The sequence below is a fragment of the Ochotona curzoniae genome, unplaced genomic scaffold, assembly GCF_017591425.1.
Source record: "Ochotona curzoniae isolate NIBS_2020 unplaced genomic scaffold, NIBS_Ocur_1.0 contig_66, whole genome shotgun sequence".
In the NCBI taxonomy this organism is placed as follows: domain Eukaryota; kingdom Metazoa; phylum Chordata; class Mammalia; order Lagomorpha; family Ochotonidae; genus Ochotona; species Ochotona curzoniae.
In genome coordinates, this window is record NW_024466512.1 from 8,961,879 (window position 1) to 9,106,057 (window position 144,179).

Genomic DNA, 144,179 nt, shown 5'->3' on the forward strand with positions numbered 1-144,179 from the left:
CCTGCCTCTGGCTGCTGCCTGCAGCTTCCTGGGAGATGGGGACAGGAGAGCAGGTGACAGCTCACAGCACTGCTTGCGTTCTGGTCTCCAGGCCTGACCTGTTGGGGGAGGAAACCCGTGGGCACGTGGAATCTTTATTCCTCCTACCTCTCAAATATGTGGTTAACTAATTAATTTTAGAAAATATCCTATTTCTGTAATTAAAAGTTGATGGTTGTTTATTTCATGGCCTGTGCACTGCCAACACAAGAGGTTGATTTTCTAGAGTAATGATTTTTCATACACAAGAAAAAAAAAACCACATACTTTATAATAATTCTCTTTGGCAAAGGAAACAGGCTTAGATGTTCCAGGCGGTATAGAGCAAACCGGGAGCAGGTGCTTCGGGGGGTTAACCCTCTGGGCGGCAGGCTCCACGCCATGCAGGCTTGGCACTCTTCATTGGTGAAGGAACCTTGAGGATGCGCTGATGTGTTTAATTAACTGAGCTTCATGGGGAAAGCCACTGCGAACCACTAACACGTAAGTGCTTTCCGATGGAAATGGAGCCTATTTCATATGGAGTTCACGTGAGACTAAATCCATGATTGATGGTATTATTATATATTCTATAACGATATAATATCTAGTGGTTTTAGCATCCAGCATATAAGTTCTTCTTACAGGCCTTCTTTGGCTTCTCATGAAAGGTGTCATATTGGTCCTCCTGGCAAACACCAGCTGGAACACGGGCCCAGGGATCTCTTCCTCTGGGACCCCCTGGAGACCACCAAGGGCATGTGAACCACTTCTGTTCCATCACCCTTGCTTGCGTCACAGCTATGATCAGTGCCAGTTCGAGGATTCACAGCCCTGTTGGAGTCCCTTCCCTAGGACAGCAGCAGGAGCTGCTGAACTAACTGGAACACGGATCCTCCCTGCCCGCCCTGTGCATAGTCCTTGGAAGGCGCCGCGAAGCTCTCGCTGAGCCCATGTGATGCACCCAACTGCTGCTTTGATGTGAGACGCTGCAGCCACTGGGCTCAGCTCCGGCCTGCTGTCTGGCGTGTGTGTCCTTGCGGGCTCTGTGTGAGCCGGATGCTGATTTACACTATTTTAAATCCAAGGCTCTTGACACTTCAAAAGCTGAGTTTTCTTCATCCCGCGTAATAAATGGCTTTCGTACGCCCTGGAGTTTCAGGTGGATGTCCCAGGAGGGCAAAGCGGGATAATGGAAAGAACATGGCCTTCCAGGTCGGCCAACAGGGCCTGAGCTCTTTGCTCATGAATGAATGAATGAATGGCTCGCAGGGTTGGAAGCGTTGAATCCAACTACAAATAATGCAAGACATTCGGGGCCTTGCTGAGTGATGGTGAACTCTACGGAATACTTGCTTTCCGGTTGCAGCTGGTTTCAGCTCTTGTTGACCCCATTTTACAGATACGCCTACTCAAGGTCAGAGGTTAAAAGGATCTTGGAGGCTGCTACGTGTCTGGGCTGTGACTCGAGCCCAGGCTGTGACTGCAGCACAAATGTCCTGACCGCTGCATGCAGCTGAGCTTCTGGCACGTGACATGCGTCAGACAGATGGCTGCTTCTTTCCTAATCATGCCACGTGGGCTTCTTTTATTTTTTAGTTTTGTTTTGTTTGAGTAGCGTTTGTAGTGAATATGTAGGTGTAAAATTATCACAGACATTTCTGTTCAATTTCGGAGTTTTCTCTAGTAAGGGAGCGCCTGGAAGCTGCTCTATTAGCTGAGATGTTCAGATGTTTGAGGCCTCAGGCCCCTGGCGTCTGCCAGGAGGCATCAGCAGAAGCTGGTGTTTCAAGGAGACACAGCTGGCTGGTCACAACGACTTTCCTCTCATCTCCCAGCCGCGCGGGCATCGGGCTTGCCTCTCAGAGTCCCAGCCGGGAGAGACTTCAGCTTGGGGGGCCGCGCTGGGGGAGGGGAGGGGAGCTAGACAGTGCCCTCCTAAATCTGGCCAGAGCGATAGAAAGCATCTTTGGCCTGAAGAAGTGTAATACAAAGAAAATCCTAATTGCTACAGCTAAGTAATTAGAAGATCCAACCTATAAACCATGGAGCAGCCACCCCTTTAATTATGTGCACAATTAAGTAGGTGCCTCGTGCGTACTCCTCCCCGGATGGGCATATTTAATATCCTGTAATGGCAACAAGTTTCAAGCTGATTTATCATTATTTTGTTTGGTCAGATGATTTTTCTGCATTTTAATGTGTTTTGCGGTTACATATTTGCTGTGAACAAACAACGCTTTTCCCAGGTAGCGTGCTGGAGGGGCCCGGGTGCGTGGCGTGTTGACTATTCCTGCAAGCCTTTCAGAAATCAAACAACATTATGTACTTATTTTTAAGTAGCTGCACTAAAATCTTAAACAGTCTCATCCGGGCCCTTCTTTCTCTGCCATCCTGTACACACAGCAAAAGATTAAAAAAATAAATAAATAAAACAGGCTGTTTTCTCATGTCTCATTCTGATCCCCGGTTGTGAAGTCTCCGAGCTCTGAGGACTGAATAAGCAGGAGTGTCTCCCGACCTCGGGGAGGGTGTCTTAGTCCACGGAAGTCAAACACACTGGTCACGCCAGGGTGTGGCCATGGCATTGCCGTAGGCACGCTGCAGAGCCTGTACCAGGTCAGAACGTCTGAAGCTCGCCTTCTTAAAGCTCGTGGCCCACTCAGCAGAGTGGTGCATTGACTCCAGGTAGATGTGGGTTTGAATCACAGCTCTACTTAAAAAAAAAAAAATTATTGGAAAGGCAGATTTACAGAGAGGGAGGGAGGGATAGACAGAAAAATCTTCCAATTGCTACTTCACTCTCCAAATGGCTGCGATGGCCAGAGCTGAGCCAAACCAAGGCCAGGAAGCAGACGCCTCCCCTGGGTCTCCTGTGTGAATGCAGGGTTCCAAGGCTCTTGGCCGTCCTCTACTGCTTGCCCAGGGCATAAGCAGGAAGCTGGATGGGAAGTGGAGCAGCCGGGATATGAACTGACACCCATAAGGGATGCTGGTGTTGGAGGTGAAGGATTAGTTGACTGAGCCATGGTGCCAGGCCCTCAGATCTGCTTCTTGTAGCTGTGTGGCAAGGTCAGCTGTTTAACTTCACAGGAAGTGATTTTCAGTTAAAAAAAAAAAGGGGGGGGGGAGCAATCCCATTACTTTGAGTTGTGGTGAGGGCCGGAGGTGTGGCCTGAAAGGCCCCGCCTGGCGCCTGGATACACTTAGTGCCCGCTGCTGTTGCAGTCACTGCATGAACAGTCTGGCCTTCTTGATTATTGAATTCAAGTGGGACATTCATCTGATCCTGGCCTTCCCTTACTAGGGCTTCAGCAGGCCAGCCACTGGGGCCCCAGGCTGGTCATCTGCACGCCTCTTTGCTCTTCTTTCTTTTCATGCAGTTTGAAGCAAATTCCAGACATCTTGATTTTAAAAGATAAGAAGGTTGAAAAATATGTAAGTACTAAATCATCCATGAGCAATAATTCCTGGATATAAACAAACATCAAATATCAGAATGTCCACTTACAAATGCTATAAATGAAATCCTTTATTCTGTTTCTGTTTGTGTGTTGTTTTGCATTTGAGGTGGGATTCAAAGCAAGGCATGCATTGTTTATCTGTAGGTTCCCATTCGCCTTGTTCTTTGATTCTTATTTTTGCTATTACTTCAGAGAGTCAAGTAAACATTTTTCTCAATTCGTCATAGTCACGATGCTTCTGAACACTCACACGGCCCAGTGTTTGGACAGTGGGAACTTAGGATTCTGATGAGCTTCGGAGAGCCGTTGATGGCCCCTTACTTCTGATTCAGCCAGATGGGTCAGGTTCGTCTTGTACATTTGCTGTTTGCAGCTGGAATCAGCTGCTCCAAGACGCCCAGCTTTCCTGTACTAAGCCGTGGTGGTTAGAGACCTCGGTGTGGACACCAGAGGCGCTCATTTCTAGGAGCAGGCAAAGTCCAAGAAAAAGCGTATCATGCACTTATCCTAACGCTTTCAATGCAAGTTCAGGTTACAAGCTTTTTTTACTTAGAACTTTCACATAGCTGTGCGTCTCTGCTCACGCCGGGAGTCCAGCATCCCCACTTGTTGGAGCTGTGATCGCTGCCGCTCTGACGGAGGGAAGCGTGTCCTCTCCTAGGCTCCTTGGCCCGGGAGATGAACATTTGGAGGGATTTTTTTTTTTCATGTTCATCACAATTTACCATAGGATTTAGGGAATTTATGCTATATTTATTCTTGGTAATTATACTTCAGTAGTAATTTGGCTGGATAAAAATATAAAATCACCTTTTCATTTTAAAGCTGTTGCTTCGTTTTCTTTGGCATAATGCGTTGTCACTAAATAACTTTTGGATAATCCCATTTTCTCTCTAAGTGACTTGGTGCGTCTGTCGCACTTTGCTTTTGTGCTGTTTTCCATGCTATGTCCTTTCAATATATAATTGCAAGTGGCTTTTTATTTCAAAAAAAGTTCATTCTCAGTATCCAATAGTTCCACTTTGGCTTGCTTCTCCTTCTAGAAGAGGAATTCCTGTTTCACACACTGTCTTATTACTTGGCCCGTCACTTGTATCTTTTTCTTTTGAATCCTTTTTTATCTTTTGTTTTTTTTAACTTGTAAAACCTTTTGCTGTTTTACCATTTTGTCCTTTTTATATTATTACGTGTTGTGTCTACTCACTTATTTCCTATACTTTGGCTTTCATTTATGAGGTGACTATTTAAATTTTTTTCCCCTGCATTCTATTAACTTTATTTCTGAAGTTTTAGCATTTTGACCTACAATGTTCATTATGTATTCGACAATTTTGTGTCATTTTATTTTTGTCTTTTAGCTCATTTTGTTACTGGTTGAATTTGTTTTGAAGATTAAAAAAAATTTTGAAATGCAGAATTAGAGAGAGAAAAGGAAAGACAGAAAGAGGCCTTCCGTTAGCTGGCTCACTCCCCCAGTGGATGCAATGGCCGCCGCTGGGCCAGTCTGGAGTTGGAAACAAGGAGCTTCCTTCTGGTCTGCTCCGAGGGTGCGAGGGCCCGAGGACTTGGCCCATCCTCTGTTGCTTTCCCAGGCCATGAGCAGGGGGCTGGATCAGAACTGGAGCAGCTGAGACTCAAACCGGTGTCCGTATGGGATGCCAGCACCTTAGAGGCTTAGCCTGAAATACCGTGGCACTATCCCCTATCAGCTGATTTCTTGCAAGCTTATTGGCATATTTTTCTGATATGCTATTTATTTTGTTCTTTACTATCTTTTTTTGTTTTTTTTTTTAAAAAAACTTTGCATATAAGACAACCATAATTGCCTCTTGTTTGTCCAGTAACATGCCACATCTACCCTGCTTTGTGTTTAGGCGGGGATGGGGAGCCAGAGCCTGTTCTCTGGGGTCCTGGCTCCCGAGCTTCCTCTTCGGGTTTTTCCAGAATGACAGATGTGCTGGGAAAGGGCCCCAGAGGCAGGGGGAGCGAGCCCAGAGACCCCAGGTGGGAGCTGTGTGATGGGGAGCTGGCTGCAGCAGAGTGCCAGGGGGTGCCGGGTTCGATGGGTGCCAGCGAGGGAGGGCTCAGCTAACTGTTCCCCTAGGCTACCAAGGAGACTTGGGCTTCTAACCCGCCTTGGGGGTGGGGAGGATTGGAGAGCTGGGAGTCTGGGGTGCTGGGATCCCCCTGGCTGCTGGGCTGGCGGGGTGGGGATCTGGCAGGGGGACCATGTGTGCAGCGTCCTCCTTGAAGCCTCATCGGCCAGATCCTTCCTGGGAATTTTAATGGTGTGCTACTTTTATGATAATTACGTGCTGCAGGTTTATAGGCGTCCCCTGTTTGATGCAGCAATTTATGAAACAAATGCCACCGGTTTGCACTTTTCATCTCAAGGTTTTGAAGGAGGATGACGCATTTTCTTTGCTGAGGAAGCCAATTCATTCATTCACTTCACCCTTCCCGCAGGAGAGGGCGTTCCTGTGCCCATTTCAGAGCTGGTTACATCGAGGCCATCTTGGTATTCAATTCTTTCCCCCGGGGCCACCATGAGTAGAATTTTGATGATCAGAATCTCTTCATCTGAACTTAAATGTATGTGGAAACGGGACCTATTTAGTCTGGACTCTTCGCGGTGGAGGAAGGCATAAGCTAGGAATTCCAGATAGGAAGTTGAACGTCTCTTCTGAGCTCTATTCGGCGGAGGGGGTGAAGATTCTGGAAACTGTGGTTGAGCTGTTTCTCATGCTCATGTAATAGGGGCAGCTCCCACGGCTGTGTGCAAAGCTGGAAGGAGGAGGCCAAGCCAGGGGCGGGGGTTCCGCAGCAGGTGGAACACGCATGCGATGATCGTCAATTATGCGATGATATGTGAATTATCGTGTGTGCCGCCCAATCATGGGTCTCTGCCGGAGTGACACAGCATGTATCATTTGCTTCTTGCTCCTTGTAGCAGGAGTCTTAGGTTAGCAGAGAGGCATTTGGGATTTGCAAGTACAAGTCAGTGACTCCTACAGGTTCCCCCAGAATCAGCGACGGAAACCTGCCTGTGCTGAGGGGTGTGGAGGGCCATGTCCCCCACCAGGGCCTGGGGCAGCTCTGGACGTGACAGGTGACTTCAGGCACTTTCAGGGGGTAACATGAAGTTTTTAGCGTGCCCCTCTCCTTCCTACATCTCTCCTCTAGGGTCTCTGGCTGAGGGTGGGGGCGGAGGACTCCCAGGTGAACAGCAGCAGTGGGTCCTCTGGAGGAGTGTGGCCCCGGGAAAGCAGGGTGCCCTTGTCTGCCAAGAGGCAGTGAAGTTGACAGTGGCATTTTTCTTCCACAGTCCCAGTCATGTGTGCCCCTGTGTCCTGATGGATCTCCAGGGTTTTGGGAATGTGGGACCATCCGGAGTACCCTGGATGGAGGGCAGGTTTGCCATCTCTCCTCACTGGGAGTTGCAGCTGCTTCCACCAGCCTGGCTCCTGGGTGCTGCTGCCTTGGAGACATCAGGGCAGTACTGGCCACGGAGACGTGGCTGTCATTTCTGATCGGCCTTGGTTTCAGCAACAGGCCAGCTGACTGGGAGAAAAGAAAGAGCTCCCTGCACGTCTCCTGTGTTGGTCTGAATCCTGCCCCTCTGCCAGGGACTTAGAAGGGGCAGCATCTGCAGCCGTGGCTGTCATGGGCATTCAGCCTCTTGGGGAACATGATAAAGGTAAGAGCTGAATCTGCACGTGCCAAGAAGAGGAAAAGCCTTGGAGCCAAGAAGATCAAACCAAGACTGCGGAGAATGGTTAATGGTGCCCATTAGCCTCTGGCAGCTGGAGTCCGGGAGTGGGAATTCGGCCAGAAATCCACCCTGAATGGAGGACAAGGCATGGCTGGCTCAGAAGAGTGGGATGGGAGCCTAGGAGTTCTGAGTCAAGGAAGCTAAACTCTTCTACTCCCAGCCCGCAGGGATGAGCCCCAGGCTTGGCATGGAGTGTTCAGTGAGCTGCTGGGTTGCAGGTCCCTGCCTCACCCAGTGCTGAAAGCGGCCATGCTTTTGCTTTGGGCTCACCGCCCTTCCAGGTGGGGAGAGTGCATTTCCTTCCAGGCGGGAGTTGGCTGGCACTGAGTGCCAGTCTTCTGAGCGCTGCTTCCATGCTTCCTGTACCTGGGCCACTCAGAGTCTTGGGTCGCTCCTGTGCCTTCGTGGTTCCATCCTTTGCTCTGGTGTGGCACCTGTTGGGTGGCAGGTAGAGCAAGGCCAGGGTCTCTGGGCTTTGCCAGTCGGGTCGGCGGGAGCCCTCATCACCTGAGGAGTTCACTGGCAAGATTGCCAGCGAACACCCAAAACCCACTCCAGGGCAATTTCTCCCTCCCTATTCTTTGATGGATTAGCAAGCTAGCCGAAACCACCTTTCCCCTGTGCTAGGAAAACCAGACTAATGAATGTGGGTATTTGCGACAGCCAGCCAAACAAACCAAAACACTGCATGGGCTTGTATCGCTCAGCAACAAAAACATTTAGTCCAAAGCATAGAGACCTATCCCTCGGCCACGAGCCTGTGCACGCAGGCACCTTGACCAAGTAGCGCATTCCTGCTGCCTAAAGCTCCTCTGGGGAGAGTTCTTCTGGCTTGCTGTGGGTCTCAGATTCTTTGGGTTAGCCTTTCCCAATTATTTTGAGCTATTCTGGTCATTTAAAGTTAAGGAAGACTCTTTTTTTTTTCAACTTGTCCAGTTTTCTCGTATCAAATATAGCAGGTCTTTGGAAGTCTGGACTTGGGTGAGGTCTTGTCCCTACTCACCTGGGAAGGATACCAAAAAGGACATCCAGTAGGAAATTGTTTCACAAAGGGCTCTGTGAAGGTTAATTTAATAGGCAACTTTTGAGCAAATGTACTTTAGAATAGCATTTCAAAATGGTGGCTGGGGCCCAGTGCAGTAGCCTAGTGGCTAGGGTCCTCACTTTGCATGCATCGGGATTCCATGAGGGCACAGGCTTGTGTCCTGGCTGCTCCACTTCCCATCCAGCTCCCTGTTTGTGGCCTGGAAAGGCAGTCAAGGATAGAAGGTAAGTCACACCATTGGTTAGTCTCAGCATATTTGCTGGGCATCGGCTTCCAAAGTCATAGCTGCCTAAGCTCAGACAGGGACACGATGGAGTCTACGGGCAAAGCCAGGAGAACTTGGCTGTGTTCTTGTACTTCAGATGTGTAACTTTAGGAATGGGCCATGCTACAGAGCCGCTGGAGGGGTTCCAAGAGTGAAAATAAATGGGTTCAGGTGCCTCTACCTCAAGGCCTTGGGGAGGGGGGCGGTATAGTGATGAAGGGACCCACATGCAATACCATAGAGCCTGGTTTTGAATCCTGGCTTGCCCACTTCCAATCCAACGTCCTGCCATCATGCATCCCAGGAGGCAGCAAAGGGTGGCTCGAGTGCTTGGGTCCCTGAAGCCCAGGTGTGAAACCCAGGTTGGACTCCAGGCTCCTGGCCTCAGTCTGGCAGCTGTGGTGTTTGGGGGAGTGAATCAGTGGTTGCAGAATCTCTCTGTCTCTTTACCTTTCAAATATATTGAAATAAATGAACGATAAAATTAAAAATCTCGGGTCTAAATCTAAACTTGAGGTGTGTAACCAAGGAACAACACACGCTAAGTGTTGTCATCTGTGCTAGCTCTCCTTTAATTCCAACAGTGAATTTTGGAGCTATCAAACCTCACAACGAGACGGACACCTGCAAACTGTCTCCTTCGAGATGCTATTTTGAGCAGAATAAATCACTCTCTTCTAGCCACCTTTCACATCAAGTGCGCACACTGACCCAGGAGATGTTGTTTTGCTCTTGGAGGTTGATGGTCACTGACTGACTGCCTAATTGTGAATGGTGCTTTGTTTCCGGGCACAGACCGCATCAGAAGGAGGCCTGGCAGACTCTCTTCCAGTATTGGTATCACAGTGCTTGCCAGTGCCATGCAGAAATCTGACTTTTCTGTCTGTGACCCAGCCCCCCTCAGGACACCATGCTTGAGATGCCTTGACATGGCCAAGAAGAGTTGGGGAGGCCTTGATTGGCTTTGATTTTGACCCCATTCTCATAAGTCATGCAAGATGTGTCATTCATATGAATGGCCTAGAAGAGCAGTTGCCAGTTATAATATTAAAAAATGATACCATGGAAACTGAGACCAGGTTGTGGCAGATACCCTGTCGAAGGAATGATTTATAATCTGGAAACACAAGCAGCAAGAGAGGCCCACCAGTTAGGGCTGTATCATCTACAGCAATCAAATCCCGCAAATATAAAGCAATTTTGCATTACCGTTTCCAAGTGCTCCCCACAATAAGGACTCTTGTATGTCCAAGTTTAATATTCAGAGCAGAAACCACAAACTCTAACAGCCGCTCCTGGTCAAGATAGCTAATAATAGTTCCCAGGCAAAAGCGGGCTGTAATAGCATTGCTCGCAGCAGCTGGGGATTTGTCGCCATGTTAGTCTCTCTGAGAACCAGAAGGCGATGGTGGGTCAGACATCCATTTGCTTTATATATTGATATAATTTCATCAGAATTTATGATGTGGGAATTATTGCACAGGCAAGAAATGTAATCTAACCTTCATCTCGCACAAAGCAGAAAAAATATTATGCTTTATGCTTTGGAGAAAAATGTCCTGACTTGTTGAATCGGATGACGCACGTGCAGTCCTAATGGATATCCATATTTCCTTGGACAAGTCATTGCTATTTGCCTGGGTTTGATTGACTTGTATCTAATGCCATTTCATTCTCTCATTTTCTCAAGTTCTGGCATGTGAGTTCATTCTTGCAAATTTTAAACATCTGTGTGTTGGTAATAGCTTATCATAATTTCTCTGGCCCATACTTAGATATGATGTCCAAATATTATAATAACGTATACAGTTTCCTTTCATCCTTATATGAAGAGTTCATGAAGCTTCCACTGTCAAGTGGAGTGCATTCTGATAGCCGTTAAGGACTGTTGCCTAGTGGTCATTACACTGATTCCAGTAAGTTCTTCTGTTGTCTGACCCTTGACCTTGTTCTTACCTTGAGTTCTATTGTCTTCTTCCAGTGAGAATCTGAATGCAAAAGTTTTTTTTTTTTTTTTAAAGATTTATGTCTCTTTGAAGGATTTTATGGAGATAGAAGGAAAGAAGCAGAGAGGTCTTCCATCTGCTGGTTCACTCCCCACATGGCTGCCTGGGTCAGAGCTGAGCTGATCCAAAGCCAGAAGACAGCAGTTTCTTCTGGGTCTGTCATGAAGATGCAGGGTCCTGAGGGCTTGGGCCTGCCTCTACTGCTTTGCCAGGCCACTGTCAGGGAGCTGGTTAGGAAGTGGAGCGCCAGGGATTGAACTGGCACTCATATGGGATTTCGGTTCCACAGGCAGGGGATCAGCCTGGCATGCCACTGTGCATGGCCTAAAATGAGTTTAAAATTAAGAGCTTTGAAGATGTTACCTAGTGATTTCCCTGTGGATCAAACATTCATAGAATCAAAAATCATTTTAATGCACTTAAAAAAGAAATGACAGCTTACAGTTTTGCAACAATGTAGCCAAACTTTGGATCTACAGGCATGCTTTTCTGGAACACTGTTTGGTTTCTGTTAATGACATGACTGTGTGCCATGATTAATCCAGGCAACAGTAAGCCACCATTATAATCATTCAATGATGGTTCTGTTGAATTGCAAATTCACCGTAGAGGTGAAATGTACATAATTTGGAACTTAGTTTCTGAACGGGTTGAACAGAAGGTATATTTCATATACATAGGGGAAAAAAACCCAAATGTCTCATCGACTGGAGTATCCAAGCAGCCACGACAAATCTACATCTTCCTGTTGCTGCTGATGCTGGCTTCCCCAGACCATGAGGTCATTGCCCTCATCTATGCAAATGAAGAAATCAGAGCTCAGGAGGGTGGAGTACCCTGCTCAGGAGCACTGTGAGGAGTCGGGCACAGCCCTATGTCAGGAGGAAGTCTGGTCAATTCCAAAACTTGGGTTCCTTCCAGTATTTCCTGCAGCTGTTCCTTCCAGAAGTTGGCCAAGTCATGGGGCTCCTTTCAGCTATTTTTAAATTATCCAGTAGCTACGCTCACCTCCCCCTTTCCACTGTGGAAATTTTAAAGGCTTTTATTAGATACAGTCAAAAAGTCTGTAGATGTGGGCAGAGTTCAGGGAGCCATTTTTCCCCTTCAGGAGCGCAGAGTAGAAGTGTCGGCTGCTGACTGATGTTCTCTTCTTCTTTTCTTGAAAAGGAATACGGTGGCTTGTGCTACTGCAGCTATCTTGTCATCATGAGATACAAACAGGCTTATGGCCTTGAGGTCATTAATCAGCTAAACCACTGCCCACAGATTCCTACTCCCAAATGTCTTCTTCTAGAAGAAAAACAATCTTTTAGAAGATGCTTTCAGCATGCCTTTTATAGAGAGATGTTCCCTGAGGTATGGCTACCATGCACATGTGGAAAATGTATTCAGCCCCTCGTTTTCTTGCAGGACAGGCAGGAATATTTTTCTTAGCCTGAGCCTCTGGTTGGATGTACTGAGAGTTGGTGGCTGAGCAGCTCCTGCACAGAAGTGGCCTGTGGGATGTTTCTAAGTGCAGGTGGCCCCAGTACAGGCAGGAGACCCGACTGCATTTGCTGTCATGAAATCATCTCAGCCTCTTACTCTATCCCTTCTGGTTCTTTCGGAGCTTCTTGACCATTGCATAATAGTGTATTTGAGTAATATTGCCAAGTTGCAAAGCCTCATGGGATTTGGCGTTTCATAATTTCATTGCACTGGTCTTGTCTGCCCTAGTTTCTACCCTGGCTTTTTTGTTAAGATAGAGTTGCTTGATTTACACAACTGCAATGAAATAGTTTTAATACAAGTCCATTTCCGGGAGAACTCAGAACATAGTCTACTGGGTACCTCTACTTTAAGACCCTGTCATCAACCAAATAAAATTCAGAGCAGACCACTCCAAAAAGCCCTAAAAAGTCATGGACTCATTGCCTCATGCCACTGGCTTGCTCTATTCTCCCATATTCATCAGCTTCGACAGTTGTTATTCTCTATTTCCACTCCTCTGCCCCTCCACTTCTGAAGGTTTCTACTCTGAGCTCTTTCCAAAGGGCTGTTTTGAGAAGATCTCTCTCTCTCTCTCTCTCTACACACACACACACACCCCTCCAGAACCTTTCTCCAGCAGGCACTGCCATCATGGCCAGTGATCACGGGCAAGGGAGCAGGAAGCTAACCTCATGTACATGGCAGCTTTAGTCCCAGTCTGAGGATAAACTATTGTTCATCCATTTATTATGGGACAAACATTGCTTGATCTCATCCTGTATACTATATAGGCAGGCACTGTGGGCAAAAACCAGATGAGCCTGACTTTGAGGAGCTCACTATGAGCTGCAGAGATGTTTCAAAACCAGATGTTCATAATGTGAGAGATGCTAACAGTACAAGGAGCCATGCAACCCTCGACCAGAAAAGAACACCCCATCCCAACATTTACAGGAGCACAAACTTATCCAGGCTTGCTGCTTCTTCCACTCCTTCAGTCAGTTTCAGTTTTTCCCATACAGTTCCCCATTGCCTTATTGATGTACCTGCTCTGGGAATCTCCAGAAGGCTGGCCTGGGACAGGTCATGTCCGACCACCCCAACACTGATAGCACAACTGAAGTCCTCAAAAATATTCATAGAGTGAGACATTCATGCACTTTTGTTTAAAACATGGAGGAAGTGAGAGGTCTGTGTAGCTCCTTAAAGGAAATAAGTCAGTTGCTGAGCAATAATTAGAGGTCACAGTTTCGGAGTTTATGGTCACTTGGTGCATTGGTAGAGTGAGGTGAGCATAGTGTATGTGTGATTATCAACTCCAGTTAACTAGAATAACTTTGGGTCGTTCCCTGCTCTAAGAGTAGACCTGAGATATTGCTCTTAAGCATCCCCAAACTGGCCCGTGTTTCTATACTGTTTCTATACTGTTTCTTAGGCAACACGGACAGCTGCCTCCTCCCCTGCAATGTGTCATCAATGCTTTCAGAGGTCCCTCTCGGGAGCACTCTCCCTGCCGGGGTCTCTGAACGCTCTATTTCCAGAATCGCGCCGGCTTCTTTCACTGCTCTGTAGGTCTGTTTTCACTTAAGAGCACACAGAGAAGGAAACGTAGTTGTTAAATTAATCTGCCTTGGTGAAATATGTCCACTTCACTAGGAACATTGACCAAAATTTACATTTTCGTCACTCTTTAATACGGGCAGACCTTTCATTTCTCTTTGGAAGATCTTTCCAGAACACATCTCAAGAGATCCAACAACTCCAATAATGATGTCAGTAACATTGGGGCAATGTGAAAGCAAAACTTCACTCTCTTGCTGGAGTTTACTTTTAACACTCATGCGAAGATGAGGGGGAGCTTGGACAGAGAAAGTTGATGAAAAGGCAACTTACACAGACTTTCTTTGGAGAGATTTGCTCACTTTCTTTCAAAGACATTCAAAGACAATCCTGATCGTTGCTGCCCAAGGAAAGTGACTGCTGTTAGCATTCTGAATTTGTGCGATGCCGGATGGGTTCAGTGACAGAACAATGTGCTGGTTTAGTTCCCATTGTGGCATGGCTTATCTGGATGGAGCCCATTAAACCCATACCATGGGCTGCTTTTGCTAGTGGGAGTTGTCTCCCATTCCCACCATATTCTTAATTTAAGCTCACATTGCTAGGACCTGGCACGTTGACTACATAGCTTCCTAAGTGTTCTGTCTCCAGGCACCCCGCCTGTTCCATCCTGACCACGCCTGTCTTCACAGGGAGACACAGGGAATGATTTAAACGGGAACCTCCTTTCAATTCCATCAGCAACTCTTCGCCTTGTCCAAAGCAGAGGTCCTTTCAGAAGTTTCAGCAAAGACTGCAAGGTGACATGTAAGAGTTCATGAACACATGTAATTAAAGTATTCTTGAAATACGACAAAATGACTGAAATGTGTATTTGTCAAGAGACACTAAATAATTCTGAGACTAGCTGGCATTTAGACTCAACGAGAGGAGTGTGATGTTGACTGTATCTGCGTCTTTTGCTGGACTAGAGAATTCGGAAGAAGAGCAAATTCAGGAAACTTTGGGGACTTCCAAGGAAATATTCTGTAGACAGGTGATAGAGTTCGAGGATTTGAGTTGAAGATATCATGACCCTGGTATGAAGGCAGTTCTATTTTAGGAGTCCATGCCATTGACCATGAGTACATAAAGGGCAATGAAATGAAAAGACACTTTGGGATGTAGCTGTCTTCAAACACTTGTACCCCACGGAACTTTTGTCGTCAAAGAATGCTGGAGATGAAGCACCCGTGGATTATCAGATGGCAAAAGCAAATAAAAAGCACAGATTGAAGGAGATTGCTGATAACCCTTACTTGGAATTTCTATTTAATTGGAAATTTTAAGTCGAGAAGATAGTTCAGAATTTGAGGTGAAATAAATGAGAGAAAGAGAAGGAATTCCAAAATGACAACAGTCGTTGTCTGCTACAAACCATTGTCCAGGGGACTGGCTTTGTGGCTCAGGGAATGCGATTGCTGAACTGCTGCTTAGGATGCCAGCGTCCTGTGTTGGGACGCCAGCTCAAATCCCTGCTGTTCTACTCCTGAGTCAGCTGTCTGTTAGTGTGTATTGAAAGGCAGTCCTTGCCACACACAGGTGACCTGGATGATGTTAGCAGCTGTTGGCTGCTGGCTTCGGTCTGGCCCAGCTCTGGTTGTTGTGGCCATTTCACAAAGGGAAAATAGGTCCAGGAAGGCTAAGAGACTGGATTACATTCTTGGTTTCAAATTCAGTGATCCTTTCCTTCATGAAATTCCCAAGAACCACACAATATGGTAGCAAAAGAAAACTCAGGTGTAACAGCAATTACACCGGGGTGATTTTGACTATCCAAAGTGCTTTAGAATACTGCCTGGCACGTGGTAGGCCCTCACATGAATATGTTTCAAATGAACACATTAATTGATTAAATAGCTAACCAATAAAAACAATAAATGTAAATGCTCAAAATTACTCTTGCTGAAAGACAAGCTGCCTAAATCAACTACAGATGTCTCCTACTCGGTGGTTCAACTTGGAAATTTTGACTTGCCAATGGCACGCAAATGATAGCATTCCGGAGAAATCTCTTCGAGGTTTGGATTTGGATCTGTTGTTAGTAAATTGTGGTACCACACTGTCTTGGGACGCTGGGGGCACAGCTCCCACTCAGCCCGGTGCTCATGAGGGGAAGCGGCTGACACTCTCCTGGTGCTGTGCTGCTGAGCTAGGATGTCTGACAGGTGAGGTGCATGCATTTCAATTTACGATGTGTGTGTTGGCACGTAATCCTGCGCTAAGTCCAGGAGTATCTGTGTAAAAGCCTGTGAAATAACATAATAAAAATATCAGTTACTTACATAAAGACATCTTTATTGGGAACTAGAAAAAGGTAGAATAAATGGCCTAGAAAAAAATGAAAATAAATGAGGCATAAAACAGTTAGCCCTAAAATCATATGCAGGCTAAATCAATCTCACTTAAAATTACAGAAGTTTATTTTGGAAAAAACCAGAAATAATTCATGACTATATTTGGAAAAGGAAGTGAATGCCACGTTGAAAAAAAAATTTTTTAAAGGCAAGTCATAGCACAATATAACAGCAGTTAAAAAAAGATAAGACTACAATAATTGTAAATAAAATAGGCCAAAGAACAGGATAGAAGCAGAAGAAATTAATATTGTAATAAAGCATCACAAACAAGAAGGAAAGGAAAATAATGAATTTAGGTAATAAATACTGAGAGTGGAAAAATTACTTAATTTCTTCCTTCATTTATACCAATAATAATCTCCATATGGAAAAAATATTAAGCCAAAAAATCAAATCCAACACAATCAGTCTGAAATAAAATCTGGGGTACATAGAACAATGCAGCTTGGCCTAGACTGAAATCGTTAAAGGGATCACAACATCGTGAATTGTGAAGAGGTGAAAATGCTCCACAGTGAGAATTAAAAATGAGCGAAAACCTGTTAGAAAAGATTGATTTTGAAAATGATAGAGTACTATTTATAGCACACAGAAATCCTAATCAACTTTGTAAATAAAATACTAACCTGCCACTGAATAAGTAGGCTGGAGATTTGACCAATGTGAGTATGAAGAAATATGTGGCATTTGTTTTTTTAAAAATTTTAAGTAAGCTAGTAATAAACATTCTAATGAAAAGTGCCAACTACTTAAATTAAATGAAAATTATGGGCCCGACATGGTAGCCTAGTGGCTAAAGTCCTCACCTTACACACATTGGGCTCCCATATGGGCACCAGTTCGTGTTCCAGCTGCCCTCCTTCCCATCCAGCTCCCTGCTTGTGGCCTGGGAAAGCAGTTGAGGATGGCCCAGAGCCTTGGAACCTTGCATGTGTATGGGAGACCCGGAAGAAACTCCTAGCTCCTGGCTTCAGATCAGCTCAGCTCTGGCCACTGTGACCACTTGGGGAATGAATCAGTGGACAGAAGATCTTCCTCTCTGTCTCTCCTCCTCTTTGTATATCTGACTTTCCAATAAAAATAAAATCTTTAAAAAAAAAAAAAGGGGAAATTATACCATCTAAAAGCTTGTGATCATGAAATCGCTAGTGAAATTGGCAAAGAGTGATCACCAGAATTAGAAATGAATGCAACCGTGTTGGAAAACGGTTTGGTGTCAAAACTTAGGAACTCTGAGATGTTCACACTCAGGGACGAGCACGGCCACTCTTGGGAATTAGTTGGAAAGAAATAATTAGGAAATGAAACATGGGGTATAGAGGAAAGTGTTTACTGAGCCAACATTTGTAACAGCAAAGAAAGAAAAGAGAATCAGAACTAACTAGCAATAACCACAAAGTGTAATTACAAATATTAAGCAACCATAGAGGTTTCACTTGACAAATTAAGTTAAAATTAGTATTCTACAAAATTATATAGCAGCTGTAGTACAACTATATAAATATGAGGAACAGCCTGAAAGAAAGTATGAAGGAATTATGAGTGGCATCATGCTGAAGTTATGAGTAATTTTTCTTGTTAAAATGTTATGAAATTTTGTCAGGAGAACCATCTGGATCAGTGTGTGTGTGTGCAAATAGCCTAGTGCCTACTAATTATGCGGCCTTGCTCGTATTACTGAAGATCTCAAAGCTTTAGTTTGCCTATTTGTAAAAAGAAGATAATGACAGGACCTGGTTTATAGAGTCATGAGCACTGAATGAGGTAACGTGCATAAAAGCTGGGGTACTGCTGCCTGGCACGAGGAAATGTTTGTCGAAGTTGTGAACGTGACATCGACTTTGGCAATGGTGAAGACCATCTCACGGCTGCTGTGTCCTTCTGTGTATATTTCTATTGCCTTTCCATGGTTCACAGAAAATTGCTCAAATTTCTAATCTGTACGATGAAGGGCTGTCATCATTTTGCCCACCCTTTTACCTAATTTCACTTTTAACTTCCTCAGATGTGTTTTTCACTGCGGTCAGGCAGTTGCAGATTTTCATGAGTAGTTTTATAAACATTCGAGCCCTGAGCAAATACTGAGAAATGCCCATGTGCTCAGGTGCAGCTGTGTCCCTGGGGTGGCGGACAGACTTCAGAATGAGGAGAGACAGAGAGGAAGATCTGTCCACTGGTTCACTCCCCAAGTGGTCTCAGTGGCCAGAGCTGAGCTGATCTGAGGCCAGGATTCAGGAACTTCCTCCAGGTCTCCCACGTGGGTCCAGGGTCCCCAGGCTTTGAACCATCTTTGACTGCTTTCCCGGACCTCATGCAGGGAGCTGGATGTGAAGTAGGGCAGCTGGGACACGAACCAGCATCCATATGGGATCCCAGTGCGTGTAAGGTGAGGACTTTAGCCACTAGGCTACCATGTCGGGCCCTGTTGTTAATTTTGTAAAAAGATGTTACAGATTTCTGTTGGAAAGACAGAGTCACAGAGAGAGAGAGGGGAAAAAAAATGACACACAGAGAGCTCTTCCAGCTGTGGTTTCACTCTCCAAAATGGCTGCAAGCGTCAGCTTTGGGTCAGTCAGGGCAAGGAGTCCAGTCTCCGTCCAGGTCTCACACACCAGTGGCAGGGGCCCAAACACTTGTTGCTTTCCCAGGCGGATGGACAGGAAGCTGGATCAGCAACAGAGCAGCCAGCTCTCACACCGCACTCTTACAGTGGCTGTTAGTGTCACAAGTGGTAGATTAACTTGTCCCCTGTTAGATATTTAATAGTATGTCTGTGGTTAAGTATTTTAAATACAACACAGGAAAATTAGGGTCATGTCCATTCTCGCTTAGTTTTAATGGTTTTCAAGGATAAAATACAAGTAGGTATCTTTGCGTAGTGATTAGGGCATAGGCTTCCCACACGTGAGCGTGCAGCCAGGGCTCCCTATTTGTTTCGAGCTTCCTGTAGACCTGGGGAGGCACCGTGTGATGATGGTGCAAGCCCCCTTGTCAGGGGCTCAGGATGAGTGCCTGGTTCTGGGTTTCGGCCTGCCCAGTCTTGGCTGTGGCAGGCATTTGGGAAGAGAAGCAGGAGGATATGGGAGTTTGTTCTGTCTCTCAAGATACATATCAACAAGCATTAAAGATGAAACAAGTCCTCTTCAACAGTCCAGATGCTCTCCATTTTCCAAAGCTCAACCCAAACTCCCAAGAACCCTCCTCCCAAAATTCCACTGCACCTGCTTCTCCTCAGAACGTTGTTACCTATTATCCTTGTTTTTCTGTAACTGGACAGAAACATTCCTACGACATAAAGAAGTATAGTACTGGCTGATGGATTTTCTTTCATTTTCTCTTTCTTTCTTTCTTTCTTTCTCTTTCTTTCTTTCTTTCTTTCTTTCTTTCTTTCTTTCTTTCTTCCTTCCTTCCTTCCTTCCTTCCTTCCTTCTTCCTTCCTTCCTTCCTTCCTTCCTTCCTTCCTTCCTTCCTTCCTTCCTTTCTTTCTTTCTTTCTTTCTTTCTTTCTTTCTTTCTTTCTTTATTTCTTCCTTCCTTTCTTTCTTTCTATTTATTTACTTATCTTTTTGTTGAAAAGGAAGGTCCCAAGGCTTTGGACCATCCTCCATTGCTTTCCCAGGCCACAAACAGGGAGATGGATGGGAAGTGGAGCAGCCGGGACACTAATCAGCACCCATATGAAATGCCTGCACTTGGAGGTGGAAGATTAAGGAGTTGAGCCAACGTGCTGCCCACCCCCCCCCTCATTTTTTTTAACCATTAAGAATTTCTCTTGGATTTGATACAATAGCTTACTGACTAAATCCTTACCTTGCAACCTTGCCAAGTGGCAGGATCCCTTATGAGTACCAGTTCATGTCCCAGCTGCTCTACTTCCCATCCATCTCCCTGCTTATGACTTGGGAAAGTGGTATAGGATGGCCCAAAGCCTGGGGACCCTGCACCTACAAGGGAGGCCCAGAAAAAGCTCCTCGCTTCAGATACGCTAAGCTCTGGATGTTGTGGGCACTTGGGAAGTGGGTCAGCGGATGGAGGAACTTTCTGTCTCTCCTTCTCTCTGTAAATATGCCTTGCCAATAAAAATTAATCTCAAAAAGGAAAGAATTTTTTTCTCACAAATGCTCAACATCAGCTATGCACCCTGTAAATAAAAATTTTAATCAACAAACATTTTAACTGGGTAACTATAATTTATTCATCGTAATTCTGGATTAGCTTAAGAGAATGTAACTGAAGTAACCTCTCAGTAACTCCTAAAGGTGATTCTTTGAAATGAGTCTCCTTTTAACTAGCTTGCTAAGAGACTGGTTCTGCAATCAAACAGGGGCTTCATTCACGCTGAGGACAGCAACAGTTACATATTTACAGTTAGGGCACACTGGATTACTTTCTTGAAGCTAGAGTGTTTAAAATGGACCAACATAAGAGCAGTAGTAAAATGTTGGGGTGTCTCGCTTGGCTGAAATGCCTCATTTCTGGGATGGCATCTTGCTGCCAGAACAAAGACATGCAACTCAGAGGAAGAAAACCAAGACATGAAGACAATAGCTCAGTGCTCAGTTTAGATGGAGAGTCTAATGTTGAGAAAGATTTGATCCTCGCCTTGAAAGTGCCCTATTATAAAGAAATCAGTCAGCTTTATGCTGGCAACGCCCCAGCTCTGTATTAACTATCTGGATTAATGTCAGCTCATACCCCAGGAATTATTCATGAAGGCCCCGTGGACAATGTCATTGCAGATTTTGGCATCCAGAGTGAAGTCTCATTGTTTTATAGATTAGCTTCCCTTCCTGTGCTGCGGAAGCGACAGTGATCTGAAACAACTTCGTCCAGGGAGCAAAGTGCTTCATGTATTTCACTTGAAAAAGCATTTGTTGAGGGAGAGATGCCAGTCTCACTTACACGGCACCTTGAGCGTGGGGACCTGCAGCCACACGGAGACGGACGTGGCTCCAGACCCATGAATGGCCACTTTCATTGTGCCGCTTTCCCAAGTGAAAGGCACGGCTGTTTATCTGCATTGAAGAACTCCTTTTACCCAAGGGTGGCTCTGCCAAGCTCTACTCCATCTTTGGCAAATACAATTTATGTATGTGGAAGAAGAAACCTACCTGTTTCCCGGGAAGGGCAGCAATCAGCAATTTATTCACTCCAGGGAGGGGCCCATGTGATCCAAATATTCACACACCTTGCAAGGGAGACAGCAATTCTCTGCTCACGTCCAGTTAGCTTCCCCGGGAGGGTTTAGGTCAGCTGACCCAGGAAAGGCAGCTCGCGTCATGTGGAAGTGGAATTTGCTTGTTTTACTGTTCACGACAGAGCTAAGTCTTGAGCTGTTTTCCATGTGTCTGTTTGATGTGCGTGTTTGTGAATGTCTAAGGATGCACAGAACAAACATTTTTGTACTAAAATAAACAATTCTCATTCTATTTTTGATGAACTTTGAAACGTGCTCTCATGTGTATGTACACACATATGAATATGTATGCATACTGATCTGTAACTTTTATGTGAAATAAGTATCTATCTGGCTCTAATTGAAACCTCTTCTGGGGAAATTTAATGGGATATTTAGCAAAATGGATGAAGTACTAAGCTAATACAAGCTAATGCTTTTCTCCTCATTAAATTGCCTTAAAGCTGTCAACTAACCATATATCCTAGGTTCTCTGGCAGTTTTAACAAGTCAACAGGTTTGCCCAACTGTAAGATCTTTCAGATCTGTGAATTCTTTCTGAAAAAAAAAAGCATGTGATTTGCATTCTGTTTAATTTGAATCAACTTTCTCTCGTCTCTACACTAGCATGGTTGGGTCAACCATTTTGGGTTTTTTTCTCACTTAGCTATCTGAGTGAGTGTGTGTGTGTGTGTGTGTGTAAGGGCAAATCGCCTGATCACTTCATCCAATCAGTTGGGGACAAGGACATTCTCACCTGCTAATCTCTTTCCTACGTGACTGTATGTTGATAGCTCTGACCCGAAAATGATTAGTTACTGAGAAATTAGATTAAGGGAGTGAGAAAAATCAGTATGAGAAGAAGGTGGGTTGCCAAAAATAGAGGAGCTTCACACCGGCTGATGAAAACTCAGGCGTCATCATGGACTTGTTCAGTGACCCAAGGATGCTAATGTCAAGTTGTTTCCTTTTGTGGGAGTTCATTAAATAAAGAAAAGCATCGTGTACTAGATGGGAGATTCTAATAATAATTTAACTGGCAGTTTCATGCAGATATGATTGACTTTGGCCCGATGAACCCAATGCAATTACTTCTTTCTTAGAGCGCTGTAGCTATTTGGAAAATTTGACTTGAGGGGGATTCATCACAAGCAGTAAACACTGTGTGTTCTGTATATGACACCTATAGTCGCTGATGTTCTCAGCAGAGAAAAAGGATCCCTGGCTGAACTCCAGCATCCTCCAGCGCTCTCCCGGAATCCTGCGGAGCACCTGTGCTCACACCTGCACCTGTCTACCAGGCCACTGTAACTCCGAGAACCCTTCGAGAACACATCGCACCACAGGGGCACGGGGTTCGAATGAGCACAGAAAATGTGATCCTCTTTCAATCTGATGAAACCCTGAGCAGAGGAATGCCATGCTTTGCTCTGGAGTCTTAATTGGTGTTGCAAATCTCATTATTTGTGTGTTGGGGGGTGGTGGAGATGGGGCCACATGAGGTCTTTCCAACTGTCGGTTTTCTTGCGCAGAGTCTTCCCTCTCTGGGTAATGAGGAAGTTAAAGCTCTCCTGTTACTGAGCATGGAAGCACTGCATTCGAAGGACTCCTGTAATTTTACAAAGTAGAACCTTGGACTGGGTGCCATGGCTCAGTGGCCACATCCTCACCTTGCAAACACCAGGATCCCATATGGGCACTGGTTCATGTCCTGCTGTTCCACTTCCCATCCAACTTTCTGCTTATGGGCTGGGAGAACGGTAGAGAATGGCCCAAAGCTTTGGGACCCTTACATGCACGTGGGAGATGCAGAAGAGGCTCCTGGCTTCAGATCAGCTCAGCTTTGGCTATTGCAGCCATTTGGGGAGTGAACCAGCAGATGGAAGACCTTTCTCTCCAAATATCTGGTCTGTCTTCTCAATAAAAACAAAATACATCTTTAAAAATGAAAGAAAGAAAAAAAGACAGAGGAAGAGGGACCTTTGGACCAGATCTTAGATTCCATGCCCCCTGGCCATTCCTCACTGTTAATTATTTGATTTTAAAAATGGAACTTCAAATTTCCTATTTAAGGACTGTGCCTGTTTTATTAAATTCCCACCTTCTCCAATCAGCCTAGGCACAAGGGGGAAGGGTGCATACTAAATGTTTGTTGAATAAGCCAAAAGATAGCCTACTTTCTAACAGGTGCCTAAAACACAGGAACCATTTCATTGATTAATCTGTCTTAACACAGTTCTGCAAAGAAGACACGGACAATTTCTGCCAAGCGAGCCCCTCTTTTAATAAATGATAATACCAAGAATACTGTTGGCTGTGTCTCTCCAAATTTTGAGCCAGAGAAGACATAAAAGAAAAAAAAAATAGGTCATTCTTGGAACAAGTTTCTCTGAAAGTTCTGGAAATGTGACTACTCCCAACTGCAAGCCATACCACTTACTCCTTTTTAGTAAATAACAGGGGTCCGTAAAGCTTAGGTGGGGGAAACCAGAGGCAGGGTCCTAGATACAGATACGTTGCAGAGAAGGGAATGTAGGTTTTGGGGAGGCATCTGCCCTTGCTACGTCCCACATTAGAACCAGAGGAGGGCTGGCACGCCAGTCGTCTGATTTCATGGTCTTAAACCTTGATGGCACCCCATTCCGTAACAACGCAAGCACAGGAGGCGGGCAGGACTGTTGTGCTGTGGCTTTGAGGATGTTGGCGTTGGTGCTTGTGTTTTACTTGTCGCTGGAACATAGAGAAGACACACTAGACCTCTCGGAATTTCTCTTTGAGATTCCCTCCATACCAAAAAATCAAGGTGGCCAGGCTCCAGGACCTAAGAATCAGAATAAATTGGAGTCCTAGTGCACTTGGAGAGAGAAATGAGGATTTCTGAGCAGCTCTGGTAGAAAGGGCAGGGGGGAACCCCTGTCTTTGCAACACCAGGCTTCTTGGCTGTGGCTGAGTGGGAAACACCGCCTGTCTCGGGGTGACTTCTCGCCCCGTCCGGGCGCCCGGCAAGCAGCTGCGGCTCCATCCGGCAGAGGGCGTCCGAGGTAGCAACATTCTCCTCGGTGCCAAAGGCGCGGCCTGGGCGCTCCGGGCTTCAAAGCCACCGACGTGCCGCCAGGCTGCCAGTACCGGAATAAAACTTCCTGTTTGCACCGGAGGCGAGAGCCACAAGGAAAAGCGCTGGCGAGAAGACGTGGCCTGGAGGCCGAGAGGACACTGAGACCAGGACCCTGAGGCCTCGGGGGTGAGCAGGGGCTAACAGGAAACTGCGGGTGTAGGTCGCCTGTCCCCTGTCCTGCTCCTGGTGGGCCCTGATGGGAAGGCAGGCCGACATCTCCACAGGAAGTGGCCTCTTAGTCCCTGACCTCAGCAGCGGGGTGAGGTCTTGCCATCCCCTGGGAACTTTCTGGAACTCAGTGAGTGTCGGAATTGCCGAGTCTGCCCGTGCCCTCCTCAAGGTCCATATGGGAGGCCCGCCTGTTATTCTAGAATGTTCCTTGGAGTTATGTGAATCATGCTGACCACCAGGCGCCCAGAACAGAGTGACCGCGCCAGCAGTCCACTACAGCCCCCTTACTCTGTTTTTTGTGTTACGGCGGGGCGCAATGAAACAGGAGCAGCGAGAACAGTAGACAGATAAACCCAACACATTCAATTAGAAATCTGGGCCTCATTTCAGAACATGGCCCAAGTCTAGGCCGGGTTAGCAGCGCTGCAAATTCAAGAAGGAATCCCGGTGGCTTCCTCCCGGCTGTGGGTGAAGGGGCTGCTCCTAACAACACCCGAGGCAGCCAAGCATCCCTTGGGCCCCTGGCACCCACGCCTGTGTGGTCACTGGGCTTGTGGGAAGTTGTGCCCGGCAGAACGGGAACAGCCGGTCTGTCCTTCAAAGGATGCAAGTCCTTTCTGTGCAGAAAAATAGAGGCGGCTGCCAGAACTTTCAATCAGCGCTGGAGATTCCAAAACTATGACACTGTCACACTGGTGTCATTAAAGCTAACTAACCATATTAAACGAATATTAAAATATGGACTCCTTTGCATACCATAATGAGCAAAACCGCTTTCAAGTTTCTCCCTGTGCTTTGAGGTGAGGCGGCATTGACGTCCCCAAACTTTGAAGTCGGAACAAAATGTACAGGTAGAAGGTACTAGATCAAATAATAATCAACTTCAAAAAGCATTTTGGCTGTTGGATGTCCCAGGGCTAATTTCCTCTAGACATTTTAAATGTAAATGTCTAAACTCATTTAAAAATTGTAAATTGGTCTGGGTTCAATCAAAAAGCATCGTGACGCAGAACAGGGAGCCCGGGCTAATTGTCATTTGTTTGTCAAATGAATTCCATTTGGAAAGCAATGAAACCTCCAAGCTAATTCTTTTAAGGTGAGCTGGTAGTTGTATTATCAGTTAAATGCAGTAAAATGCATAATCATACGACGATAATGAAAACTGAACCTGTGTTAGCGCTGGGCCTCTGCCTGCCACGGGGCATGGAGTGATGGGACTTAAGTACTGTAATGTCGCCTCGGCCACAATGGCACCAAGTCTGGTCTTTAGCCTTACAGACACTTTCTTTGCATTTTAAAAAACTTTATCAAAGCGCCATGGCAATATAGAAAATGTCAAAGTGAAATGCACTGTAGGCAAATTGAGATTTCATTAAGTTTAAATTTATTGCTTTTGACTGATGTATTACCATGCTTGTTAAGAGCCAGTAATTTGGAATATCTGTGTGCCTGGTAAAATAGCTTTGTCTCCTTGCATATTACTTTGTATAGACTTTGAAAGAGCCCATGTGGGCTCTCTCTGCGTCGTGTTTTGGAAATGGAAGGTGCCTATCTGGCCTGGTGTTCTCATCAGCTTCCTGGCGCTTCCTGGATGGTTCACCACAGTGTGGAAGGGTCCTGGTACGACAGGAGCCCCATGGAGAGGACCTCCGTGAGCCTTGCGAAGTGACAGCATGTGTCCCGCAGGAGAGGCCCGGAAGTTTCCCTCCTGTGGGGTCTATTTCCTCTTCATGCTCACGAAGTGTGTCGAGGTGAACAATGGAAGCTGGAACGCTGAGGGACGCACGGGTGCAGGGTTGCTCACGTTGAAGAGAGAGAGCAGCAGTGGTTTATGGTTTATAAACAGGCAGGGAAGGCAGGGGGAGCGAGCCCCAGATGAAAGTGACGCAGCCCTGGCAGAAATAGGTGGAGATCTAGGACTGACTATTGAGTAGGATGGTCGGCCTCCAGCAGAGCTGTCAGCACCTCCTTCATGGGACTGGGTACAAGGGAGGCCAAGGTAACCCTGACGATGTTCTGTGGCTTCTTAGACGGCAGCAGAGAAAACAAATTTACACAATTGAACCGTGTGTGTGTGAAACCCAAGCGGGCAGTCTGGGAGAGCGAGCCCGTAGCTGGGGGAATCCCTTTGTGCCCCAAGTCTCCATCTCTCTGCCTTTCCAACAAATAAAAATAAACATATCTTAAGGAAGCTAGATGGGAAAAAATGAGTGCAATATTTTGTAATGTAGGTCTATCAGTCAGAAGAAAGGTCTGTTCCTGTGTGTGTGAACCACATTCGACTGGGTTGGAGTTCCCGGGGAAGCCGGATGAACACAGGCCGCGGGCTGGAGGTGGCCACAGGTCATGCGCAGACCCCTGCTCTAGCAAGTGACATGACTTGGTGCCTGACCTTCTCTGCCGTTTCCTGCTGATGGCTCACTGAGTTTCAGTCTGTCCACAGTAGAGACAGAGGCCTCATCGGCTGGGTTTGTCTCCGCATCTCCAGCCCCGGAGAGTCGGTGCTGTAGCTGGAGGGATGGGGCACGTGGATCACTCGGCTGACACACGAGATGACCACAACATAGATCCAAACTAAATCCTGTGTAACCCACAGGAAGGACAGGAAGTGCTCATGGCTTCCTTTGCTGTGTTTCCCTTCGGTGATGGCATTACTGGAATCAGTGACTCCAGCTTCAGGTTAGCTTTCACGTCTGCATTCGAGTCCCTAGATTCCATTTGGTTTCACCACTACAAGGAAGTGATAATTAACCAGAGCATGGCATGTGTCAATATCCACCCCAGTAATATTGGACTATTTGTAAATACCCCATTGGTCGTGATCATACATGGGTGGGTGTCTGTTTCCAGCCACTCTGCCCATGTCCACCGGCTGGCCCAGGCTTTCTGCAGCTGCTTCAGGAACTCAGTGCAGTGCCCTTCTGGGTACCTTTCCTGGGGACTCTGACCCTCATGGCCCCTCCTCTGAACATCTTCATACCCTGAGTCAGACACGGAGTGTGTACTGTTTCATTTCAGAGCATTCACGTCCCTTCATGAGTATCCATGTCATCAGCTCACACAGGCTGCATGGTACCTACTCCCGACCTCAATACATATCTCTTAAATTTTTGTATTATTCTATGAGGAGTAAGATGAAAATTTTAAGAAGTCCAATTAAGACTATAAGATTGTTATTTTTTCAAATAAAAAGGCACAAAGATAGACAGACATAGATATTCCATCTGCTGGTTCACTTCCTTAATGCCTGTAACAAGTGGAGCTGGGCCAGGCCAAAGTCAGTAATGCAAAACTCAGTCTGGGTCTCACATATGCATGGCAGGGACCCCAGTACTTGAGGTATTATTTGCTGCCTCCCAAAGTGTGCCTTTGCAGGAAGCTGGAGTTACAAGTGGAACCTGGAAGGTGTGGCATCACAAACAGCAACTTGATTGCTTCACCAATGCTCACCCCAAGAATTTGTTTCAAAATGCACACACACACACACACACACTCACACACACACACACACACACACAGAGAGAGAGAGAGAGAGAGAGAGAGAGAGAGAGAGAGAGAGAGAGAGAATGAAGGTTTGGGGGCAGGTGTTTAGCCTAACAGTTAAGGGCTGGTGTTGGGTGATAAGGGGCTGAGCTGCTGCTGGCAATGTTGGCATCAAATATTGGCACCAGTTCAAGTCCTGGCTGCTCCAATTCCCATCCATCTCCCTGCCAACGTACCCGGGAAAGCAGCAGAAAATGACCCAGGTCCTTGGGCCCCAGTATCTACTTGGGAGACCCGGGGTGAAGCTCCTGGCTCCCGGGTTTGACCTGGGTCAGCCGTGACCACAGAGTACCTGGCTCCTGACTCCGATTCTGCTGATGCAAACGCTGGAAGGCAGTGATGATGGATAACAATCATACATCTGGGTTGCTGCCCCTCACAAGGGAGATACACATTGAGTTTCCACTGCCCATCCATGGCCCTGGTCCTGGCCTAGTTGTCTTTGTCCGTCACTCTCTCTACATTTCTGGCTGTGAAATAAATATTTCTCTTTTTTTAGGAGAGATTTTCAAGGTAGTCAGAGCCAGTTCTATTTTTTTGTACTATTGCATAACAATTAAAATTTTAAACCCATAATTATAATTGAGACCTCGTGTGTCTATTTTTTCTATTATTCTCAATGTAAGTAGTATTTTATAAAGATGCTTCATACCCAGATCTTTGGTAAGGCTTTCTTGTTGACTTTCAGTTAGTTGAAGGAATCATTAGAACCATTCTCTGAATGTGTAGTTAGGTAAGCTTTGCTTAGACTGCACATGGCAGCAGTGAGAAAGCTTGTGAACTCTGTTGCCCAGCAACAATGACAGCCTCAGTGATTGGCTCCAAAAGCTTTACCACGAACATGGTTATATCCAACTTCAACAGTGTGTTCTCTAAGAATCTGTTGGAATGGACTTTGTCTAGTCAGAAGAATTGGGAAAAGGAGAGAAAGGGCTGGAATCCCAGGGGAAGCGTGGGTCATCACCACACTGACGGGCATCAGTGGGAAGAGCAGGGAGAAAGTGACTCATGGATGTTCTCACCCAGGGCTGGCCTTTAGCGCATTGGTTCCCAACTACAGTGTGGAGAGGTGCATCAGGAGGGGGTCAATATTGGATGCCTACCAGTTCCGTGAGCTAGAGGAAGAGCTGCACCCAACTGCCATTTCCAAGGGCGAGCCTGTGCTGTCTGGTCGCCCGTGTATCCTGGCTGACTTGGGTGCTCCTCCTAGGCTCAGTGAACTCATCACAGTGTCTCCTGGGCTCCAGCTGACTAAGTGACTTTCTCACCAGATTTGTTTTTTTGTGCTCTAGTTTGTGTGTGTGCACGTGCGCTTAGTGAAGACCACTCAACAAAAAACCTGATACACAATGGGAATTATTTATATATGCATATATATAGTATACATATGTATATATACACAACCTATTGCGTCAGTCATGTAAATAGTGACTCTGAAGCAATGTGTGGCCCTCTTCCGGTTTATTTGGATATGTATACTACTTCATAAGTCGGAGGAGTTAAAAGGAATTTCAGCCAGGGTTCAAAAAAGAAGAGTTTCTTAAAACTTCTGCTAGTTGGAAAGTTAAATCAGCCTTTATGTTCTAATTAATCAATATTTTCTGGAATGCCAGCCATCATAGTATGTATTGAAAATTCTGCGGCTTTCTCTGATTTACCCACAGTTCTTTGAGTTATCTATATTTCTCTAGAGTTGTTAGGATTTTACTGGGTTAACTCTTTTGAAATAAGTAGGAACTATTATACTCCAACAATGCTAGAAACAGTTAATAGGCGACTCAAATTTATGATCTGCACAACAGTTTTGATTGTAACAGTTTGGATGAAAAGTGCCATTTCACAGGTTAGGGGAATGCGGTTTAGAACTACTAAGCAACTTGTCCAAGGCCGGAGAGCTGAAAAGAACATCGATATACATGAACTCAGGTCCACCGCCATGGGTACTGGGTGGATAGCTTGAGGTGCTTCAACGTTGTTTGTGATCACAAGGAAAAGCATTGATGACTGCATATCAAGGGAGTTCACAATAATGTAAAAAGCTGTGAAATGCTTGATTAATCTGATCAGTATTTATGAGGGTCCAAAGGGGAATTTTACAGACAGAATTATTTAAACTCACCTTAGCCTGATCAAATTAACTGGGGAACAAACCCAGCTTTCCTGTGACTCCTAAGCAATGGTTCCAGAAATCCGGTCTCCAGATGAACAGCCATGCAACCTCACTGGGAAATCTGTCACAAATTCCCAACTCCACCCTCAGCCACTGGCATCGTAACCCCGGGAAGTGTAGCCATGCTGTGTCTGCCAAGTTATGTCGTGGCACAGGTGTGCTGAGCACCCCACTAGGATATAACCTTCAGAAACGCTGGTTTCTACCTGTGCTCAGAATCTCCGTTCTTTCGTTTCCTGTAGTTCAATTGGCTCTTTTCCCACATTCTCTTTTGGCAAGAAATAGTTGACAATAATAAGCTAAAAAATCTCAGACTTGCTTAAAAGGCCAACTTCCCCAGGTGTACTCTAATAAATTCAACACATGGTCAGCACAGCTCATATATTGTTTTGTACAATTGCAGGACTGCCAGATGCTCGCTCATGGACCTTGGCAGTGCTGCCAATTCTTGAATTGAGGGAATTTTTATCCAGGGTAGTTCTAGAACTTGATGTGGCTTCATTGAATAAATTTATTTTTAAAATCAGTAATCCACATTTGATGCTAATAGGAAGTTGAGTACTCTTAAATCTTTCAGAGTTGGTGGAAACCTGCTATTTATTGTTTTATTTTATTTTATTTTTCACCCTGGAGCTAGGCTCATTTTTAAGCAAAGTGACATCTTTGGAGGGTTGTTACAAAATAAAGGAGCAGACAGGAAGCTAGGCTCAGCAGCAGAGCTGACTCCCATCACAGAGATAGTGGCCAACGCTGTGCCAAGAGCCCCTTCTTGGAGTGGCTGTTTCCGAAGGCGTGGTCTCGTTTTTGACCCTCCTCCTCCTTAGTGGCCCCCAATCGCTATCCTGGACGGGTTGGGAAAGTGGTGTCTCACTCAGTAGTTTTTTGCGACTCTTCCTGCAGCGACCTGCAACTTGCTTGAGAGCAGACTCCTTGATCTAAGTTTAACCTGCACACTCACGTTTGTCAAATGACTCAGAGACGTGTGTCCGCCCTGGCGAGAACCCATCAAGATTGTCAAGAAAAGTGGCAGCCCCTTTCCAAGTTAGCTACCTCTCCTCCCACCCACCAATCCCCGCTAAGAGGCCTACTTGAGGCCTAGATTCTGATTTAAAAACTGCTGTTGAAGAAGGAAAAGTCTGTGTCTCCCAATCAGAGCACGGAAAACTGGGCAGTAGACAATTCGACCTACAAGCATGCTGCATATAACATCACAGGGAGGCAGGACAGAGCACCGCCCTGCCCCGGGCTTACCTTGCTCTCCTTATCTCCTGGTGCATTCGTCCCTGGGTACTGAGCTGGGACTAAGGTCTGCCACTCAGGGCAGCGGGGGAAAAAATGTGGAAGGGCGGGTGGGAATTCAACAAACCCTCTTTAAGAGCATCGAAACACTCAACAAGAGCGAATTTGTGCTGAGGGGAATGACTGCCACCACCCATGTGCGCACACACACACACACACACACACACACACACACACACGGTCAGCCGAAAGTAGAGACCCCCTTGGGCTCAGGGTCTCTAAGTCCTATCACACAGAAGTTAGGCAGCTGTGGAAGTCTGACCTGCAGGACCCATCCCGTGCATCCTGGAGTCATTTGCATAGCGCCCCGGGAGAGCGAAATCACTCCTCGTGGAGGCAGACATGGGGGAACAGATAAAGCCCACGAAGAAAGCTTCTTTTGGACTTGAGAGATTAGGGTAGACGTGAGCCCATTACCGCTGTTTTAGGGCAGACTCCTCTCTGTTACAGATAACCGGGATCGGCACCGATTGGATTACTTAATAATGGGTCGCTGTAGTTCTGCCGTCATCGCTTATCGGGTACATTAGTTTAGAACCTGCAATTTTGAACTTAGCATGATTGAGCTTTCCAAAGATTGAATTACCAGACTTTTGTTGGTGAGTGTCTCTGTGAAATTTCCTGAAAAGGATAGTCCTGGTCCTTTGTGTGAAAGTGAAGCTGAGTCCCATACTTCACTGATATTTACAGACACCCAAATGATAGTACTAATGTACTTTAATGTGTGTCTGCCCGATGGGAAGGCTGTGTCTGCACTTCGGGGCTTTTGTTTTTCTTAAGATAATGCAGAGGACTGTGGGCCCTTTGTGAGCCTAATCGGAACAGGCAGGGATTTTTTTTTTCCTTCCTTCTTGTTTTCCTCAAAGTCTTATTTACAAGAAGCCTTATGCCAAATGCTTTTTTTTTTTTTTTGTAAACGATTCCATGTTTGCCCTTAATAAGTGTTACAGCACCAAAAATTTATCCTAATATCTGTCTCCTTAATGGCTTAGGTAGAGAATGGAGGAACAAAGGCAAGTTGATTTTTAACATGCTGTACCAGAAAATACCTACGCTGGGAAAGAGTGTCTTAATCTCCAAGCCATGAAGATTGAATGTTTTCAGAGTAATTTTACAGACATTGTGCCTGTCAATGCCGGCAGGGTTTAGAGTTCTTGAGTCACTGTAGGCTTAACAAGCATCCAGGCATGAACCAACTTCGTCATTCTGAGCAAGAGTAATAAATGTTGATCCGTGGTGACTGAGCAGAATGAAGCAATAATTTACCCGTGCTCTCTTTGCACAGCTTGTGTACAACTTCTGCTCATCAGAGACGGCTCCCGAGTCAATTTACAGCAAAGACAAATAAAGGACCAGAACATCCCAGCCCAGAAAGATCCTGAAGTTTTGGGTTTCTCTGAGCAAGGAATAAATATGCAAGGATGGTGGTGAGTGGCCCGCTGCCTATCGCTAAGGTATTGCAAAAAATGGAGGGATTTGCTACGACAAAAATAAAAATCCAGTGTAGACTAAAGACCTCTCAGTTTCACTTGAAATAAAGCTTGCATTTCAGATAGGCACAGGAAAATGGGTTTTTGGTTCCTAGTGTGTCTGTGAAGGTCATGGTTAAAATGTATTGACCTCGGCCATTTCTAGGGCTTGGTAATACGTTGATTTAAAAATGGACTTAGTGAAGAGTTTGTGCGAAATGCAAACAGCAAGCCAAGATGAGTAAGGTGTTCTATATCTAAATGTTTATATTGCAGAAATCATAAAGCTCAAGCAAGCCCGTAGACACGTAGTAAGCACAGAGATGCTGGGGCACTCAAGGACAAAGAAATCTGTCCGTGCTCCAGAGGCTGCAATCTAGTCCCGGGTCACTTCCAAAGGCCTGGTGTGGGGCGACACTTCCATTTCTGTTCTAAGGCATTTTTAGCAGTGAGTTGCTTTAAATGGGGAATCTAATCTTAGTATCCCACTGGCATTAAACAGAAAATTCTGAAATACTTCTCTCCACCGAGTTGGTTCTGAATCCTAAATTGGGACATAAAAGGAATCTTTCCAGGGGACTGTTTTCTTGGCCTGAATTACAATTTCAAGTGGGTGAAGGTTTCTCCCCGCTCTGCTTCTAGACAGCTCCTCCTTTATGACTTACTGGGACACATGCAGGTGCTTATTGCATGAATTCACTACAGGTGTGAAAATGCTTGAGGGTGTTTCAAAATGTCGGTGGACAAATGGAATTAAAAGTCATGTATTTGGGGTGGCACTGTGGCACAGCAGGGTGTGGCACTGCCTAGGATGCCAGTAACTCATATCAGGGCACCAGTGCCCTGCTCAATCCAGCTCCCTGCTGATGTGCACACTTGGTTGTGCCCCTGCCACCCAGCAAAAGGCCGATGCAGTTCCTGGTTCCTGGCTTTGGAGTGACTGAGTCCTGACAGTTAAGGCCATTCGGAGAGTGAACAAGAAGATGGATAGGTTCTGCTCTGTCCCCCTCTCTGTATCAACTTGCTTTTAGCACACAAAATAACTCCCTTTAAAAAAAAAAGAGATTTATTTTTATGCAAACTATTTTTGAGATTCCTGCATAGCTTTTTTTGTAGTCCGTATTTCCCACAAACTTTCTAAAGATTTTGCTTGTGTAGGTGCAATGACCTCCAATCTATTTTGGGTCCAGTTAAAGTTTCCAAAGGAATTCTGATTTCCAAAGAAGCTTTAAGTCAATAGCTTTAAATATAAACATACATGTGGATATATGTGTATATATGAATATGTTATTTGAGGTCTTAGGAGACCATCTGCTTAGTTTTTCCATCACCATTGAAGTGCTATGACTTCAGACGGAGAGAAGAATCTAGTGTTTCCCTCTAAACAAGATAGACTGTTGTCAACTGCAGGATAAAACCAGGGGTTAGGTTTTGCCTGGGATGCTGAATTCTCCCAGGAGGACAGAGAACAAATGGGTGCGGGCTACCCTGATGGGAGACTTGGGTTCCACAATTCCGTCTCAGAGACAGGGCCCTGGAGAGGCGAAGGAAAGAAAAGCCTCAAGTGAGAGAGGTCACCCCGATAAGCACAAAGAGGTGGCCCCTGGTGACTCCTCCCTTTGTGGCGGCTACACTTATTGGTGTGAATAATGTTGTTTTGTTTTCAGAAAGACAGTCACGAGGGGGAAAAAGAACTGCAAGTGATAAGCCCGACTCAGGAAATTTGAGAATGACGCATTTGTGATAATATATGCTAATTTCGCCAGGGAGATGTGAATATTTTCATAAAGAACAAAGCGAGAGACGGACTATAGCTTAGATCCATTTGTTTAGGCTTTCATATAGGCATTGCCCATGTTCAAAATGCACAAATCTCTTGAATTTCTAAAAAAAAGAAATACAGCTTGTTATGGTGGCTTATTTGTTTAGGATTACCATATTTTTCCTTGCTCTGGAGATAAAAACTCTAGTGGAGCCAGACTTCAAATAAATGATGTTCTGAGCAGACCAAAACAAAGACAGTGTTTCTGAGCCCAAATGAAAGTATTTTTTTTTTTTTTTTTGAATGACTCCCTCGCCCATTCACTGCTCCTTTGGGCTCTGGCTGAGATAAAGCCCAGAACACCTCCCAACCTATTCAAAGGTATCGGATTCTACCGAAGGTGAAGCAAGTGGGGCTATCTGCAATATTCATGAGTTGGGAACTTCTATTGTCTGCGTGACTGTACAACTGCTTGTGGTTGGCATTACATAACTGATCTTCAGAGGCACCCAGGGCTCCTATCAAGCCAAACCTTGTAAACCAGCCCAGAGGCCCCTCCTCTAGCACCCTGACACAGCCCCATTCTTATTCAGATCCCAAGAAAAACACGGTCCAGGCTTTGAAGTGTGCTGTCCCACTCCTTGGTTTACCAGACTGAACTAAAGGCCTTGATAACACATCTTCAAGTTCATGTTTTCTTTTCATAGCATTTGGGGTAGTTTTTTTTTTCCCCTCTCTCTAATGGAAGCAAAGTATGGCACACCAAAACTTTCTGCAATGGAGAGACAGGTTCAATTATTGGCAAGAAAGTATTAAACAGTCTAAATAATCCAAGGGCCTGTTTTGCTCAATCAGAGAGGAATTTCCAAGACCCTGCCTTTGAATAAGGAGTTGCAAAAGGCAAGAGATGCTAAACTTTTGATAGATGTTCTTCAAAGTCACTGCCATCTGCTTGGTAGTCAACTTCAAATGGAGGCCAAACCCAAGAGTCTAGAATCTTCCGCCCCATAGTGAGGGCTGTGCAGAGAGCCCCTGGATCTCAATCCTACCCCTCAGTTGTTACCTTGAACAAGCAACCTGATATTTCTGACTACTGTTTTTGTTTGTGTTTTTTGGTTTGTTTCTAAGTGGAAAACCAGATTTACAGAAAAAAAAAAAAAAGACAGATCTTCCATTCACTGGTTCACTCCCCAAATGGCTACAACAGTCAAAACTGAGCCACTCCAAAACCAGGAACAAGAAGCTTCTTCTGGGTCTCCCATGGATACAGGGCCCCAGGCTTTGGGTCATCTTCTACTGCTTTCCCAGTTAGCAAACGGGGAGCTGGATGGGAAATGGAGCTGCTGGGACATTCAGCAGTGCCCATATGCGATCCTGGCACGTGCAGGCAGAGGATTACGTAGTTGAGCCCCAATTCTCTGGCTCACCAGTCTCTCTGGTTAGTTTTTCAACCACATGGCCAGGGTATAGAGCCTCATTTCTAAAGCCCTATTATTTTATTTCTGCTGGTTTTCTTCTACTCTATGCATCATCCAGTGAAATCACAAGCCAAGTGTGAAGCCTACGATGGGTCTGAGCCTGGTGGAGAGACTTGAGAACCAAGCTTTGGTCGGTATCTCTAAAAGGTTGAATAATGTTCCCCAAAAGATACAACCACATCCTAACCCCAGGCACCTGGAGTGTGATTGTTATAAAAGGGTTCTTTGTAGATGTGACTAAGTGTCTCAAGGCAAAATCAACTTGGATGACCTGGTGGTGGGGGGTGGGAACTTAGGACAGAAGGTGACAGAGGCACAGAGAAGAAGGCAAAGTGCTGGCAGAGTCGAGATGGCATTGTCGCAGCCACAAGCCAAGGATTCCGAGAGTCATGAGCAGCTGAAGGCCCAAGCGCTCTCCCTTAGGCTGGGATGGGAGTGGGTCCTCCCAAAGCCTAGGTTGCTGATTTCTGGAGTCTGGAACTGTAGAACTAAATTTTTGTTATTTGAAGCCTCCCTGTTTGTGGCACTTGGGTAGGGTGACTTTCAGAAATGATGTAATATCTGTGTGGCTGCCTGCAAGTGGTAAAGGGCTGGGCCAACCTCAGAGCTCTACATCCCTTCTCCTCGATGCCAGTGGGCATTTAGCCAAGACCGGATACACGAAGTACCTGAAAGCAGGCCACCGCTGGTCACTCTCCTCCTCCTCCCACTTTAATGCATTGTGGGAAGACCATGCACTTGAGTACAGGGTTACTTAGAGGGGTGGCTGGTTCATGGGGAAATGTTGAGAGATATTCGGAGGTGAATCTTCAGGGCAGGGATTGGCAGTTGTTGGCCACTTGCAGAGTGGCTGTGTACCCGATCAGGTGGGGAGAAAAGCAGGAGGATGCCATGAGGGTGCCAACAGACCAGACCATGAATTCTCACTGGTGAGCCACCCCCTTGAGAAGCCATTGTGATCCCCGCGATACAATCTGGCCATTTTCTTAGCTCCCAGAGTCAGGCTGGAGAAATGCAACTGTGAGGGGTGTATCAGTTGGAGGTGCTGCTCCACCTTCCACCTGCCAGTTCCCATCAGCAGATTTGGAGCTTGACACAGCCCCTTCCCAAGGGAGAGGCCTTGGAAGGAAGTGAGATGCCTGGACCCAGCTTCCAAGCACCTTCCTTGGCCTTCGGGTCCCTTCTGGGCTCTCTGTAGGGCCCAGATGCGCACTTCCAACAGTGCACCTCAGCTTGATTCACCACCCTCCTGTTGCTCATTCTGTGGTTTCCTATCCTTCTGCTCAGGGCCTGGTGTTGTCATCACTGCTTTGGAAAAGCCATTTGTGATGTAGAATGGGCTATGCACACTTTTGGGAGTGCTAAGCCACTTTGGTGTTCTTCTGGCAATGCATCTATTCTCGGAATTGTCAACGACAGGTTTCCCACCTGCTGTGATCTTTCCCATAAACTCCTTGGGCGGAGCACAGGTCTACTTCCTCCTGTTTGTTCCTTTTTTTTGCCTTGCATGTCTGTAACCACATACATGGCACACTGACATAGCCTTCATGAAAATTTCAGGCATTACATAAGCACAATAGTAAAAGCAAATGTCCCCTTCACCTTGTTTATACCCTCACTCACTGCTCAAAAAGTAAAGGCTAATAACTACTTTGCAAGTTTCCTTCTAGACTTGTATCCTTGCATTCAAACTATTTGTGTGTAAGCTCTATCCTTTCCTCCATCCACCCATCACCTGCCCATATCTATCTAGACGTTTAATCTTTTACTTCACTCTATTTTTCCACAGCTTGTTTTTTCCCTTTCACATCATGTCTTTATAATCTTTTCATGTCAATTTTTAGTGTTCAATGTAATACATTGTAGTTGACTCAATGACAGATGAGCAATCATATTGTTTGACCATTCATAGACACTCACAGATGCTAACACACAAATTTAAACAAACAAAAAAAAACTTGCTGAGTTAAAACTTGCACTTCTCTGACAGTCTCTGCAGGGCCCTTGCTGCTTGATCTTTGTACGAATTCTCAGGTAATTTCCCCTCCTTATTGAGAGCTTTCATTTCTGCTGGAGTCTAGATTTGTTTTTCCATAGGAAGGACTTTAACTCTTCCGTCCTTTAGAAATTCCTTGAATCTCTTGTGAGCATCTTACACTTTCCAATACTATTATGAGGGCACCCTTTCCCCCTCACAGCCTTCACACAGTCACACATCCACTCACTCACAACCACACTTACACACACACACATTCACATCCACACACAGACTCATACACTCACTCACACAGTCACACATACACACCCACACACACACACACTCATATCCCACTTCTAACGATTTGTAGAACTTGGAGAGCCAGGAGACCTGCAGGTGCAGCCTGCTCCCTTGAGCCAGGCTGGGAGAAACAGTCTAGTTTAGGTCTTGTGCTCAGCATCAGCGCTTGGAAACCACGATGAATAAGAAAAGTATTTGTTGAGACGACAAATGAATTTTGCGTTAGGCAGTTACTGACATTAGCTCAAGGATAAATGTTCTCTTAAAGGAACTGACTTGGTACTGATTTTAGTATTTCTAAATTATCCTACAATTTACCACTCACAACTTGCAGTAAGATATTGTGCAGATGAATTCCTATGTGGGGAAAATGAAGGATTTCTTGAAGTCGTTGTGTATGTATCTTTAACTGTGATGCAAATTTAGTACAAAAGGCCACTTTTCTTTGTTCATGGAGGCTTCACAACCTGCTCTCAGACAGCAACAGGTGAATTTAATGGATTCAATTTGATGACTTGTGTCCCATAAAAAGATGTGTTGATATACATGTGGGGCACTCAGCTGCTTTTAAAATTTCATTTAGAGATTTAACATCACCTAGATATAAAGGGACTACTAATGGGACGACACCGGAGGATGCTTGAAAACAAGCACCTGCCCAGAGTACTTGGCTTAAATTTGCCAACTTCCTCTTGAGATTCACGGAGATACTCATGCAACCCAAATGTAGCCTCCTTTGCAGTCTTGGCCCTCTGCTCGCTCCTGCTGACAGGTGCTGTAGCCGTGAGGCCTGCTGGGCCTTGCTCCTTCCTTGGCAGCCATCTGTCAGCGAGGCCTTCGCTCCTCCAGGCAACCGGCGCGTTGATAAGAATATACACTTTCTGCAGTTGACAGACTTTTTGCTATTCAAAACACTGTTAAAAAAATGGCTATAGGAATTTAATTAGCAACTTCCATTAAGAGATTAGATGAGAAGAACAAAGAGAAAGCAAAGGAAAGCCTTCTTAATAAAACTGGAGAAGCTGCAGAATTATTCATAGCATAACAAAGGAAGTAGAAGATCTGCTTGGTGAATTGTTAGAGGTGCTGGGGAGATTCTCCCAGGCTGCTTAGGCTAGGCGTAATGAGGCGCTGTGTGAGGGGTGGAATTTTGAGCAAACCCCTGCTCTTGGCATGAGCAGGTAGCAATGGCCTTGAGACACAACTCTGTGGGCCCCAGAGTTTGTGGTCAATGGATTTAGTGCTGTTTCGTTAGGGCCTCATCCTGAATGGGTCAACAGATGACTTATTACGGAGCCTTGAGCCTGGGCCTCCGGTTACCTCCATCGGTTGGCCAGCCGGCTCAAAGGTGCGTGCTAGGAGAGCATAGAAGTAGACCAGGACAAGCCCGTCTCTTCTGTTGAGAACATAGGATTTGATTAAACATTCAACAGCAGGGTAGAGATGCCTGTGTCTTGGTCTGCTCTGTGTGGCTGTAGCATACACTGGACCATATGTAAAGAGAAAAGATGTGTTTCCTATGGTTCTGGAGGTTGCCAAGTTCAAGATGCAGGAGCCGGCACCTAACAAGGGCCTTGTGGCATCGTCCATCACAGCATTGCACAAGGTGAGCGAGGAAAGAGTGAGGGCAGGAGGAAGGAGGCGAAAGCACTGTTTCCTCAGGAACCTGTTGCCCTGAACACAGCATGCTTTTCTTCGTGCTGGCCGTTCTCAGGACCTGACCCCTCTCCTTCCCAACACTACAGCCTCAGAGATCAAGTTTCTGGGACAATCACTCTGTGAGACACGTTCAGACCATAGCCATGGGTGTGGTAGGTGGAGGGCAGATACTTGGATGTTATGTCAGGTCGCCCATGGTGGGTGCAGCGCAGACACATGGTTCTTCAGTCAGGAAGACACATGTGTGGCAAATACTTGATGCTTAGGCCATCAGGTCATGGACCTGCAAAGCTCATCTGTTCACACGCTTTAGGTTGGTAATCAACTGGGCAAGTGGTTGGTTCACAATCAGTGATGGAGCCCCTGGCCATGAATTCCTATGATTCCCAAATGCTGACCCTGTTTCTATAGAATACCCAAGAAAGGCATCAAAATGGGCAAAGCAGAACCGTGCTCTGCAAAACCAGTTTCAATCCACCATTCCTCCTTTGCAGCCTGTTCTGTAAAATGCACTCATTTCCCTGGCCCAGGGAGAGAAGAATGGAATTCTGTATTTCAATGCATCTTGGGATTTTGATCATTTAAAAAGGTTGATAAATAGATTCAGGTGAGAATCTCATCATAAAGCATCAATGGAAGCAGTTTGCTCATTCTTCCTGTTTCCTTGTTTGTTTAGACTTATTTATTTTCATTGGAAAAGCAGATCCATAGAAAGATCTCCTATCCATCGATTTACTCCCCAAAAGACTTCAACAGCTGGAGCTGAGCCAAGTTGAAGTAAGGAGCCTCGTTAGGGTCTCCCACATAGGTACAGGGTCCTGAGACTTTGGGCCCTCTTCCACTGCTTTTCCAAGCAGGGAGCTGGATGGGAAGTGGAGCAGCTGGGACATGAACTGGCACCCATGTGGGATCCCAGCACTTGCAGGCAGAGGACTAGCCAGCTGAGCCACTGTGCTGGCTTCATTCTTCTTGATTTTTAATTGGCATAAATTCAGATGTGGTAACATTGTCTTCATACTTTCCAGTGGATGTCCTGACAGCCACAGGAAACCTGACAATAGGGGATTTGTATAAATTGTGTGCTGTGTGTGTGTCTGTGCGTGTACATGTTCACAGAGATCTGTCGGGGGAGTTAACTGAACTTCTCGGATTAACCATCCTTAGCTCCAAAGTCACAATCGGGTAAAAAAAAATTACATTAATTAATAATTGAGTCGTAACCTACATACTCTGAATACAAGATATGTCTGTAAAGGATTCTAGTTACTAAAAGGTTAATTAATTTCTCTGTTTCCAAGAAAAAATAAAACGAATTTAAGATTATGAGATAGATGGGTGAATTTCCGAGGGACAAAAGAGCTAGGAAATTGCTGATGGTGTGTCAGAGGAGCCAAAGGAAATTCTGCTCGTGGCCTTGTGCTCTTGGGAACTCAGCCGTTCTTGCCGTCGTTAGTATAAAACGAATGGTGTTCATGCGTACCTTTCGGTGCTTGCTAGATGCAGCCGAGCCTACTTCCTGTGCGGGCAGCAGTGCTGCTCTAGAGTCTTTGCAGCCTGACCCCTTGACGGCCTTGTCCCCGCTGGGACAGGACTTCCTGGTGGGCTTTCTTCTTGAGCACTCCTTTCTTTTTCTTGCCTGGAGGTCACGCGTGACACATGGCTCCTGGTTGCATGGATGTTACATATGGCATCCTAGAATGTTCCCACTGAGCTTGGGATTTCTCTGGCCACCAGTCAATTTAGCCTTTTGAGCTTTACGCCACAAGTGTCTCTGCCTGGCAGGGATTACTCACTCCTCAAACATTTCCTTAACACCAACCATGTTCCAGGCACTAGAGAGAAAGAAGAAAGACGGGAAGAAAAGGAAGGAAGAATAAAAACAAACAAAGTGAGAAGGGATGGATAGAAAGAAAGGGAAGGAAGGAAGGAGGGAAGAGAATACAGCTGTCCCTCACAAAGCTTTTAAACATAAGTTTAAAAGAGAGAGAAGGCATTATGCAAGAAATGCTGGTGAGCACAGTGGAGTTGCCATCAGTAGAGAGAGGAGAGATTGAAACTTCCCTTAGAGGCGAGCTAAAGTATGGAGAGAGGTCTGACGTGCAGGTCACTGGGTGGAGCTATTAGAAGGGTAATGGTCGCCATGGTGGGGAGCTCCCATATGCTTTGGAAGTCCAGGGAGAAGACTGAATAGCAAACATTCCAGTTGCTTCCTGGTAGAAGAGTCGTGAGAATTTTCTTTTTGGTTACCAACAAACTGAAGCTCACAGAATTGGCTTAAACCTATCCTTGATTCAAGGAAGAGTGAACACATGGAAATTAAACTCCTCCTTAGATTTTTTTTTTTCTTTAATACACACGGAAGAGGAAGTCTTGGGAAAAGGAAACATCCTTGGCTCTTGATCTTGAGAAGTCAGGGGTGACTGAAGCTATTTGGGGATGGAGAGGCTATGTGACCTTCAGGGAGCAGGCAGATGGCTGTTCCCAGGATTACCCTGACAAGAACAGGGCTGTCCCTCCCTCCCGCAGTATCTCTTTTAAACTTATGTTTAAATAGCCATACTTAAATGATAAGGCACTAGCCTTTCACCTCCAGGATCCTAACTGGATTCAAACTCCGTTCTTCTGGGAAATGAGTTTGGTTGTCAAAGCTGAGCCTCGTAGACACAGTCCTTATCTCCAACCTCCAAGCATGATTCAGCCCGTGGTCGCGGGCTTGGAAGGCAATGAGTTGGGGTGAAGAATAAATTATTGAAGCAGTTAAATCAATCCTGGATTCAAATCCCAACTCTTTGAACGATGGCACCTTTCTGTACAGACCACAAAACTGCTTTTTCAACGCTCCACTCTCTAGCTGGGCAGTAGAAAGCCACTCAGAGCAGCTAAGCCTCCCAAAATGAGGCCAAAGCTGCAAGGAGGCATCAGCTGCAGCACCTTAATACATTTAAATGTCCTTTGAATAGTTCCCTTATCGACTGCGGGAGATACTGCATGTCTTTGTCCCAAACCCACTGTAAGCGATGACTGTTACTTTTATCTCTACTGTACTTGAAGATGTCTAAACATGTCAAGGCAATATCATGAGCAAAGACGATGTGTTCGCAAGCAAATTGGGTTCGTTTAGAATAACACATCCAGTGTTGTCCCCAAACACTGTAAAAATAAAAATAGCATAGAGCCAAAGGACTATGGAAGACCCAGTCTCCAGTTTCTTCTGCTTGGCTCAGAAAGGAATAATTAGCAGCAAGGAGCTGGGACGACTCAGCCGATAGATGAGAAATACGCTTCGCTGGGATCCTTTGATGGTGGTGAATGGCTTGCTTTGCAGGTCCTGAGAGTCAGACGTTTATTTCTGCCGTGTTGGGCGTGCCCCCCTCCCTACTCGGCGGCTCCTTGTTCCATTTATCAAGTTGGCATTTTGCACACAATAAAATGGATGACAGTTTCATTACAGAATGGCATCACTTGTCAAACTTTGAATTACTGATCATAAAAATATCTGTTGTGCTTTGAAGGATTGTTGGAGAACTTCCATTTATATACATATATTTATATATATGTATTTTTTTTTTTTTTTATCAGTAACACTGTTTAGTGCAACACGTGCGGGGAGAGAGCGCAGGGGGAGGGAAAGGGAAATGAAACCCGGCTGCAGAGCCCGGGTGTGCTGTATCCTGCCCATACAAACATGCTTCCATCACAGCTCTAGACAGCAGAAAGAAAAGGGAGCTTTTTGGCTCACAGCTATAAAAAAAATTATCATAGTGATGAAGTTCCTCAGCCATCAACAGAGCTGTGATAACGCTGTTTGATGATGATTTTCCCATGAATGTTAAACAGGCGCCACTGCCCAGGCAAAGGAGCTTATCGGCACCTAATACTGATCTCTAATTCCTGCCCTTCTTGAACCATCCATTTTCTAACAGCATTAACTGGCAAATTTACATCCCATCTTAATGCTGCTAAAGAGGACAGGAGATGAAGAGTAAATGACAGCAGTGTAATGAGGGTGGCTTTTTTCTCCTTTCTCTTTAATGGCTGAAGATTTACACAATTGTCTGTAAGCTTATATAGAGAGCTTACCTGAACCTTTTCCCAGCATGGATTCAACTTACAGGAGCTTTTGTTAACTAAACACACATAAATATTTTTAAGGAGGTTTAATAGTGTGACTTCAAAAGGAAGCCAATGGATGGAAAAAGGGAGGGGGGGGAAGGAAGAAAACAAATTTAAATGCCAGAAATAATATGGATGTGTTCAAGGTGTTAATGATTTCTGAACAAACAAGGTTGTAAAAGAATGTTCTGCATAACTGAAAAGATTTCAAATATGAAGCAATGATTAATTAAAACAAGGATTAAAACAGAGCTGTGTTCTGTGCGCCACGGAGACCCAGGGTTTCTCTGATCGCGTCCCATCTATCAAAATCCTACCTGTTCACTAACAGGGTGTGAAGAGATAGAAGGCAATTTCAATGGCAAGTCTGAATGTAGGGAGCTACAATTGCTAGAGGTGGGACAATCCCATTTGTGCATCCAGATGATAAAAGTAAACCAAATGAAAAATCACCATGGATGAGCCATTTCACATCACAGGCTGGGAACCTTGAAGTTGTCTTTGAGTCTTCCCCCTCTTTCATCCTCTTTATCCAATCCATTGCCAATCCTGCTTTTCATTCCTTTGAAATGTTTTCCTCTTCTTTTCTTTCTTTTTTTTTTTTTGAATCCACTCCCCTTTCTTCTCCCGCTACCGTAACCCCTGTCTCCAGCACCTCTCGATTTAAATATTGCAAGTCGCTTCCTCCCCAGCCCCATTTCCCCTGCTCCTAGGCTCTGTGTGTTGTCCTCCCGCCTTGCTAAAATAATACGTGAGCATTTTCATGATGCAATCAGACTCCATTAAAAAACAAAAACAAGTCAGAAACATTGGTGTCTCCTGCCCACACTGTTTTCCACATAATGAATACTCGGGCATCAGTTTCATAAAAGAAGTGCAAGACTCACTCTTGAAAACAATACATTGCAATGGAAGTTTAAGTGTTAAAATAAATGGCAGGAGCGGAGGTTGGCAAACTTTGTCTGTGAAGGGCTGTCTAGTAAACTGTCGGCTTTCTGGACCACACAGGTCTCTGTGGAATATTCATTGCTTTCTTTTCATCACTCTTTCAAAAATGCGAAAACCCCTCTCAGCTCAGGGGCTTACAAAAGCAGGCTAGTCACCACTTGGAAGTTTAATCCCATCTCAGAGTGTCTAGGATTCAGCCCCGACTCCACTTCTTACTCAGTTTCCTGCTAATGTGCACCCTGGGGAACAGTTGTAAAGGCACAAATACTGAGGTTCCTGCTATTCCTGTGGGGGACACACTTGGAAGTTTTGTAAATTTTTATTATGCTGGGCATTGAAAACTATTTTGCATATAGATAACACCTTAACAAAGCAGAAATAAACTATAATGATTAGATTAAGAAAACAAAAGGACTATGAAAGTTTTCAAGACAAACAGCTAACATATCACTTCTGTCCAGAATATCTAAGTGACACTTTCAAGTTAAACAGCCCAATTGAAACAAACAGATAGACTGGTGTGTGGTCTAGTGAGTTAGACAAATGCCTGCACTCAAGAGTCAAACAGATGGGCCTGGCGTGGTAGCCTAGTGGCAAAAGTCTTTGCCTTGCAAGTACCAGGATCCCACATGGGTGCCAGTTCGTAAACCTGGCTGCTCCACCTCCCTTCCAGCTCTCTGTTTGTGGCCTGGGGAAAGCAGAAGAGGATGGCTCAAGGTCTTGTGGCCTTGCACTTATGTGGGAGACCTGGAAGAAGCTCCTGGCTCCTGGCTTCAGATCAGCTCAGTTCTGGCTGTTGCGTCCTCTTGGGAAGTGAATCAGCAGGTGGAAAATCTTTCTCTTTTTCTCTCCTTCTCTGTATAAATCTGTCCTTTCAGTGAAAATAAATAAATCTTTAAAAAAAAAAAAAAGAATAAAACAGACATGTCACCAAAGACAGCCACTAAGCACACGAAGACATGTTTGACATTACTAGTCATGCATGATGTACCAATTAAAGCTACAGTGGGAAACCACTACATACCTTCCGGAGGAAGTAACCGACGCCGCGGATGGAGCCGCGGGAGTTCTCGTGCTTTAAAGACTGGCGTGCTAGGATGAGGTCATTGGAAAGCAGTACCAATAACTTAGAAAATGAAACATGCATTTACAGTATGATCCAGCAACCATCCTCACAGCTGTTTCCCTAGAAGAGGTGAAAATAATCTTCACTTTAAAATCTGCGTCAGAAGGTGGAGAGGGACATTATTGCTTATAGTCAAGATACAGAAACAGCCCTAAAACCCACGAGCGGGCAAGTGCTTAAATGCACTGCAGAATAGCCACCCGGTGGAATATTACTTGGCAATAAAAAGGAAGAAAAATCTCTAAGTATACTAAATGAAATTATAGAAAGGGCAAAAGGACAGTGACAGAGAGCGAGTGTTGGCTGCTCAGAGCAAAGACTTTTTCCCCTCAGCGCTTTGATATTACTTCTTTTCATTTTATTTGAAAGATGGAGAGATAGTAAGACCTCCTCTGTCCACTGGTTCATTCCCTAAACATCTACAAGTGCCAGGGCTGGGCCAGGCTGGAGCCAGGAGCCAGCAACTCCATCTGGGTAGCCCATGTGGGTGGCAGTGTCCCAAGGTCACAGACCTTACAGTCGCCTCCCGGGATGCACATTAGCAGGGAGCGAGACTGGACGTGGAGTAGCTGAGCTTGAACGCAGGTACTCTGACAGAGGAGGTGGGTATCCAAAGGGGGCATCCCCAACTGCCTACCTCCAAAGGTGTCTTTAAGACAAGAAAGCTGTTGCACATTTTAAGGCCAGTACTAAAATTTTTTTTTTTTCATTTTGTGCACTGAAAACTATTTTGCATATAGATAATATCTTAATAGAGCAGAAAGAAACAATAATTTTTCAGATTTCAATCTAAAAAGGCTGCTAAAATAGTTCCCCTTTCTCAGCATACTCTGCGTAGAAGGCTTCATTCATATACTTCAAAGGAAACAATGTGTCGAAGTGTGTTCAGGCGAGATCTCTAGGGGCTGGCACTGTGGGATAGTAGGATAAGCTGCTGCCTGTGACACATCCCATCTTGGAGTGCCTTTGGATTCCCCATTGCTCCAGCTTCCTGATAATGTGCTTGGACCCTCCCAACCCAGTGAGGAACCAGGACTGAGTTCCTGGATTCTGGTTTTAGTCTAGTTGAGACTTGGCTATTTTGTTCTTTCGAGGAGTGAACCAGTGGATGAAGATCTCTCTTTCTCTCTGTATAACTCTGCCTTCCCAGTCAATCTTTTTTAAAAGTAGCTCCTTCCATTAAGCTAAATGTGAAAGAGGTTTGCAAATCTGTAAAACAATATCATCCTTCATTTTTTTTCCTTTGGAGGTTATTTTTCATAAAAATGCTATTCATGTTAGTATGTAAAAATGCATCTATCACTGGCATTTTGTATTTTAATGTAAACATTTTAATGTCCCAACATATTTTCATTTCTACTTGGTGAGTGTGGGTAGATGAAGCTCTCTGAGGCTCTCAGTGATTGTGGAGAGCTGTCGGGAGTTTCCCAAGTCAAACCTTTGTGGAGTTTCTGGCTGCTGTGTCTGTGCACTGGGAGGCCAGGGCCCCAGGCCCTTCCCTTTGGGTCTTTCTGGACTGCTGCTGTGATTTCCAGGCCAGTTTCCTCACTGGCTTGTGTCATTCTCTACTTCTAGGCTCTCTTGAACCCTGCTGTCCCCCCTGACCCGCCGGATTTTCTGCTATGCAGCTCCTGCCTCGGTGGGGAATCTAACAAGATCGGCTTCCTATAGTCGCTGTGAGGGTTAAATGAGAATATGCAGAGTACTCTAAATAGTATCTGGCCATAACAGGCATTTAGTTTACCAAGCCATGGAGCAGACAACCATCATTGTCATGGTGGTTTTTACTGCTTTCCTCTTTTCTTAAATCTTATTTATTCATTTTCATCTACTTGAAAGGATGAGCAAAAGCAAGTGAATCACACACACACACATCAGAGAGTAAAAGAGAGAGAGAGAGAGAGAGAGAGAGAGAGAGAGAAGAAATTGAGTTTCCTTTCATGGGCATCACTCCCAAAATGCCCACAACAGCCAGGGCTGGACCAGCGTAAAGCCAAGAGCTAGGAATCCAGGAGTCCCAGGTCTCCCATGTGGGTGGCAGGGGCCCAAGGACTTGGACCATCGTTCACTTACTTCCCAGGCACACAAACAGGAAGCTGGATCGGAAGTGAAGCTGCTGGGACTTGAACTGGTGCTCTGATATGAGATGCGGGCTTTCCAAGCAGTCGCTTCATCCTCCGAGCTCTCTGCTCTTTTCTTTTTTTAATTGCTTGAAATAATTTTCCTTTGGCCTCCCAAACTCCTGTAAACCAGATGCTTTTTTTTTTTATTTTTTATTTTTTTTTTGGCATGCTTTACTTAGCACAGAACTGAGCAAGCAATAGATACCTAACAAATCCTAAGCTGTTAGTTTTCAATCTTGTAGTATGGGAACAGTAAGTGTCTTTATTATGTGCTTCTTTGGATGTGCTGTGATAATATATGCAAAGATATGTGATTTCTTTCCCTGAAAAAGAAATTCCCTGAGCCCAATCAGGCCCCCTTCTTTGTGTTTCAGTATACCCTAGGGTCATGACACCAGTAATTGCTAAACCCAAACTCCTAATTGTGGTTTTCCCTTAGTACTCTGCATTCCTTCAGCGTACCTAATTTCTAATACATAATAATAGTGTGCTGGCAAAGGAGTGTTTCAAGGGAATAACCACATTTTTGGCGTAGGGAGATGATTTTGTTTTCACTGACCTTGTTCAAGGTGTTCTCGCTGAAAATTTGCAATGTCAAGTTTCTGCCCATGATCTTCTCATGGGGGAAAAGGTTTTACCCATTCGCTTCCAAAATGAACACGACCTCCCTGCTATTTTGAAACAGTATTACAGCTAAAATCTGTAGAGACGTTTTTAGAATGTGGTAGCCATGAAATGTTAGCTAAAATTACAAACTCTTTCAATATGGCGTCTAAGAGATTTGGGGTACAGAGACGGTGCTGATGCCGGAGACGTGGTGTGGTAAGATGTCACGCTGAACAGACCACAGCGACCCTAGCACGAAGTCAGAGGATGAATGCACTTAAGAGAACTGTTTGTTGAGCATCGGCACTGGGGACAAAACGTGAACTGATTGTGGAAGCAAGAGACAGAACAAATGAAAACGAAAGAGGAAATAGTTTGAGATCATGGTTACAGGAAGAGAGGGTGATGGGTGGAGAACATGGCCCTGTGGTTGCATTCAAAGCAAGCAGAAATTGCAGCCTGTTCTTTCACAGCTATTCAGCATATGCATCAAATGAAAAATGCTAATAGAAGTTACAGCTGCGAAAGCTGATTTTATCGTGTTCTTTGTAGTTTTCTGTATTTTCCCTCATTTTTTACTTTCATGATCAAAGAAAAAATATATATATATACATAACTTCATTCTGACAGCAAACCAAACTCAAATTGTGTTGGCTCTATGAAGAAAATTCTAGAGAGAGACAGGTGTTGTGGCACACAGGGTTGTTGGTACACCCACATCTTATTTTGTAGAGTGTGGCTGGATTCCCACATGTGCTTCTAACCCAGCTTCCTGCTGATGTGCCTGAGAGGCACCAGGTGGTGGCTCAAGCCCCCGGCCTCCTGCAACCTTTGTGGGAGAACCACATGGAGTTTGGGGTTCCTGGTTTCAGACTGACTTAGCCCTGGCTGTGGTAGGCGTTGGGGGAGTGAACCAGCAAATAGAAAATCCATCTCCCTCTGTCTCTCATTCTCTCTTTGTCATTCTATCTTTCAAATAAATAAACAGAGCTCCTAAAAAGTTCTGGATATCATTTTACTAAAAAATGAAGGTTTAAAATTCTAAGCAGCAGCTGTAGTCCGTGATTTTTGTATATTCACGATTCAGCTGCCTGTTAGATAAGTTGCAATCTGCAAAAGCATGTAGGAGAGACTGTTTCACACCTAGTTAGTGCTATGTGTTGGGCAAATTAATAAATTGATAATATGTCGAAATGTTGTCTAATTTATTTTAGCAAACAGCTTCAGGAAAAAGCTACCAAGTACAAATATATTTTGAAGTGTTCTGGAGCAAAATAAGGAGTATAATATGATCTGAAATTTGGATTGAACTGGGAATGTTGTAATTATTCCATCACATACACATTGTCTTGTTTTGTGAAATTGAGCAGTCTTACCTACAATAAATTTAAAAGTGGTTTGGGGTAGCAAAACATGTGCCCAACTTTCTGTCTCTGCTACAGATAATGTTTTTATTTTGCAGCTAAAATTTAGTCTTTTTCAGTTAGTTCTGGTCAAGAAAGGAAGAAGTGATCCCAAGTGGGACTTGCCTTCCTTCCTCTTTATGACTGTCTGACTTCCTGCCAGGGGTGAGCTTCTTCAGGGTGTGTCCTAGCTGTTTAGGACAGCCCACTCACAGGCCTCACCCACAGCCCTGCAGATGAAGGGTGGCAGCTTACTGAAACATCTCCAGAGAGAGATGCTCTACACCCAGGCATGCTTGCACCCAGCCCCGTTCCTGGTGTGTGTGGAAAGAAGCATCAGACACACACACCTGCTTCCTTTTGTCCTGCAGATACCGCAGGCTCTTCCCGAAGTGTGACATGCACTGAAATGCATCCATGTGGCTCCTTCTTTCTCAGGAATGAGCCTGGCATGAGTGGACTTCTGTCTAGGATGCTGTTGTTTTGCACAGCTGTGAGTCAGAGAGAAAGGCATTCTGAGGATGATTTCAGAACTCCTGCATGGAGGCCCCTAATCAATGGACAGACGGGGAATTTTGGTGATATAAAGTGTTTCTGTTTTTCATTTCTAGTCTACCCTTAGCTCCAAAATGACGGCTGAAAAATGAATCTTGAGGGTACTTTTGGAAGAAAAGAACCTCGCAGAAAACTTGAGTCTGGCACATAGAGGCATTTTTCATTTTTCACCCCTCACCATCTCTCTGTGCCGCTTAACAGGAAATCTGCAGCTGAGGGGTCTGCTTGGTGCTTATGCGACTCTGCGGTCACCATTTCCCTAGAGAAGAAAGTGTTGTCAGTGGCTGTTCAGGCCCCGGTTGGCATCCTAGAGGACTTTGGAACGTTGAACCATTGGAATGTGATCTAGCTCAAAATTTAAAACTAAAAGCATCAAAGTCTATTTACAAATAGCAACGATCATCAGCATCCAAGGCTCTGATGTGAGGTGCAGGAAATGAAGCGAGGAGAGGAAGGCAAAGAATTCCAAGAGCAACAACAGAAAGGAGCTTTGTTCTTTATGCCTCCCTCTACCTCCTGGCGCCTCTGAACCCTGGGCTCAGGTGTTCTCCTGGCATCTCTAACCTCTCCTCTAAAGCCCCCTCAGCTGTATTACCTATTTTACTTCTTCCCTTTCCCCATCAAATTCATATTCACCCTCTTACAACTTACTGGAAGGAAAGCAACTGTATTAAATTACTTGAAAGTGAAACTGAATGATTGCAAATTTCCCAACTTGGAATGAATTCTTTTCCTACTTCAGAAGCACAGCTCTTAACATCTTAAATGCGCGTATGGTAGGCAATGAGCAAATGCTGGGTTGACACCGCCTCTAGACTTGCCATGTCCTGCTACACCTGACCACAGCTCCTAGAAGCTTTGGGCTTCCTCTTGGAAGCTCTCATTGCTATGGCTGGAGGGACCCCTGTGGTAAGGCCTGGGTGTGACAGTGTTTACATGGATCCCTGGGGTAGCTGGTTGGGCTGAGTGTCCTGAGCACTTGGCCTGGGATGTCCAGGATGGGATGCAACCCAATGTTGAGGCGGCTAGCATTCTTGGAGCGCACCAAGCTGGGAAAGCTGCAATCAGTTTTCCATGCTGCTGGAGGTGAAAGATCAGACACTGTAATCAATTGAGTCCCAAGTATCCAGGTACATCTAGGGAGGGGAGAAGAGGGTGAGAAGGAGGCCTTGAGGAATAGCCATAGACTGCGCTTCACTTCCCCTGGCCTTTCGCACTGACCAGCAGCTGAGTGATCATCACAGGTGGAATGACTTACAATCCGGCTGGGGATGGGAGTGGGATGACAAACGTAAGCGATGAGGTTCTCAGTTACAGCTGTGGTCGTGGCTGCCTGATGGGTTTTGTTCTGAATAAACCACAGGGAATTGTGAGTCTGCATTCAGGAGTTTGTCTTGTGATAAGTTCCAAACTTTAAGATGTCATGAGGTAGCCCCGGGATTTGTCTGTGACGGTTGTTTATAGACCCGTAGGGCAAAGGGGTACTTTTCTTACTATTAGCATGCTACGAAGCATCAGAAAACTGAGGCCTCTACATCTGAGCTCCAGGAATGTTTGACCACCAGTTAGGGTTGCTGGTACTCAGGAATTGCTCCCAACATCCAGTAGGACTTGAGATCCCAACCTCTAATACTGGCAGGGCAAGGCTCTAGAACTCCCATGATTCCTAGACTGTGGTCTCCTTCTCCACCACAGTGTCAGACAAGCCTTCCACTCCAGCCTCTACAAACTGGTGTTTCCCTGGCACCCGACAGAACCCCAGTTTCAGCATTTAGCCTCGTAAGATGCCTGCATCCTGCTTCGAAGATGCTGAGTTCTACTCCCAGCTCTGCTGCTGATGCAGGCTATCAAGGCAGACCCTGCGAGGCAATGATGACGGCTCCTGTAAGTGGGTTGCCACAGCCATGGGGGAAGATCTGGATTGATTCTGTCTTGTTCTAGTGACTGGAGGACTTTGGAATATGATTCAGTGGGTGGAGGTTCTCTGTCTCTCAGATAAAGAAACCAAAAAGCCAAAACCAAAAAGCCTTGTAGTTGGGTACTCCTTTGCACTAACTGCTGCTGCCAGCCCTGGTGGTGAAGGCAAGTCCATGCCTCACTGGCTTTGGATCTTGATGAAGAAGCCTTGTGTTTCATTCATCCATTCTATCAGGTTCTGCTCTGAGTCAAGCATGCTTTCCTAATCACCACTTAGGATCTGTGAGGCAACAAAAAACACACAAACCCTTGGCCTCGTACACGTGTCTTGAATGGTCCATTCCTCAATGGTGCAAAACTTCTGGGAAAGAATCAAATATGACTGTCCTCGGGTTCAACGCTACCAATGGAGGCTGTCATACCAGTGACCCCAGGCTTTGTCAAAATCTGGATTTGTGCTTCTGTGTTATGCCGTTGGGACCTCTCCCCTTCAGGAGCTGAAAGTCTTTCTGCCAGTCCCTGATTGGTTCACTACCCGTTGGTGACCAAACAGCTGCAGCAAATCTGGACAACACTGTTGAATATCATCTCAGAGAAGCAGGGATAACTGAAGACTCTTAGTCTAAGAGCAGCTGATGAGAAGTGCTGGTGATGCACTAGGTAGGGCAATGCTCAAGGTTAGTATTTTGAGTGAGGCTGGGTAGTAGCCTTCAACAACAACAAAAAAAGCAACTCTACTACCAGGCTTGATTCAGCAGGTTTTACCAAAAACAATTGTTTTAGAGGAAAGACATAAAACCTAAATCTGGACTAAAAATACAGCATTTTTGTATTGCATGTTGAGCTTTGGCATAGCAAGTAATACAGTTGATTTGATTCACAAAAATACATCCAAAATATCTGTTGCACAGTGTAATTATCTCAGGCTTTTTTGTGCAATGGGAACATGAAAAGCTGACTCTCTGTACTGCCAGAAATCTTCTCTCTCATTCCTTTTTGCTCTTTTTCTAATCTTCTTTAAAATATTGGTGTGAATTAAACTCACCGAGGAAGAAAGCACTGAGCATTTTCTATAATGCACTTATGAAAATAAGAGTGGCGTTGTTATTGCTCCCATCTGGGATGCCAGATGTTTGCACATTTCTGACCCCAAACTCAAGCTCTGCTTAAATGTGTTTAAAATATCCTCTTTCCTGCTCCAAATGTGTAAATGCAATTGAGTAAGACCAAACTCCAAAAATATCACCACCGATAGCTCGCTGGGAAGGCACGGAACAGCATCTCTGGCAAAACCAAATGGCTTAATTGGAATCTGGATATACACATTGTCTATCAGGAGAAAGAGGTTGGATTGGACGCGGCTGGCCTTCGTTATTTTCAGAAAACCACACCCTGTCTGGCTACTGAAAGCAGGAAGTCCAGCACAGGAAGTTTCCTCAGAACTCGTATCTTGAGATGTCAGAGATAATATACGTTTTCCTTTATTCATGCATGGAAGGTCAAAGTGGACACACGCAGCAAACCCCAACATACTTTATAATCTGTTGTCATATTTCTTTGTTGTTTGTTTGAGCCCAAATGGTCTCCTCATTTATCATCTGAACACGAGTCTGAAGGAAATGTGCTCATCTGGGACCAGCCCAGGCGCCCACCGCTTTGTCCCTCTTATCTTTGGACACTAGGGGTTCCGGGGAGCTCCTTTTACAGGCTTTAATAAAAGGAAATAGAGAACTGAAGATATCTTACAGAATTCTGATCTTTTATTAACAGCCTCTGGACTTCTGGCAGTTTCTTTTAAGTATGAAACACTCAAGAAGTGTCTCTGAAAAAGTACGCACAATATGATAGGTGCATATGAGCTGCATGGTTGGTGCTGCTGAGTCAGATGGAACACAGCAACTACCTCAACCCACAGCGCATGTGCAGCTCCTGTGACAGTTGGAAGGCAAGGATAGGAGGAAAGAGTGTGTGGAGTACAGATCATATTCCTTCCGAACTCTGTTGGTGATAAAATACGAGCTTCAGCTGGGCTGGCGGCTCAGGAATGCAGTTTCCTGAAGCAGTGATTTCAGCCTTTGGCTTCTGAGACCACGTGAGAGTACAGGTCTATTTCACTAAACACAGGCCTCAAGGGTTAAAAAAAACAATGGAACATTGATAAAATGTAATTGGAAGATAAGAATCTGCAAAATGCTGAAATGAATGAATGCTATGTATTGATATGTTTGGTCATTTGAAAAGCAGAGTTATATATATTATAATATTCAATAAATATTCAATAAATATCCATGTTATCTATTTATATTGTATATTCATATATTTTATGTTATATATTCAACATATCCAAATATTTTAAATCTAATTTAATTTAGACATTTAAATATAAACATTGATATATTTAAATATGTCGTATATATTATCTAATGAATATAATATATAATAAATATATATTTATATGATATATACATATACGCACACACACACATATATGAGAGAGAGAGAGAATGAGCCTCCATTCACTGGTTCAGTACCCAAATGGTTACACCAACCAGAAATGAAGCAAGCTGAATCTAATGGTCAGGAACTTCCACATCTCCCACATGGGTGACAGGGGTCCAAGGACCTGGGCCATCTTCCATATTTTTTCCCGAGGTTGTTAGCAGGAAGCTGGATTGGGAGTGATTATATGGGGGTTCCAGTATAATGTCCACATGGGCTGCTGGTGCCACAGACATGGCTTTGCCTACTGTGCCACAGCATTGGCGCTGATAAATTTCCCAATGTTTACATCTGCTGATTCACTCTCCAAATGCCCACCATAGTTGGCCTAACCAATTTTTCCACTACAGAAGTAAATTCTCTGTCGGGAACAAGACAACAATAGCCACTTTTACCTCTGTTACTCAACAATCTACTAGAAAAGAAAAACAGAAGACTCCAAACTGGAAAAGGAAGAATTGCTTTTAAACAGGTGCTATGATTCTACACACGAAAAATCTGTAAGAGGGCCTAGCACGATGACCCAACTGACTAATCCAAAGTGGATGACAAACATAAACAACAACAAAAACACAACGCATTGAAAAAGCATGTTTCTTTTTTAAGAAAGGCACTGATACCTTTAGGAGGGTCATCTTGGTCTCCCAGTACTGCCACATGTGAGTTTTAGGGAAAATACAATTCAGTAGCACTGTAAGAGTCAACCATTCCAGTCTTGAGGATTCATGCAAAAGAACTTAGGAGAGAAATTCAGCCAGGTGCTTGCACATCAGTATTCACTGCTCCATCATCTACGAAAGCCAAAGGATGGGAAACGAGAGGCTCACTCATCCACAGACGAATGGAGAGACAAAATGCAGTCTTCTATATATATACATACAATGCAGTGTTATTCAGGCATACAAATTCTGATACAAAGTTGAACAGAAATTAATCTTGAAAACATTGTGCTTAATACAAAAGTGAAATACAACTTTTGTAGAATTTTACATACATCAAGAATAAAACGGGCCAATTCATAGAGAGCGAAAGTAGATGAGAGGCTAGCGAGGGCTGGCAGAGGAACATGCCAATGCATAATGAGAACAGCTTTTCTACTCAAACTAATGACAAATTCTGGGAAAAAAAAATGATGATGGTTGCACAACACTCAAAGTAAGTTAAAAATGATTAAAATGGCAAATTTATGTCATGTACTTTCCATCACAATAAAACATTAAAAATGGTATAGAGAAAGAGGAAAGAAAAATTAACTTTCAGGCATAAACTTCTCCCCAACTAATTCAAAACCCAAACCATCCTTAAGTTAGCTATGTAACTTACACGTGCACACAGGGAGTTCAATTGGCAACTTCTTTGTTGTGTATATATTACCACAATAAAAATAAAAAGTCAAAACTGAAAGCCTAAAGCTGAGAGAACTTGCAAATAAGTTCCTGGTAAGATGGCATTCAACTCAGATCCTTCTGATTCCACGGTCCACACATTCTTAGGCACCCAAGAACTAAATGGAACGACAAAGAACATTCACTTGTCATTTTTGAACCAAGAAAATCATAGAGAAAAAGAATCTTTATGCCAGAGCACCTAGTGGGGCAGACAGGTGTGAAGAGTGGACCCAAGGGGTGAATGAGTACAGCAACCCAAGGAAGACAGAACCGGAAGCTGGTCCAGGCATCGGTGCTGTGAGAGAGAGGAGAGCATATCCAGGGTTAGCTCCGGAACAATGGCAGTGCTGAATGCTGCATGGAAAATGACAACAAAGGTTGCGAGAAGTCAACCCTGCAAAGACAATGCTGATGGTGCAGCTCCACGCAGAAAAGAGGTACAACAGTCCCCCCTTCAGCTGTGGTTTTGCCTGCCACAATTTGAGTCACTGAGGTTGGAAAACATTAACATTGCCCTGACTCCTTCAAGAAAGAACATAAGGTTTATAGCAGCATATTGTTATAACTGTTTTATTACTGTCGCTGTTAATTCTTATAGTACCTGATTTGTTTAAGGTCTGATGCTTGTGGCTTCAGGGGTCTTGGACTGCATTGTCTCCACCCATCCCCTTCCCGTGGAAGCCCCCTCATTATCCATGCATACTCAGGAATGTGGCCTCATCATTCTACCAGATGGATGCTAGTATCACCAACGAAATTGCTGGTTGGAACTGGCTCCTGGGCACTAGATGCGTGAGAATGCCAACCCTTCTCCAGACAATCTCCCTTCCTTGCAGACTGTGGTTCAGCTATGGTATACTCAGTGCAGATGGAAGAAACGGACAGAAAGGTAAGACGCCCAGAATGCATTTTTCTGCCTTCTCACTAGATGAAGTCAGTGATAGTTAGCACTAATATATGATTGTATTGTTTATCTCCCTAAGTGCAAAATCTGAAGTTCCTCCTGCTTTGTGCCAAGGCATAGCTAGGTACAGAGACGTCCTCAGCTGTGTGGCTACTGATGGAGCAGGAATGCATGGCCCTGACAGGAAGGGAATGAGGCTGGAGTCAGGGTCAGTGGGACTGCAGGAACAGTACTCAGTTCCTGCCCACTGGCCTTCAGTGCTCTTGTTGCATATCTGAGGCTAGAAGAGGAGCCATACTTGCCCACTGCGGCTGCAGCTGACACTAAGCTGACAAATCAGCAGCCAGGAGAGACCCAGCAGGACCATCTAGAGACACAAAGACAGCTGTTGCAGAGCTGTGCCCCTCCATTCTCACATTCTCCCCCAAGAGACCTAAGCAACAGTTCTAGAGAACTTGATAGATTTTTATATTCTAACAAGCCAAGAAAAAAAAATAAGACACAAAGCAAGTCAATTAATTCGATGAGAGTTTTGCATATTTATGTGCTGGATTGCCATCCCTTCAGACTCTTGGGGCTTTTCACTACAGGGAGGCATAGATTGAAGTTGCAAGAAAACAGTCCTAAAAATACAGCACAGGTTTCTGATGCACTTGTCGTGTTGCTCTGTAAGCAGAACCACCACAGATGTGCCGAGGGGAGCTTTCTTGGCCTACTGGCATATAGCAGTACAAAATTGCTCCAGACTTTACATGTTAATAGCAAACACTTTGGAAAGTGACTAGATGTGATGATTGTATTAAACCTCATGAGACTGCAGCACTTGGAAAGCAGTGAGCATACCAAGTGAACAGCTACGTTTACTGTTGCAGCTCCAGCGCCTACTCCAAGCCCACAGTAGGTGCTCAATATGTATTCATTGGATGGATGGATGGATGGTAATACCACTGAAATTGACTTCAGTGAGATCATCTTGTCATTCTAATTGCAACAAGGAGACACTGAAGAAGTAATGTAAGAGGATTTTAAGGCATCGTTGCAGAAAAGGCATCACTTCAAGCTCAACGTTGCTGTAGTTGTGAGTTCCAAATTAAAACAATTATAAACCTCATAAGATTCTAAATTGAGTGAGAAGTTGACGTCCATCGGCTACTCATTTAAACTGATGGAAGTGGGAGGAAGTCAGAAATTGCAACTTTAAATAAGATTTATTCATTTATTCGAAAGGCAGCGTTACAGAGAGGAGAGGAAGAGAAGGAGGGAGAGGCAGAGCAATACATTCCATTCCACTGGTTCATTCTCCAAATGGCCACAGCAGCTGGTGCTGAGCCAGACTGAAGCCAGAAGCCAGGAGCTTCTTCTGAGTTTCTCACATGGGTGCCAGTGGCCCAGGTACTTGGGCTGCCTTATGCTGCTTCTCCAGGCACATCAGCAGAGAAACGGACTGGAAGTGGAACAGCCGTAGACTTGAACCCATACCAGTGCCCATAGGGGATGCCAGCACAGCAGGCCACAGCTTAACCCATGGCACCAAAATGCCAGCCCTGAAATTACACTATTTACTGCTTCTCAAAGTTGGAGCCTATGTGTGATTGAAACTCTTCTTCATAGGTTTTTCCCTTGGTGGCTGGAATATTTTTTTAAAAGAATTTTTATTTTCATTACAAAGTCAGACATAGAGAGGAGGAGAGACAGAGAGGAAGATCTTCTGTCCGATGATTCACTCCCCAAGTCCTTCTGGTGGGATCCTTGGCTCCTTCCCAAGTTTTCTTGCCAGTTGCAACCCCATACATGAGCCAAAAGCTACCTCCTACCTCGTCCAGGGCTCTTTCTCTGCCATTCTCTTTCCCCCTGTGCGAGTAGCCAGAATCCTTCTCCCTGGGGAAGTGCAAGGTTGGATTCTGCTCCTGACTGCATTTTCCTGCCTGGACTCCTTGAATTCTGATAGCATTTTAGGGCCGGTGTGGTTCCAGTCTCTGGAGTCTTCATCCTTGCCCTTGATTCATCTCATTTTACACAAACACTCCATAAACTTCTTACTAAGCTCCCTTATTCACTTAGGGTGACAATTTTGGACCTGCAGTTGTGACACTTCCCTTGCAGAAGGGCACCACTCTTGCTGCCTTAGTCAAAGCCACAGAAAGTCTTACCTGGGACCTGGTGTGGTAACCTAGTGGCTAAGGCCCTCACTTTGAATACTTCAGGATCCCATATGGGTGCCGGTTCCAATCCCAGCTGCCCTGCTTCCCATCCAGCTCCCTGCTTGTGGCCTGGGAAAGCAGTCGAGGACGGCCCAAAGCCCTGGGACCCTGCACCCATGTGGGAGACCCAGAAGAGGATCCGGGATCCTGGCTTCTGAAGCAGCTCTGGCCATTGTGGCTGCTTGGGGAGTGAATCAACAGACAGAGGATCTTCCTCTCTGTCTCTCCTCCTCTCTGTATATCTGATTTTCCAATAAAAATAAATCTTTTAAAAAAAGAAGAAGGTCTTACCTGGACGGTAAATCTCTTCTGCACACCCGTACCATCTTTGCTGTCCTCCACTCACTTCTAGAATGATAATCTGTGAAGTAGGAAGTGAGTCTCTGTTCCTCTACCTCCCTGGCTGCCCTGTGCCGGCCAGTGAGTTTTCCTGACTACCATTCTGTGTCTCGGCTTTGTGGAAGGAGCTCTTCCTGCAGCCAGAGCCTCCTCCGGTCTCAGCCACGCCAGTCCTGGGCTTCCTTAGCTGTGCATCTCCCCTGAGCACAGCCGGGCAGAGCCCACTGCTTCCTTCAGTTCCATTCTTCAGTCCTGCTGTGTAGGAGGCTCTTTTCTCCTAGCTCCGTGTTCCTGGGTGATGGGGAGGCTGTTGAGTTTACTCTCTCTGCTGTGGCGCCAGACTCCCCCTCCCAGGCCTCAATGCTCTGGGTACCTCTCAGTTCCCGGAGCCCATAATACCCGCTGGGGACTCGGTGCTTCTCTCTGTGCTGGCAAGGCTCTCCTAATCCAACTTGTGGGTCAAGTTCCTCTTTCTCATCTATTTTCAAAGTTCCCTGTTCTTCTCACGCAGTACTATTATCGCCCCAATTACAATTGCCCCTATTTCTATCTTTTCCTGCTTAAAAGCTAAATTCCTTGCTGGAGGGTCAGGGGCCACAGCTATCTTATGCCACGCTGCGGGGAATAATACAAAATAAGGAAGTAATGAAAGCTGGCATCGGTCGAACACTCCATGTCAACTCCATTATGCATGCCAATTGCATTTGTACCCCTTAGTCATAAATCGGTAAACTGAGGAATTAAGATCACAAAGTGAGGCTGGCTGCAGAGGCGTCTCCTTTGCCTCTGTGTTAACACCAGGCAGTGGCTCAGTCAGTTTGTGTCCTCTGGGAATGCATTTCCAGCTGGGCATTCTTTAGCTTCCAGCTCATTTGTGGGCTTGGCCACATCCATGGTCTGCCTTCTTCTCCAGGCTCTCTATCGGTACTCACTCAAATGGCACAGACAAGGGACCTTCCAGAATGTTCCAGATGCTAGCTGAGGCAGATTCTGACTCAGCAAAATGAGCTAAGGCCCACCTTTCTTGCACTGCATCTCAGGAGATGCAAGGAAGCAATGAAGTTGTGGACACATTTGAGGGGGTCAAGAGCTAGAAAAACTTATTACTCTGATCAGCCCTTTTCTTAGTTTGTATTGGAGCCAATACCACGTACCTTGCAATATTAAACTGCGGGTAAAATAACGTCTGTTAAGTACTACTGCTGTGGCTGAGACGTATTAGGGACTCACGGCACGGTTCATATGCCTTTCCCATTTGACTTTTCTCAATATCACGTCTGAAGATACTATCATCTGCTATCACAATGTTTCCACCAGAAAATGAAAACACCTCCTCACCCAACGTGACTCTAGGATTATTGCTCTTAAAAAGGAATCCAATCAGCGCATTTAAAATATCCTCCCAACGATATGTAGCGACAGAAGAGTAGTCATCCTCATGCCTTTGAAACTGAAATTCCCTCTGTAGCCGTCTCACCTCCGGATATTCTCTGCCTGACTATTAAAAGCTGATGATGAATCACGCTAACAAGAAACTCGTCTTGCTTCTGGGTTCTCACCATTCCTGCAAATCCGCAAATTGCCCAGAACCGCAGCTTTGAAGGCTGCCGGCTGCTCTGATTTCTATTAGGAATTTGCACTTCATCTTCCATCCCGCCATATCTTTCAGGCTTCCCCTTTAATTATTTACCAGGTACACCTTGAAAAGCCCCTGGGAGTGGGCCCTCTCAGGAGCTGCCATCCTCGGCTGTCCCCTCTCCAGGAGTGTGTTGGGTGTCACCGGGTTCCTGGGACCAGTGTGGCTCCTGCCGGTCGCCATTGCAGGGGACTCTCCTAATTTGTTGAAGGAACTTCTCATGGCCTGGAACTGAGTCACTGACATTTTGACTGACACCAAGCATGAAAATCACATTACCCTGGTTTTATAAAACCTTCACTGGCTACCTGTAAAGTACAGGATTATGTGTAAAGTCCTAGTTATTAACTTACAAGTCCTTAAATTGACTAGGGTTTGAATACCTCAGAGACATTCGGGAGCCATACATCCCCAGTCGTTTTCTTTGGTCTCACTCAATTGGATTAGTTCTTTTTGGCTGAAGACATTGAGCTACGGGGCATTTTTAATGTTTGCTCTCTACTTATGGAATTTATTAACCATGGAGGTCAGGCTGTCTTCCTCTCTGTGGGGCTCTCAGTCTCCAAATTTAAGAGGTACCTTTTCCAGGTTGCTGATTTGGTTAAAGAAGCCATAAATCGAACCACTGTGTTTCATGTTTGAATGAGTATGCTTCTCGGGCATTTTTATGAATCTGCTCTAAGAGTTTGTTTGACACACTGCAATTACATTTTGTATTATTCCACTTAATATCATTTTTGTTTTCGCATGCTGGCTCAAGACACTGTTAAGGCGAATTCATTAATTAAAGGCTTCTCATGACATACCACCTCTCTCCATCTGCTCCACAGGGCTATCACGAGGACATGGGATGCTCTATGCGCAATCGCGCAGATTCTGAAATATTAGGCATTAAATTCAATTATGTACATACGTTTTTCCTTCTTCTGGCTATTCGTCAATCACTACTGTTTCCGTGCTCGCAAATTAACATCTGAAAGGATGAGTAAGTGTCAGACACAAAGGAAAGCACAGAGATCATGGGGTTCTTGGGCAAATTTGGATTCAGCATCGCTTGATAAGGCACAAATAATGTCTGAAGTTAACAATAAAATACTGAAAAGAGGGAAAAAAAATTTAAAGAATATTGAAATAACAATCTGAGGAAAATCCCGGAAAAGACAGCTTGGAATATGACACGATTCGTGGCCACATGTAATCTGAATATAATTACAGCAGCATGCCGGTGTGGGGGCAGGGACTTGCACTGGACCCACAGATGTGGGTAGGAGTGGAGTAGGCAGGGGCAGTTCGTGGGTGTGGTAGGAGGTGGGATGACAGCAGGAAAGGACAAATCACCATGGCGCGGATAAGTTGGAGGAAGGGATTACAAATTAAATCCATTCATCTGACAGATTATTCAGAAAATAAAAAGCTAGTAAGTAGGACTTTATCACACATTTATCAGATTAAGTGATTCCTCCTCTGGAAAAAAAAAGCCCAAGGAAAACATATCTTTGACGTGTTTTTTTTTTTTTTTTTTAGGGGTTGCAGAGATAAGGCAGGCAAAGTTGGGGACATAAGGAGTTCTCGAGGGGCGTAAAAATAGACACTGTTATAGATTGTATTTTCCTTCTGTTTGGGCTTGTTCATTATTTGAAGACAAGCCACAGTCGGCCACCACAAAGGCTGCGACTTGATGGCGGATTTGAAAAGCACCTGCTGCAAACGTTTACGCGTATGAAATGGCCCTTCAAGCTCTCCTGGTAGTCACTGACTCCTATTTAGAAACAAAGGCATTCCCAATACAGCATAAGCGGTAAGAGACCAACTCAGCTCCACCCAACGTGCAAGCGCCGCCCAGGGCTCCTGTGCTGTGTTGTCTTTGGGTGTTGCTGTAAGGAGGCGCATGGAGACGGCGCATGGAGACGGCGGAGCTTCGGCTCTCTGCAAAGGCGCCATAGCACGCACAGGAAGTGTTGACCCATCCGACACAGCAGGGGCAGAGCCAGTACCAGGAACAATAGCAAGGGTTGGTGATGTGTGCTCCCATAATTCACAGGACCTCGGACAGGAAGAGAAAGCGTGTCTTTGGGATCGGAAGCCTCGAAGTAGGAGGCTCACTTTTTTAGTATATGTGCTGCCGAAGCGAGCACGAAGTAGGAGGCTCACTACTCAGAGTTTCTGGATAGCTTTGTGGCACCAGCATCACGTGGAAGCTGGGAAAAACGCAAAAGCTGATCTCTCAAACAGGAACAAGACCTTGGCTGATTCGTGGGCACTTTGCCTTGGAAGATGCCCTGGGAGTTCAGGGACTCCCCTGAACCTGGGCGTGCTTGAAAACAACAGCCGGAGAGCCCTGGGAGTCGCAGCCCAGGCTTTCGGGGTCTCTGCTGCAGCCGTGAGCTCTCCCTCAGGCTCTTGCTCGGACAGGCCTCCTAGACAGCGTGTCCAAGGGCAGGGTTGGCTTCAACTGCAAGCAAAGTGCCGCTCCTGGCTGATATGCTGCCGAGTTCTGATAGAAACATTTGAAAGGTGGGAAAGGACTGGAAAGCACCTTCTCTAGAATGGCCATATCTAGCATCCCTTGCACAGATGGATTTGAGCTATTTGATTAAAAAAAAAAAAACTATTGACATGCCAACAAACAAACAAACTTGCCTCCTTGCTTCTGCTGGGTAAGCTCATGCTTGTACAGTTTGAATTAAAAGAGATCCTCACAGGGTACAGCGAGAAGACAAGATTCCAGCATAGCATCCAAGCACAGCATCCGACAGCGCGGGCTGGAAGCACACAGCTCGGTCGCTCGGTCGTGACCCAGGATTCCTGGTGACTCAACCAGTGTAGATAACTTCTTGCCATGATCACAGTTCTTTTCATTATTCCCCCCGACCCCTTTTTCTTCCTCCTTTCCTTACTCTATCCTTTCTTTGCTTCCTTCCTTGTTTTATTTCTTTCTGCTTTAAAACAACAGTGTCGAGCCCGGCATGATGGCTCAGTGGCTAAATATTAGCCTTGCACGTGCTGGGATTCCATATGGGCACCGGTGTGCACCCCAGATATTCCACTTCCCATCCAGCTCCCTACTTATGGTCTGGGAAAGCAGTTGAGGACGGCCCAAAGCCTTCGGACCCGGCACCACGCGGGAGACCCGGAAGAAGCTCTGGGCTCCAGGATTCAGATTAGTTCAACTCCAGCCGTTGTGGCCACTTGGGTTGTGACCCAGCAAATGGAAGAGCTTTCTCTCTCTCTCTCCTTCTCTCTGTAAATCTGACTTTCCAATAAAAATAAAAATTTAAAAAATAACAATGTCTAATGGATCAGGCTAGAAGTAAACAGCTATGCTCTGACTTCCTTAATACAAAGAAGACTCACATGCCTGGGATTAACAGTGATTGAATGGTTATCAAGAATTTCCCTCCCTCCCTCCCTCCCTTCCTTCCTTCCTTCCTTCCTTCCTTCCTTCCTTCCTTCCTTCCTTCCTTCCTTTCTTCCTTCCTTCCTTCCTTCCTTCCTTCCTTCCTTCCTTCCTTCCTTCCTTCCTTCCTTTTTCTTTGTTTCTGCTTTAAATAACCACTCATTCTCATGCTAATCATAGTGAACTAAAAGCTTGCCAAAGCCAAGATGTAATTCTTCCTTCTTTCCTTCCTTCTCTCTTTCCTTCTTTCCTTTTTGTTTCTGCCTTTAAAAAAATCGTTCTTATGCAAATCCCAGTGAGCTGAAAGCCTGCCAAGGCCAGGCAGTGACTGAAGATGACACTGAAGCCTCCGCATCTCCTTTGTCTCCAGAGACAGCGTCACAAAATAAAAGACTTCATCAGGTGATGTTTTCTTCATTATTCAACATCACAATTCTGGAGTGAAAAAAAGATAATTAGACATACGGTGCTGTCGACACATAGTTTATGAGGAGCTTGTAGTTAATTAGTTATGGTAAAAGGTTTTTATATAGTCATAATTACTTTATATTTTAGAGGAAAGAAGCAAACACACATGTGTTTTCTTTTACTTGGTGACAAGTTTATGGAAGTGATGTTGATGTTTTGCTGATCCCTCGGCACCTTCTCCAGGCTCCCCAGGATACAATGCAAAGTGTCAGGAGGGGGTTTTAACAGCGCAACTCTTGTTAACTTTAATAGGAGCTGCACACCTGAAATCTTTACACATCATCTTGCTTGGCTTGGTAAGAAATTACCGTCTCCTGGGTCTCCTGAATTTTCTTTGTCTTCAGTAGAATGCTTACCCATCCACTAATTCAGAAAAAAAAAACGTGATTTTAAAATAAGAGGTGAGCTGCCACCTTGTAGCAATATGTATATTGCTACAAGGTATGTATATACACACAAATATATGTATATTTGTATGAATATATATGACTGTATATATTCATTTAAATTCCTGGAACCAGCCGCTGAAGCAGGAATGATGGCCTAAGTAAGTTTCTAGGACATACAGCTTGCTAGGATTTGCTTGGCTAGACCAGTTCCCACTTATAAAAGCTATTGCTTTTATTCACCAGGTGTATCCGCTGTTGGTTGAGATCCCAATTTTATTAAGAAATGAGAACTTCCAAGTCAGATGCATATTCTTGGTCTTGTCCTTTGTGTGTGTCCCTCTTCCTGTTGCTGAGGGGACAATCGGGTGGCCTCTGTCCTGTGCTCACCTGGGGATCCTGGAGCACAGGTTCTCTAATCACTAGTGATGTCATCCCCAAGAGAAAGTCAGGTACCAACATGCCCTTGACTGCTGAGCTTCCAGTATGCCACAAGGTTAATGTCACTGGCCAGTGTACCATCAAGGTGCAGTCTACCATGGGGCAGGACATAATTGTTTTGGTTTTAGGCGAGGACTTCATTAGAACAGAAGACAGAAACGTGTGTTGAGAAAGGTAAGTGGACTGATTTCCCACAGCTCTATGTATTAATGTCCATTGTGGACACAGCAAGTTGTCATCTGGTCAACCCCAGGTGGCACGCATGATCGTACTTTTGATTGTAGTTGATGGCATAACACTTTTCCATAGGTGTGTGGGAGCAAACACAGCATTTCTTGAGCTTTCAGTGCTGTGTGCAATATATTGTGTGGGGTGTGGATGTTTCCACTTAGTGAAGCTCTTGGCATCTCTTATTTTGGGTGCCTTGGGACAAAGTGTTCAGTGTCTCAAAGCCTTGGTTTCCTCATCTCTAAAAATGAGACCCATAAAAGGATCGAGGCAGATAGCCAATACAAGGAGATTAGTACCAATGCCACATTCCTTCCTGGTAAATGCTAACTGAATAGCTGTTGTTACCTTTAGTCTGAGAATAGGAGTTAAGTGTATACTATTAACCTCATTTGATGAATGATGAAATTCAACCTCAAGGAAGTTACAACACCTGGTGCAGATTCCAGTTCTGCTGTCAGCCTTGTCAGAAACAAGTGTGGCAAGTCCCAGCCATTCTCTTCTCCCTGGCTCTCGCCCTTGACCCTCCATCCTGACAGGTGCCTAGAATCTGGGATGTAAAGCTCTGGATCCTGGGAGGTGGTCTCCCTGCTGGCTTCTGTGTGGATCTGTAGAAACTTGGAGCCTGATCAGGGTGTCTCTGTCCTGATGGCTTCAACTCACCCAGGTCCACGTGCTTCCCCACTACACTATTACCTTCCATTGAAGGATGAGTCGGGGAGGAGAACCCTACTAGAATGTCCCCCCAGGGATTTCTCTTAGCCCACCTGACCATCTTTTGTGGTGAAAGGCTCCTGCTGTCCTGGTTTCTTTATTGATTCTCCCAATCTAGTTTCTAGTTTCAATATTGTTCTCCAAGATGCTGATATACTTATATTGGATAATCATGAAAAAACTTCCCCATTTCCCTAGTCAAAGGAAAATCTGTCAGAGTGGTCAATTTTCAATATCTCATCCATTTTTAAAAACGAACCCAAACAGGGATTGGACCCTAAGCCTCGGTTTCCAGGTTGCTAACTGCAGTTCTAGCAAATGCTTATATATGAGGGTACTCTAAAAGTTCATGGAAAAGATGTTTACTTTGTTGCCAAAAATTGAAATTGCATTTTTCATAATGCACCTCTTCCATGAAGATCTCTACATAAGACAAATGTTTACCCTGTAATCTAGAAAAGAAAATTCCTGTTCTGTGGAAACATGTTAATAAATTAGGGTTTTTTATAGTCAAACTGAAGGGACCAAGTAAATTACATTTGATTTGGAGCATGCAGAAAGTCTGAGCAAGTGAGATCAAATAGCATATTATGTTGTCTTTAATGTGATTTCTATCTTGCACCTTAATTTACATCAAGAATCTAAATGTGTGAGTTGGATGTGAAATTCCAGTCGCAAGAGTTATGACACAGTTCATGACACAAGGGTTATGCTTTAGCAAAGAGGAGGCATTTTAAATGTCCTTGAGATAATGGAGACAGTATCTACTATTTCTGTGTATTTTTAGTTGAAATATTTTTAGCTGTGATTCTAATCACCAGCAGTCATCCTGTAATCCAGGAAGCAAATACAAAATAATGCTTAGCAATAACCTGTTAGTATCTCTTCTTAAAGAAATAAAAGTTCTTGCAGATCCGAGATAACTGGCTTCAAACGTTTGTGAGCCTTCGGATCTAATCAGCCTCTTCAGCTTGTTTTCATAAAACATCCCAATATTGACCATTTCTGTTTATGTGTTCTAATTAATTCTCAATTAATTATGCTAATTTACTCTAATGGCTAATTACAAAACCACAGATTAACCTGGCTGTTTGGGAGAGCAATGTTTCTGTTAAGTAAGCAGGGACAAATTGAGTAAGTCAGAGCAGCGGCAGGGTTCGCTCAATTTTGTTGGTGGTTCAGGAACAGTGAAACCTACAAACTGTCTAATGCAGCTGGAAAACTGTGCGGTCATGCCTCCCCTTCATTCCCATCTGCTTTGTATCCTTGCTCTTCAATATCCTGAAGTTTTCAAAAGCGATTTAAACCATGGTGAGATCATCTGTAGCCATAAGACTACGTCTTACTGAGACATGTTGCCTGTATCTGCTAAGGCCATGGGGAAGCCACAGAATTGCTAGACCTGTTGACTGGGAGGGTATTTTAAAAAGTTTGCAGAAAGAATTTAAAGATAAATTTGTTTTAGAATAAAAAAAGTGGAATTCATGCCTAATGCTGTCATAGTATTAATTTTTCAAGAGCTTTTTAAAATACCCTCCATATGCCTAGATTTTAAAATATTCGCATGAAAATAGATTTATCCTTCAACTCAACTTTCATTGGCTTTTTGAAGTCACTGATATTGAAGGGCACTAAGAAGGGATCGATGACCTTTGCTGAATCCCAACTAAAGACGGAAAGAACGTACACACACCGAGGCTGTGGCTTGAACAGGATGGAGCAGTGTCTGGCAGAGGCTTGAAGACACGTACGAGAAAAGGAGGGGCAGCTAGTGGAGTCTGTGAGGACTGCCATTCTTTGCCATGGTCAGCAGGAGCATCCCACTCCAATCTTGAAGATGCTGTTTCTCTATGGTCTTACCTCATATTCATTCAGTCAACCAGCTGGTACCCACTCTGTGTGTGTGTGTGTGTCCATTCCCACCCGGTCGGATGTGTCAGCGCTCAAAAAGGTCTCACTCACCCAAGCAGAGGTGACGGAGCTCACAAGATTTTTCAGCAGAAAATTGCTACTTGGAAGATGTGACTTATCAGCAGGAAAACCAGATGGAACAGAAATGCCAGGAAGGAGGTCTGGAGGATTGAAAAGGGCTTAGTTCTCTGAGTACTGAGTACTCAGTCCTCTGAGGATATGACTTACTCAGCCACACTGCTGACTCCTGCTCCATAGGCTCACTAATCCTAGACTCACGCGTGAAAATAGTTCAGGAGCTGGATATGGTGGAATAGTTTATGCCGACCTGTGGCAGCGAGAAAAGGGCCACTTTACCTCCTTGTAGATCAAGGAGAAGTGTTTCCATTAAGCGACTAGAGGGGAAGCCATCGGGATTTGAGGTGGTCTGTATTTCCCCTCAAAAGGCTTGCTGACTTTGTTTAAGTTGCCTAACCTACTTTAAAAATTTTTATTTTTATTGGAAAGGCAAAGAAGATTTACAGAGAAGAGAAACAGAGAGAAAGACTTTGGGTCATCCTCTACTGCTTTTCCCAGGCCACAGGCAGGGAGCTGAATGGGAAGTGGAACATCTGGAATACGAACTGGTTTCCATATGGGATCCCAGCGCTTGCAAGGTGAAGATTACCAATTGGGCTATCACACCTGGCCCCCTTACTTACTTTTGCCTCTAAAGGAAATGAATTCTCTTCTTCAGAAGTAGAGCCTCCACAGACCTGGGACACTGTGAAGAACAGCAAACAAACATTTCAAAAGTGCTTCAAATATTCAAAAGGGAATTTACCACATTACAGGCAACAACAGTACTGGCAATGGGAATCGCTGCCAGGCAAGAGTGAAGCAAAGCAACAAGCACCCATCATCCCTCTTCTACAGTTAAAGCCATCGTGCAGTTGTTCGATGGTAAAACTGATCTTGTAAAGTTTTAGTCATAAACTCTACAATCTTATGGCTATCCATTTGCGCAAATCATGAGGTATATCTCTGCCGTAATTTAAAGCTACAAAATGAGCCATAACTCATTTAGTGTTGACTTCCAAATAAGAGCAATAAAGTCAAAGAAGAAATGAATCATGGCTACGTTGAAAGCATTAACTCCAAAAAAATTCTTAAGAATGAAATATTAGTTTTTTAGTATATTGGGATGAATTCTTATTTGCAAGCCTACCATCTGAAGCATCTATTTCGCGACAGAAAGTGCAGCAACATGCTTAATCCTGCTTGGTAATCTATTAGCACTAATCAACATTACTGTTTTCCAACCCTAGCTTGTTTCACTCCGGGGCATTTCAAACGACCTAAAAGGACTCTACAAAATTCTCCTCAAGTCATCAAACTAAATCAATTTTAATTCCCATTAATGTTAAAAATATGTACGCTGCATGAAGATTAGCAATAGAAGATATTAAAACATCAAACGAACAACTTAGAGAAAGATTTTAACTCATGAGCCAACTTAAGTGAGGCTTTAGGTAATACTTTTTAAGCCACAAACTGTCAGAAAATAGGAAATTAGGCCTGAAAATCCTGGACAATTTTCGAGTTTTAAGTCCTCAAATTGTATACTGAGGCCTCCTGACGGCACACTTTTCTTTACATGTACAGACTTGCTCTGAACGCGCTTACAAACGCCCTGGTTCTCTCACAATTCGGCAAGGGCGAAGCCTTGCTGCTACGTACTGCTCCATGCTTTACACTGGATTTTCACCTGCAGCATCTTACCTGATAAATATTTCTGGTGACACAGCTGGCAGGCAAGAAGGACCCACAAGTCAGTCTCAGGAAAAGAGCTCTCACTAAACTTCAACTCAACAGAGAAGGGTGATCCAATAACACTGACTTTAACGCCAAGATGCTTCACAAATTTTGTGAAAACATAGAAGTGAGAGATAAGTTTGTTTTGGTGCAAGCATTCCTTGAAATCCATGCAATTGAATGAACTTGAGAGTATCATAAGAAACACAATGCTAAAGGAAAAAATAACGGGTGAGTTCTGGTTCAGGTGGAAAATGCTAGTTCTACCTCCTGAAGAACCACAGAGGATCTGCATTTAATTTACAGACCTTATTGTCAGTAAACTTCACAACAGGGTGGGTATGATGACTCAAGCTATTGAGTTGGCCTCAAGCTCTTCCTGCAGGTGGAAGACACAAAGAATCATGAACAGGCTTTGAAGGAATTTCTGGTTTCCTGTATGAGGGTCAAACATCACAGAACCAATTCTCCTTAGTTATTCAACCAACAACTTTTTTAAATGTCTTCAACTGCCTTTGATCCTGGCCTTAAAGAAGTCATGGTTTGGCCTGGTATGGTAGCCTAGCAGCTGAAGTCCTCACCTTGTATGCCCCAGGATCCCATATGGGCACTGGTTTGTGTCCCAGTTGCTCTACTTCCCTTCTATCTCCTTGCTTGTGGCCTGGGAAAGCTGTAGAGGATGCACCAAAGCCTTGGGACCCTACACCCATGTGGAAGACCTGGAAGAGGCTCCTGACTCCTGGCTTTGGATTGGCTCAGGTCCAGCCATTGAAGCTACTTGGGGAGTGAACCAGCAGATGGAAGATGTTTCTCTCTGTCTCTCCTTCTCTCTGTAAATCTGACTTTCCAATAAAATAATTAAATAAATGTTTTTAAAAAATAATCTACTTGACAACATCTTTAAAACTAAAGCAGAACAAATCTGATTTAAAAAATAGAATGATGATGATTCCATACACACAAAGGGCTTTGTCAGGGAAAATGCCTCTAGGGATTTTTGCTTTGTGTAAGACAGATTTTATATCAACTGCAAGAACGTTTCTGCAGCTCATTTATTTTCCTTATCAAATACTTCCTCAGCACCGACCACATGCCGATGACTAAGTGCTTGACAAAGAGGAACTCCTTCTGTAGGACAGGATCCTGGCAGGAAGTTGATGGGAAGCTCACAGAGGAGCATTTGAAGGGAAGTGGAGCAGCCGGGACATGAACCAGTGCCCATATGGGATCCTGGGGCATGCAAGGTGAGGACTTCAGCCACTAGGCTACCATACCAGGTTCAAGTAGATGAGTTTTAAAGTTACCTTTCCCTCCTATGATCCCATAGGATTTTTTTTATGGCTTTATGCATTATGATCATTAAATGGGATTATTTTTCCCTTTTGAACATTTCTTTATTATCCTTCTCCCCTCCACCCTTTACCACCATGTATTTCTTTGGTTTCTAAAACTACTGGGAATGTAACCAGCTACTCTTTTCCCTCATCACTAGCCTATATAGCAGCATATCAGAGATCTCTCTATACCTTTAAATGTATCTGATAGAAGTAGTAGATTTGTTGATTTTTTTTTGTTTGCTTGTTTGCATGCAAAACAAGGGGTCTTGCATGTTGACTAACATCCTTCTTATCCCTCATTTCCTGAGTCTGAGCTTCTGGGGTTTTGGTGATAAAATCATCAGACAAAAATCAATTATGCTGGGCCTGGCATGGCATGATAGCCCAGAGGCTAAATCTTCACCTTGCTTGTCTGGAATCCCAGAGGCCCTGCTTCCCATCCAGCTCCCTGCGTGTGGCCTGGGAAAGCTGTAGAGCATGGCCCAAAGCTTTGGGACCCTGCACCCGCGTGGGAGACCTGGAAAGAGTTGCTGGCTCCTGGCTTTGGATCGGCTCAGTCCCAGCTGTTGCAGCCACTTGGGGAGTGAATCAGCAGATGGAAGATGTTTCTCTCTGTCTCTCTTTCTCTCTGTAAATCTGACTTTCCAGTAAAAAGTAAATAGATCCTCTTTAAAAAATTATATGTTTCTATTTCAACAATAAATATTTAAAAAACACTTATTTGAAAGAGGCAAAATATATGATATTTAAAATAAATTCACAAATTTTAGAAAGTATTTTATTTTTATTTGGAAGCAGAATTACAGAAAGAGAAGGAGATTTTCTATCTGCTGGTTCACTCCCTAAGTGACCACAAAGGTCAGAGGTGGAGTGGTCTCAAGATGGGAGCCAGGAGCTTCTTCCACGTCTTCCATGTGGGTGTGGAAGCCCAAGAACCTGAGCTATTTTCCAATGCTTTTCCAGGCCATAAGCAGGTAGCTGGATTGGAAGTGAAGCAGCTGGGAAATGAACTGGTGCCCACATCGGATGCCAGCACTGAAGGGGAAGGATGAACTGTTACACCATCCTGCCACCCCAAGAAGTAACTGACAGGAATGAGAATAGAATTCAATGAAAGAAAAGACACACCCTTCAGTAAGAAAATGGAGCAATGTCAGGAACAGATACATTAAAGGCTGTCTAGCAAATGAACAGAAAATCAGTCTTGGTAGAATCAAGGAAAACTAACGTAAGATCATAGCAGAGATCATTCTAGATCCTGGAATTGGCGCCCAAATGAAAAGTTCCGAGAATCTCAAGTGCTGCTGGGGATGAGAGAGAGTGGGAGTCAGCGTAATGAGGAGCGAGGTGTGTACTGACGCGATCACGTGGGACAGACCAGCTGGCACCATCCAACCGAAGTGCACACACCCTGCTGCCACCAGAGAATCCACGCGCACAACAGCCATCCCCCGCCTGACCGGCAGAGTCTCCTGAGGCTGGCAGAAGCGCAGCACTCTAGGGTGGGCGTTGGGCTCAGTGGTCTGCATGCTGCTGTTATGTAGCATAAATGTTTCTAAGATGAAGCTGACCTCCCCCCTGTAGTCACTTTATTGATTTCTGCTCTTTTTCTCCTTTTCATTAATTTGGATTGGCTTTGCTCTTAGCACAGGACAAGTCCAAAGCTTTTAGTTTTAGTCCATGCTTTTTTTTTTTTTAATGTAAGATTTTCAGGTATAAGTTCCTTCTTGTAGTGCTTTAGCTGCAACCCACACATTTTGCTACGCTCTTTTCACTGTCATTCAGTGAGCAGATGTTGTACAGCAGGTAACCGGCTTGGGAGGGTTAGGTTCTGTACCGGATGGAGTTCCTGGCTCCTGGCTTCCGCCTGGCCCGGCCCCAGCTCCAGCTGTTGCAGCTATTAAAGGAGTGAACTAGCAGATGGGAGAGTTTTTTCTTTCTCTCTTTCTCTTTCTGCTGCTCTGCCTTTCAAATAAATGAAGAAATAAATATGTAATATACATTCTAATTCCACTTTTGCTTTCTTCTTTATATAGCATTGTATAAGCATTATATAGAACATGCCATTTAATTTTTACTTTTTTAATGGGCATCCAGACCCACTTCCCCCGCCCGCCCCATGGATTTCATTGTGCTAAGGGACACACACTGCCTTGCATTCTTGCACGTATCTTCCCAAACGCTGTCTGCCCTACTGAGTTCTCTGGGTGCACTTGAGCAGCGTGTGTACACAACTGATGTGGAGTACGGAACTCTGACTGTCGCTGGGATTGAGGCCTTCGATAGAGTCCTTCGAATCTCCAGCACACCTGGTGGACTTATTGTTTAGCTTTTAAAATCAGTTCTTCAGAAAGCAGGCTTAAAATCTCCAGCTACAATGGTGGATTTTCTTGTTTCCTTCCTTTTGTCAGGTTTTTATTTTATAAGCATCAAGGGAATGATCAGATTTGTATCTTCAAGTTGCTTGTTCACAAATAGACATACAGGTAAAGGGTACTCACCTTCTGCTTGTTCCCCAGATGCCTGGAGCTCACTGCAGGTGTTTCTTGCGGCTGGCAGGTCCAAGTACCAGAGCCGTGAGATGCTGCCTCCAGGATGCACAGTGGTAGGGAGCTGAAATTGGAAATGGAACCAGAACTCAAACCCAACACTGTGATGTGGGATGCAGGTGTCCCACTTTTAACCGATGTGCCAAGTAAATGACACACTTGTCAATTTAAAAAATTGATACGTGTAGTCTAATAGTATTGCTTACAATGCAATATTTAAAATGTAACCTGAAACTGTATTTTAAGTAGCCTGTCTCGCCTGTGACATTTATCATATACATTACATTTTCATGTGCTAAATCCCCTTATTTTTCTATTTGATTTTCTCTTCTCCTTCTTAATGATATGCATGTTTGATCTTTTGATATTTCCCACACATTCCCTGAAGCTTTATTCATTTTTCTCAGTATCTTTTTCCCATCTGTTTTTCAGACTGCGTTATTTCTAATGACCTGTATTCAAGGTCTCTGATTTATTCTTCATCATGGCTGTTTGCTGTTAGGTTCATTAAGCAAGATTCATTCCAAATAGTGTGACTTTTGGTGGTAGACTTCGATTATTTTCTGCATAGTTTCTAACTCTTTTAAAAAATATTTATCTATTTTTTATTGGAAAGGCATATTTACAGAGAGAAGGAGAGACAGAGAGAAAGACCTTTCTTTTGCTGGTTTACTCCCAAAGTGGCTGCAATGGCCAAAGCTGAGCCATTCCTACGACTTCCTCTGGGTGTCCTAATTTGGTGCAGGATCCCAGGACTTTAAGCCATCCTCCATTGCTTTCCCAGCCTATAAGCAGGAAGCTGGATGGGAAGTGGAGCAGTCAAGGACATGAACTGGTGCCTATATGGGACCCTGATGTTTGCAAGGAGAGGATTAGCCAAATAAGCTAACACACTGGACTCCATAGTGTCTAATTCTTTACTGACATTTTGCATTTGCTAATTCTTTACAAATATCTTTTCCTGTATGTTCATAAGCATGGTCATCGTAGCACCAGGCTCCATTGATTGCCCTTGAATCACAATTTCTTTTCTTCATCTTATATCTGAATAGTAACTAGGACTTCGTGAATGACATGTTTTTGGGCTTCTGGATTCTGTTATGTTCCTGTGGAGAACACTGATTTCAGCTTTACGCAAGCAGCCAACTTAACTGGCTTCAAGCCCTGAACTGACTTCGTTGCAGTAAGTGGCAACAGTAGCAACAAGCTCTGCTCAGTTCTTTAAGGCAAAGCTGAGCTACTTGGACGCACAGCTCAGGAGGCGGCCAGTGAACGGAGCAGAGCTTACAGAGGAAGCCTCTCTCTTTCCAAGATGCTTCATCCCTTGCCAGTCACTGTGATCGCCTTGGATTCCAGCTCCTGGCACTTCATGCTAGTAAGGTGTTCTAAGTCCCCTTCTTTTGGGATGGGATTGAGTCCTGCTCTCTAGGAAACAGCTGTAACCATGGGAAACATACCATTGCCATTGCTTTCTTTGACATGCAGGTTCCCCTCCGCTGTCTGCCTGGTTGGATGCGCTCCAGGACCTTAGGATAAGTGCTTTTCATGCTGTGCCCAAAACTGTAGTTTTACGTGCAGGCGCACTGTGGATGCCAGAAGCCCATTCCATTTCCTTTTGGAATTTGTTCACACTCCATGATTTCTCCAGTATTTATCACTTTCCTCCTCTAAGTTCCCAGAATCTCACAGCCACTCCTGAAAACGGTTCCAACAGGCCTCCTGTTTCTCATTCCAGAAGCACAAAGCAAGGCTAGACAGGGTAGGAGGATAATCTATCAACAACCTTGGGTTAGGCCATACTTAACTGCTTTCTTCAAAAGCAGCATAAGGGAGCCTCACATGGTAGCCAAGTGGCTAAAGCACTTGCCTTGTACACACTGGGATCACATATGGGCGCCGGTTCGTGTCCCAGCTGTCCTGCTTCCCATCCAGCTCCTTGCTTGTGGCCTGGGAAAGCAGTAGAGAACTTCCCAAAGCCTTGGGACCCTGCACCCATGAGTGGGAGACCCGGAAGAAGCTCCTGGCTTTGGATCGGCATAGCATCGGCCATTGCGCTCACTTGCGGAGTGAATCATCGGACGGAAGGTCTTCTTCTCTGTCTCTCCTCTCTGTATATCCGCCTTTCCAATAAAAAAAATAATAATAATAATAAAAATAAATCTTTAAAAAAAAAAGCTGCCTAGGCTATCTAGCTGCAGTCTTTATCAAATTAGCAAACATTTACTGAGTGTCTCCTGGACACTAGGTTCGGCTTTAGGCCTTAGGACATGCTGGTAAATGAAGCAGTCAGGAATTCTAACTGGGCTGCTAATATCATAAAGGACACGGAAAATTCACAACAGACAGGAAAATATGGGGTATTGTGAGTTACAAAGTGGTGACTGGTCGCCTTGATTTTCACCCGCACAACAAATTCTAACATCTTTATTTCCTTTCTCTGACTTGCTTATGTTTTTACCCAGAAATAAGAAATAAGCAAGGAGTCTTGCGGGAACAGCACTTGGCGTCAGCTGCTGTAGTGACTCCATCTCACCACTGGGTGGGAAAACAATGAGAGGCACCAGAGAGGAACTGCCCAGGGATGAGAGGCAGAGCAGAAGCCATCCAACAGCTGCTGCTAAACTCAGCCTCACCTCCACTCTGCAGGTGACCTCACGTCTGCCTTTAGTGCCCAAGCACACAAGCAGGAGGCCCATCTCCACACGGGCAGTTTGTACAAGGGGTCTCAAAGAGAATGTGAAAAAAAAAGGAGGAGGAAATAGGCGTATTTCAGTGCAAAAACATGTTGAAATCCACGCTTTTTTTCATGTTACACATTTTCCATGAAGTTTTTGAAGACCCCTCTTATTGTGCCCAGAAACTGAGAAAGTTCCTTTGTGGCAAAGGAGTGTGTGGGTGTGTTCTACTTGTACTGATATCCATATGTTTCATATGTTATACATATGAACATGTGTGCATTCTACTCAAATTAACAGATATGTGTCTGATATCATATGTTTGCACAGTTGCAGAGGTATATGTATTATATCGTATTATACCTCATGGTATTTACTGTGTTCCTTATTTTCTGCATTTCCTGACGTTTTGATATCTTGGGGTTGATCCTGCAGAGGCTGATCTCTAGTAAGAACCTCCCAGAAGTGGATCTTGCATATGCAAACCCTGTTCATTCTAGAGCCAAGTACCAGACAACCCTGGTTCCTCCAAAGCCTGTTGGAAATTCTAGGCATCCATTCCCAAGGGTATTGGCCCTCTTGTCTTTCCAGAGGAACTTCAGCCAAGGCCTCCTGCCACCTTGTCCCCTTGCTCCGCCTCCTGATGACTCTGGTGATTCTGTATGGTCCTACACCATGCACCCTGCTTCCTGTTTCCAGCAATGTGTGAGTATAACAACTTCCTTGTACATAACACTCGTCTCTGGGTCCATGTATCTTAGCATAGTTGATTGAAATAAAAATCTCAGACCCAGTTTAAAAGGGACTTCTAAAGCTTTTTGAGAGATGATGGTCTCTGCACAGGTGCATCATCATCCTCATCATCACTGCTCACGTGTTGTAAGCTTTCTATGGTCCAGGTAGTGTGCTAAATACTTTGGAGTATTCAATTCTCAGTAGAGTTACTGCTCCATTTAACAGATGATAAAGCTAAGGTGAACTCATGTAAGTTGGAACTAGGATTTAAGTTTAGTTCCAGCTGATGAAGTGATTAGTTTTCAGCCAAAGGTCAGCCGAAAGTTTCTGTAAGAGGTCAGAGATAAATAGTTTAGGCTTTTCTGGACATTCGGTCTCCATTGCCACTGCAGAGTGAAAGCTGCCACTGACAACATGTGGATGGATGGCAGGATTTTGTTCCAATGAAACTTGACTTAGAAAAGTGGGGAATGAGCTGAGTCTGGCCCACAACCTTTGCTTACTGGGTGGCAAAGGTTGTCATGAATGCTGAGAACCCTGTGCCCTCCTACTTAATAACAGTGCTCAGCGGCATGACTCCGAAGACCTTGCACCTCAACTCCTCCCTCAGGGCTCGACTGCTGCGGACTTCAGTCCTGGTGGAATCACACAGCAGCTCGGAACTCTGTAATTCTGGCATTTCAGGAGTTGAACTTGGCCACCAGTAGTGGTAGACAAGTCACAGAAAAGGAATATGTGTGTTCATGTCCAGTGACAGGCCAAATCTGCCTGAAGAAGACATTTGGATGAACACTATGAAAGGGGTTTCTTTGGTTTTCCTCCAAAATGGTTTACTCAGTAGTTTACCTGGCCAAAGGGTGCATAAGTCAAAACTCGAGCCAGAAGGAGGAGCACATGCAGCAAATGTTGGCACTCATCAGGGATGATGCTAGGTGCTCAACAGTGCTAATTTCACTCATAATACCCCGATGCAGGATAAGTCTGGTAGTTTGGGACAGAAGGAAGAGAACTGAGAGCATTATCAGCATGCAGAGGGTCATGGGCTCATGTCCCAGGACAGTAGCTCACTTGGGGAGCCAGCAGCTCCAGAAACGAGCATGCCTAAGGATGGCAAAACTGATTAATGCACTGATAATCCACAGACTCTGAAGCGCAGGCTGCCTAGGTGATCAGTTTAGTCATTCACCCAAGATCATTCACATCTAACGATTCAACAAGCATTTCTTGAATACCTAGCGTGGTTCTAAGGCCTTGGAAACAAAGCTACAGGAGAAGTTGTGATATTTACAATGAAGGGACTTTCGGGTTATTTATTCCATGACTCGTTTCCATCCAGTCGAGGACAATCTAAAGTGGACTGCAACCTTTACAACTGGCACTGATGAGGCTACTTGGGCCAGGGTGGACGGTGGGAGCATGAGCTCTGAGATGTGGAGCAATAATGGTGATGGCTCCCACACACTGAGTCTGAGTCACACCCAGCACATCCATGACCACCTGCTGAAGTGAACCTTAACTCCTGAGTAGGAGGGTGGAGGTCTCCACCTGGATATTGTGTTTCTCTCTGCTGCACAGGCACCCTCACCTGCACTGCCTCCTGGTACATCCACTTCCCAATATTGGCTCCTAGGACTTCTCCCCTGCGGATTGCCTTCTGTAGCTCAGAACATCCATCGAAATGATGATGTCAGATCTAGTCCAATTCGCATGCTAAGTGTGCGTTTTGGCTTCTAAGAATCTATACAACAATAAACCTTAATGGTTCTTAACTATCTTAAGAAAACCATCTTAATGCTCTCAGGATTATAGAAATAAAACATGGCTTAGTAAATAGCTCAAACAATAATACCAAGTTTTTGCAAACATGTCACACCCCTCTCAAGATTCCAAGTACTTCAAGGATAGGATTGCTTTTATTCATCATCCTGTCCCCCCAGATCTGCTTACTTTGGCTCCAGCATGTCTACCTGCGGCTTGGCTCACAGTGAGAACTGAATAAGTATTTATCTGGATGAATGAATTATGCTGAGGACTTTTATAGCTAAACCTAGAGCAGATTTAAACATTCTATGTGAGACTTCTGGCCAACGATGTTATTATCATGTCTTTACTGCTGATTTCAAAATACCTCTCATCTTAAGAAATTACTGAAAAATTATTTTGTTGCCAGATTAATGAAATGTCTGTACCTTCTTGGAATGTCAGGCCAAATTCACCTCGGATCATCTGTTCTTGCTGGAAATTCTATCGCCGGTACCTTCAGATTGGAGCACTTCGGAGATGAATTATTTAATTCATGCTGAGAACATTTCAGTACTCCAGGTTGCTCACCTTTCAAAGTTCCTCAGGTATTTTGCAAGAATTGGTGAGTTAAAATATTCCTGGGTTAGAGGTCTTAACTTCATTGAAAATTGAGTGCACGTTTTTATCATTAAATCATGAGCATCAGGGGACTCACGTTTCTGCTGGAGGCGTGTTTCTTATTAGGCCGAAGCTTTTCAGTCTGTACAATTAATGGTTCATCGCACACCAGGGAACATTTATTAATTTTCATTTTACTTGTTTTTTTGAAGGTTGTACAGGTTACAGGTTCTAAGTTGGAGTTACTGAAATTTTAAAAGGTGTAAATAGGTAAATATTATGGCTCTTGGAAAAGTGAGACATTGTCCCCTTTAAGCATGTGATTAATATACTAATAAAAATGTCATCAGCCTTCCCTGATAAGGTGATACGGCCAGGAAGACACTTCAAATGTGTGCGTGTGTGTGTGTGTGTGTGTGTGTGTGTGTGTGTGTGTGAGTGTGAGTGTTTGGCTTCCATATCAAATAGGACATTTGGAGATACTTCATACAAGAAAATTACTTTTACAAATAGATCATCGATGCTTTGTTGTTTCTATATAATAATTATAAATAAGACACAGTACTTTTCTATGCATTAGCTATAGATTTTGGCTGCTGCATTTGTTAGCTTATCTCAGTATTGGGGACACAGACATTTTTTTTCTCTTATCAGGTCATGCATCATGAGTACTAATAAAGCTTTAATTGTTAAAAAGTGGACCTCCTAATTATTCTGTTGTGGACATGAAACTCACTTATATTTTAATTTAGTAGTCAAGCAGTTAGCTCCTTATACTACTCTATAAAAAATACCTGATGTTGGCACTTACACATTTTAATATATATTTACTTTAGAAATAGTGGTATTTCTTAAATAGTTTTGAGAAACAATCACATACTGTCTGGCTCATACATTTTTCTGAAATATCTATTGTATCTATTGTATTTACTGAAAAGCAGAGTGATAGATGGAGGATGGTATCCATTGGCTTACTCCTCAAATGCCACAGTGGCCATGACTGGTCCATGTCAAAGCCAGGAAGCAAGAATTCCATCTTGGTTTTCTGCAAGAATGGCAGGGACTTGAGCATTTGCCGCTTCCCCAGGCATGCTAGCAGGGAGCTGGACTGTAAGTGCAGCAGCCGGCATGCCAACAAATGCTCATATTGGATGCCAGCATCTCAGGTGGCAGCTTAGCTTGCCACACCATAACACCAGCTCCAGGTCACCTATTTCAAAGTGCACCATTCAATGATTTTTAAAAATTTGGTACTTACTTGCTTTATCTGAAAGGCAGAGAAAAGAGAGAGAGAGAGAGAGAGAGAGAGAGAGAGAGAGAGAGAGAGAGAAATCTTCCATCTGCTGATTCACTCTCCAAATGCCTGAAGCAGCCAGGCTGCGTCAAGTCTAACTAGCAGCTGGGACCTCATTCCAGGTCTGCCATGGGAGTGATGGTAAGCCCAGTGCGTGAGCACCTGCTGTTCTCCAGGGTGCACAGCCTCAGGCAGCAGAGCCAAGTCTCTCTCTATCCAGGCACAACAGCTCCGGGTAGTAATGGCCCAAACAGTATGTCAACCATTGTGCCAAATACTGGTTTCCATTGAACACTTACAAATTTATTCACAAGTTGTGCAACTGTCATCATTATTTTAAAACATTTTCTATCAAGCCAAAACCAGATCCTGTACCCGTTAAAAATCACTTCACATTCATTCCATGAGATGAGCCCCAGTCGACCACTGATCTATATTCTGGACCCATTCATTAAGCAGAATTGAGAAAGAAACATCAATGATCTCAGTTTTAGTAATTTTTTATTGCATTATCATGATTACATTCCATATGACATTCAGTTAATGACATTCCTCATCTTAAAATTGTTATTGTTTAAAATAATGAGAGTGATGCATGATCATTTCAACTCCACTGGTAAACTGCAGTCACATTTTGTTGGCCTGCATTACTTTCTACTTGGCTTATATTTTATATCTAATGCCTACACCAATCAGAAATGACAAGTCAGAAGGATGAATACTGAAGCTACATACTCAGCAGTATCAAACTCCCTTCCTATATTTCAGTTTTCTTCCCTCATTAAAACACACACACAGAGTAGTCATGGTCACATTTAGTGAGCAGATTTTATCCTGTAACAAGAAGCAGTGGGCCCCTCCTTTCTTTTTTTGTTTATTTTTATTGGAAAGGCAGATTTATAGAGAGGAGGAGAGGAGAGACAGAAAGATCTTCCATCTGCTGGTTCATTTCCCAAGTGGCTACAATGGCCAGAGCTGAGCCAATCCAAAGCCAAGAGCCAGGAACTTCTTCCAGGTCTCCCACATGGGTGCAGGGTCCCAAGGCTTTGGGCTGTCCTTTAACCTCATTCCCAGGCGACAAGCAGGGAGCTGGATGGGAAGTGGAGCAGTCGGGACATGAATTGGTACTGATATAGGATCCCGGCGCATGCAAAGCAAGGATTTAGCCACTGAAAAACCCTGCAGGGCTCAATAAGTATTGATACATTTTTATGCATGTTGTAAAAATAACATTTGTTTTGTGTTTTGCCTGTGCATGTGGTTTATTTCTAATCCACAGAAATAGAACACTACATAAAATAGTGTTCTGTGTAGACATTGGATTTCACTGATTTTCTTCATGGCACTATTAAAAAACCCAAATTCACTTCTTCAGTCACTCATTTGTCCAATACGCATGGATCAATGAATGATGATGTACGTGACACAGGGCAAGGCCCGTGGAACAATGGACAGCACAAACTTGCCCAGCGTCAGCCCATAAAAGTGTGACTACCTTCTCAGAAGGAAGGAGCTCAAAGAATCACACATCTTTTCCTTTCTCTTATAGCCTGTATTTTGCAGGAAAAGTCAGCATCATTGGCATATAACCACCTTTTTAGGTGAATTAGGCCTTCACTGACAGCCCGTTTTGTTCTAAAATTCAACAAACTCTGGGAAAATCTTATTCCACACCATCTTTTGAATATGTCATTTGCCATTTATATTTGATGGCCTTAAGCAAAAAAATAAAAAAGTTATAAAAAGGTATTAATGCAAGTAGATAATAAAGCTGCATTCTATAAACCTATAGCGGCTTACAGTAATCAGTAAAGCATGCAAAAGTCTTTCATCTATTCAAAAATATGCAGTGCACAGAATGTCTGCTAAGGTGCATGACAAGTCAGAGTTAAATATATATTAATAAATGAATTAGCTTCATAAATAATAGCCATAATGACATTTTAGGAGACAATAAGTCTGAGGATTGTCAGAAAACGGTTGCTGTATGAGTTTCACGTCTCAGTGATTCTTCAAAATGAATAGGCTTTGCGCGATGGTTCAGACCTGCGACCAGCCTATTTCCTTGAATAATTTACTTGTTGTCAATTTGTACAGCCACATTACACATGCAAATTGTGCTGCCTGTGCAAACACCACTTGGAGATGATAAAAACAAATTTACGAAGGCTATAGAAGAAGGATTTATTTCACTTTCTCACCCAGGTCAAGCAATACATGTATCTGACGATTGTGTGTACCCAATTTTGTTGTAATTATATCAGCAAATTATTCCTTATAATCTTATTATTTTTAGCAGTCTCCTTGTGCTTGGGATAATTAGCTTTCTTCACTCAGTGTAAAAACAATTCAACTTGCCAGCCAGGCAGGGCATAGCTCCATTATCTGTTTTGGGTTTAAATTTATTCCCTATATTCTTGGACACTTTGTGTAAATTAAAAATTTCATAGTCCCTAATACTGTACACGCTGTTCATTCAGTGATGAATTAAGGCCCCTAAACCTCTCCGTTTGCTATTAGATATCTCACCCACTTTATATGTTAATCTGTGCTAATGAATTCCACAACCCCTAGCCACAGCGAGATGACTAAAATTATTACCACTTACGGAGATATGCCTTTTTCATTTAAAGTTCAATTCAAATTGGTCCCATAAACAGTCTGCCACACAAAGATACCTCCTCTAAAGGGGAGTTACTTACCTCTAAGTAGACTTCTCTAAGGCTGCATTATCTAGGGCTGCACATTCCTAGGTCATGTGCCCCCAGGTCCGTGGCATGCGGGAGAGAACCCGTTGCTGACGGGCAGGTCTTTCTCCCTTCCGGGCTCTTCAGTTTCTCAGTGGCTAGATTCCTGGGGGTTCCTTGGGCCACACCCCTCTGCATAGCCCGTCCCACTCCACAGGCCTCAGGTGAAGAAGGAGGGTTGTGGAACTACCAAGTGAGCGTGCAAAGGCTGATTGTCACAAGCCGTTCCTACAGAGTGCCCATCAGGATGAAGTCATAATGTGCTGGGTTCTTTTTGTAAAATGTAATGTAAAATGTAAAGTCTGTATGTGTTCATGTTTTGAATTGATCACATCGTTTTTAGGAAGTAAATAATACTTCTCCTTATGGAAAGACTAGAAGATGTAAACAAAAAGCAGGAAAAGAAAAAAAAAAGTCACACAGATTCCCACCAATGGCCTCACCACCCAGTGGTGTTTAATCGTTTTACAGACTCGTTTCCTGCTTACCCTTGTAAGATGGCAGGCCCATCACTAGCCCTCTCATATGCCTTTTCCATTGCAACCAGAGGTCCTGCAAAAAGATGCCTGTCCTGTCTTCCTCTGTCTCCTACGTAACCCATTTGAAGAACGCTGCTGCTTTGGGTGTTTGGCACAGCAATTGAAACGCTGCTTGGGACACCTGCCTTCTGTAGTGGAGTGTCTCGTTTGAGTCCTGTGTCGTTTGCCACAGGCCTGCTGCTAGCACCCACCCTGGGAGACGCTGACAGCTCAAGTGCTTGAGTCCCTCTCCTTCACGTGGGAGACCCAGGTGTAGTTCTTAGCTCCTGGTGTCTGCCTGGCTCGGCCCTGCGTGGGGAAGGCATTTGGAAAGTGAGCCAGTGGATGGAAGAAGCATCTCTCGCTCTCTGGATTTTTCTCTCATTTTCAAATAAAATACATTTTAAAAAAAAATGTCAAAGCCTTTATTCGCTGTCTTCCTCTAAAGTTGAGTGATTTTCAGAGCCTCAGGTGCTGAGTCTCCGGGCTGCATTCGAACAGTTCAGTTAGTTCTCTCACTGTATCTCTAACGTGTTCTCTGTAATTCCTATCTTGTAATGTCAGCTTCCACTGATGCTATGGCAAACGTGGATGTCCTCAATCTCCTGGCACATGGAGAGATTCGCTGGCGTGGGCGGTGCCTCACCTGCTCGGCGGGCTCTGCAGTTGATCTCTATTCCTGGTTTTGCAGAAGGCGACATGGCAGGTCCGCCAGGTTCCGTGCCCTGACTGTGACAACAGGGTTGGTGCCCAGGCCTGTGTGACTTCTGAACGCGGTACTCCCCAACTTAATTCTCTTCTATAATTGTCAGTTAGGACTTGGGCATGGGGGCACTGGGGCCTTTTCAGTATTTCTCTTGAAAGACATACCATTCCCAAAGGTAAATCTTAGAAAAGCTTTTCGGTTAGAAATTCAAAGCTTCATACACTAGTTTGTTTTGAGCTTCCTTAATGAGTCACTGTCTGGAGAGGGCTATTTACATATAGCAACTGTTTTGCTTCGGGGGAGTTTCAAACAGTCTACCTTTTAGAGTGCCTTCTGCTTGTAAATCAAAACGAGGGACTGATGCAGGACTGAAGGCCACGCAGTGCTTGCTAACACTGGCGTCCCATGCTGGACAACGACTTGAGACCGGGCTGCTCTGTTCCGGATCCAGTTCCCTGCTAACCGACCTAGGAAAGCAATGGAAGATGCTCCAAGTGCTTGGGCCCCTGCACCTCTGGCGGAGACGCGGAGAGTGCCCCTGACTTCAGGCTGACCTAGTCCTGGCCTCTGTGGGCTCTTGGGGACCGAGTCATTACAATGACTCCTCTCCCCTCCTCACCTGGCACTCTGTCAAATAAATAAAAAATAAATATATAAATCAGTTTTAAGTCAAAGCAAGCTCTTGATAATGAGATGTTTTTAATTCCATGGTTAAGAAAATGCCCACCCACCAGTCAGTTCCACAGCACACCTGGCTGCAGCACAGTCAGGACCCAGCCTGAGACCGTCCCACCTTCTGCTCCTGCGTTCTGGCCACTGACACTACCAGGGTCACAGGCCAACACAGCCGGGATGGCAGCACACATGAACTTAGAGGACAACTGAATGTCATTTTACAATAGGAAGGCGTCGAGTGCAGCCTAGAATTCCCCTGAGATGACCTTGGCAGGACCATCTGGGCAGCTCCCAACAGGTTGTCTTCTTGCAAGGGAGGGCTGTACCTCAGGGAAGCAAACCCACATGGACTGTGACTCAGCACGTGCCCTGGGACGTGTGTTTCCCTGTAGGAATCTCCCGGGGAAGTCTGGTTCTAGCAGTAGCACCCCAGGGAAGTGTGGTGTGGACAAGGCCCGTTGTCTGAGCTTCTCCACTGCTGACCCAGCCCTTGTTGGCGCACCTGGTCTTCTTTCTCCCCATTAAAAACACCTCTCTGGAAACCAGCCAGGCAGATGGTCACATCGCCACACACTGGCTCAGCAGAGTGTACTGAATGTTGACTCTCAGGATTAATTTCTTGCGATGGAAGAAATTCTGGGAAAAGATAATTGGTGCCAGGAAAATGTTCCCAGGAAGCAGGAAATGATGGAATTTGAAGATTTTCTGTGTTGTAGACATGTTAGTTGGAGAACAGTGGGATGCCATGTGGAGGGGCTGGAGACTGACCCTGGTCCGGGTGACAGTTCACTCTCCTGGGAGTAGAGTTCATTTACCTGCAAAGCAGATGCATGGAAGCCTCCCCTGCAGAATCTGTGTGGGGTTGAGTGGCTAGCATGTGTACAAACACTTGGAAGCACTGAGTTCATTTTATAAGCATCTTCCTCCTCCTCTTCTTCTTCTGATTGTTCTAGGGAAGGTTGTGTGGTGCAGAAGAAGGGAGATGGGCCTGGGGGTTGCGCCTTTCTGGCCTCAACTACAGACTTTGGTGTAGTCAGCTTTGTGACTGCGAGCCTCTGATGTTTCTGAACTTTGAGCTCCCTTTGCAGAGAGCAGGAATCACTCAGGGTATCTCTTACTGTTGTAAACATAAAGTGCATGTGTCCTGTTTGTCAGGATGCTTGTTCCTGGCAGACACACATTAGTGCGTTGTTATTATTAATACATAAAAGACAGGAAAACATTAAAATTCTACAACATAATTTTCTAAATATTAAATTGCCGCTTACTGTTACTTAACTAAATATGGACATTCGCTTGTTTGAATCTAAATAGAGTTTCCAGGCTTATGAACCATAAATGCTATTTCCTTTATGTAAACATTTTCCTACCATCTAAAACAAACAAATAAGAAACACAACAGTGCCATTCAGAGGAGCATCCCAGGGATGTTCCATGCAGAGGGAAGCGAGTGGATTGTTGTTGTAAAGACAGATTTACTATCTGGAAAATGTGCAGTCTATCTTAGTAGCATTTAATGAATTTCAGAGCTAAGAAACAGAGAAATACAGGCTTACGGAGAATTATGGAGAAAAGTCTTCGAGTTTCTAATTAACTGAAAAATAGTAAACTAAATATTTTTTCTTCTCAGAATATTTTAAGTCCTATTTCTAGTGTTAAAAACTTTGTGATAGGGCCTGGTGCAATAGCGTAGTGGTTAAAGTCCTCACCTTGAACGTGCTGGGATCCCACATGGGCACAGGTTACAATCCCGGCGGCCCTGCTTCCCATCCAGCTCCCTGCTTGTCGCCTGGGAAAGCAGTTGAGGACGGCTCGAAGCTTTGGGCCCCTGTACCCTTGTGGGAGACTCAGAAGAGCTCCTGGTCCTAGCTTCAGATTGGCTCAGCTCCAGCCATTGTGGCCGCTTGGGAAGTGAACCATGGGATGAAAGATCTTCCTCTCTATCTCTCCTCCTCTCTGGATATCTGCCTTTCCAATAAAAATAAATAAATCTTTTTGAAAAAGGAAAAGTACCCTGAATTATTATTGCAAAATAGATTATATGCTATTATTTAGTGTATAATATTCATAGGATTCATTTTTACTGATATAAAGGCAACTATATAATATTTTACATCTTACCGCTATCACACATTTTTTTGAAGATTTATTTATTTTTATTGGAAAGTCAGATATACAGAGAGCAGGAGAGACAGAGAGGAAGATCTTCTGTCTGCTGATTCACTCCCCAATGGCTGGAGCTGAGCCACTCTGAAGCCACGAGTCAGAAGCGTCTTGTGGGTTTTCCGTGCAGATAAAGGGTCCCAAGGCTCTGGGTCATCCTTAACTGCTTTCCTAGGCCATAAGCAGGGAGTTGGATGAGAAGCAGGGTTGGGATTAGAACTGGTGCCCATATGGGATCCTGACATGTGCAAGGCAAGGATTTTAGCCACTAGGCTATTATGCCGGGCCCACGGTACTTTTCTTTTAAAACTGTTTTAACTTTGTAAAATTGTTCTAGATCTTCCCTGAGTTTTACTTTTTTTCCTCCCCCATAGAATCAGTTGCAAATGTTTTATGTTAGTGCCTTTCTAAAAATTCTTTTGCGGGATCAGTGTTTGAAAGCACAATCTTTCAGTATTGCCTTTAGTTCTATTCCTATTACTTTTCACCTCGTGTACTGCTACAATCAACTAGCAGGGTTCCCCAACGCCCACCTACATGGATTTGTTAAGCTGCCATTTAAGGAACTTCACAAATGGGCATCTCCTCAAACCTTCCTACTTTTCTATGGTTCAATTCAGGTTCGGGGAACTTTGAATGGCTGAGCGCGGTCATTCATGTGTTTGTGACAGCAAAGTCAAGGGCCTGTCACAGAGCCGTGCTATTTTTCCCAATAAACCACCTATAATTTCTCTGGTTTTGCTAAAATGAATTTCCCAGTTGCACACACATATCAGAAGTTCCTCAGATCCTCTTAGGATGAGTACATACCTTACTTTTATCAAGAAATTCTTCTGGAATCCCAGTCAGATTCCATTGCTTCCAACTTAGCATGCTCGTGGGCCTGCATGGTCTGCTTTGTGTTAGGGTTGTTTATGTCTGTCCGTCTCCCCAGCCTGGTCGTGGATTCTTGGATGCCAGGAACCATCTGTCTCGTCTAATCGTCCTTCCCTTTCATCCCCATCACTCAGTGTTTCCCATGATGCTTTGAATCCAATTGCTAGTAAATCAATGCTAGAAAAATTTCATTCAAATTGCATTTTAAACAGAATGCAGTGGGATATGTGATTTCTGTAAGAAATTAAAGGCGTTTTTCCAGTTTTAATAGCAATTTTTTTTTAAAAAGCAATGATTAACTAGGCGCTATCGTGCAGAATGAGTTTTCTCCATAGGAATGTGTTACGGGCGTCAGGAAAATTGATGCCAAATGCACTCACTATGTATCATTTACATACTCGCCCCAATCCCAGTGTCAGTCACAGCAGATAAACGCAAGTGTCAAGGTGGTACTACACGTAAAACAGGTCAGACTTTGAAGTTAGAGAAAATCAGCTAAAATGAATAAACTCTAGCAACAACAGGATTCTGTGGAAAACAAGATTTTGAGGAAGCGCGCAGCTGACTCACGATCAGCACCCGCACTTCGGGTCGTGCGGAAACACGCTTCTGTCTCGTGGTTCTTCCACAGACTCCATAGACTGTCACGGCGACAGACTGGGGAGGATGCAGAAGGACACGCAGGCATCGCGAAGAAACCAAAGGAGGACTTCCGGGCTCGAGTTCACCTTTGTTTTTCACCTTGTGCCCCAGGAGCGGGTCACGGCTGTGAACAAAGCCTGGGAGTTGAACAGAAATCTGCTCTTAGATGGGAACTGCTAGAAGAAGAACTCAGATAGGAGTATCCTCCTGTTGCCAGGGAGACAGACTTGCACTTTGTGCCTAGTTAACTGCCTGCTTTTGTTGTAAATCAATGTTCTTTAACGAACGTAATAGACTTCAGAGTTTAACATCCTGGTGACAATGGCCAGGATAAAATCCATGATTACCTGTGATATAAAGAAACATGAAAACATGAACCATTTTTTTAAAAAAAGATTTGTTTATTTTTATTGGAAAGTTAGATACACAGAGAGCAGGAGAGACAGAGAGGAAGATCTTTCATCTGATGGTTCACTCCCCAAGTGGCCACAACAGGTGGAGTTGAATCACTCCAAAGCCAAGAGCCAGAGCTTCTTCTGGGTCTCCCATGTGGATACAGGGTCCCTAGGCTTTGGTCTGTCCTTAACTGCTTTCGCAGGCCCTAAGCAGGGAGCTGGATGGGAAGCAGGCTTCCGGGATCAGAACTGGTGCCCATATAGGATCCTGGTGCATGCAAGGAGAGGACTTTAGCCACTAGGCTACCATGTAGAGCCCACCATGAACCATTTTTAAGAAACACTACTGAATAGAACATAATCCTGAAATGACTCCAGAGTTGTAATTAAAAGATAAGAATTTTGAAGACTTATCTATTTATTTAAAAGAATAACAGTGTGAAAGAGAGGTAGAGACTGAAAGAGGTGATCCACTGGTTTCTCAGCTGGCTACAATGGCCAGGGTCGGGCCAACTCAAATCTTAGAAGCCAGCAACTGTGGTGGAAGGGGCCAAACACTCGGACCATTTTATGTGGCTTTCCCAAGCATATTGGCAAGGAGCTGGATGGGAAGTTGAGCAGATCAGACATGAATTAGTGCCCACATGAGATGCTGGCATTGCAGATAGTAGCTGAACCCTCTGTGCCACAGTGCCAGACCCAAGAATTTTTTTTAAAGTTACGTGTAAGTAGGAAATGAAAATACAATAGTTAGAAGAAACATCAGTCAAGAGGTATATAAGCTAGAAAAAATAAACAAAATCATAAACAAAATGAATAAAACAAAAAATTTCACTGGATGAATTATGAAGTAGAGATGTAGCTGGCAGCAAAAAGAATCCTAGAACTCGAAGACAGACCAATAGAAATGATATAATTCAAAGAACAGAAGGAATATTATCTTGTAAAAATGACCTCAGGATCTTAAAAATAAATGTCAAAGTATCTAACGTAAGAGAATGAACTAGAAAAATATTTGAAGAAACAGTGGCTGGAAAATCTCCTAAACGTTATGGTTTAAGAAATACAGTGAATTTCAAGCAAATTATTAAAAACATAACTAACCCATGAAGGGGCAGTACAGTCAAACGACTGAAAAACAAGAGGAAAGAGAGAACGTCACAGAGCCCAGAGGAAAACAAGCCATTTCCTCCTGGAGATGAGCGATTTGAAGGACCTGCAGCATCTGAACGAAAACGAGGTGCTAAGAGATAGTGGGAAACAGCTTGAACACAACAAAAGAAAAATCGCACAAACCCAGAATGCTGTATCCAGAAAAAGATCCTTCAAAAAGGAAGATGGCTCCCTTGCTACCTAGGAGACAACCAGCTCTCAAGAGGGTCCTACGTTGTGGTGTTGTGGGTTAAACCACTGTTGTGGCCTTGGCATCCAATACTAAAGTTCTATTTCAAGTCCTGATTGTTCCACTTCTGATCCAGCTTCCTGCTGATGCACCTTTGAAGGCAAAGGAAGATAACTCAAGTACTTGGACCCTGCTCCCCATGTTGGAGTCATGGATACAATTCCTGGCGCCTGACTTTTGCTTGGTCCACACCTGGCCATCGTGGCCATTGGGCAGTGAAGCAGCTAATGGAAGATTTCCCCTGCCCCCTCCCATTCTTTTCAGTAAATAAATCTCTACAAATAAGAATTCTGTAAAGAGCATTGTTTATATCCTAAAAAAAAAAAAAAGAAAATTCTGTGTAGATGGTAAAATTATAAGTCTCATTGAACATGTAGAAGAGTAGGCTCATATGAAAAATAAGAAACTGCGGGTCCAGGGAGGGCAGGTTGCATCGGGAGGAGATGGGTGGACGCTGGCTTCCCTGAAGGAATCGAGGCACTGGGAAGAGATGAGGACACTGGAAATATTTGGAAAGATGGTAGCTTTAACAGCGCTCATGCCCATAATTAAATTTATTATAAATATAACAGCTGAAAGAGATTGACAGGATAAAAAAGCAAGGTCAATGGATGCACTGTCTAAAAGAAACACACTTAAAATGCAAATGCATGGATACGTTATGAATTTAATCATGGAAAAGATGTGTCACACAAATACTTATTTTAATAAAAGCATGACTTTATCAAACAAAATAGACTTCTAATAATCACTGATAAAAATTACGTAATGGCAAGGACCCAGCACAGTAGCCTGGAAGCTAGGTTCCTTGCCTTGCATGCACCGGGATCCCATATGGGCACTGGTTCTAATCCCAGAGGTCCCACTTCCCATCCGGCTCCCTGCTTGTGGCCTGGGAAGGCAATTGAGAATGGCCCAAAGGCTTGAGAACCCTGGATCCACGTGGGAGACCTGGAAGAGGTTCCTGGCTCCTGGCTTCGGATCGGCTCAGCTCCGGCTGTTGTTCAGCAAATAAATCTTGGCCACTTGGGGAGTGAACCATCTGACAGAAGATCTTCTCTGTCTCTCCTCCTCTGTGTGTATCTGACCTCCTGATATAAATAAAATATTACTCCCCCAAAAAAGATTATATAATAACAAAAAGATCAATTCACAAATAATATAAACCCTAAATATTATGTCCCTAGAAGTCATAGCTCCCAATGGTAAAGCAAAACGGATGTAAACAGAGCTAGATGTTCATGTGAACAATTGGAAGCCTGGACATTGCTGGCAGGAATCTCTCGAACAAAGAGACATAAATCAGTAAGGAGGCTGAAAACCTCAGCAACACTCTCCACCCATCTGATCTTGCTGATGTGAAAACAATCCACAGGAAACGGTAAAAGCCAAGTTCTTTGTAAGTGCATGAGCAAAATCTTAAAAGTTCATTTTTATGCAACAGTTAGAAATGAGAATAGAAAGCTCTATTTACCGCACAGTATGAAAACCATGATATACCGATATTTCAAAATCCAAACAAAGGTGCATAATCTATACTTCGAAAACCAAAGTATTGATGAGAGAAATTTTAAAAATCAAAATAAATCTAGAGCTAAACTGTTTATCAGAAGACTGAATAGTAATAGTTACATTATATTTCCTCAGAAATGACCTATTGATTAATACATTCCCAATCAAAATCTCAACAGTGGGCTTTGTTTTTTGGATAGAAGTTGAAAAAGCACTTTTATAATTTGAAAACAGTATCAGAATAATTTGAGGGGGGGAAGAGTACAGTTAGAAGGCTCACACTATCTAACCTTAAGATCTCTCATAGAGGTACTTTGATGAAGACGGAATGAAGCTTACGCACATAGACCGACGGAACAGAACTGACGGTCAAGAGTGTAACACGGTCACGAATTCAACGTGGCTTCCAGTAAAGAAACAGGGGCAACTGGACATCCAGGCACCAAGAAAGGAGAAACTCTGACACATACGCTTTCTACTGTATATAGTACATAACGAACTCAAGATGGACCAGACCTTAAACACGTCTAGAACAAAACAAATAGCTGTGAGTTTAAGCATAAGGCAAAACTTTTTTAGATTTAAGAGATAAAGCACAAACCACAACAGAAAAAAAAAATAGAAATTCATTAAACTATAAAACTTTGCTTTTTAAAACATACTGTGAAGAAAACAAAAGGTAAGTCAGACACCAGAACTCATTAGAGGAATTAAAACCGACACTACAATGAGATAACACTACCCATCTTTTTGAACAGCTGATTTTTTTCTACGTCCATACCAAGGATACAGGACAAGACTTCTCATAAATGCTGATGGGAATGCCCAATGGCATGGCCATATGGCAGAAAGTTTGACAGTTTCTTTTAGAGTTAAACATAAATCTGTCAATCTACCATTATTTACCTAACATATTTACCGAAGATAAAAGAAAACCTTTTCTCCACACAAAAGCCTCTATGTGGATGCTTTTAGTGTCTTTATTCATAATTATTAAAGCTAGAACTATCCAATTGCCATTTGACTGATGAATAGAGAAAACGTAGTGACTACATAGGAGAATACCACTTAGCAACAAAAGGAATAGATGCTGACGCATCCAACAGGAGTGGTCCTCACATGGGTTCTGCTATGTGAAACAGGCTAGGTTCCAAGGACTGCTTAAGGGAACCCGTGCTGCACATGGCCAAGCTACGAGGACAGAGGAACATCTCCACGGCTTCCAGGAGCTAGGGCTGGGAGCAGGAGGGAGCCTGTGCTGACGGACGGCAATATTGTGGATACTGAGGTTGGCAGTGTTTATGTCACTACTTGTCAGGTCTCATAGTGAACACATTATAATGGTGAATTTGTGTTTCAGATACGTTATGTTCCATGTAAATTATATCTCAATAACTCTGACTTGAAAAAAAGAATCAAGTTAAAATTATTTTCAGATAAAAGAAAACTAAGCAAATATGTTGGTAGCAAAACTACAAAACATGCCAAAGAAAATTCTTTAGAATGACAGTAAATGAAAGCAGATGTACACTCAGATCTATGGGATGGAATGAAGACCATCAGAAATGGTAAATGTGAATAGACGTAAAAGTCCATTTTCCTTTATTACTCCTTTAAAAGCATTTGAATTAAGGTAAAAAAATATGATTCGATGTGAGACTTACAATGTGTGCAGATTAAGATACATGAAAACATCAGGCCTTGAGTGTTGTACAGTTCGAGGGTCTCTAGTTTTACATGAACCATTGAAATACTAATTTTACCTGCTCTGTGAAAACACAAGGATGGATACTATAATCCATAGTTACCATTAATAGTAACACAAAGAGATACAAATAAAAAGACAATATAGAAAGCAGTGTGAGACTCTAGCAAGGCCCTACAGTGAGCTGGGGCAGGAGTAACGGGTTGCTTTTGGTGTGGGCACAGCCGCACAGCTGGGTGGGCAGTGCGGCTGGTTTGGCGGGAGGGCAAAGAACATGTCGGGCATTCCTGGACAGTGGAGTAGATCCTGCTCTTCTCAGCTGGAATGACAGCACAAGGAAGCTCCACAAAGTGTAACGCTAGAAAGCCACGTGAGCTGTTTCAGAGAACGCCTAGTGAGCGTGTGGGTGGTGGATCATGGAGGATGTTCTCAATTTAGTAAATAGCAACTGCTTGCTTCTAACTGGCTACAGAAATCTTTAAAAACAGTTATCCACCAGTGACGATGTTCTAAGAGGGGATTAGATTCCCACGCTATGGAAGATTACGCTCTTTCACACATTCGGACACAATAAATAACCACACCAAAACCAAAATGAATCTCCCTATTTTGAAGAGTGGGAACTTCACAGAAGATTCGGAAGGGTTCTTCTGGCCACATCCAAGGTGAGAGGTCAATTCATTAGGGTTTCTCATTTTCAGCTTTGTTTTTGACAGTTACAGTTAGTGTGTGGGCAGCACCGTTCACATGGAAGTGTTTGGGTACAAAGGGAGGTTTCCAGGTGACAGGTCTGTGGTTACACCTGGGTCTCTGTGAGCGACTGGCTGACATGGGAACACCACACTCCAGGCGAGAACTGAAGGGGAGGCAGAGAGCCTTCTTGGGCTCTCTCCATCGCTAAACCAAAGTGCACTGCATCAACCGGCCAGAGTCCTAGCAGGAGGCCACCTACAGGAGCACCACCCACAGGGACAGCTGTTGGACACAGTAGAGATGGAAAGGGGGAAAGATTTGATGCACAACAAGTTATTTGTCACACAGACTTAATTAAGATGTTTTGTGGGGTTCATGGCAAAGATACCCCAGAAAGCTAGGTGGAACTCTTAACGCTAAACCAAGAACACGAATGGGTAGAAAGCAGGTGGCAAGAAGAACAAACACAGGCTAGCCAAAATGGAAAGCACTGGATAAATGGATGGAGAAACCATCCGACTTGACACTCAATACTGTGCCTTATCCTTCACTCAGACTTTCTGCAGATGCAACATCGACCTCATCACAAGCTTTCAAGTTGATTCCATAATCTCCAAGTCATCTTTCACATACTGCTTCTTTCTTTCATCTGCCTCACGGTGTCAGAATCAGAATCCTACGATTTAAGTTACTCCATCAAGGCAGCAGTTACTGTCTCTCTTAAGCAGGTCTCCATCAGTCTGGCTCAGGCTGGTTTCTTGTGTCTTTCCTGATCTTCTGAATTCTACCATTCACATGCGTTCATAGGCTGCAGCTAAGCCACCTTCCCCATCCTCTGCAGCCTGTACATGGACATCCCATCTCTACATCCACTGGGTTGGCGTCTGCCAAGCAACCAGCTCTGTTACAAACAGCTTACAATCCTGAAGGAGATCAACCTACGGAAGCTGTGTTTCTCTTAAAACCCTACATGTGCTACATCTCAATGCTATGAGAACACCGAGGAGAAACGCATGAATTGCATGAGCGAGGGAGTGCTGACCTCAGGCAGTAATCTATGACTTCAGTTTTGAAAGATGAAAATAGTGCAACAGGTGCGGGAGGAAGGGTGATGTACTGCAGTGTGTGGACTCAAATCAGGTGGAGTGCTGGTTTCAGTCCTGGCTATTTTGTTTCCAGTCCAGCTTTCTGCCTATGTGCCTGGGAAGGCAGTAAGTGATGGCCAAGTGTGTGGTCCCTGTGACCTGCAAGGAGGACTCAGCTGGAGCTCTTGCCTTTATCCAGCCATGGTTGTTGTGAGTGTTTGGAGGGAGTGGACCAATGCCTAGAAGATAGTCATTTTGCCTTTCAAATAAATACACAAATCATTTTAAAAAAAATCATTCAACAGGTATAAAAGAGAAAGATGGTTCAGGCAAAGGAAAGAGCAAATGCTAAATTCCATCTAGCTTATAATTTGACTTAGATCAGAATCTTGTAGGTTTACTAATTATGATGCAAGATATTTTGTTAGATTTTCTGTAGTTCGTTAGACACATTGTGAGATATGTCTCAGACTAAAAAGCCCTTGACAGGCCTGTTAATGTCTTTCTGTGTCTCTTCAGTCCTTAGCACTGTGTTGAGCGCTGTGTTCACAGCAGAAGGGCCATGGAGATATTGACAGATTAATCTGATGATTTATAACCATTCACATGCTCCTTGGTTTTCACAAGTGAGGGAAGAAAACACGTATTTATTAACCACTGACTACATGCCTGGTTCTGTGTTAAGGCTCTACATGCGTTCCTTCATGTAGAGATGAATCTGGCAGCGGGGTGTTTTAGAAGATGAAGGTTTTAGGAAAAGGGAGACTCACGTAGACTTCAATGTAGCCAGCAAAGCTGGAAGATTGAGGAGGATACCGCTGGTGATCGCTTGCTCTACATACGGGAGGAAGGCGGGAGAGGAGACTTGGTGCCGAAGCCTCTCTTCATCCGCTCCCACTGGATGCCCAAGCCCACAGGGCAGGGAGGATGCTCTCCTGCAGTCTGCTCTGTGCTGGGATTGATCAGCATGGGCGCCAGGGCTCCACCTGCCATCAAGGCCTTGCTGATGCACTGGGAAAGTGGTGGGGAATGGCTCAAGTTCTTAGGCCCATGTACCTGCTGGAAAGTTCCTGGCTCCTGGTTCCCAGCTTTGGACCCGCTCAGCTCCAGCATTGCGGCCATCAGGGAAGTGAACTAGTGAATGGCGTGTCCCTCTCTCCCCGCTCTCCTTATCACTCTCTAGAATTCTTTCAAATAAATAAATCTTTTTTTTTTTTTTTTTGAGCTTCCCTACCTTGAAGCTGCATCTTCCCAGCTGGTGACAACAGGCCCATTTAACTCTCGAGGTCTTCATTTCCTTGTCTGTAAAATGGATGCAATGATAGCTACTACTTAGGATTACAGAAGATATTATATACAAAAGAACTATCAGACAGAAATGTTCCAGGAGCTTTCCTGTTCTGTTTGTCCTCTCATCTTTCCCCAGGCAACCTGTTATAAAAATTACTAATAAAGAAAAAGTAGCTTTTTCTGCTGGCAATATCCTTTATTACAGAAATTTTGGTTTCACAAATCCAATTCTTGTTGATGTCTGTTAGTTGTCCAGTACATTCTTGGAAGGCTAACGTTGTTTGTAGGTGTGACAGTCTTCAAACTTGAGAAAGTAAATCCCAGTTAGGGAAAACTGTCATTCCTTTGTCACGTCAGATATCAAACACAATCTCTAGGAATTCAGAAATCCCTGCTTTTGATTTTTCTTCCTAAGTCACTAGGCCACTTCAGTACCAAAAAAGAGGGATTTTGTACAGAAGGAAATTAATTAGTTTTTCTCAGTTTCAGCAAGCAGCACATTTATCATGTGTTCAACAAAGTTATATTCACTTTCCTCAACAGAGAAATATGTATTTAAGGGATTTCATTATATTTGGAGAAATTTTTCATCAGTCAGAGATTTAACAGCCATCGAAAAGATCTCCACAATTAATCTTTTATAGTGTGGGTGGGACTTATAATCTCTACACTAAAAAAAATTTCTTTTAAATATAAGAAGAAACTATTCATCAGCCATTATGTCTCATGGCAAAGAAAAACTGCTTTGTGTTTTTAAAAATATGGTTGAGAATTTAAATGAAATGTACATGCCTGAAATTAGTGCCAGATGCAATACAATTCAGGCACAATCCACTAGCTGCACCAGGCATTTCACTATGATTTACTAAAAGCTATTCAACAATTCTATGTTTCATAGAACTCTTACAAATACAAGTATTTCATTCACAAAAAATGCATGGCTTGGCACCTTTCCAGGCCAGGCATTTGCTGGAGGGAAGGTAAATTTATTGATTAAAATAAATCAAATGACTGACATTCCTTCCAGAGAACTGGCAGAACAGAAATATTCAGAAACTGAAAGTCTTACAACTGAAACCAAAAGAAAACTCTGCTTTATTCTTTACATTTGTTATAGAAAGTCAGTAATATAAACAGATATTTGAGAAATCTTAATATAACCTCAAAGCATTCATTTAAAATGCCCATTTGAAAATACTAATGTTTAAAGTAGGATTTCCCAAAATCTCTGATGGAATTGGTGTTTTGAAGTCCTGAGAGTATGTACGCCCTCTGCCTTAGGGCTGGCAGGGTCGCACAGCAAGCTCATTGCCTGCCCTTCGGCACTGGCACCTCATATGGATGCCAGCTTGTGTCTCGGCTGCTCCACTTCCCATCTTCCACTTACGGCCTAGGAAGGCAGGGGAGGATGGCCCGAGTCCTCCGGACCCTACGCCCGTGTGGGAGCCTGGGACGAAGCTCCTGTTACAGCTTTGCATCAGTTCAGCTCTGCCGTGGCGCTCATCTGCGGAGTGAACCGGTAGATGGAACACCTCTCTACCTTTCCTTCTCTCTCTCTCTCTGCGAAATCTGCCTTTCAAACAAAAATTTTAAAAAATCTTTAAAAGTGTTGTTCTATCGCTTTCACATATATTCACTAAAAATGAACATTCTTTAATGGAATAGAAAAAGAAATAATTGAGAGAGATCTCAAAAATGCCAGCGTGACCTCTTTCCTGTTCACACCTCCGTTCTTCAACCTCTGCCCTTCCTGTCTCCATTCTGTCACATGTCCGCCATTAGTAATTGTTAAGGCCTGAAGGCGGTGGGCCTCCACATTTTACTTGGTGAAACTAGACCCTTAGAGCTGAGGCTTCTAAGGAAGTAACTCAGGTTAAATGAAGCCAAAATGCTGGGACCCTATCCAAAAAATTAGTGCTTGAAGAAGGGATGTTAGGGGCTGGTGCTGTGGTATAGTATACCAAACCTCCACCTGCAGTGCCAGCATCCCATATAGGTGAAAGTTCTAGTCCCAGTGGTTCCATTTCTGATCCAGCCTCCTGCTTATCGCCTGGGAAAGCAGCGGAGGAGGGCCCAGGTTTTGAGTCCCTGACCCCAGGTGCGAACAATGTCCTTCTACACCGTGTGAAGATGCATGCTGTTTGGGCTGGGAGGGTCCTTCTCAGCCTTCTGACAGCCTGGCTACCCCCGTAACTGTTGGTATAAAAGTTCTGGCTAACTGTTTCTCAACGAGGGGCCATGTCATTACAAGTAAATGACACTTTCCTGTGGGCGGCTCTCACTTGATGCTGATTACCTAGGGACACCCCAAGCAAGGTGACCCCTACGCCCACTGCCAGATCTCCAGAATCAGAGACTGACCTTGAGAAGGCTCCTTAGCTCCTCAAGCTGCCCCACATAGGCTTTCCTATTATTCTGGTGCTTCAAAACAAAACAAAACAAAAAAACTACTTGCTAAAGTTGGTACATCTTTTCCTACAAGATGCTGGAAGTGGGAATAGGATAATGGATAGTTTTAAAAGAAGCTTAAGGGCCCAGTATGATAACCTAGTGGCTAAATCCTTGCCTTGCACACTCCAGGATCTTACATGGACGCTGCTCCACTTCCCATCCAGCTCCCTGCTTGTAGCCTGGGAAAGCAGCAGGGGATGGCCAAAAGCCTTGGGAGACCTGGAAGAAGCCCCTGCCTCCTGGCTTAGCTCCAGATGTTGTGGCCACTTGGGGAGTGAACCAGTAGATGGAGGATCTTTCTGTCTTTCCTTCTCTCTGTAAATCTGCCATTCCAATTAAAAAACAAATCTTTTTAAAAGAAGCAGCATGTTTGTGTTTACTGAAAGTATAAAATTGAGTGCAATGTAAGATTTTATGCATTTCAAAAGTCCTTTGAAAAGTGCATTATAATGTTAACCTCAAATAGTTAAGACTGATAATTACGATGGACCAACTTATAGATCTTTTAAATTAAATCTGGTCCAAAACTGCCTGTGTTCTTAAGATTCTCAGTAAGAAACCGCAGCCAAACTCAGGATGCACACCAAGTGTAACCCAAGCGGATCTTTGTTCACAGTGGAGTCGTGTAAAGTGACCACTTACAGGGTTGCCAACTGGTCGGGTCACACCCAGGTTAGGTAAGCATGTAGCTATAACGAATCTGTTTCTTTATGTCATTTCCTTAAAAAAAAAAAAAGAATTCTGTAAATGCAGGCTGATCATAGGTGCTGGTCCCTGACTCGGCCTTTTCTGGTCCTAGGTTCTCTTCTACTTATGAGTCCTTTTCTCAAACTGCAACATTTTATTTCTTTTTTTCTTAAACGTTTAACCTGTTAAAAGCTTTAGCTGTACTTTCTCACCTAATCCGTCCAGAACTGGAAAGCACGGAGTTACTGAGGGGAACTGAAGCATTTCTCTGACGGCGCTCTTCTCTGCTTTTCCTGGGCGGTGTCAGATGCTCCCCAGGCCCTCAGAGCAGGTCACCTCGGGGCCTGGACTCATCACTGGACGGACACGCCCAGGAGTCGGGGTGGGCCCGGCTTGCCCCTCACCAGAGTGTCACGGTGCCTCCCAGAGCCCGGGAGCTTATTAAATTCGTGTAGAAACAAAACACAGAGGGAAGGGAGCCGGCAGATGAGGGAGAAGGATCCTAGAAGGCCCGTCCCTCCTGCCCCACGACCAACAGCACTTTCTTCATTCAGACCTACCGGCCTACGGCAAGGAAGGGAGAAAAAACAAAACCTTCAAACGCTCCGAAACACAAAATAACCGGCGCCGGGGGTGGGGGGGAGGTGTGGAGAGAGACAAGAAACAAACCATTTTGTTTCATTCCCCCGCCCCCCCAGCAAAAAACCATCAGCCGAGGGAAGCTGGTTGCCATAGCAACCTCAAGGCCAGAGCGGCCGCAACCTATTGGCTGAAACGCCGGAGCCAATGAAAAAGCGCAATGTTGGCGGGTGTTAAGATGGCTGCCTGCCGGCAGTTTGTTGACCGGTGAGTATGGCATATTGCAAGACTGCATCTCGGTGGGCTCGGGCTCCGACGGGACGGGTCAGGGAGACCCCGGGAGGGCCGCTGAGGAAGCCAGCGTGCGCGGTGCCAGCCCCTCAGCCGCTCCGCACGGCTCGGGCTCGGGCAGCCGCGGTCTGAGCCCCGAGCAGCGACGGCGGAGCTGTGCTCCCCTTGCTGGGAGCGTCGCGGGCGAAGGCTTGCCCGTCCCACCGCCGCCGCAGGAGAGGGATGAGGAGGTCTTGGCGCGCCTGTTTACAGTTGCTGTGTCCCCGAAGCCAGCTCCAGCTCCCGGGAACGCCAACCGGCAGGACTCGGCGCGTCGCCGTCGGGGGCCCTTAGCTGTTTTGTGAGGTTCGGATACTGGAGTGGGACCCCGCTGCGATCTTGACCCTGGTAAGCGTGCTCCGCGGCATCCACTTGAAACGAGCCTGGAAGCGTTACCGGTTAATTGTAAATCTTTCTGTGCCGGAGGAGTCCAGGCCCCCTCGGGACACACACTCTGTTTATACTTAAAATGTGTTGCCTACGTGCAAAATGCCACTACACAGTGTATCAGAAGGAGATTGGCAGCTTAAATCTGAACTTTCCCTGGCTTTTAAACCAAGATGCTAGGGAATTCCAGAAACGGATTTTTTTAATGTGTCAATTATTTAATGAGATGTGGTGACTTACGATTCGTATACAGTTGAGCTTAAAGATAGATCTGAGCACATTCAGATTTCTGGCTATTTCTAATTCCACACAAAATGTGGGAAGTAAGGCAATTGGATGGAAGTGGAATTTAAGTTCGGGAATATCTTAGTTGGGAAACATTTACTCTTTGGGTTGGTTGGCTTAGAACTTTTGGGTCTTGCGTGGTATTGTAGACTGTGTGGCATTCTGCCCAACTCCCTGAGACTTTGATGTGTGCAGTTTGGCACAGTGTCTTCTCTAAGTGCAGACAAGGCCATTCTTAACCAGATTTTAACGGAGCAGTCCTGATGACAGGCTTTGTTTCCAGAAATAAGGTTAGCACTCACACAACTCTTCCTGGTGCAAGTTGGTGATCTGAAGTGGCTGGCCATGCACCAGGCAGGCCAGTGAGCCTGTCTGCTGGGGTGGCAGGGTTCTTGTGAGGAGTCAGGGTGGACATTGCCACAGTGCATGGGTGCCTGCCGAGAGGCTGGTGACTCTGCTATTCTCTGGGTGCCCTCCCTTCTCTGGGATTGTGGGCCAGATGCTGCCTGGAGGACAGAAAGCTCAGTCTGCTGGAGTCCTGCCTGCCTCCCACCGGGAGGGCGTGGGCATTGGGGCCCTGACGGTGCTAAGGTCCCCAGCGAGTGGCGCAGAGCTGCAAGGCCCTCACAGAGGATTTGGGCCTTTGTTTGGCAGCTTCTGAAGGGAGACCCAGAAGAAAGCCATGGCTTGTCTAATGGTCGTCCCCAGGACTGGCTTTCAGATCTGCTTTTCCGCATCCCAAAGCTCCCCAGTCCTTGCCCAACCCAGAATCCTTTTGGTCATGATTTGATGTCTCAGTGGATTCCTTGCTTGGACAGGCAGTGTTGACTCAACTGTGTGCCTTAGTGCCTTTGCCTGTGAAAATCAGGCCCAGAGCTGTTCAAGGTCCTGGTGGACAGGTGAAGAAGAATGCTTCCCCGCTTGTAAGTCTCCTTCGCTCAAGGCAGATGACATTATTTCACTGGAAGGAAAAGTAAAATATGTTGGGCGTTTTTCTTATTTCAAAGTAGAGACCTCTGTTATTGACTTTGTAGGCCTGGTAGGCACCTTGGGTTAGGAGCCCCTGAACTGTGCCCCATTCTCTGCATTGTTTTCTGCCCAACTATGCTAAATCATGGCGTGGTTGGCTTTTAAGTGCCTAAAAGAACCTGGCCTTTCAGACCCGGGTATCATGTAATGTTTTCAGTGCAAGAAAAACTGCACCCAGGATTCACGGGGCGAGCTGCCTAGTGCACAGAGCAGGTTTTTACAGAACAGTTGAGGGTGGAGTAATTTACCTGGAGGTGCAGGGGCTATGAAATGAAGGTGATATTCACAACAAGAGAGAAAAGCAGAATTCTGAATCATTCACACGTTCCTCAGAGCTAAAGTGACTAAATTAACGATCATGTGAGTTGCAGGCTGAAAAATGAAAATTTGCGAATTAAGATACCGGCTATTCCATGCACCTAAGAACATGTATGCATACATGTTAAGTTTCTGTTTCCCTGGTATTGTGCATGCAGTGAAAATGGCTGAGCGGATTTTCACAGTTAAAGGATAATTTGGGATTATCTGACTTAAAATAAAGAGATTAAAAAAAAAAACTTTAAGAGATAGTCTGAAAGCCACAAGTGGAACAGCTGAAGCAGGAATGACAGGCGCCTGCATGATAGAGGGGAGAAACGCAGAGTGGCTTGTGTATACTGCCAGCAGAAAGACCCTGTTCTCACACGTGAGCCTAAAACGCAGTCAGCAGGCAGCCCCTCGACACCGGCTGGCTGCGGGGCTGCTTGCTGCACCGTGGCTGTGTCACTGACTCCTCAGCGAGTCGCAGCAGGTGCACGTGTGCATCCTTGTCTGCAGAATCGTCTGTGTTTTTTGTTTTATTATTGTTGTTATTCTTAAGCTGCTCATAGGAAAGTGGCCAAGCACTTGAGAGACTTTCAGGAACTGAGTTCAGAAACTGTCATGTTTGAATTGTGCCATATTCATGGGAACTGTATGGCAGAGGCTCTGCCCGGGCTGCGTCCATGCCCCAGAGTATCTTAAGACTCTCTCTGTGCCAACCTCTAAAACGCACAGGCCTCCTTTATGGATAGGTGAAGGTGTTTGGGGTGCTGGAGTGCACAGAATTTGGGCCTCCTCTTTAAAGAAAAAGAAAAAAAGAAATACAAATTCTGAATAGATAATGAGGTGCAGTGCTGGGGAAGCAACTGCTTTGGGGAGCCGAGAACCCGACCTGCCATTGTTTTTCTGGTAGTTTATCTCTCATTTTCTTACTCTACTCAGAAAACCAACACTGAAATTTCACTAGAAGCATCATGTCATACTGTGGAAATCAAGAAAGTAAATGCCTTGCATCAGTTGCTAGGTGAACGCCATCACAAATAATAGAAACTTATAAACTACCCTCAGAACCCTGCTACCCATAATAGAGATGATGGCCAGAGAAATACAGTGACAAGAGCCCGATATTGATGGAACCCCTGGAACCTCCGGAACCCTTCCTTATCTCAGTTTTTTCCTCAGCTCACTCTGCAATCAATGGTCCCTGACTTACAAAGATACTCAAGATAGAGATGCTAAGTGGCTCCCTTGTACTGGCAAGGAATTCCAGTTGGAGTGGTTGAATGCCACACACTTGAAAAAGCCTAGAGAATATTCTGGGGTTGTGTCAGAGAGCCAATAACTGATAAGGCTGAGCCAAAAACATTTTTTAAAAAGTGCCATCTGATTCTTTGGTGCTAGAGGGAGGATTTAGAGAGATCAGGGCTGTCTCAGGGCAGTGCAGGTCCTCTTTGTCTCAGAGAACCGTGCTCTGGGTCACTCTGGGGAAAGCTGTGTCACTCTGAAAGCTGTGGCAGCCTGCTTGATCGCTGGACAGGAAAATGTGATTTAAAATAAAACCAACTTTCCTATTGTATACATCTTTTGAAGGAAGTTGTTCAGTATGATTGTATCATGGATTTCGATGTAATAAAAATACCCAATTTTCATAATTTTAACTCATGGTTAACAACTCTCATTTCTTTAATCCTGTTTATTAACAATGATTAATTGTTCTAACAGTGGGCCTTGAACTTTTAATATTGGTTTCTCAAGTTTAGTATTGCCTTTCCAAAAAAAGCTGTATGTTTTAGTTAACTTGCAAGTAATATATTTCATGTATTATAGTTATAGTATTTAGTGTAAAATTTAGAACTGAGATATCCTTCTTACCACTGGGTCTTCCTTAAACTATTTATGAGCTTAACATTTTTAAAATAATTGTTTAGTAGCTCCTTAGAAGATAAGCTCCCCTGCTAAAACCGTATATTCATACGCAGGTAAAACTGTCAGCTTTGTCTGCTCTCTGCATGCTACGACTCCAAGTATAGCATTGTCATTCTTCAGTTGCCTGGCAGAATGTATTGTTAGACTGTTAAAATTATTTAGAATGTTTTGCTAATTTCACTTTTTTAGTCTAAGTTGTTAGATGATCAAATTCTAGTTTCTTATTAACATGTAGGTTTGCTCTAAAAGGCTTGTTAAAGCTATTTTTAAACTTTTTTACTTGTGCAAGACTTAAGCTAGCTTAATATGTAAGGCTCACCCCATTTCAGATGTTTTTAAAAAGAATTTTAGATAGCTATTCCCGAATCACTGGTATAGTGACTAGGCTTCTGGGCTGCAGTTTAATGATTTTAAACTCATTTCCATGGCAATTCCTGTAATATGCTTGTCTAAGCTCATCCTCTTCCTGCAGAAGAGAAGATGTGGAGTGGGCTGCTGCCTCCTGGCCTCAATGAAAGTGATGTGGAGTCAGATTCTGGGGATGAAGCCACCTCGGCAGCGACCTCCCAGGAGGGTGATGCGGACGGGACTGCTAGGAACCCGGACATCTCAGCTGTCCCCGCAGAGCAGCCCGAGACTGAACCAGAGACGATCGTGGATGCCTATGAGGCGTGTCCTGCTGGAGTCTCCCTGAACATGTGGACCGTACGTCTCCCCTGTGCTGCCCTTATTAAAGCTTGTGTGTATGTTTATGTCTGTGGAGGGGACTTACCAGGTAAGGGAAATAGACTCAGAACGCTGTTACTGCTCTCTGCGTCGTTTGCCACTTAGGTTCCTGCTTTCATGATTACGTTTCATAGGAAGAGAAAGGGGGCACATCGCTCCGGAGGAGAGCAGTTCTGCCTGCCGTGGTACAGAGGAGTTCTGTCTTTATTCTTTTTTTGTTATCTGTCTGAGTCAACAGGTTTCATTCAGATGATCAAACAGCTCGTTTCAAAACAAATGAATAACAGATCTTAGGTATGAGGGTTTGAGGAATGGAATGTCAGCAACTCTACTACTTTAATTAAGGTGGTGCTTTTATAAATACCAGGCTGTAATTGCTTTTATTACTTAATGTATCTGTTATTTGTAGGTTTTGTTTGTTTGAATGACAGAGTGACAGAGAGGGAGAGACAGACATCTGCCAGGTCACTTGTCAGGGCCCAGCCACCCCAGCTGCAGCCAGGCTGTGTGGCAGGGCCCAAGCAGAACAGCCAGGACTGAATGTAGTGCCTTTTGCAAGTAGCAGCTTAACCTGCTGACCCCATTTATTATTTTTACATGTGTCTTTTTCTTTAATTGTGTTTTTGTTTTGAATTTTATGGTACAATTCCATAGGGTCTGGGCTGATTTTCCCCATATTATTACTACAGCACAGTCCTTCCTAACAAGTCATGAATCCATCAATCTGTTATTTAAGTGTGTCCCAACATTGCTGGTACAGACAATGTCAGACAGTCCAGCATCCCGTTGTCTAGATGTGTCCAACAGTTTCAGTGGGAGTCCATCTTTGATTTGGAAGTCGGGATACATACTGCATTGCATCTTCACATCTGGACATGATAGTCTCTACTGTGCCATCACTATACATTCCCTTAAATGAGAAGTCATCCCTTAAATGAGAAGCCACTTGTGAACAAAGTCAACAACAGGTATAAAGTTAAAACAACAGCAACAAACATTACAGCACCGTGGAGTTGAAAAAGCACGCCACTGAATAACCAGTGCATGGGTGATGAAAAGAAAACACAAAAGCTTCTTGGATAAAATGGTGCCACTGAGCAATTCATGAGTCAATGATGAATTCATCAAGGGAAAAGAAACCATTTGGAAGAAATGAAAATGGAATAAAAAACATCAAAGCACATGGGATACAGCAAAAATAGTATGGAAAGGGTTACTGAACTTAATTTGCATGATGGTTTCCTTATAATAGAACATATGGCATTTGTCCTTTTGGGATTGACTTATTTTGCTGAGCACAATGCTCTCTGGTTAGGACCATCTAGTTGCAAATGGCATGCTTCATTCTTTTTAATGGCTCAGTAGTATTCCATGGAGTAGATGCACCACAGTTTCTTTAACCACTCCTGTTTGGATGGGCACCTGGATTATTTCCATGTCTTTGCTATTGTAGATTGTGCTGCTGTAAACATAGGATTATAGATCCCCTTTGTTTCTTTTTAATAGATATATTTAAGGAATATACTTACTCCTAGGAGCAGGATAACTGGGTCATATGGCAGAATTCTCTAAGCACTCTCTATACTGACTTCCACAGTGGCCGTCCTGGCCTGCAGTCCCACCAGCAGTGAGGGAGGGTGCCTTTCTCCCCACATCCACGCCAGCAGGTGTTATTAGTTGAGTTCTGAATGTAGGCCAAACTCACTGAAGGTAGGTGATACCTCAGTGTGGTTTTCATTTGTATCTCCCTGACGGCTAGGGAGCCCGAGCATCTTTTTATATGTCTGTTAGCCATTTGATTCTGTTATTTTGAAAAATGCCTGTTCATTTCTTTCATCTATGTGCATCTTTTTCTTTAACGTATATTTGCTGCTTAACTCTGTTTTTTTAACTTTGACATAGAAATTTCAAGAGTTGCATAAAAAACATTCTGAACAGAAAGTCTCAACCTCAAGATTCAGAAAGAAAAAAAGAAAACGCTCCAGAAAAGGTAGTTTGTTTTAATCCAGTTTATCAGCAGTGGTAATACTCATCTGTGATTAATTCAATACATTTTTAAAACATTTTAAAGTAACAATCGAGTACTTGAATGTTGACACTTTGTGAATTCTTTTCAGATAAATTGAAGAATGGAAATGAATCTCATGGGTAGGTAGAATTTAAAATAGTTGTCTGTTCCAGACTTACATAATTTGTCCAAATTGTTGAACTGCTTGTGTCTGAGCTGATTAAATAGGAGAACTAATAATTGTGGTGTAATTGTAGTAATCAATTAAAATTACAGAAATTAAAATGGGCTGATTTTGTATAAAACAAAGCAATTTATTTTGTCTTCCTGCAGTGAACCAAGTGAGCAGTCATCAAACGAAGCTCAGTGGAAGGAACTTACTCAGTATTTTGGAGTCAATGATCGATTTGAACCTCCTGTTAAAAAGAAAAAGGTTGAAAAAGTAAGGTTTTTTTTTGTATTGTATCTTCTGTTTTTAAAGATTTATTTATTTGAGAGGCATAGTTAGAAAAGAAGAAATACACACACACACACACACACACACCTTCCAGCTGTTGATTTATTCCCTGAATGACTGTGGTGTGTCTAGGGCAGGACTAGGCCAAAGCAAGGGCAGGACTAGGCCAAAGCAAGGGGACAGGAGCGTCATCTGGGTCTCCCATGTGGGTAACAGGAGCTCAACCACTTGGCCTATCTTCTACTACCTTCTCATGCCATTAGCAGGGAACTGGGTGGGAAGTGGAACGCCTGGGACTCGAACTGGCATCCATAAGGGATGCTGGTGCTTTAGGCAGTGGTCTTCCCCCACTGTACCATGACATTGACTACCCAGGGCAGACCTTTCTTAGAATGTGCCATCTCCCTGAGGTTGAAGGGTGGGCAGAGAGCCACGATGTAAAGAATGTGAATACAGTGTCAGTAGCATGGGGCAGCATTCTCAAGTGGATTCATTCTGGAACACTGGAGTAAAAAGCCGGCCTGGCTGGGATGGAGTTGCCCAAGAGAATGCTGGGAGGCAGGCAGCAAACTCTGGAGAGCCACATGGCGTCTGAGGGAAATGGGCTTCGCTCAGTGTAGTTGAACAGGGTTAAAGGTTTCTGGGTGAGGGAATAGTTTGATTTATGAAAAGATCACCCCAAAAGCTATGCGGGAAATGATAGGGGCAATGAAGGGCAGCAGAAGTCGATAAGAGAACAGATAGGGGACTCGTCCAGGCATGAGATGGGGGCAGACTGAGCAAGTGTGATGTTGCTGAAAACAGAAATTGTGATGGACTTGAGGTACAGCATGGAGATAGAATGAACAGTATTTGCTCTTGGGTTGTTTGGGGTCGGCTTGGAGCATAAGGAAGGAGAAAGAACATTCTGAGTTTTGCCATGGGCAATAGTGAGCAGTGATACCTGTTATGGAGGTGAGCATGAAAGAATGAAGGGGAACAGATGTAAAGGCGTAGCCACATTTGATTGTGGTGCATGTGTGTGCTAACTGGAAAACAGGGACAGTAGGTTAGTAAAATGAGGTGGGGGTGCAGGGGAGCCCATGTTGTATAGCAAGTGGAGCCTCCCCCTGTGAGGCCAGCATCCCACGTGGGCGCTGGTCTGACACCCGCTGCTTCACTTCCAAGGTCTAACTCCTTACCAGTGTTCCTGGGAAAGCAGTGGAGGATGGCCCACGTGATGGCCACCTGCACCCATGGGGGAGACCCAAAAGGAGCTCTGGGCTTTTGGCTTCAGACATACTCAGATCTGGCTATTACAGCCATTTTGGGGAGTGAACCAATGATGGAAGATTCTCTGTCTTTGCTCTGTAACCTTCACTCTACCTTTCAAATAAATAAAAAGTAAATCTTAAAAACAAAAAGAGGTTGGGCTCTGAGAAGAGAGTTTTACATATGCAGACATGAGCGGTTCTCAGTCTGGGACTCGGAGAGAGCTTCAGGGGATGGGCGCGGTGACACTGAGGCAGGACAGGGGGCAAGGGCTGCTTGGAGTGTGAGAGTGTGAGTGGTGTGAACGTGACAGATGCCCCTTTGGCTCACGCGGCCTGAGTTCAGTGTGTTTAGAAACCGCCATGTTCTGGTCAGTTGGCGTACCTTTCCTTTTAAATCCATTGTAGGACGATGCTTTGCTGTTTAGAGGAACTATGCTAAGGAACGCTCAACAGAATTCTGTGTGTAAACTTTTTATTCTGTTATGCAAAGAATTAATGGAAATTAGTCCCTAGTGCCCTAGGGGATTGGAGCCAGGATGGCTTCCGGAGGCAGCTGGTTATTGCTCTGAGCAGTATCCTTTTTTTTATATAAAGATTTATTTATTTTATTGAAAAGGCAAATGTATAGAGGGGAGGAGAGACAGAGAGGAAGATCTTCTGTCCAATGATTCACTCCCCAAGTGACTGCAATGGCCGGTGCTGTGCCAATCCAAAGCCAGGAACCAGGAACTTCTTTCTGGATCTCCCATGTGGGTGCAGGGTCCCAAGGCTTTGGGCTGTCCTTTACTGCTTTCCCAGGTCACAAGCAGGGAGCTGGATGGGAAGTGGAGCTGCCGGGATTAGAACCGGCACCCATATGGGATCCTGGCATGTTCGAGGTGAGGGCTTTAACCACTACGCTATTGTGCCGGGCCCGAGCAGTCTCCTTTTTGCAAATGTCCAGGGGGATGCAAAATTTGTCTAGCATTGTTTAGAATTTGTAATTTGTATGATGTTAGTTTAAACAGGATACTAGAACTAGAACTCTGTGCCAAACCTTTTTAGGCAATTGAAGTTTTGGACAGAGTTCTGATTCACATTATTACATTTGATGTATTCTAGGAGACAATTTTTAAGTTGTAATTAGCATTTTAAAAATGAGATCTCTGTATAGTTTTTGCTTTTGTTTTTTTTGCAATCACTCCCACCCTGTGTTGGGAGTTTGAGTTTTCCTGACGGGAGATGTTCCTGTTTTTAAACAGCACCCCACAGAAAAAGTTAGGACTCTGGGCACAGAAACCATGCTGGCCAGCCCTGTGTCTGGTCATAATTTTGCCTTAATGGTCAACAGATAAATTTACACAAAAATGAAAGAAAAGACTTAATGAAGTCCAGTTCTTTGCTCTTAAGGAGTTGGTTGTAATTGCATGCTCGTTACAGCGTTGTTCTGTCTGGGATCACCTCTTCTGGTGTTGTGCTGAAATCTGTACCCTGAATGCCCTTAAGGAATGCCCATAGGAGGGGCACGAGGCAGAAGCTAGAGTAGGAGTGAGGCCAGCAGGTAGTTCCTGCCTGCCCTGCGTTGAGACACTGTTGAAACCCTGGACCTTCGGTCCCTGTTCTCCGCTGGAGCCAGCCGGGGGTCTCCTGCCGTGGCTCAGCCTTCTTACTTTGCATTCCTGCAGCCCTTGGGAAGGTAACATGGTGTAGGCTTCTTCTTCTTGTCTGATGTGATCAGGTGTTTGAGAAGCTGTGGAGGATGGATGTTTAGCACGCTGCCCTCACCCTCTTCCAAGCCACGCCAAGAAGCTTGTTTGTTTTGCTTGATCGTTGTCGTATCCAATGGTACTTTAGTGTTCTTTGTATTAAGTACAGCTATACCTGAGTTTCGGGCGGCAGTTCTGGGACTTACTAGTCGTTCTAAAATCATAACAATTATTTTGGATCTGTAGGAATTTCTTTAGAATAAATTTTACTCATTAATTTCACTATCACAGGTATTCTTCATTTGAGTCAGTTTGAATAGTCCGCAGCCATTAGTGAAGTAGTTTCATGTTTACTTACTGGATGCCTTTTGACATGAAAAGCCAGCTGTACTTTCATTGATTTTTTAAAGTAATTGTACATTATCTGGTGGTTTTAAAATTTGTTGTTGGGAGGAAAACTGCCCATGCTGGGCATAGCTTTTGCAGCCCTGTTTCTCTACCAGTGTTTTCTCCAGCCATTCTTGCGTCAAACTCCAGTACCTCCATGGCATGAAACGCTGGCTGCTTGCACGCAGGAGGCGTGGGCATGTGGAGGGCAGTGCTGTGGGCAGGAGGCATTGCAACAGGAAGTGCCGTTGGCACTGTGGGGTGTCCCTGGGATCAGTTACAGAGTGCTCCCTCTTGATTCTGCTGTCCTCCCCGTATGAGGCAGGGCTGTAGTATTCACAGGAGGAGCTGAAGCTGAGCAGACAGCAGCTCAGAGGTGAAATGAGACCCTAAACACAGGTCGTTTGCTCCCAAAGGTGGATTTTTCTGAATAACTGAACTTAGATCTTTTTTTTTTTAAGATTTATTTATTTTTATTTGAAAGGCTAATTTTGCAGAGAGAGGTCTGGCTCATTCCCTAAACAGCTGGAATAGTCAGAACTGAGCTGAGCCGGAGCTGGGAGGCAGGACCTTCTTCCCAGTCTTCCAGGCAGGTGCGCTGCCCCAAGGACCTGAGCCACCCTCCGCTGCTTTCCTAGGCCCTGAGCAGGGAGCTGGATGGGGAGTGGAGCAGCCAGGGCAGGAACCATCCTTATGGATGCTATGGATGCTGGCACTGGCACACGGAGGGCTGCTTGCTGTACCACCACACCAGCCCCTGAACTTGGATTCTTACAAACTAGACTTGCATGATTTAAGTTGCTGTGTCTTACCAAGGTATAGAGGTGATAGAGTAGATATGTGAGTTACATGTAAGAGTAGTTCTTTTCTTTATGGAGAAATTGCATTCTTTTTCCCTATTTAGGTCCTGTCACAGTAAAGCAAGCTTCAGTGGATAATTCGTTTCTGTTGAGCTTTAAACATTGAATATATTATCCAGCTAAATGATTATGTGGCAGAACTTCTGTCAAAACGTGTTGCTGTGGAATTTGACTTCAAGTCCTTTATTCAGTGTATTACTACAAAATATTCCCCATGTGTATGCTTGGGTGACTAATGTATAATAGTAAACCTGGTAGCACAGTTGTCTTAGCTGTTTGTGATCTTGACCTCTTGACGTGTGTAGCAGAGCTGTTCATTAGAGGGCAGCTGTTGCCTGATGGGACCCTTAAGATACTGTGCGTGGAGGAGTTCCCATGTGGCTGCATTGCATCCCTAAGTTGGTTTGTCTGTGTTGGGATCATCTTGGGCTCAATTTTGCTTCTAGCCACAAGCAACGTAGAAACCCACCAAGGCGTTGCAGCCCATGCACATGTGCTGTACTGGCTCTCCTGAGGTCTGGGAGACATACTAGACATTAGAAAAGTAGATACGGCTAATCTTGGGTTCAACCTCAGACTTTTCAGGAAAGCATCAGTGAAATGATTTATAGGACCATACTCATTCAAACTCAAGTTCTTGTATTTGTTCTTGAGTTTGAGCCTTGCAGAGTTGTGCTGTAGCCTGGCTGTATAGAGATGAGCCCTCGCATTGCATTTAATGCTGTTGTGAATTCGAGGCAGAATCATGCCAACAGCTATCAAACGACAGCTGAATTCTGAAAACATGGGTAAGGGGTTTAGGTGTGTCTCTGACTCTTAATGTAACTTTGCAGAGAACATTTTACTGCGCATGCGCAGTTGTGATCATGGAGGTTTAGGGACTCAGCAGGGTTGCTTAGCTCCTCAATGGGGCCCTGAGGTTTGAGCGCGGGTCTGCCCCCTCACCATGCTGCTGTAAGCTGTTAGGGACTTAGGGTTTTGTGGAGGTGGAAATGTTGTATGGAAGAATTTTTTTAAAACTAATATAACCATTTTAGATGCACTTGAAATGTTAGTGTGATCTTATAGGAAGTTTAGGTGTATGTATGGATTCTATTTTGCTTGAATTGCCAAGAAGAAGGGAGGGAAAAATGAAATATATCTAATTTATATTGCAAAATATAAATATTATAGTTAATTATATCTCACTAATGCTGTTGAAATTTTTAAAAACTTAAAGAAGCACCGCAAACCAAGTTGAAAATGAAGGAGGGTATTTTGGTCACCAAAGCAGTGTGCGCACTGTCTGTGGGAGAGGAGACTTCCAAGGCCAGCGGCTCTGCCCGGGGCAGTGCCCACACTTCCTGACTGCTGGTCCAGCCAGTCTTCTTTTAGCTTGAACTTGCTCATCCTGTTAGGTGCTACTCAGAAAGGCTGGGGCCATGGGAGTTGCTTGATGGTGAAAGGATGGATTTATAGTTTTAACTAATTTATTTTTACATGACAGTTACACCTAGGAGCTTAGCCAGTCATATTTCTCAAAGGAGTGTCTTTCTCCCCTTCATTCCATTGACCCTTATTTAGTCTGTGGCTTCATGGTAATCTAAGGGAGGTTAGCAAGTTGGTGGAGCAAAGTGATCAGCTGATATGAAGGTTGTTCATGGACATTGCTGACAAAAGCCAAGTGTGTCTTCCTCCCCCATCACTGCTCTGTGACACTTGGGGGTCTGACGTGAAGGAGTAGCCATGCTCGGGTCTTCTGTCATTGGGAAGCCTGTGGAGTTAGAAGGCTGCAGAGCTGCTGTATGGACTGAGCAGGGTTGGGTCAGCAACAGAGACCCGTAGTGACCAGGTGACCGAGGTGAAGGGTGGGAGCGGGGCTCAGCTACTGCCTTCCTGCTGCTAAGAATGGGAAAGGTCAGACAGACCACTGTTGCAATGGCATTGGCCCAAAGTGTGGACTGCTGAGGGGGTAGTGGGGTGTTCCTTGAGGGCGAAGAATGTTGGGGGAAGTGAGTCTGAGGTGTTTAGATCAGGGGGATTCTGCAGAAACACAAAGAAGGGAAATTCCTAAAGATGACCACAGGATAAGAATGGAAAAAAATACCAGAGCCCTGTAATTGTGGCCAAGGACTTGAAGCAAGGGTTCCAGCTGCAGGAAGGAGCAAGCATAACAGCTGCTTCTCCTGCCAGGTCCTGAGGAGGCATTGGGGAACAGACATCAGAGACCACCCTGTGGTCTTGTTCCATAATCTTTTTACGCAAATTAATGTTGTGGAAGTGTTTCAGGAAAAAAATTCTGTTGATTGGCATAATGACTTAATATATTGATGGGCAAGACATTCTTAGGACTTCCGTTATTAGGGCAGGAGAAGTCTGGAAGAAAAATCTGTGTGAACTGAAAATGTTGTTAGAGTAACATTTTCTTAGAAAAAGCATGTATTAGGCCAGTTTAAAAATTTCTTATTGTCTTTATTTTCATGAACTAGAACCGTTGAAGTACTTTCTGTAAGTATATAACAGATCTTCCCTACACAAGTTTTAGGTGTGATTTCTTAAATAAGTTTAGCAGTTAAAAGCATTTCCAGGAACAGGCATTGTGGAGTAGTGAGTTAAGCTGCCACTTGAAGCCACACATGTCCTGTTGGAGTGCCAGTTTGAGTCCTGGCTATTCTGTTTCCTGTTGTATCTTGGGAAGCTGCAAATGGTGAGTCAGGTACTTAGGCCACTACCTTGATATGGGAAACCCAAATGCAGTTCCTGCTTCCTGGCGTCTGCCTGGTCCAGTCCTGGCTGCTTAGGGCAAGAACCTGTGGTTGGATGATGTGCCCCCCCCAACCCCATCCCTCTGCCTTTTAGGTAGTTGGAAATTAACTTAAAAAAAAATTCTGTGGGAAAGCAAAATCATTGTTAGGCAGTTTTTCCCACAGTCATTGACTCGGAATGAGCAGTCGAGACAAGAGGTGGAAGTGGTGATTGAGGACACAGACTGAGCAAGCCTGGATTCAAGCGATGGCCTTGGATGACTTGGGCCAAGTTTGGCAGTATGATAGAAGGCTCTGTTTCCTTATCTTTCAAACAGGGTAGTGTTATTCCATGACATATTATGAGAGCTGAATTAACTTTCTTACAGTGCTGGGTCCTGGGGCTACTGCATCGTCAGTCTTACATAGTTTTTAAACTATTACAATTGTGTGTCACGTAGCAACAGACGACATGTTTCTTCTTTGGGTGTCACCCAAACTAAGATGGCTGTATCACTAGGTGATAGGATTTCTCTTCTTTTAGAGATTTATTTTATTCTTATTTTGAAGATCGAGTTACTGGGCCCGGCGGTGTGGCCTAGCGGTTAAAGTCCTCGCCTTGAACACCCCAGGATCCCAAAAAGGCGCCAGTTCTAATCCCAGCAGCTCCACTTCCCATCCAGCTCCCTGCTTGTGGCCTGGGAAAGCAGTCGAGGACGGCCCAAAGCTTTGGGACCCTGCACCCATGTGGGATATCTGGGAGAAGTTCCTGGCTCCTGGCTTTGGATCGACATAGCATCGGCCATTGCGCTCACTTGGGGAGTGAATCATTGGAAGGAAGATCTTCCTCTCTGTCTCTCCTCCTCTCTGTATATCTGACTTTCCAATAAATAAATAAATCTTAAAAAAAAAAAAGAAAGAAATAGCCTTTTAAAAAATTAAAAAAAAAAATAAAGATCGAGTTACCAACAGAAGGAGAGACAGAGAGCGAGCTTCCATCCTCTGGTTCATTCCTCAAAATGGCAGCAGTGGTTGGAGCTGAATCAATCCAAAGCCAGATCCACAGCTTCCTCGGGGTCTCCCATGTGGGTGCAGAGTCCCAAAGACTTGCACCATCCTCCACTGCTTCCCCAGGAGCATTAACAGGGAGCTGGATGAAATGGAGCAATTGGGACTTGAACCAGTGTCTGTATGGGATGCCATCATCTGAGGTGGTAGCTTGAACCTCTGTGGCATGTTATTGCCCTGGTAACTTCTCAGTAGCCTTGTTGTTAATAAGGGAAAACATAGGCTTTGGGTTCACAAAGGCCTGGATTTGCATCCCCTTTTTATTAGTTCAAGAAGTTATTTGACCTTGAGAAAGCATGTAGCAGATACGAGACTTCTCATCGGTTCCTGGAAACAGTGCCAGCCCCCTTACAGGGTGGTGTGGGGGTTCAGTGGTCTGCATGAGTGACGCACTGGGTGAAGTCGTGTGTTGGCTTGGCTTGCAAATGTTTGCCTTCCTTTTCTGCCCTTGATTTTTAACTGTCTTTCCTTTCTAGTCAGGCCTTGAAAAGAGGATTGACCAGGCTGTGGAGGAGTGGGACATCGAGAAGGCCGAGGAGCTCAGTAACCAGCTGGCTGTGCGCGAGGTAGGTGGGGCTGCCGGCACGCTGGTTGGGTCTGCAGCTTCTCCAAGCTGGGGGTGTGTTCTTGCATTGTCACTGATAAGTTCATAAGATCGTGGGGAAATACATGACCTGAGGTATTGCTTTTTGTTTGTTCCCTCTTGTCCTGCCATTTACTATTAAAATGATACGATTTTTGTCTTTAGTATTTTTTGATTGTTTTGATCTAAAACTTAACACTGGGAATAATCCTTAGATTTGACTGGTTCTGGTGAGTTTTGCCAGGTGTGAGTGAGGGCAGTGCTCCATCTGGTCCTCCTGCTTGGAGCAGCAGGTGTGAGTGAGGGCAGTGTTTCTTCTGGTCCTCCTGCTTGGAGCAGCAGGTGTGAGTGAGGGCAGTGTTTCTTCTGGTCCTCCTGCTTGGAGCAGCAGGTGTGAGTGAGGGCAGTGTTTCTTCTGGTCCTCCTGCTTGGAGCAGCAGGTGTGAGTACAGTGTTTCTTCTGGTCCTCCTGCTTGGAGCAGCAGGTGTGAGTGAGGGCAGTGTTTCTTCTGGTCCTCCAACTTGGAGCAGCTTGTGTTCTCCATCACACCCCTCCACTTCTCCTGGCTCTGCACATCCTCTGTTCTCGACAGTTTCCGGCCTTCCCTTCCTTTCGTCTGCAGTGTGAAAGTGACAGACACTTTGCACGATCTTTCCAGCTCCAGAAGGCCACAGGAAGCTCCTCACCTTCCTGGGGCAGGAGGTCTGGGACACTCTCCAGCTGAGGACGTCCCGGGTAGACCCAAGCGCTCACGCTGGTACATAGGGGCCAAGTTTAGTGTTTTGTAATTTCTTTGGGTCCTTTTTGGAACAAAGTCTCTTGGCTGTGGCATCTGTTTTTACTGCCTGAGTACTGCTTTGCCTCATCCTAAGCTGTAGTGTGTCCTGGGTTATTTGTGTGAGCTGCTACTCAGTATTCTTACTCACCTGCACGGGAAGTTCTTTTCTAAACAAAACTGGAAATGGACTTGCTCTTCAGTAGACTGGTCTGTGGACACACTGCCATACCCTTTCATCATCAGGTGCCACAAATCCTGCTGTTGCTGACTTGTGGTTTTTGCATTTCCCCTTTCCTCCGTCGTTTTGCCTCCGAGGCTGAAGTATTATCTGAATTTGTTATTTTTGTATAGTGAAAAACAAATTCAAAAGAAAGGCTATTTGAGATTATCCTGTTTTCTAAGCCTTTCAAAATCATTTGTGACATTAAACACTTCTGTGTATAATATGTGAGGAAGAGAAAGTGTGTGTGTGCCAAGTAAAGTAACTTTTCTCTTACTTTTTTAGCATACACCCTGTTTAACATAAGATTTGCAGTTCGGCAGGTCGCCTTGCAGGTGCCCCTGCTGTCTCCAGAGCTCGTTTTATCTTGTGATTCCTCTTCCCTGGCGTCCTGGGCCTACCCTTGACAACCACTTGTGTCTGTGTGGACCTGACGCCTGTAGATTTAAGTGGAATCCTGCAGCATTCCATTTTTATTAATGTTAAGTGCATTTCACTTAGAGGAAGGTTTTCAGGATTCATCCATGTTGTGATATGTATCAGGATTCACTGTGGAGGACAGTGGCTTAGTTTCTTGGCTAGCTAGGAAGTGTAAGCAGGCAGTGTTGGAGTTGGAAGCAGACACCACAGCAAGTAGACCCGTGCACAGCTCTGGATGGGAGTCCATTGAAACGCTAGTGAGGACGGGGGCTTGCTTTGTGGTCTAGGGGGCTTCAGGAGCCTGACCAGCGCTCAGAGTGGCAGTGACCTGTCCCTGGTGTGTGTGTCACTGAAGGAAGGCCGGTGGAAGTCGGTGGCCGCGTGGGCTGCATAGCCACCTCGTTCGGCTCAGGCGCAAACCTTTCTAAAGAACTGGTGGTGAAATGCCCCTCTAGGGCTGTGTGAACAATCTGCTGGATAGTTGGAGTAAAGACAGGCACCGGAGAAAAACCAGCAGACTTGTAGAATATGGCTGCCCTGCTGATTTTAGGGTTGCTGTGGATTTCTGCATCTTCCCTTGGTTCTTCGTGCCTCTCTGGGCTTCCTTTGGGGCACCCGGGAGTCGTGTGTCAACCACAGTGCCCGTGACCAGCAGAGCCCCGGGCAGCCAGTGTCGCCAGCTTTTCTTTGCTCCAGGAAGAGAGGCTAAGGCAGAGAGCCTGGTAGTCCACACTCAAGTGAGGGCTCCATGTAGTCTGTTGCTGGATGTGCATTAGCTGTTTATTTGGGAAGTCAGGAGACCAGAGAGAGCTCCTGTTTATCTGCCAGTTGACTCTGCGCATGCCGGTGAGATGTGGCTGGAGCCAGGAGCGGGAACTCAGGCCTCCCAGGGGGGACAGGAGCCAGTGACTGGAGCCATCCCTGCCGCCTCTCTGGACTGGGTGGGAAACTGGGGTGAGGTTCTGGAGCTGGGGCCACATCCTGATAAGGCTGAACAGCAGCTCTGAAATGTCCGCTTGAACGCATTTACTGCTGTGTTCCTTTTCAACTTTTATTTTGAAATTATTTCAGGCATTCACGGTTGTAACATTTGTAAAAGGGTTTCCTATTTTTCCAGATAAGTGAAATGTTAACACTTTGTAACACCTGCTTTCATTTTTTTGAATCTGTGCACTTTTATTTAAAATTTCCAGTTGTGTGTCTAGTTTGTAGCAGAAGCAGTGTTTGTTTTCCCAGCGCAGTTTGTCACAGCCTTCCTTGGTCCGCTTGCACCTGCAGTGGCTCCTCGGCCCATCCTTGCCCAGGCCCTTCACTTGCTTGAAGATCTTTAGCATGGGCCTCAAGTCTGGCTTGCCTGGGATTTCTTCATGATTAATTTTAGGTTATGCTTTTTTGTCAGAAATCATGTAGAATTAATGGTACTTTTCAAGTCGGGCTACCCAGAGCCACACGCTAGCTGTTCCTTCTATTGATGGGTTATTTGAGTGTTGATAGCGCTGGATTTCCCTATTGTGATATTACTATGTTTCACTCTGTAACAAGTGAGTGTTTTATGGAGAGACAGAATAAGCTGAGACTGCATAAATATTCTTTCTCACACTTTGAAATAACTAGCTTTAGCAACCATTGCTGTATTTCTTTTAATTTTTTTTTTTCTTTTTTGGTCTGTGTTGCTGGGGACAATTAATATTATTGTGACTGTTAAATGACTCTCAAATGTTGCGCTGGGCTAGGGTCCCAGTGTCCCAATCAGCCCAGCCATGCTGTCATTCTGCCTGCCTGGGTGCTCCCGGGTGTGCTTCGCTTCCCGCGTGCTGCAGGCAGGGGCCTGGCAGGAGCAGAGGGCCTGGGACGCGGCAGCACTGTTGTGACCTCAGAGGGCGCCAGGCGTGTGCTTTGGGTTTGTTTTGTCCTGTCGCTGTCTTAGAGGTGGGATTGTGTAACGCTTAGTCGCTGTTCCCTGTCCCGGTGGACTCTGACGGCTTCTCAAATGTTTGACAAATGAGGTTACTTTAGAAACACGTCACATTTTCAGCAGTGCAAAGCTAATAGATATTTTTCCCAAGTAGTCTTTTTAGTTCCAGATAAATGCTTTGTCCTGATAAAATATTTAGTGTAGGATCAGAGAATTCTGATTATACAAAAAACGCCGGATCCCATTCTTTTCTGTGTGTTAAGTGGAAAAACTGCTAGATGGTTGCTATGTGGAAACAGGTGCTGGAAAAATACTGATGCCACAATTACTGAAGCATTGGGAAGAAGGTACTGCTTAGGATGGAATTTTTGAATGAGTGGTTGAGTTTGAGATTTCATTTTTGTATGTTTCCCCCCGGGGTGCCAGTGGCTATAGATGCAAGAGATGGAATCTCGAGGGGCTTGTGTGAGTGGGCCAGAGCCCTCTGGGTTAAGTGTGTGCTTGCCTGGCAGTGTTCTTTTGAAAATCAGGTATATGGGTTTTCAATCAGTCCCATTTTCTTTTTGCAAGAAGCAGTGACTGGGACCTGCTGATAAAGCCCACGCTCCGAGGCACTGATCCTAGCGTTCTGAAAGCCTTCTCCAGCCGTAATCAGTGAAACTAATTTTTGATGTTTAACATTTATAAGCCCGTGAAACCAATAGGGCAGCAGCGGTAGAGAGAAGAAAGAAGCCAGAAGTAGAACAGTGTCAGCTCAGGCCTTGAGAGCAGCTCCTCCAGTCAGCGGCGTGCCAGACTAGAGGCTGCTGGCACGCTGTCCCGTGGTACTGCAGGCCCACGGTCTCCCAGAACCCCATTGCCATGAATGAATGAAGACGGTAGATGGCCAGCCAGGCTGGAGGGCATGGCTGCGTGTCACGTGTGCAGCCCAGGGTGTGTGGGCTCTGCTGGAGACTACCCCCCGTTGGTCCCGGATTGTTCGATCCAGGAGGAGAACTGACATGGATTTTTTCTATTATATTGATGAGGTTGTTCTTACTGGAAGAAATAATGGTTTACAGTATATTACAAACACTCGGAGATACTTGTGATTTGCTAGCCTCAGGTTTGGCCCTTGCGAATGCCATCCTCCGGACACTCTTCCTGACACCTTGTCTTCGTTACTGTCTAGGTCCTGCTAATATAGAGGAACCAGTGGAAACAGGTGTTTTGACATTCTAAAGCCTGGGTTTAACCACAGGCAGCAGTTAGCCTGACTGAGCGCACGGAGCAGGGTCTCGGTGTAGGCATCTGTGTGTTAGTTGCTGGCAGGTGAACAGCAGCTTTTGGACAGCAGTGCGGTGTGCTCCTGCCATTGGTGCGTCAACTCCGTGGGCGATGGAGGACCTGAGTCGGCTGAGCTTCTCAGTGCAGCATCAGGGAGAATTGAGTGGGGAAGGGGAGCTGCCTAGAAATTGTATTTGGGCTTTGTATAGCTTATGGCCTCCAAGATGAGCTTTTCTGATAAGTGACTGAAAGCATTGCCTGCACTTGACTCCTTGACACCACCAGTCCTTCAACTTGAAACATTTTAACATTTATGGCAACCTGGAGTAAGGAGTCCTACTGTTCCTTGAGTATTTGCAAGATATTCACTATGAGACGCTTTGGTTATAACCCCTATCCTCTTTTTCTAAGGCCAAAAACCCTTCAGTTTAGACTAATGATACCATAAAATGTTTTGATATTTTAAAGCTTCTTCTCTTGAATTGATGAATAAAGACCTCAAGCAGTGACTTGCTATTAAGCATATTTAGATATCTTCCCAAGGTATCACAGGTAGAAATGATAAAAAATATATATCAGAGTGTACATATCTTTCATTTTAAATACTGCGTTGGTAGAATGGATCAAGCGAGGAATTTAATTTTATTGTAAGATAGACTATTTAAATTGTTAGTTTTCCAGTTGTACATTAATAATGTCAAAAGCATGAATAGCTTGTTAATCTTTAACCAAAGAAGGCCAGAATGGCATTTTTCAAAAATCAGAGTTTGAACAAAGTGGATTTCTTTCGTATCCATATGGATTAAATGCACTCTGAATTTGGGCAGGTTATTAACAATTTATGTTTTTTAGAGTAGCTTCCTAGAAAATGCAAAGTCCTTCTCATTAAAAAGGAGAGTGTAGGGAGAATTCCGGAGAGCAGTTGTGCAGTTAGTGTACCTCCTGGAAATCGTTATTTCTCTGGGAGCCCCGGGACCTGGGCCCCTTGTTCCAGCATTTCGATTTTCCAGGTGGCCTGATGGTGAGGCTGTGGTTTCACTGGATTGTTAATTTCAGGAGCTGTCAGTACTGTGTTATCCCAGCACAATAGCAGTCTGAAGCCAGGAATTGCACTCCCTAAGAGCACTGTTTTGACTGATTTTCCTATTAGACTACCTGGGATATTAACATCGCTATAGCTCAAAATGGAAACATTTATTTAAATATCTTAATTTATAGACATACTGTCATACTTAAAATGACTTCTAGTCAGTGCTGTTATGTCTATCAACAAATAAAAGCAAATATGGCTGAATTGAAGGACCTGTTACGTTGAAGCACATATTTTAGTTCTGAACCCTTTATTCTGTAATCCAGACAGGAAAATTGTTTTCTTCCTGTTTTCATGGATACTTTCTTTAGGTAGAAGTATCTTGACAACCATGTTACCAAGGCAAAACAATTTGCTCAGATATACAGCTGAACAGTATATTGCAGTTAGCTGTTGGAGACACACGTCCCTGGGACCCTGCTGCAGGGTGGCAGGTTCTGCTCTTAATTGCTGTGAACGCCAGCCACTGAAGACCCGGGAAACAGTCAAGATGCAGTGAGTGTTGTTTATGTGTATATATGAAGGATTCAGATCCAAAGTCTCCAGCATTTTATTTTTTGAAAGGAAATGATTTTGCCGCTAGTACCAGGGTAGAATCCAAGCAATGGTCTTGCTCTGAAAACTGGTGTTTTTACTTTCATTGTATCCAGAGTCACCTGATGTAGGCAGTCTGTAGCAGACGCATCGGATAGCCCTTTCCTGTCTCACTACTCCTTCATTCCTTCCTTGCTCTTGTATTTATTCATTTTTGCCTCTTTCTGATCAGGCAGTGGCGGATAGGACAGCTCTCTTTCGCCCTAGTTCACCCGTTAGCCGTGAGAAGGGGCGTTGGCTAGTCCACAGCTCCATCAGCTGGGGGCACGTGGGAGACTCTTGCTTTGGGAGGAGTGCGTGTATCTGTTAAGGACCTTTCTAGAATGTACTGCCTTTCATTGACTTTGGTCATCTCTCAGGGCTTTGTGATGCTGAAGTGCTCGATGCATCATTCGTTTTACAGTGTGCGTGCCTGTAGTCTGGGGGAACCTTTAAATGCTTATTTTAATTCTTGGAAGCCTTGTTGTCAAAGCATTGCGTGATCATGTGACTCATTCTGTTGTTACGTGTAGATGAGCACAGCAGCGTGTGTGGGAAACGGGCTCTGTGTTCCAGGAAGGAGAAATCTGGGTGAATTCCTTCACATCTGAAGACAGGTTCCTCTGCACAGAGATTGCGTCCATCCTTGAAGTTGGAGCGTCTGATGGGAGAGGTGATCTCGGTGCACTGGGCTGCTGTGTCTGTGCGTGTGCCCCTGCACATCCCACTGGAGGGGGTGCTTTCTTTTAACCTTTGGGGCCTGACTGGGTGATCACCTCAAATAGCATTCCTTATGCTCTCTTTTAATTATGTTTATCTGTGCTTTTAACTAACCTTTAAAAAAGATTTCAGATGTTACAAGTCTAATTAAAGAGACAGACAAAGCACAGTTTATACTGTAGATTTTTTCTGCAGTTCAATTAATCAGCATGTTTTCTCTTTTAATTAAAACCATTTTAGTAAATTAAAGCCCACAGCAAAACACATATATAATTTGTTTGTAATTAGCTCTTAATTGGTGGTAGTTGAAGCTTAGCACCCTTGGTTTCTTTCTTCATGATTGCCATTTTATTAGCAGCCAGTCATTAATTAATCTTTTTCTAATTAGCTTATAAAACTGTTGATGGCACATTATTGTAAATGTGATTTTAAGTTCAAAGCTTGTTAATAGGCTTTCTTACTTAGAAGAACAGAGATAAAGAAATTGCTGAAAACAGTACTACAGTTCTTTTAAAAAACTGTCTCTTATGGGGGCTGTGTAAAGCATCTAACAGCTTCTGGTTCATTTTTTAAATGCTTTTTGCCCTTATGAATGAGATAAGTTACTTGAATATGAATGTCTGTATCCAGGAGTAATTTCAACAGTGTAGCATCTTTTCTCCCTCTTTTGGAGTACTGTAATCTACAAATAATTTGAAGCCTTAATAGTCATCATTAAAACAGGTGTTAAGTAAACTATTTCACTATGGAATCATATAGCTGCATATGTTATTGTGAGGACATTTACATATATATATATGTTAAGAAGGCTTGTGTATAAGCATTTTAAAGACAAGTTGCTAGATTTTGGTTTGAAGTTGTAGGTATGAGGCTCAGTAGATGTGGATACAGCCATGTGCCCATGCAGGTGTAGGTAGTATACCAACGTGTGCAAATCTGTACTTGACACATTTCAAGATGACAATGAAATTAGGCTATTTCCTGTAGCAGAAGCAAATGATTTAAAGTCTGGCATAGCTTGGTTGCTGTCCTCCGAGCTTTGGCATCTCAGGTGTGACTGTGGAGAGAAAGGCCCAGTCCAGATGTGGCTGTCCTGAATTTATCATTGCATGGACCCTGCGTGAGACGCATTAGCCACATTATATTCCTTATTGAAACACATCACTGACTTCCCAAGACCCCGAGCCTTACGCATCCTAACCTATTTTTGTTGATATTCATGGAAAGTTTGGGGAGTTACCCAAAAAACCCACAGCGTTTACCAGTCAGGGGAACTGCTTTTTCTTATTTGCTTGTTGAACTTTGCATGTTATTGAAACTTTGGCTATTTCTTTCTTGTTTTTTACAAGGTATTTTATGATGCCATGCAAGAGATACTGGAAGGGGATAGCTGACAAGGGAAAAATTAAAAATTGGATAAAAAGTAAATGAATAATGTCATATTACTGAAGAGATGAGAGGCTAATTTGTGCCGACTTTTTGCTAATTTTGTTCAAGCCTCAGAATGAGGAGCTGTCACCCGTTCTGTGTTGCACTGATGGCAGTGCCAGCGATCCATGAAATGAGCTGCCGCTGGCTTTGTTCTGATAAGAATGAACAAATCTGCACGATGTTCGGCTCCCAGAATCTCATTTTCATACTTGCATGCAGGCTAAAAGAAATAAGCTGTTTGCAGGCTTGATTAATCAGACATTGGAGGGGTTTTTGTCTCTTTGATCTCTTTCGTCTCCTAGGTAACTTGCTTGACATTAATGTTGAGCTTGAGTAAAGACAATCAGGAATTGTCGACCAAACTGATATAAAAATTAAAGACCTTAACGCTTTAAGTACTCCAGTAATGGTTCCGCTTTACTTCAGAAAACATCTGTTTTCATTTAATTAAAGAACAAAAGGGAATGGCATAAATATTTTTCATAGAGGCCTATTATTCCATAAAAAGTTAAAGTATGATAATTGCTATTTTTAAGTAAGTGCCTTGAAAGTGTTCAAACGGGGGGGAAAACTTCATAAATCTGTTACAAGCTAGTAATTTGGAGATGAGTAAAATATTTTATGAAATGGATAAGAAGTTTACAGTCACGCTGGATTAAGCTGTTTGAGCCAGATGCTGCAAATGATTATCAGCAAACTTTATAATGACAAGGTTTGATGAGAAGCTCAACTTGATTTTGAAGTTTGTCTTTTAAAAAAATCTCTACTCTTGAGGATGTGCCATTATATCTATTTTACAACCCGATATGATTTACACATGCTAAACCTGTAAAATTGAAAGGAATTAAAAAAATGTCGCATGCATTGGCTTGAGGTTATGCAGACGCCTTTACAAATCTTCCAAGTGGCTGTAAAGATGAATGCCTCCAGGGTCCAGCCCGGCCCTGCTTTTCCAACCAGCTAAAGCCCTTATCTTAAATCCAAGCAAAGTACCATTAATCTTTTTGAAAGACCTTTTATGGCTTTTAATATATCCCAAATTAGAACATTTTACACCCTTGGTTCCTGAAATATGGCGATAAAAAGCCTTTAGAGCTTAATTTTCCTTACCGCATGCTCCGACCAATTTGCAGTTCTTTGTGATAATGTTTAGACACCTTAATTAAAATGCAGCAAAATATTGGATGTTCTATATGGAAAACTCTGATTCTTTGGCTTCCCATACAAGAAATTCTGTGTATATTTTTATTCATTAAGAAAACAAAAATGGCTCCCACATTATGTGGCTGTTGTTATCTGATGACCCGGAACAGTTTTTTAATATAGAAGCCATTGACCAAGCCTTTGTGGTGTTTACATTGGGTGTGAAGATGCGTTTTTCTTTCTGTGGAAGCAAAACGGGGATTCTCGTCAGCCTGTTTGTTTGTAATACTGCAACACAGCGTGCTGTTCTTTCCTGTTCTGGAACACAGGTCAGTCATCTTGGCTGGACCCCGGCTCCGCCATAGAAGGGTCTCAGCCTTTTCTGCTTCCAGGTAAGTGAAGCACAATCAGTTCAAGCGTGCGAAGGATACAGAAAGGCTGTGACTTCTCTCGGTCACTATGACCTAGAAAATGTTTCTCTGTAAAATATACACGGACCAGGTCTGCTTAATGTTTATCCATTGAGGAGCATTCCATTGAAACTAACCGCAAGTAAAATGCAGTTAGAAAAATATCCTTGACAGGAAGGAGTGGTGTTCAAAGTGCTGGCCGTTTGGTACATTTCCTGAGTTCACAAGGTCGTGGGGCTCTTCCTGGGGATACTTACTTCACACACTTTTCTGAATGACTTTGAGCAAGTCTTCGCAGGGAGCGTTTGCGCTGAGTCTGCGGCGATGCTGTGAGTGCTTGACTTGGCCGAGCACGGCAGGGATGTTCCAGGCTTTTCCATCTGTAGAGTCAAGGTGAGGGGTCAGTGAAGTCAGGTGACGCATGGCCAGACACATTGTGGTGCTCTTTGGTTTGTCTGTTCTTAATCCAAAAAATTCCTATTGGGAAATTTCAGTAAGTTTGATATATATATTTTAAAAAGTTATATCTTAATTTTATAGCGCTAACAGAATTTTCTTATTATTGTTAATACTACAATCCAGATCTTTTTTGGTTTTTTAATATAGGCTCCATTTAAATACAAAGTAAATTAATTTTGAGGGGAGTGGATTTGACAAAACTACATCAAAATTACATTGATGTATGTAAGAATGGAGTTAATTGAAAAATGTAAATATTTTTGTGTGTTTTGCCTTTTGCCTACGGGGTACAGAAAAGAGATTAAATTGTCCACGTGGACTGGTAGAGCCCTGTTCTGCATCTTAAGCCCAGGTAGCAAGCTGCATTTCACGGCGTGTACCACGCCCCTGGTATCCTGTTGTACCGTCAGAGCTCTCAGCTCCCTCGCATTTAGGTGGAGCCCAAGAGTGACTGGCCTGTGGATCGTGAGCAGAAGTGAGGAGTGCCACTTCAGACCAGAGGCGGGGACCTTGCAGCCCTTCTGCCATGGTAACCCTGAAAGCCCCATGTTGAGAGGCTGGCACCTCTGGGTGAGCTCCCTGCTCCTCCCCAGGAACCGAAAGGAAATCGCAGTACAGCCAGTGTAGTTTGGGGTTTTGACCCTGCAGTGTTGACAGCCTAACCCGAAGATGGGAGCTTGATTTTTACATCCGTGACAGGTAGACTTTGGGGGTCGGGGTGGCTGTGAATGGCATCTTAACAGCAGGTATACCCCAGCATCCTTCCAGAATTTTCTTTTCCTGAGATGATGATGCTACAGCCCCTTGGTTCTCAGCTTTTGGTTTGCTTTACTTAGGTGGACTTTCCTATGGTAAAGAACTAGAAAAGACAATCTGGAGGACTAATGAGCCAGTATTGAAACAGTCAAAAATGATTGACAGTCTCATCTGTCCAGCCCCGCAGTTTACAAACAAACCCTGTTTGTTGAATACTTTGTCTCCAGCGCCTAGCTCAGTGCCTGGCAGAGTCCTGCATTTGTACCCTCATCAGGTTGTTGACTGAATGCTGTCCTTGGGAAAGATGCTGGTGGCGGTAGTGCTGCCAGTGGTGGGTGGAGTTTCGAGAAAACCCAGGAGGCAGGTCTGCTTTCTCAAGTGGCTTCTGGAGTCAGGCTTATTTATCTTTTTCATCTCATCCATGGCTTTCCTATTGACATTGACCAATTGCCGCAGAAATCAGATCATAAGTTGCTTTCCATCTGCTTCTGTTCTTTATAGTATTCTTTCCTGGACTGCAAAATCAGATCCAGTTTTGATCCTATTTATCAACTCTATCGCATGCTTCGTGACTGCTTGCCTGGTTCACCCTAAAGGAAATTGTTTGTCAAGATAAGATGAAAGATGGCTCAGACCTGGCACACCTTGCCTCCTAATTGGGCACCTTTCCTGACCCATGGACTCTCAACCGCCTAGCATGTCTTACTGTTGGCAAGCAGATCCTTGGAATGTAGGCTTGACTGTGTTGACTGTAGAGAGCTTTGCCAGTCATCTCTTCTCTATCCAAGTTTTGGCTGTTTACTCACATGCTTTAGGTTGAATGATGGAATAGAAAAAGCAAGAAACACTAAAAAGAAATTCAGTAAATGAGGTTTGCTTTTGTTGTGTAACTTGCATAACAGATCCTCTTAAACAATTTATATTGGCAAGACACTTTTAAAAGTAAGAGCAGGTGTTTGGCCAAGTGGTTCAGATGCCTGTGTTCCGTGTTGGACTGCCCTCTAGGGCTGTGCCCCTAATCGTGAGGATGCTGGGAGGCGGTGGTGATGGCTCCAAGAAACTGGGTCCCTGCCAGCGTGGAAGAGACCTGGGTGGAGTTCCCAGCTCCGGGAATGGGCCCTGCAGTTTGTGGGCATTTGGGGAGCAAGTCATTCAGTAGATGAGAGAGCACTCCTCTTGTGTGCCACTCAGGTAAATGTAAATAAACAAGGAATACAGGAGAGCTCGTCCCTGTGCTGGAGGTCACTGACGGTGAATGGCTCTGCAGCTTGAGAAGGGCCGGAGAAAGGCAGGGAAAGCTGGGCAGGGCGTGAGTAGTGTAGGAACAAGGGCTGCTTTGGGATACAGTTGGAGAAGACTTCAGGGCGGAGGTGGGGCAAATTGGGATGGACGTAGAGGACTAGCAGATGGGTAAGGGCTGTGAACAGAGGCCCTGCTTTGGAAATGTTTGGGTTCCGGGGTCCTGGTGCCTAGACTCCCCTCCCCCTCCACTCTTTTCTTTCTCTCTCTGAATTGAAAGCTGTGGCCCATCATGCAAACTGTATTTATGAAGTAGTAATTAGCTTTCCCATGTTTTATTAATCACATCTATGACTGCCAATCAGAACTTCTGATCAACCAGAGATAACTGGTGTGACCATACTGAGCTGCTGTAATTCTAGCCCAGAGCAAAGAAACTTGATGTCTCTGTCAGTGTGCAGCCTTATCAGGGGTAGATTCCTGCTCAGCCTACTGAAATGCTGAAATAGCTTTCAGATCCTCATTACTACCTTTGTGGGCCCTCGAGGGCCTCCGTTTGGGAAGACTTTCCGTACAGGAGACTGTGCAGCTCGGATGAAGGGGCTGCTGGGAGGTCCAGAGCAAGGGGGATATGGCCCATGTCTGTACATTCATTATGCTTGGCTCAGGGAGACCTGGTGGAGCCATTCTCCTTTCTAGGCATGGCTGTCTTACTCAGAAGTTCTCCATTATTCGTTACACTTGTATTAGCAGACATATTTATTTTTGGTTTTCTCTCTCTTTTTTTCTTTGTAATTGTTAGCTTGGTGTAAAAGTTGCCAAAGCAATTGCCTGCCGCAAGTATGTGAAAGCCAAAAAGGAGGCCGAAAATTCACAGGCTGCACGAAAAAAGAAGAAGCTTGCGTGGGGGTAAGCGGGGCTTTGTGTGGGCACTCAGGCGTACCCCGTGCCTGCAGCGGGCGTGGGCTTGCCGTGCCCCATGGTTGGCTTCTGAGTGTGGGTATGTTTCTTCATCCTGTTGTTTTTATCAATGGAGTATGTTAAAAAGGTTTTTAAAGTTTATTTTGCTTCGGTCACTTAGTCAACACATTACTCTCGCGAAGTATTTATTTTATTTTAGAAATAAATTGAGATTTTTATCTTCTTCATTTCAGATTTGAAGCAAAGAAGAGATGGGAAACGAAAAGCAACATGGGATACATGTAACTTGGAAGACTTCTGCGAGATCCTTGTAGATTCACGGGCTCAATTATTGAAAATGTTTTCCTGCTTATGTTAAACACATCAAGAAATTGATAGAAGAATAAGCATAAAATTTGGGAGTTGGTTATCAGCTCTTTTCTATCTTTTTTTCTAAGGAGTTCATGTTATTGAAGTCAATGAAATGAAACATTTGGTATAAGAAATGCTATTTGTACAGGAAATCTGAGCACACATATAGAAAAAAGGATAGGATTGATTATTTATTTATATGGGTCTGCAGGAGAAAATCAATTTTGCTTTTCATCTGTTTGGTATAGCATAGTCAGTGACCTTGGACTTTCTTACCGGTACTCGGTGTAACTGCACTTACTTTGGAATAGTGTTTTTTTGATTTATAGTGGATTGATTGTAAGTTCAAAAAAGTCTCAACTGATACTGTTGTTAAAATTACTTTAGTTACCTTAATGTTGTAATCATAATTACTGATTCTTTACTGGTGCAGTAGAGTTGATAACTTCCTATTCACCTAGTAAAAGCAATTGACTAATTTTGTGTACTTTCAGATCAATTATTACGAAAAAACCCAGACAGAATGTCATGGTTCAAGGGTGATTTAAATTCAGCTCTGCCTGCAGATCTCTTCCTACGTATCTCACAGTCATGTCATTCTTTTAGAGTTGGTTCTTGGAAGACAAAATGGTGTCATTGCAGCTCAAGATAATACAACTTGGAACCATTCAGTGACTGATTTACTTGTTTTTACTCCTTTTTCCTGTTACTCCTTGAGAGATTGAAGGCATTAATTGGGGTAAAAAAGGGAATGGTGCCGTGGTCTGTAGGTGGCCTTAGAGGTGGGGTTCACCATCCTGGTGGGTTGGGGAAGCTTTGGAGCTGGGATGAGCAGCAACTGAGCTGAGCGTGGCAGCCGTCTCCGCTGTGATCTGGGGCAGGCCGTGGTGGTCCGCTGCCCCTTCCCCACTCGGCTTGGTGGAGGTGAGGAAACGACAGCTTGCTCTTGGCTTTTGAGTCTGCCTCCTTTCCTCCATCCTCATTGGAGCTTTAACAAAACCCTAACTCATCTGCGGTGACATTTATCACCAGCACCCCATCTCAGAATGGTAGGTGAACGCACACTAGAGTGGAGGAACCTTTCTTGTAAAAACCTGTGGTGGGCGAAGTACCCGCTGCACGTGTGCTCCAGGACTTTCGCCTAGATCATTCAAAATGTTACGGCTGAGCAGGCCAGTGGTTGGGTGTTGTCAGTCCGAGAGCCCCAGCACACACCCATCCTCCGGTTTGGGCTTCTTTCTCTTTTCCCTGTGTTTTTGGAGCCTTTTGTAGCACTGTAGGCCTGGCTCACTGCTTCTCTTGCGTCTGACTTGGGGGCCTCGGGCCCAGCGTCCCACCACCTAACCTCTTCAGCCCACGGTAGTGTCGGCTGTCGCCTCTTGGTTCCCTACTCAGGATTCTGTGTATGTGGAAACATTTTAACTGGGCGGAAGGCAGTGTGATGGGTCCACACGTAGCAGGCGATTCATTCGGTGAGGGAAGCCACATGTCTAAGCCGCCCTCTGGGGAACATGAGTTGTGGAGAGCCCCAGCACTTTATGGTGCAGCAGCAGAGTGACGGAGGCGCAGGGTTGTCTTGTTTGGGTCCTGCTGGCATGTCTTGTGGGACTTGTTTTATTTGTTCAGCCTCCAAGTGGATCAGATGTTTTTCTCATAGAAACAAAGTGGGAACATTGGAGTGTCTGTGTCCAGGAGGGGGCATTTTGTCCTCTATTCTGCGAAATAAAGGTGCAGTTCCTGAAAGCTCCCCACGTGCTGACTGCCGGCAGAATGCTTGGATTAGATTAGCGATGTAAATGTCGGTTGTTGTTGACTGAGATTAATATGTTTTGGGCCATCGTTATGGCATTAATGTGACTATGATTTACTGTTGGAGCACTTGAGGCTAAAGCAACTTACTGCAGAACAGTAATTTTGAGCTTTACAGGGAAGGATCTGAGAAGTAAATTTGGTGGCGCATTCTTGTTGGGGAGCCCTCGGGGTGTTTCTGATTTTCAGAGAACATTCTAGTTCTTTCACCAAAAAGAGAACTTGAATGTATAATCTCAGGCTTGCCATAATCAGTTCTGATGACAGAGTTAAATACTTGGCCAAGAGTGTAAATCGGCAGTTAAACAGGTTTCCGTAACCGATTGTAAATCTGTTACTCCGTGTTTTAAACACTTCTTTAGGTAGACAGATAAGAGAGGGTAGGCCGGGGCAGGAACGAGATGTTACCTGCTCTTCAGCTAACAGAGCAGAAACTTACATTGCAATCTCCCGACTGCTCTGTGCCGTCTGTTTAAATTGTTATTTTATTATTAAAATCGATATTTTAATAGCAGGAAAAGTTTCGATTTAACTCATGAAATAGGAAGATACTGCCTGCCAGATGCATAAATGTTCATTTGTTCGGCTAAACCAATAGCTTTTTGAAAATGTCTGAGGGCACTTCAGAAAATTCATGGAAAATGTGTGTTATAAAGAAACTATATGAATTTCAAAATATTGTACCAAAATAAATTTACCTTTCAATTCTGATTTTTTTTCCCATGAACTTTCTGAACTACCGTCATGTATCTTCATATTTAATGACATATATGAGGCTGATCTGTGAAGTGTACACGTGTCTTTTTTTTTGAGAGCAAAAATAAAGTTCAGGAAACATACCATGTCGGTTCTCATTTCGACCAGTTAAGTTGGTGAAAGCTAGTCGGCGTATTCAGAACAAGTGAATCGGCTCGAGTTTTTCTACATTGGCAGAACTCACTTGTATTTTTAGTTTCTGGCAGAGCTACAAATGCTTTGCATGTCAATTTAATGTTTTTTTTTTTTTCAAGCCAACTGTTTATTCATTGGCTTAAAATTTACACTCTACCGAAGTCTTAGCTCTGACTTTCCTGAAACAAATAGTAATATTTGTACATGAAAATCTTTCCCAAACCAAATGTGGATTGGAATTTGTGGCGGCAGTGCCGGTGGATCCTGCGGTGGATGTGGAAGTGGGCTGAAGGCAGCGCAGGCATTGAGGAGGGAACAGCCCCCGCGTAGGTTCTCTGGCAGAAATTCATGCGCGACGTTAGCGGAGAGGTAGAAGGCCTGTTAAAGCTGCAGTGAGTCATGAAGACGTTGTATTAAGGTACACAAGGCAACTTTAAAATTTCGTGGAAATTTGATTAAATCTATTTTGGTGTTAAAACAATTGAAATTCATGCAGTTTTTTTCCTGTAATTTATATTTCCCGTGAAGTTTGTAAAGAACTTTGTGTGCGTGGATTTCAAAATGTTTTGCACTGAACTGAAATTTATCTTTTAAAATATATATTTATGTATATATGTGTATATACTTTTTTTTTTTACAAGAACTCCCACCCATTGGCTCACTGCCGCCATGCCTGTGGTGCTGGGCTGGGCTCCAGGAAGCCAGGAGCAGGGAAGTTCACATGGGCCTGCCCCCTGGCTGGCAGGGACCCCGTTTGTACCGTCGTTTGCTTCCTCCCCAAATATGCGTCCAGGGGAAGCTGGAGTTGGGTGTGGAGGTGGGATTCTACCTCAGGCACATCAGCGGAGTGTGTGTGTGTGTGTGTGTGTGTGTGTGTGTGTGTGTGTGTGTGTGTGTGTGTGTGTGTGTGTGTGTGACGCAGCCACTCAGCTCGCCCGCAGGCCGCACACCTGCCCCTGAAGTTGTTTGAGTTCAGTTTCCCGTGAATTTTTGCAAGTACCTTTGTGTCTCCTTCTGGACCTCAGGAGCATACTGAAGTGAGGAAATCCACTTTCCACTTTGGAGATTGGAGTGCTGGGCACATCTTGATTATAGAAGCACAAGTGTCTGGGATTTTGCTATCCCTCCACACTACTCCTCCAGGAAAAGCCCCTGCTTCCAGGCCTTGGTGGCAAGCAGTAAAAAGCTGTGAGACTCACTGGGGAAGGGGCTCTAGTGTCAGTGAAGACCATGGCGGTGTGTGATATGGCAAGGTCACCAACAAGAAACGCAGACAGACCATTCTGCTCACGCATTAGAACCAAGCGTTGCTGCCTCAGTAGCACCTCCTGCTCACGTGGTCCCATCCTAAAGATGAGTGTTCACTATGCCACAGTTGTCTTTTCAAGTATAGTACACCTTCCAAGTAGTTTCCTGCTTGCTGGCTTGCTTCTCTTTTCTTTTTTAAAGATTTATTAATTTTTTATTGGAAACATTTAGAGAGAGAAGGAAAGACAGGAAGATATTCGATCTACTGGTTCACTCCCCAAGTGGCTGCAACAGCCGCTGCTGAGCCAATCCAAAGCCAGAAGCCGGGAGCTTCTTCCTGGTCTTCCAGGCAGGTGCATGGTCCCAAGGATTTTTGCCCATCCTCCACAGCTTTCCAAGGCTTCAAACAGGAAGCAGGAAGGAAGTGGAGCAGCTGGAATACAAACTGATGCCCATAGGGAACTCTGGCACATGCAAGGCGAGGACTTTTAGACACTAGGCTACCTTACTAGGCCTACAGAGGCCTTCGTGGTACAGTCCCAGGCCCCCCTGCCACAGGCCACAGGCTTCAGAGGCACAGCTTACTAATGCCACATAAGACATTGCCTTTTCAGATGTGCTCGCAATGTTGGGAATCAACCAGGGGCCTGTCACCTTTTCATAGTGATTATTAGTAACCCCCTTCCTGGGCTGCTTGCAAGTGAGATGGCGTTTTGAAGAGATTTGATCCAGGTGTTGCCCATGTCTTCAGGAAAGCCTGAATACCCAGGACACCAAGGGGAAGGAGGGTGGAGTGGCCTGGGCTCCCGTGGGCTCCCACGGGCTCCCTGGCCAGGTTGCCTCCCATGCTTTCTGGGCGCTGCCCCAGCAGCTGCAGCCCACACCTCCCTCCTTGGCTCTGGGCTGCCTCTTACACAACAGCTGCAGGGGGTCTGCTGGGTGTCAGCCTTGGAATGAGGTAATCTTTTCCCACCTCTCATTTCTGAAGGGTGTGCCTGTCCAGTTATTACTTGTTCGTCGAACTTAAACCAACAGCTCCGGTACAAGCTGTAATTATTGATGTCTGTTTCATATCCATCTCTCAGCTCTGGCATTTGATCAAGAAGTGCATATATCACTTTATGTTTGGGCTGCAAGTGCCTGAGCAATCCCAGTTTTATTGCCTGATGGATAGCATTCAATTATAATTGCCCGGAATAAAAAGTTGTGTGCGTCTGTAAGATGAGTGATACTGGAAGAAGTAATTATGACTGTCACAGAGATCAGGAAACAAGCCTTGCGTTTCTTTGAATTCCTCCCTGCATAAAATTGAAGAAATGTTTACTGAACACCCATGTGGCAGATACTAAACTAACTGGCAGATGCGAAGATGAATAAACAGTCTGGTGGGAAGTTATGGAAACCATATTTTGGAGAAATTGAATGTCAGGTGAATCCTTAATATATTGTGACTTAATACAAAGAAATAACCTGAGTGTAACAAGTAATCCAGGCATACACAATCTAGTTTCCTGCGTTTATGCTGTGTAGGATGCTGAGTTTCCTGGCTGGCTGTCGCTTACCAGCTGGTGACTGGTGGCCGAGCCCCTGTTATTTGGGCTCACTCTACTGGTGGAAGTCATTGCTGAGTTGAGGCTTAATGCCATTTCTTTTCTGCACATTCTTTGGTGAATATTTAAGAAAATGTGTATATATAGATTTATTACATATTTATCTAAAAATTTATATGTTTATGTAAATAAATTGTACATACACACACACACATCAAAATATATGTATTTTGAGAGAGAATTCCCATTCACTGTTCACTTCCCCCAAATGCCTGCTGTGGTCACTACTGGGCCAGGTCAGAACTGGCATTTGTCCAGGAACTCAATCCAGGTTTCTCATGTGAGAAACCTAAAGCATCACTTCTGCCTTCAGGGTCTGCACCGACAGGAGGCTGGAGTTGGTGTGGAGCTGGTACTGGAACCCAGGCATTCTAGTGTGGAATTTGGGTACGAACCAGTAGGTCAAGCACCCACCCCAAGGGGCAATTTTAAGCTTGGAAGTTTTTCTTAAACTGTATCAGTATATCCTTACTGTTAGAATGGCTATCACAGTGCTTGGCCGTGCTAGGGTGTTGCTGGTAACTGCCGACACAGATGTGTGCCCACAAACGAGTCAGGCACCAGTAGTTTATTTTCTGCTCATGGAACAAAGGAGGGTGTGTCTTTGAGCGGATGACTGCTGTACATGGTCATCCGAAGAGCCAGGCTGCCTATGACTGTGCGTCCTTTCGCTCCCAGACCTGGGTGGCACCATCTCAGGCAGCTGGCAGGGGACAGAGCAGTTCCAGGAAGATAGAGGCCTGGTACTGGGGCATGTTGTGTCTGCTCACCTGGCATTGGCTAAGACTTTGTCCCTTCACCACACCTGCCTGCGAGGGAGGCTGGGAAATGCTGACCGGCTGTTTCTCAGGAAGAGGTGGAAATAAATAGGCGGCCGTATCTGCCACGTTGCCTCCACCACTCTGACCTTGAAATCAGTGGAGGTTTTGCTGATGTTAGATAACACACTGCACTATTTGGGATTTGATGGAGTCATTTTTACTTGGACGTGTTGACACAGCACACTTAGAATTGCCACCCCCGAGGCTGCAAACTGCCTGGGATCAGGCAGGCAGTGCCTGGCCAGAATTCGCCAGGGAGGGGCAGCTCATGCAGGTAGACAGGGCAGCGAGAGCCTCCATGCAGAATGAGTGGTTTGATAGGTCCGAGGCCTGGCTGGGGATTCTCGGTGGGAGCTGTGAGAGTAGGGAAGGGCCAGTGGAGAGCTCGCTGGAGCTGACACATCCAGCTCTCTTAGCCAGGGCACTTTGGGTTTCTGTCAGAAAGTAGGATGTCAGTGGTGGCAATGTGGGGAGAGAAAGACAATTGCAGTTAAAGTGTCATGCTTTGTTGGCGTTTCGTCAGGAGAGACATTAGTAATATAGGCTCTACGTTGACTAGCTGTGCCAAGTCATCAGACTTGACAGTGGAATGTCCAAGAAATACCAGCTGGAGAGTCATGTGCTGGGGTCTGGAGGTGAGCAGACTAGCAGAAGGCAGGCTGAGAGATGGTAGAAGGAACAAGCGGTGTTGAGATGTCCAGCTCAGGCAAGGGGAAGAAGTGGCCTTAGACCATGAAGGTGAGCACGGGCAGACCACTCGAGCCAGTGTTGCAATAGATGTCTTGAGCCGAGCTTCCTGTAAGCAGTGCCTCGGATCTCCCGAGAAGGTGATTTATAAGGATGTGCACTTTGGGGAAGGCCTGTGAGAAGGAAGTAAAGCCAACAGGCAGTGGAAAGCTTGGCCAGATGCCCAGGGGAAGGCTGTTCGAGTACAGCCTGCAGCGACAGAGTTCGCCTTTAGACCCTGCACCAGCCTGCAGTGTGAAGGGCACCACTGCCGTGGGCAGGGCAGCCTCTGCCTGGGGGCCTCTCCCTGTAGAAGGCAAATCATCCGGCAGGGGGGCAGATGTGAGCTGCTGACCACTGAGCGAGCTGTGAGGGTGTAGCGTGCCTATGTATGACGCTCCCTGCAGTTACTAGTTCAGGGTCTATCCCGGCTCATCTCTTCAGGCCAGTAGCAGACAGTGGTGGTTCAAGTCTGAGGGTTTATGCAATGCACCTTCTACTTGGTTGCCAAGACTAAATGGAGCAAGGATAGAACAGGTCATCCTAGAAAGAGGCCCACTGGCTCTGAGATCATACCTGTTGTCAGTGACTCCAGGAACAAACAGAACTATTTGAGGCTCATTTTAGATCACCTTACCCCTGAGTTTTCCTTGACATTCAGTTCCATTGCACTCCACCCATGGAATTCACATCTTCAAAATGTGCACTATGGAGATACCCTGAGTCAACACTGACAGGTATCCTGGATCTCCGAGGATGTGATCTGGATCTGTTCTTTGTGACTGTCCCGTAGCTCCTGGCATGTGCGTGCAGGCCGGATGGAGAACCAGGTAGGCAGCTAGCTGGATATGCACACCTATTCCTTCCAGTTTAACTATTTGAAGTTTTCTGTGGATGCCCATAATAATAAATACTCCTGATTCCTGGAGAAAAGAAGAATTAGAAATACTGTTAATTTTCTCCCAAGTGTTGTTTTTCCCAACACTGGGAATTGTTTTATGTGCATGCTTCTACCTTAAATGGATACTGAAGTTTTATACACATGCCATGAATGTCTAGGGATCAGAAAATGAGTTCTCATTATTTCCCTACAGTACTGTCACACAGTCTGTCTCAGGTGGCCGAACTTCTTGTACTAGACTAGATTTGTAGGTGGGGAAGTTGGGGCCACAAATCCAGAATAAAAGGGCTTAGCGCCCAGTGAGGAAGACACTGCTGGGAAGGGTGCTCCCTTCTCGGGGAACCTGGAGTGGGAGAGAACTTGCATGTGTCTAACCACGAGCCAAAGGTGGGGTGGGGTGTGCTGTGTCGCAGAACTGTGGAAACTCCCTCCATTCACATAAGTGCTCCTATCCCCACAGAGTCTGGCTGCACTCAGTAAACCACTTTCATTAAAAAAAAAAAAAAAAGGTGGAATAGGGTACGGACACGTTTAAACAGACAGAGAAACATTAGCCAGTGTGAAGTAGAGAGGGAACATTCTAGGAAATAGCAGAGGGACACCTGAAGACTGACAGACACAGGAAAGCAGCAGACACAATGGTGTAGTGTTGCAGTGAGCGATACCCTAGCAGCATTCAGACCTACACCAGCAGTTGAACTCCACCAGCAACAAGGTTCCGCCCAAGATAGGTCCAGGTAGCCCTCAGATCTGACAGCCAGCAGATCAAGAACTCTAGTAGTGGCACATCAGGTGCCATTTTGTACAGTGTAGTAAAGGCTTTAAGACTGCAGGGACAACAGTGAACTGTGCATGCACTGAACTGGGAGCAAACTTGTTGAGCTTAGTGCATTGCACTGGTCCCACAGGGAAAATAATACTGACTTTGACATTGTAGGGGTAAAAATAGGTCCATGTGGCCCTCAAACCTAGCAGTCAACAGATTCTGGCTAGATCAGTACCAACAACCTAGCTATATGGGACACCTGATATCTCCCTAATCCTGGGAACTGCTCTAATAGGAAGTGGGAGAAAGGATGCACAGACAACAGTGCAGCATCAGCATGGTATCACAGGAGGTGGGGAGTGGTGAGCCAGGAGCTGGGGCTATGGAGACCATGGTGGAAATCTAACAGAAGAACACAGACGTGGAACTCGCTGGAGGGAGTGGCACAAGTGACTGCAAACAAAGAGGCGTGTACCAACCACAATAAGTAAAATCAAATTGTAGACCTGTGGGTGACACAGAAACTTGCCCCAAGGAGAAGAATTCTAATCAAAATTATGATGACCAAGAGCAAGAGACAAAGGCACAATGAACCTGAGAGTTAACTGAGGAAGACATCAGGAAAATAGGGGCTACAAAATTCCAAACACTTGTTATAAAGCTACTGATCAACAACACATAGCATGTCATACAGGAGCTCGAGGAATTTAAGTATTATGTCACAGGAAATGAATCAAATGAAAGCTGATATATCAGAAACGAAAAATACAATGGAGCAAATTAAAAGGATAGTGGAGAATCTCCAAAACAGAATGAATGAAGCAGAAGAAAGAATCTCAAAATTGTAAGAGATTTCCTGTCACCAGGGGAAACAGCTGTAAACAGAACTGGGTCAGGCTAAAAAGAGCATTTAAGAACTGAAAGACACTATTAAAAGGCCAAATATAAGAGTTATGGGAGTCCCAGAAGGTGCAGAAAGAGAAGCTGGGATTAAATGTGTATTCGATGAAATAATAAGGGAAGACTTCTGTAATCTAGAGAAGGAATTGGGAAATAAATCCAGGAGGGGCACAGAGCTCCCAACAGGGTTGACCAAAAGCGATCTTCACCAAGACACAATGACACAGTGCTAATCAAGCTCTCTTCAATTGAACATAAAGAAAAGATTCTTAAATGTGCTTGTGAAAAACATCAATTGACATTTAGGATGTGAATCAAATTCACAGGTCTCGCAGGAAACTCTACAAGCCGGAAGAGAATGGAGCAACATAGTCCAGATTCTAGAAGCAAAAAATTGTCAGCCCAGGATAACGTTCCCAGCAAAGCTTTCCTTTGTGTTTGAAAATGAAATAAAATTCTTCCACAGTAAAGAAAAGTTAAAAGAATTTGCCTCTTCTAAATGTGCTCTACAGATGATACTTCAAGATGTTCTCTTGACAAAGAGGAATAGCACCCAACAAAACCAAAGGTAAATGTGAAGAACATCCTCATAAAATAACAGAAGACTAAATCAATGAACAACCCATTGCTAACATGACAGGAACAAATTACTACCCATTCATATTAACCCTAAATGTAAATGGCTTAAACTCATCAATTAAACATCGTAGATAAGGAGACTGGATTTAAAAAAACAAAACCCATCTATTTGTTGCCTACAGGAGATATATCTCATCAACAAAGATCAGTGGAAACTATATCTCATGGATTTTGATTTTTTTTTTTACTTTGATCTCTTCAAAACACTTTTTCATTAAATCCTTCACTGGTTCATAGTAGCATCATGTTCTTCAACAAGGTCCTTGATTTTCCTTTTCATTTCTTTAGTGACACATTAGTCATTCAGTAGCATGTTATTTAATTTCATGGCATTTTTAATTTCATTTTTTCTTTCTGTTGATTTTGTATTGTGTCTTTTCATTTAAGGAGAAGTACAGTGACTGTGTAATAGAATGTCATATCCAGATGTGAGGATACAGTGCAGTGTGCATCTCGACTTCCAGATCAAAGACGGACTCCCAGTGAAAATTTTAACTATATCTTGACAATAGGATGCTGGACTCTGCCATTGTCCATGCCCACAATGATAGACATGTGACTGTGTATGAAGAACTATACCACAGTAATAATATAAGGGAACTCAGGAGGGGGGAAGGTGACTTTGGGAGGGGGTCGGGGAAGTCCCAGGGCCTATGGACCTGTATCCTAAAGTGATAATAATAATTTAGAAAAGCAAAAAAGTTCTGTGTCAAAGAGCTTGGTTGCAATCCTGGCCTGGTACTTACCTCTTTGCCAACAGTGCTCAAAAATAGGAAAGAAAAATTCCAAAGTACATGGACATTGAGGTTCTATTGCCAGTGGAGGAAGGCTTAATTAAAACCCTCAGATGTTTCTACACCTTGGAAGGCATTTTTATGGATGTTGTATTTTTACCAGAAGTAGTTCCAACTTTCCTAGAGTTAAAAAAAAAAAAAGAAAGAAAGAAAGAAAGAAAATTCATAAATGCACAGTGCCATTGAGTGTCAGCTGCCTCCTTTGCACCTTGGTGTCCTGTACCTGTCACAGGCAGTGAGCACTGCGGCAGGGCCTTTCGTTGCTGCGACGGCAGCAGCTTTCTGAAGCTAAGGTCGGGTAACAGGATCTGAGAGGCATGAATTTTCCTTCTGCTAGCGGTCCCTGTAGATTCTTCATTTGGAGTGTGGTCCTCAGGATGCTGACTTTAAGAGGTGGTCGAACCTTTAAAAGGTGGAACCTAGTGGGAGGTCACAGGCTTGGCTCCTCCCAGTCTGAGCCAATCTCCTGCTGTGAGCTCCTCCTCCAGTGTGCTCTCCCACCTGGCTGCTGTGCATCACGCGGTACCGCAGATGGCAGACCATCCCTGTGCCTTTTGGACAGTCCATCTCCAGAGCTGTGAGCTCAATCTCTCTTCTTCGTACCCCAACCCCCAGTCTCAGATATTTCATTATAGCAATGGAAAACTAATTAATGTGCCCTTGTTTTCTTCCCTCACTTAGTAAATGTGAATTGAAACCTGGGGATATGCCTGGCACATAGCAAGCACTTAGAACACAGTGCTGAAGAAATTAAGTGCTGCACTGCCTGGAGCTCCTCCGCCAGAGGGGCAGCCCGACAGCTCGCATCGTGGGCCCCACAGTGAGGTACCGAGCGGCAACGCCAGCGCCACTTGCTGCATCCCCTTTTTGTCCAGCATATGGCCACAGTTTTCCCATCTTCAACCTGAACATCCCAATACTGTACCACATTCCAAGCAGAAGCCACTTTTTCCAGAACCCCTTGTACCCCAACTCTAGATCTGATTCTGCCTACAGAACTCCCCGAAGCTAAGCTCCTCTCGGTGGGGTGGGTCAAGGGCTGGGTTGGGGGTTAGACACGTCTGCCTTCGCCTACAGCCTAG

At 44.5% G+C, this 144,179-nt stretch overlaps 1 protein-coding gene and 2 long non-coding RNA genes across 6 annotated transcripts; 2 read left to right on the top strand and 1 right to left on the bottom strand.

Annotated features, from left to right (window-relative positions):
* The first annotated feature begins 31,477 nt into the window (after positions 1-31,477).
* Positions 31,478-86,442, top strand: LOC121164114. Of its 3 annotated transcripts, XR_005885022.1 has the most exons (5): positions 31,478-32,926; positions 36,240-36,311; positions 78,368-78,481; positions 80,682-80,859; positions 85,996-86,442. It is a non-coding gene; the product is annotated as an uncharacterized LOC121164114 (long non-coding RNA). The 3 variants fall into 3 exon arrangements; XR_005885021.1 differs by lacking the exons at positions 78,368-78,481; positions 80,682-80,859; positions 85,996-86,442 and adding an exon at positions 57,433-58,808 and having other exon boundaries at positions 31,480-32,926; XR_005885023.1 differs by lacking the exons at positions 78,368-78,481; positions 80,682-80,859; positions 85,996-86,442 and adding an exon at positions 57,433-58,808 and having other exon boundaries at positions 31,480-32,899.
* Positions 46,044-56,616, bottom strand: LOC121164116. Its single transcript, XR_005885024.1, has 3 exons — positions 56,029-56,616; positions 46,204-46,365; positions 46,044-46,072 (listed from the first exon to the last, which is right to left on the bottom strand). It is a non-coding gene; the product is annotated as an uncharacterized LOC121164116 (long non-coding RNA).
* Positions 86,443-102,514: 16,072 nt separating the features above from the next.
* FAM204A (family with sequence similarity 204 member A) lies at positions 102,515-132,661 on the top strand. 2 transcript variants are annotated; one of them, XM_040992040.1, is made up of 9 exons: positions 102,517-102,559; positions 102,853-102,970; positions 107,022-107,254; positions 109,178-109,265; positions 109,393-109,423; positions 109,617-109,725; positions 118,193-118,282; positions 131,523-131,629; positions 131,875-132,661. In XM_040992040.1, the coding sequence occupies exons 3-9, from the start codon at positions 107,030-107,032 to the stop codon at positions 131,924-131,926; spliced, it is 702 nt and encodes a 233-aa protein (XP_040847974.1). In that variant the 5' UTR covers positions 102,517-102,559; positions 102,853-102,970; positions 107,022-107,029; the 3' UTR covers positions 131,927-132,661. The 2 variants fall into 2 exon arrangements, with proteins under 2 accessions (XP_040847975.1, XP_040847974.1); XM_040992041.1 differs by lacking the exon at positions 102,853-102,970 and having other exon boundaries at positions 102,515-102,559.
* The last annotated feature ends 11,518 nt before the right edge of the window (positions 132,662-144,179 follow it).

Excerpts from the sequence above, each read along its gene's own strand:
- FAM204A (XM_040992041.1), top strand. The coding sequence starts at position 107,030 with ATGTGGAGTGGGCTGCTGCCTCCTGGCCTCAATGAAAGTGATGTGGAG. Across the intron at positions 109,266-109,392 it reads AAGAAAACGCTCCAGAAAAG|ATAAATTGAAGAATGGAAAT; the intron begins GTAGTTTGTTTT and ends AATTCTTTTCAG. Across the intron at positions 118,283-131,522 it reads ACCAGCTGGCTGTGCGCGAG|CTTGGTGTAAAAGTTGCCAA; the intron begins GTAGGTGGGGCT and ends TGTAATTGTTAG.